The 144179-nt window shown below is 32.1% G+C and overlaps 5 protein-coding genes across 5 annotated transcripts in view; 1 reads left to right on the top strand and 4 right to left on the bottom strand.

The window, feature by feature from the left end:
• LOC134693121 (protein dissatisfaction-like) overlaps positions 1–1001 on the bottom strand; it is a 6249-nt gene extending 5248 nt beyond the window's left edge. Inside the window, exon 1 of the mRNA XM_063553828.1 lies at positions 737–1001. The gene's annotated coding sequence lies outside the window, so the exon portion shown is untranslated. The remainder of the gene's footprint in view (positions 1–736) is intronic.
• Positions 1002–61590: 60589 nt separating this feature from the next.
• Positions 61591–86076, bottom strand: LOC134693116 (uncharacterized). Its single transcript, XM_063553824.1, has 12 exons — positions 85976–86076; positions 84310–84336; positions 82880–82966; positions 81913–82005; positions 81453–81485; positions 79708–79743; positions 67901–68023; positions 67644–67700; positions 65517–65627; positions 63657–63683; positions 63178–63258; positions 61591–62023 (listed from the first exon to the last, which is right to left on the bottom strand). Exons 4-12 carry the CDS (start codon positions 81986–81988, stop codon positions 61917–61919), a joined length of 651 nt encoding a protein of 216 aa, XP_063409894.1. The 5' UTR covers positions 81989–82005; positions 82880–82966; positions 84310–84336; positions 85976–86076; the 3' UTR covers positions 61591–61916.
• A 451-nt stretch (positions 86077–86527) lies between these two features.
• LOC134692287 (uncharacterized) lies at positions 86528–101843 on the bottom strand. Its single transcript, XM_063552737.1, has 8 exons — positions 101507–101843; positions 95148–95514; positions 94004–94124; positions 91951–92195; positions 90857–90907; positions 88483–88800; positions 87469–87789; positions 86528–86592 (listed from the first exon to the last, which is right to left on the bottom strand). The coding sequence occupies exons 1-8, from the start codon at positions 101741–101743 to the stop codon at positions 86528–86530; spliced, it is 1725 nt and encodes a 574-aa protein (XP_063408807.1). The 5' UTR covers positions 101744–101843.
• A 3584-nt stretch (positions 101844–105427) lies between these two features.
• LOC134693114 (uncharacterized) lies at positions 105428–123078 on the bottom strand. The gene is made up of 3 exons (XM_063553823.1): positions 122594–123078; positions 115901–116133; positions 105428–108788 (listed from the first exon to the last, which is right to left on the bottom strand). Exons 1-3 carry the CDS (start codon positions 122702–122704, stop codon positions 105680–105682), a joined length of 3453 nt encoding a protein of 1150 aa, XP_063409893.1. The 5' UTR covers positions 122705–123078; the 3' UTR covers positions 105428–105679.
• Positions 123079–124792: 1714 nt separating this feature from the next.
• On the top strand, positions 124793–136121 carry LOC134693113 (serine/threonine-protein kinase Pink1, mitochondrial-like). Its single transcript, XM_063553822.1, has 10 exons — positions 124793–125266; positions 126476–126638; positions 128389–128736; positions 129301–129463; positions 130121–130306; positions 131948–132108; positions 132984–133114; positions 134114–134294; positions 135222–135283; positions 135613–136121. The coding sequence occupies exons 1-10, from the start codon at positions 124946–124948 to the stop codon at positions 135847–135849; spliced, it is 1953 nt and encodes a 650-aa protein (XP_063409892.1). The 5' UTR covers positions 124793–124945; the 3' UTR covers positions 135850–136121.
• The last annotated feature ends 8058 nt before the right edge of the window (positions 136122–144179 follow it).

The following is a 144179-nucleotide window of genomic DNA, read 5'->3' as shown; positions in this document are numbered from 1 at the left end:
TATCCGTCTATCTCATACCTTTGTGATTTTTTGCTCGTTCAAATATATGAACAATACAAATCATTTTTAAGTGTACAATATATTGTTTGTTTGTTCATTTCAAGAAATAACACTGATGTTTAAGTACATCTTTGTCTTTAAAACTTTTACTTTTCTACATGCGCTAATGATAAGTCTTCTCTTGTTCGGCAAATACTACTCTATACTGACATGTACACTGATGACAAGTTCAAATAACGTTATAATATTACTTTAAATGAATTATTAAATAAATAAATAAATAGATGAATAACTAAATAACTAAATAACAAATAAGTAACTTTCGATTCTATTCCAAATAAATATTAGTTGAAAGAAGTTGAAAGTTGCCCTTAGAAATTTGAATATATATAGAATCGTAATTTTTGAGATACATTATGTGAAATTTATTAAAAAGTCACATATCTGTCAAATTGGTCTTAATAAAAAGTTGTACTAATGACAGCTATACATAATCTCTCCATTTTAATATGTTGCAAGAACAAAAATTAACCAGTAAAAATTGACACCTATTAAAAATATCATATTAATGCAGACAATATTTTCTTGCAGTTCAATAGACTAACGTTGACAAAATATAGATTTGACTTTGAATTATCTTTTTCACTTATCAATATTAAATAAATATTGAAAAAAAATAACCATTAAAATTAATGCAGAAATAATTAATTAAATAAATAATAATAATGTGACTCACCAATAAATGAGTAATCAATAAATCCAAATAAATAATATTCTTTCTTCAACAAAGTTTCAGTCTATAATAATATAATAGCAAATAAAAATCCGTCTTATTTTCTCACACCTTTTCACTTTCAATGTTCGAATCGTACTGAACTGCTTTCTAATATACTACAACGTATATCCTTTTCTTTCGTCAAAGTGCACTTGCCCCATTCACGTTGTGACCTCAATCAACCTTGACTCTACTACTTCCTTGAATAGTCGATCTCATTTGCATAAATAATAATCTCGAAGCAAAACGACGAGGATATTTATATATAGTTTAACGACTTTTAAAACCATTGCTTGTTTCTCAAATTGTTTTTAAAAATATTTATCACTAAATTACGTTTTTATTTACAAGTTTTGTGAAAAAATATCATTTATTAAAGCATAAATACGTAATAGGCGTGGCTAATGTTAGAGATTACTAGCTCTGACGTCAAGACCTTGAAATTGTCAACACAGCCATGTGAAAGACATTGACCCACATTGACCAATTTCTATAAATAAAGTGTGGTTTATTTCTTTTGTTTAAGAATATTTAAGTAGGTAGAGTGTGATAACGTGATTAAACGGAAATCAATTTGCGTATTTCTGTTTTATAATGGATAAAATCTTTGTTATTAGTGTTTGTTAATATGTTTTAGTCTGCAATGAGTTAAATACCAGTTAATAGTTGAAAATGTAGACCTAGTTCTTGAAGTTTAATCATTCGTTAAAACAATCTTTCATTTCATATCTTTCATATTTTATACATTAAATCGACTATTTTTGTTTACTTTAACAAAATACCATCCCGAATTCCTGTAGTAGACATTACCCGAATTAATCTCGGTCAATGTATGTTTACATGCGTCATGAATGAAATGGTTTTAACTGCGCATGTCCTTTTAGGTTATTTACAGTACAAAGAAATCAATAAAAACGTACTTTAGTTTCTAGATTGATGGGTTTTGATTAGACGGTCTTTACATTCTCCGCCTTAAGCGAACATTTCGATTAAAATAGCAGACGTTAAGAGTAAAAATAGATTTTCTGAAAAAATATTTCACTTACTTTCTTTTGTTCGGTCTTAGTGAAATAAGGTACTGATTATTCGATTTGATTATTTGAGGGGGGGGGAGTGTTTTTTAAGGACAAACATTTTTCTCTCCAGATACATAATCGCTTTTACAACCATGAACATAAATAATATTGATAATAGTGAATAAACTCCTCATAGATACACCAGGATGAAATTTATATATGCGCCAGACGCACGTTTCGTCTATAAAAGATTCATAACTCAGTGAATATAGTAACTCTTTTAAAGCAACTAATGCTAAGATCTGAATATGTCGTTAATACTTTTACTCAGGTTGCAGTCATCACGATAATACCTAATTAATAGTGAAACATTTCATTTTTTGAAGACTATCTTGACTGTCCCTTTGTTATCTTTCGTCACTCTTTTATCCATATATATTATTATTAATGGGTATAAGCTAATCCTGTACCTGTACTATCGAATCGTTACGAGTTTTTGAAATGTGCTTGCGTCCTTATCCTTTCTGGATGGTTGTCGCATTGGCAATAATGCCACCACCCCTTTTAATATTTCTCTTATATGATTTATGTTTAAACATATACACTTATACTTTTTTTATTCTAGATTAAAAAGACGATATGGATTAAATGCACCATGTCATCCCTTCACCTTTCTAATTTGGGAATTTAAAACAAAAACGGTGAATATTCGTCCATATTCCCCTTTGAAGATCCCGTATGTGTGTTGATTTTATTCCCTATTACATATACATTTGAAATAATCATTTGATTTTCGGTTATGCATAACATGAGGCGTTAATATTCGAAAAAGCTGAAGCCTTTTTCGTAATTGAATAAAATTCTTCACCATGTTCCACCCAAAATTCTAAAAAAAAGGGGGGGGGCGAAGATTAGGTTGTACACAAAATATGTTACGATCATTTGTCATTCGAATGTCTTAGTCTATAATTCACAGATGTCAACTTAGATTTCATATAAAAATAAAATTACCCTAAAAATATTTACACGTTAGAAATCACCCCACTTATCTCACAAAATATTTAAACATTATAGTTACACAGATCTTAACAAATCAAATAGGGAAAGGGCGACAACTTAATTTTGATAAAGATAGCAAATATCGAAGGAGCTATTATTTATCTCCCCTTTCAAATGTTATTTCATAGACATAGAATATACTTAAAAGTGAAATAATACAATTACATAACTCCAAGCAAAAATCAAAATGGAACAAAATTGATGTTTTTGCGACTCGGTAAATTCTACTTTTTGGTTGTGTTACTCAGTCTTTAGTGTTCGTTTCCCTAGAAAGGAAGATGCAATTTATCTAGTACCGACCATTTTTACACACCTTTGAATATTAAATTTAAATTCCTATCATATCGACTATATTTCACGAAGAATTAAAATAGATTGAACAAATGTCTGATGTGTTTTCAGACTAATGCGTTTTGTCTTGAGTGATCTGGCGTTTATTTGTACTGTATTCTTGTAACGTACTATTGGAGTTTTAGCAATAAGTTTGCATTTGACATATATGCGTGTGGTTTGGCTAGACATAACACCAGTTTTGTTTTCTTAAAATATCATATAACAAGTCAGAAATAGTTTGTTTCTATGTATGTTGGCTTTTGTGTTTTTGTTTCGTTGTTTCCATCTTATGTTTCCTGGATTTGTTTTCGTTTAATCGTTTTATGACTTTTGAACAGCGGTATACTACTGATGCCTGTATTTAAACACATCTTAGAGACAAATACTACCATCTGATTCAGAAGTTTCTCAAACTACTGTTGTATTCGGCAACCTTATCATATCTTAGTTTAAACTCATTGATCCTTATTGTATATTAACAAGCTTGAAACAGTTACCTATTCCAGAAATTAGTCCCTATCACTCAATATATGGTAATTAATTATCAAATGTACCTGGCTTAAAATTCAATACGTCAGACGCGCGTTTCGTCTACATGAGACTCATTATTGACGCTCAGGTCAAAAAGTTATAAAGCCAAACAAGTACAAAGTCGATGAGCATAAACAGTCGATGAGCATAAACAAAAACGTTGTGTCAAATACGGCCAAGGTAATCTATTCCTGGGATAAGAAAATCCTCAGTATTTCAATAAATCCATACGTTTGTAAACAGGAAATTTATAAAATGACCATATAATTGATATTCATGTCAACACCAAAGTGCTGACTACTGGGCTGGTGATACCCTTGTGGACGAAACGTCCACCAGCAGTGGCATCCACCCAGTGCAGTAAATAGTTATCAAAGGTCTCAAGATTATAATTTATTACACCAAAACGCGCGTTTCGTCTACATAAGAATCACCAGTACCACTCAGGTCAAAAAGCTATCAAGCCAAACAAGGACAAAGTTGAAGAGCATTGAGGACCCAAAATGTTAAAATATTGTACCAAATACGGCTAAGGTAATCTATGCCTGGGATTAGAAAATGTTTAGTATTTTTCCAAAACTATTTTTTTGGTGAACATGAAATTTATAAAATGACCATATACTGTGAAAGTACTTTAATTCGTGGGTATCAATTTTCGTGGTTTGAGCAATATTTACATGTTCGTGGGTTTTTAAATTCGTGGATTTTAGTATTTAAAATAAAAAAATAAAAAAAAATTATAGGGTTACAAATAGTCTGGATTGAAGGAAATTGCAAAGTAAACCTTGACCCGGATAAATTGTAGTAATAACACTTATTAACCCATGATAAAGTGATAAAAAGATTTAAAAACATCCACGGTGTTAATTAGGTCATAAACATGTCACCTATAGAAAACAGTTACATTAACAAATGCTATAAATGTATCTTGAATTGTCAAATAATTCTTATCAAAACCAAGCCCAGCCTGAAATTATTATTTCCAATATGTACGAGAACGATGATGAAATGAAATAAACACTTTATCTTACTTGCATAGCAATACAGGAAATCTGACTTTCATCGATCAAAAATATTTTTAATGAGAATTAAATGATCAGAAGTTGTACAGTTTAGGTTATTAAAGATTAAATGGGTAATCCTGCATGCGGTTGTAGTTCTGTGACTGATATATGAAAGTATTCTCAGATTTGGCGTTATTCAATATATTCTCTAGTTCAGTAGTCAAACCTACCGATGGTGATTTTTCCATGTCTTGATTTGGACAACGGTTGTTTTATTTCGTTGGACACTTAAATTCGTGGATAAAGTCATCCACGAAATCCACGAAAATTGGTACCCCACGAATAAAAGTACTTTCACAGTACTTGATATTCATGTTAACACCGAAGGTGTTTAATATATTATGACCATAGAAAAGGGTCATCCGGTTTATCAAAGAATGATATAGTTGATTTAGGAGAAAATCAGCCCATCTGAGAAATATGGGTTCGTTTTCAATTTATTGACGAAAAATTTAAAGATCAGTTACAAATCTTACTGGTTGTTTAATTTATTCAATTATGACACAATCATGTGGTCCTCGTATGTTGCTACATGTATATGTTAATACAATGTACTAACATGCGGACATCAAAGAAATACTAGTTAATGCGTCTTAATCAAAAGTGGATTATAACAGAACGAAATGTAAGCAACTGTGTCTTCTGCAACTACTTCCGGTATATTAATTGTAAAAAATTAACCCAACTCACACACGAAATTATAGAATTGTTATCGTGTGTATTTTTCAAGGATTTTCGTATCAAAATGTATGGTTTTGATTGTTATTGATAATGATAAATTCAAATACGCACACCCTTTTGAGGAGAAGGGCCGATACCACTAGGTTTAGTTCCCGATGGTACTAGTACTGGGCTGATACCCTAGTGTTCGTTCTAGATGATACTAGCACTAAGCCAATTCCACTAATGTTAGTTCCCGATGGTACTAGAACTGGGCTGATATCACTAGTGTTAGTTTCGGTAGCAGGACTGGACCAATTCTACTAGAGTGAGTTCCCGCTATTACTAGTATCAAACCGTTATTTTATTATACATTTGAAAAACATTTTCAATTTTTATTTTTCAAACGTTATTAAAATTATGTGTTACCGTCACATCTCTTTGAAATCGGTAAAAGTACTTTACCAATTGGATTAAAATACATGTCCTTTGTATGAGCACTGTCTTGTAAATGAAGACAACAATAGCATGTCATAAATCGATTAAGAGGAAAGAAAGTCGGGTTACAAACCAAAAACTGAGGGAAACATATCCATTATAAGAGGGAAACATACAATTATAGAGGAAAATAAGGAAAAATAAAGGAACAGGAATACCGAAGTGCTACAAAAACAAACATCTACATACATAGAAACGACCCATTCGATAAGCAATGGTTGGACACATTCATTCATTTTAATAATATTGTATCTTTACCTCCCCCTCTAACTCTTCTCCTACATTTTGACATTGTTTTAAAATGGGTTTATCGAACAGGAACTTCATATTCTTATTCATTCAACAAATTAACAACACCAATCCTTCCTTAGAATTCATTAATACAAACATTCCTACACATTACTACATAGGAACGGATCATGTCAATATATTTGTACTACAAGGTCACTAATAACAAATACTTTCACGCCAAATTAGTTATCAAAACACTGCCCTTTAATTAATAACCTGTTAATCTTGAAGGATTGTCTACAAACAAACTTTGGCGTAAAGCAAACAACAACAAACAAACTTTGATACAGTTGCTATCATTGATAAGTATATGCTAGTAACTTTCATTATGTTTTCACTTGATGTATTTGGTCTCTTTATATATAACCGCTTTAATTTACATGCTAAAAAATAAAGGCATCAATAGTCAATAGTCAAAGGAAACAATAAAAAACGAATGAGAGATAACAACCCCAGGTTACAAACTAAAACCTAATGAAGCACATCAACTGTATTAGAAAAAACAACGAAATAACAAAAACAATGCAGTGCAACATAAATCAAACGACAATACAACATACATAGAAACGAACTATTAAATAGCAACTGCCAAAGTCATTACTTGGTACATGACATTTTAAGTAACGATGATGGGTTGAACCTGCTTTTTGGATGCCAAACCTCGCGCTTTATGTTAAAGACAATGATAATATACTGAAACGTTGTCCTCATAAAGTTTATTAACTACTTATAGTATTTATCCTAAAATAATGTTTCTAAAGTTGATTGATGTTACAATACCTTGACTAGAGGAAATATCACAATTTGAAAATGCCTGTACCAAGTCCGGAATATGACAGTTGTTGTCCATTCTTTTGATGTGTTTTATCGTTTGATTTTGCCATTTGATTCTAGGGACTTTTCATTTTGAATTTTCCTAGGAATTCAATATTTTTGTGATTTTACTTTTTATCAATACAATCTCAGAGGTAGAACAATATTTTTCGGGGTAATACATAATGATAAACCCTGAAAAGAGAATAATGTCCGAATCGACAGCGTATTTACTTTTTAACTTATTTTTGTAAAACGTTTTAGACATTCTGGTTTTATAGATCCCTTTTGTTGACATTTAAAGTTGTTTGTTTGAATTAATGTCTAAGTATGTATCGTTATTTTATTTTGTATGTTAATTTTTAATTGATAAAGCCTATGTTTGGAAATGGTGGAAATTTAGTATTAAAGCATTAAATAAAAGATGGGCGAAATATACCAGAGGGACATGTAAACTCATGGATCGAAACTAAAATGACAACGCCTTGGCTAGAAAAGAAAAAGACAAACAGAAAAATAATAGTACACAAGACATAACATAGAAAACTAAAGATAAAGCAACACGAACCCCACCAAAACCTGGGGTGATATCAGGTGCTTTGGAAGGATAAGCAGATCCTGCTCCACATGTGGCAGTTGTTGTGTTGCTCATATTATCACAAACCCGGTAAATTCGATAGGTCACATTTGTGAAAAGCGAATGGGATTGTAGTTACGACACAAGGAACATTTACGATATTATCCTAGAAACTGTCAAAGAAATCATTATAGGAAATACAAGCCCTGTAATGTCGTATCAATTGGGAGATAGAGACTCCGTATGCAGGCGCTTCTGGATGATTGCTACATAAAAATGGAAAGTTAACAGTTGGGAAGCTAAAATCATCTCTTTTGTCGTAAAGTGCTGACCATAATTGTTAATTTCAAAGATACAAGTCAAGATATGAGACAGACTTGCCTGTATCTGTTGTATCCTTTATCTCTAGTTCAGAGATGCGTTAAAAATAGTCTCCAAATTTTGATTTTTTTAGTGAGAGAACATCATCTAAATAGCAGAAAATAAGTTAAAGGATAGTGCTTACTTCTTTTGTTTCTACAATTTAATTTTGGATGTAACGGGTCTTCTGATTGGCTGACGTTATTTTGTTATGAGCCCATAGACATAATTTAGTCATGTGACCGTGACGTCATCAACGTTTTTTCATGGTTTTCTACGGTTTTAAATCGAATTTAGAAGTAAATTATAAGAAATGACTGTAATATTTTTTCTGTCTATTCCAAAAAACATAAAAAAAAATTGTATCTGGGCGTCACTAGTAAGTCTTGTGTGGACAAAATGCACTTCTGGCGTATCAAAATTTTAAACTTGTTGCCTTTTGTTAGCTTTTATTCGTGTGTTTCTTTGTCAATTGTGTTCTCCTATTTATTTATATTATAGTCCTGTAATGTTGTCTTGTCATTGCAATGTTATATTTCACATGGCCATAAAAGAGGGAGGTTTGGCATGCCACAAAACCAGGTTTAACCCACCATTTGTTTCTTTAAAAATGTCTTGTACCAAGTCAGGAATATGGCCATTGTTATGTAATAGTTCGTTTCTGTGTGTGTTACATTTTAACGTTGTGTTTCCGTTGTGTCGTTTGTTTTCTCTTATTTTTTAGTGTAAATTCACATTGCGATAAGACGTGTGACGGTACTTATCTATCCCAAATTCATGTATTTGGTTTTGATGTTATATTTTTTATTCTCATAATTTTTCTAATGCTTATTCCGTTTCTGTGTGTATTACATTTAAATGTTGTGTCGTTGTTCTCCTCTTATATTTAATGCGTTTCCATCGGTTTCAGTTTGTTACCACGATGTTTGTTTTTTTTTGTCCATGGATTTATGAGTTTTGAACAGCGGTATACTACTGTTGCCTTTATTTAACAAATAAACGCAATTCAGACTGATCGTTACTGAGTTTAGCAAAAAAAGGAATTCCATAACTACACAGGAACAAGACTGATACTAAAGGGATTTATGACAATATGAATACCCACAACCTGTCGATAAGTGAATTGCAAATAAGTACATATATTTATGTCCGAGAGAAAATTGACATCTTTAATACTCTTATCACCGTTTCAGTAAGTGTATCTAGCATATTCTACAGAAGAAGACTTTAAATGAGTTGCACTGAATACATTTGCAATTCGATTTTTCAAAGAACAATTTAATTGAATTAAACAAGATAACTTTTGTTTGTTAAAGTTGTGTATAAGTGTATTTTATAGGGTCTAAAAATCATAAATGTCAACCGAATTGAACGGTACGTGATTTATCCAGTACATACAACGTGTCTTCCACGCTTCATGTATAATTATTATCATTTTTTATTAATGATTTATTACAAACATTACCAAATTCTGTAATAATGTAAGCTTAGAAAACTAGCACAACAAGATCAATCGTAGAACATTTACTTGAAGGCACGATGAACGATATTTGTAGGGTGTTTTAATTACTTGAGGTAGCGAATATATAGTAAGGACATTCACTTATTTAGAGGAGGCCTGAAGATGAGATATGACATACTTTTTAGTATTTGTCTCTCTGTGGAGTGCATGCGTTGAATATAGAAGAATTTATAATTTCATTCAAGAACTTCTGTGTGGTACTTTCGGCATACCACAGTATCAGCTGCTGTGTCGGCCCCGGATACAATTTGCGAGTATAAGTTAATGAATTGTGTTTCAATCAAAACACAATATTTCTATTTAGTGACGATATTAAAGTGTTTTATCTCGTTATATATGTTAAACCAATCGAGTATTTCAATGATTCTCTTACTGACAAGCAAGAACGGATTAGATAAACAATTACTCTTTGAAATGTTACAATATTGAGTGAGCACTTTACTATCAATAAGTGCATGATTTTGTTAATAACCTTAGCAACAATATTTGTGATACGTTCTAACTTCATCAATCAAATGTTATAAAGAATTTAAACGGGTCATTTCATTAATAATTTACTACCTAACGAAACCGTGAAATGCAGTATTAACGTCACTTTGACGTTCATGGACTGAGAATTGATACCGTCTACTACCCGGTATGTTGTGACGTTTAAACACAACATTTCCAGTTAATTCTCGTTTCAACTAACTTGATTTAAGTATGATATTTGAATTATAATTTCAATATGACTTAAAATAATAAGAAAGTTAGAAACTGTGCTTAAACTAAAAGATTGGACTACGTCAGACAAAACTTTGTCGACTATGCTTAACCCTAGGAGACAAAGTTTACATAGTACAATTTTTACTGTTCTGCTTAACTCCTTTATACAAAATTTAAAAAAAAGCATTTATAGATATCGTGCATCCGAAGTGCTTTTCTTGCTTTACCATCTCAAAATAGTCCCAAATCAAAACACTTGAAAACAAAGTGAAAATATGATAATTTCGCCTTGTTTTCTCAAATCATGCAGATGAAAAGAACATATGACAACTTTGGCTATCCTGCCGAGATATGCCACAATAAAACAGAAAGTGGTTTAAAACACCAACAATCAATATTTCCTCTTGATGAGTGCAAAGAAATTTCAAATTATTAAGAGCACCTTGTAAATGCGTGATATAATCACATTATTTTTATTGATATTGACAAGTAGGGGAAACCTTGACATTTTTTTCTCTACATGTATATCTGTAATGTGCTATTCACTTGTGGCGAAAGAAGCATGGTCACCTTCAGCAATGACGTCAAACGGTTAAAATAAGAAACCAAACATTGAATGTATAAGACAGTTTTGTTATTCATATAACAAGAAAGCTAATAACAAGCATATCACACGTTTGTGATATCAAAATAAACAACACTCCAGGGGGAAAAGAGTTGAATTAAAAGAGACAAATTATTAGTTCAGTTGACGATTCTGTTGTATAATATATTTGAGATGAGTGGGGAACTCGCGATTATACAAAATGTTTAGATCTGAACATAATAAAGGTTCGTAAAAACTTGACTAATCCTCGAGTTTGGCGCTTATTTTTAGAGTTCAATTTATTATCATTTTAGCCAGGTGGTAACATAAAGAGGCCGTGATGTAGAGTTTTTCAATGAGTATTTTTTATAGATTGGAACATAAAACAATACGGATCCTTGAGTATGATGCTTCTTTTGAGAGTTTAATAAACATCAATTTAGCCTTGTTGAAAACCAAAAAGCCTTGTTGTAGAGTTTTCCAATGATGCAGGTTTTTTCTTAAATCGCGTTCATGTGTGCCTCTCCGGTTTAAAATAAACAAAACGTTTCTGTAACAGTAATAACTAATTATTGAATGACGATTTTAATAAAAAAAAATGCAATAAAATGAAATCATAATGTATCAGCTTTAAGTCTACATTGGATGATGTAAAATTGAGAATAGAAATGGACAAAGAGACAACAACCCGACCATAGAACAGTTAACAGTAGAAGGTCACCAATAGGTCTTCAATGCAGCGTGAAATTCCAGCACACGAAGGCATCCTTCAGGATCCACCATTTTGAAATCATTTGATTTAATTAACAAATGCCAATTACTACGATATTCTCGAAAAATATAAACAACATATACCTTTATTTCGCCGTTTTGTTGTGATTTTTTTTACCAAAGGAGTACTAATAGATCCAGTAAGGCCCTTTTTTGTCCCAATAAAAAGCAGTTTTACAAAATTGTAAAATGTAAAACTTTTAGTTGAAGAATGCTTCTGCTACATAATTATGGACTGTGTTCGACAATACAATCCACAAATATCGGATGATCGCAGCATTAAGTCATGCTAAGTTACTGAAATCTTCACAATTTTAGCATTTTAGTTAAATTTTAGACGGTTTTTGTCTTAAATAAAAGTGGTCGCAATTGTGTTCATTCTCAATATTGAAATGTAAGTTGCATTTGATGATAATACATAACATATATAAAGGTTAAGGATGAACACGGGTGCGGACACTTTCATTTTTGACAAAAAACATCTAAAAAGTGACATTTTTGGGGCATATTTGATAGATTTGTCTTATTTTAGCTTGAATTTAATTAGTTAGTCAGTTGAAATCTTTCACACACACTAATTGAATCAACTGACATAGACACTTCAGTGTTTAAAAAGTGTCCAAATTCTTTTGTCAGATAAACCTGAAATTTGAAGCAAAATTCGGCCCTTCTACGTACGGTTGCAAATGTCCGTTTTACTGTCTCCGCTACACGTCACATGTAAAACTGCATAAGGGGCCGTCAAATCGACAATTGACGGTGACATCTCTACAGTACAGTTATTCCTTAAATGTACGGATTTCAAAAATGAGAAAAGCCCATACCGCATAGTCCGCTGTAAAGGAACATGAAGTGACAAATGTAAAACAATTCAAACGAGAAAATTTATATTTTAAAAAATTGAACGAAAACCAAATATGTAACGCATCAACAACTGACAACAACTGAATTATAGGCTCCTGACTTGGGACAGGGACTTACATATAAAATGTGGCGGAGTTAAAGCTGAAAGCAGGATCTCAACCCTCCCCTTAACATGGGAAAATTGTTTTATAGTACAACATAAGAAAGAACTATGAGATTCAGTTGACACTTTTAAACACCAAAGTTCAAATAAAGTGCCTGTGAATATGAGCGATTATGGGAAACCATACGGTATTCAACAATGATAAACACCCATACCGCAAAGGCTATATATATAAATGGCCACGAAATGAATAATGTAAACACATTATTTCAAATTAGAAAACTAACGGTCTTATTAATAACAAAATAATTCCGAGAAACAAATGAAATATGACAGACGTAAATCAACGACAAACACTGTACTACAGACACATTTTAGACAATGTGACAGGTTTAAACAATGTGTTGGCACTTAACCCTTCCCAAATCTGAAACAGTGGCGTAACAGCACACTATAAAAACTATGGGTTTTCTTTGTCGTTGCGTTATATTCTCATTTACTCACACGGACATTATCAAGATATATATTATTTGCATGTTACCTATTTCGGGTTGAACAAATCTGTATGGAAAGTATTATAAATGTTTAAGTTGTCATTATCTTGAAACCCTGCAAATCATGTACATGTTTAAGCGGAAGTCCAGCTTCTCCTTTACATTAGTATTACTTTGTTTTACTAAAACAAATGGCGAACGTAAATACAAGCATCTTGAATTGGGAAGGGATAGATCACTCTGATTCAAACAAGACATTTTCTGAAGATGACATTATCAAGATGCTTGATTTTTTAATTGACAACATATTTGTTATGTTAGGAGGACCTGTTTTTCAACAGACTGTCGGAATTCTAATGAAAGCCAATTGTGCCCGTCTTTTTGTCGACTTGTTATTTATTATTTTTATGAAGCCGACTTCATACATGAATTTCTGAGGAAGAAAGATAAGAATTTCGCGAAATCCTTCAACTTTACGTTCCGCTATATAGATGATGTTCTTCCAATAAACAATGCAAAATTTGTTGACTATGTTGAACGAATCTATCCCATCGAACTAAAGATAAAGGATACTACAGATTTAGTTAAGTCTCCACAAGAGACCAAATGACACAGAAACTAACAACTATAGGTCACCGTACACCCTTCAACAATGCACAAAGCCTTTACCGGATAGTCAGCCTTAACAGGTATCGAAATGACAAATGTAAAACAGTTCAATTTCGAAACATAACGGCCTAATTAATTATCAAAATATGAACGAAAAATAAATATGTTACACATCAACAAACTGCACCTACTGAAGTACAGGCGCTCGGCTAAGGACAGGTACATACAAACCAAATGTGGCGGTGCTATACATGCAAGCAGGATCCCAACCAATCCCTTACCTACGACAGTGGCGTAACAGTATAACATAAGAACGAACTATATAAATCATTTGAAAAAGATTATGTATATTATTTTTTCTATCATATTAATGGTCGCCTTTAAGGTTTCTATTTTGTTTTTAAATGTTTAATAATAATTAATATCCAACCAACTTTTTATATTAAAATCTATTCTTGTTATATATCATATAATAAGGTATTACCAATGCATTGATCAACTCTAAACAAATGAATTATCACATATTTAAAAAAAAAAAAGAAACCTTGGCACGGTTAAATGTTTGCAGTGCTTATTTAACTTATTCTATATAATTTTGATTTTATCATATGTTATAGTCTGACGGATATAATTGAGAAACGTGACAATGCAATGCATGTGCATCCTATTCTAGTTCCGTTTTTGTGTGCAACGGATCTCATTATCGGGCGGATAGTTATAATGATATTTACAAAGCCACTTTTAAATATTCTTATCTATATGTCTGTTTTGTGACATCGGATTTTTTTCTGAATTGGTAATACAACGACCAACACTTCCCAAATAGAGGTATCGGCCCGCAAAAGTATTTTAAGGAATATAACATATAAAACTTTAAGGTCTTTGCTTTCGTCACCTTTTAAATAAATAGATGTAGTTTTGTGAACATTTTGCGTCCTGACATTTATAAAAGTCGTGCATTGGAAAGCATAACGATAAGGTATATAAGACCTATGAGAGTGCTGTGTATGTTGCAACTCAATCCAACAAATTCCAGCGTTTGGTAATGTTCAATTGAGGTTTAGTTTTGTTAAAATTTCCTAGCGTAGTCCATTAAATACAATGTAAAATGTACCCCCCAAAAAGCAAACAATTATCTTTTTGGAAGAGTTGTTTTCTTATTAAGTAATCTAAGCTTTTCGAAATGCGAAGAAAACAAGTAAAAAGTTTTGATATGATTGGAAACAGTTGTTCGTAGCATTTGGGTTTGGTTCAGTGCGTGCAGGGATTTATGTACTTTATTTCTGTTGAACTAATAGGAGAAATAGTGGTAATATCGAAAAAAAAACCACTGAATTACAAAAATCGCTCAAATTTTACAATAGGTTAAATAAGTACATCTTATTTAAAAAAAAATAAGGAATATAGGTCACCAATTAGTTACAAAAGATATTTCAATTTAAATGCAAAATAAAATGCTTTTTTGCACCAAAGGGAGATAATTTGGAGCTTTTTCAACGATATATACATTTTAAAAGTCATCTGGGGCCAAAACGAATTGAATTTTTTAATGATATTTGTACGAATTGCTAAAGTTACAACTAATAAAGTAATAAATTAAATGTGTTAAAAAAATGTTTAATTTTATTCTGAAATTTTTATACCCTCGAGCCTCTTTTATTCCTATACCCTCATAATATTTTTGTTAGAATGAAGATGAAGGTGCAAATTGCTGTTATTCATATAAAAATGATAGGGTAATTTTCGATGAAAAACAGGAAAACAATTTTCGATTTTAAATGATGATAGCTTAAAGATTGAATTGGAAGCTTGTGATGGCGAAAACATACTTCAGGACAAATAACTTTCAAAGTAGGAGTTGATGGTGAGAATTTATATCGTAAAAAGTCTTATTCAAAAGGAGGATGGTGATGATGGAAATATACACCAAGGATTCCCATTAAAATGTTTTCAAATCAATTCTAATTTAATAAAATAAATAATTTGCCTTATTATATTAGTAATCAAAAGTACCTGGATTATAATTTGATAAGCCAGACGGGCGTTTCGTCTACATAAAACTTATCAGTGACGCTCAGATCAAAATAGTTATCCGTACTTTAACCTATAATGGTTTAATTTTTAAATTGTTGTTTGGATGGAGAGTTGTCTCATTGGCACTCACACCACATCTTCTTATATCTATATGAAGCCAAACATGTACAAAGTTGAAGAGCATTGAAGACCAAAAATTCCAAAAAGTTTTGCAAATACGGCTAAGGTAATCTATGCCTGGGATAAGAAAATCCTTAGTTTTTCGAACAATTCAAAGAGTTGTTAGCAGGAAACTATAAAAAAAATACCATATAATTGATAATATTGTCAACACTTAAGTGCTGACTACATTGCTCGTAAACAAAACTTCAACCAGCAGTGGCTTCGACCCATGGCCAGTGGTGTACATATTATCAAATGTACCAGTATTACAATTAAATACGCCAGAAACCCATTTCGTCTACATAAGACTCATCAGTTACGCTCAGATCAAATTAGCTATAAAGTCTAACAAGAACAAAGTTGAAGAGCATTGAAGAACCAATAAACTTCTGAATTTATCTTCATCAGGACTCAACAGTTTGACTGTCCCTCTGGTATCTTTCGCCCTTCTTTTTCAATCCTTAACATTTGGGGGTCAATGATGTAACTACGTTGAAACACCATGACCAAACTTGCAACAGCTAAGATGTTAACAATGCCGTATTTGTGCAAATATCGGATAATCTTTAAATATTGAATAATTGTCTTTCATTAAAACATGGGACGTCACACATCAGACAAAAAAATTGCTAAAAACAAATCACCATGCGATCGACACACGATAGAACACTTGCAATAAAATCACCTTAAAGTCGAAAGTCGTGAACTATTCATGACCAAGTACCACGTGTAATTTATATTTGTCTCACTAGAACGTTTTATAAATCAAAGTTACGTGAATTAGACCCTTTAAAAATTTAATTATGGCAATATTACTGACGTCTTTCAAAAAAGGTGATAACTGTTGTAAGAAATAGAATGCAAAATATCACAAAAGGGAATAAGTAATGATAGATTAATTTGCAGTTGCGATGACTATTCTGCGATCACAAATCCAATCTTATATCTGTCAATCAATCCCGATTGGTGACCATAAAACATAGAAGTTTTCTATATAACATATTATCTCCAACACATGGTATTCAAAATGCATGTATTGTTAATTTTTTTTAATGTACCAAGTGAACATTGTATTTACATACTATTGTAATGTTTTTCTAACTTTTGTTGCAACTGTATGGAAAAATGAGAAGAAATGCTTTTTTGCTTAATTTGATCTTTTTCAAGATAAATGGCAATACCTCCAAGAAAGATTGGAACAAAATTCTCCTGAAAACCATTTTTGGACACTTGTTAAATTATTCCCCTTTATGCAATAAAAGGTATAAAAGATATTCAAATTGTTGCCTTGGTTACAACAAAAAGTTGTATATGTTTCCATCTTAACCTTTGTAGTTCTGTGGAAGATGTTGTTTCGTACAAATGCTTAAATATATCATTAAAAGTGCCTAATATTTATTTTAGGGAGGAATTGAAAAACGTTGATTTTAAATCTTTAGCATGAAATATTGGTTTTTTTGTTGGGTTTTGCCACCTTACCCGCAAATCGTTAATGACCTACCGGAGTCACCAATCTATCCGATTTGTCATCATCTGATCAATTTTCACACTATGCGACATAAGACCTTGGTGTTTGAGATATGCAAAGTTGCCCTATGCACATTTGACATTCAACTTGATTTAATTTTAAAGATCATTTTAGATCTGTCAAAATAATATTTTTTCATTCTTTTGGTGTAAAGGTGATAATTTACTAATTATCTCCTTACTTATCTCAAAGTGAGGTGTCAGACCTCAAGGAAAAGTTATAAAATCGCCATAGTCGAGGCTCTTGAAATTTCCAAAATCCTTTTTGTATGTGTAAATACGTTTCTCAACAATATTGCAATGAACATAATAAAATAGTCTTCAAACAACTGATCAAAGCATGCATTGTAACTTGGATGGAGAGTTGTCTCATAGGCTCTCATACCCCATAAACACGTACAATTGTGAACAATACCCCTAAACTAAAGCGACAAATATATCAGGAAGAATAACACATGTTTTCCTTCTTGTTAGTGTCATATGCGAAAGGAGCACAACATAGAAAACTAAAGAATAAACAACACGAACCCCACCACCAAAAACTAGGGGTGATCTCAGGTGCACCGCAAGGGTAAGTAGATCCTGCTCTACATCATCATAAAGAACCTCAAACAATCAATTAATGTATCCACACAAACATTCCTATTTGTTTAACTATTTGTTGCAACGAGAAGAATTTAAAAAAACATGAGATATTGTTTAATACATTGTACTTTCAGTTAATTGAAAAAGACAGCAATAAATTAATTCCAAGCGCGTGTTAGATGGAGCAGAAAAAGGGTCAAAGTAAGTCTATGAACTGCATTTTTGCTTTCCGAATTTGACAAGTTTATAGGCTATACAGATCAAATATTTCTCCAGAACAATGAATGGAGACTTAACTAAGAGAAATCTGAACTAGATCTTTGTTTGAAGTCTTGTCAATATCAGGGTACAACAATCATATATATAAAGCAGAAGTTCTTTTTTACGCGTTTTAGTTTCGGTACAATCCCTTATTTCAAGTTCAAATGGATACATGATGTACAGGGTTTATTGAAATAGAAAACAAGACAAAAGAGATGATTATTGCAGCTTCCCTATGAGGAACCTTCCATTTCTATATAGCAACATAGCAGCAGCGCCTGAGTATATATCTTCTATTTGACACAATTTTCGAGGGCTTGTGTTTCCTATCTTGATTTCCTTGATAAATGGTTGCTCTTCCCAAATAAGCTTATAAACCAAGAGTGCCAAATGATGCAGTTGAAATCATCCCTTCATTATAAAAGAACCGATCCACAGACGATAGCGGATATGTTCCTTATGTGGAAACAACGAATCTGTTTCCTTTTCTCAAAAAGGAACCTGCCGAAAACGATTTTTATCTGGTTTTACTAAAAAAAAAAAAGCGAAACAATGGGAGCAACATATGACACAGGATCAACATAACCTCCCAGAACATTTAAGTTCACCCCATTTTATATGGCCGTGTTGCTGAGTCTTTTGTTTTTTTATTTTGTGTCCTATGTACTATTGTTTGTCTGTTCCTCTTTTTCAGTTTTAGCTATGTCGTTGTTAGTTTATTTTCGACTTATCTTTTGCCTCTCTTTTTCAGTAGAATATTTTAGAATTATAAAGAAAAAAACGTCTAGTACATTTACACCATCATAAACGGCAAAGGAATTTTTATATGAATATGGAAGTGAACTAGAATTTGAAAAAAGTAATGAAATCAACGACTTAGACGGGCTGGTTTCCTGTCGTTCTTTCATAGAGCTTTGTGACGTTTTTGGTGTCGCGGCCTGTTTATAGAAGTATCAAGAGGAGAATGGTTGGCTTGGATTTTTTCTTAAATTATCTCTGAATTGTGTAAGTGTATGAATAAAGGAAATCCAATATATAAGAGTGCTTAAACTCATCATCAACTCGAGGCTTAACTTTTGTATGGCAGTCAAATAAGACTCATAGTAAACACTTTACTCGGTACTAAATTACTACTCATAGATTAACACAAGAGTAAGATTCCATTGTATTTTTTTAAAAAGATACCCTTGGTTTCTTTGAAATAAAAAGCTGTGTCCCAAATTAAATCAATCAGTTTTTTGTAAGTTTTTATATTCATTATTAAATATTCTGCTATCTAATTCTTTTTAGTTTTTAAAGTATTCTTCAATCTCTTTGGTTGAAGTCTAGAAATGGCATGCCAGTAACTGCGTGTACAGTACATAGTTTAATTTCTGTATTATTTTCATCTCGCTTAGATTCGTCTGTTACGTATTATGACAACGGACCGGTACTTGTTTTAAACTGAGTTTAACTGTAAAGGGGAGGGTTGAGATTGTCAAAAACATATTAAACCCTGCCGCATTTTTGAGCCTCTGGCTGTTGTTAGTCTTTGGCTGTTTCTTTGGTATTTTTTCCCGGATATAACGGCACCCTTTGCATCTTGATTTTGTGTGTGTGATTTATTGAAAAATTCTTACAAGATCCGTATTTTGAAAATAGAATAGATTGTAAATAAGAAAGAAAAGAAAACTTTTGTTGAAAATATGACATATTATTTTCTATGCTTCGTCTGGAATAATTGTCATTCTATAACAATAACTGAATGGTTCTGTTTCATCTTTTTGTCTTTTTGTCTGTTTTTTTTTTTTATTTTGCCTATGTTCTATGTTTACATCATAAAATGTTCCACTTAAGAATTTTCCATTTGCTGGACTACAAAATCTATCTGCAGTGAAAGAAGGTCTTTAGAAATACCGTAAAACTGTTTACTCGTGTATTTGTATTAACAATATGTGAATTCTTCAAAAAAAATTAAGAACTTCTAGATTATATTAAATCTTGGTCATTTACTGAAATAAGTTCTATTAAAATTTTTGATTTTTCAATCCTGTATTCCATCATCCCGCATGTGAAATTGAAAACTCGCCTGAAAGAAATAATCCTCAATGCCTTTTAACATAAAAATGGTAGCAAACGCTATACATTTACTACTTCTGGATATCATAGTAGATATAGGAAAATACTAGTAACCATTAATAAAAGTAAACTATTATAGGTCAAGGTACGGCCTTCAACATGGAGCCTTGGCGCACAACAAACAGCACGCTATAAAGGACTTTAATTCATAGCTTTAATTTCCCCCCAACTTAGGAGCAATATACTTACTTTACTTGCATATGTGATATACATTAATAACTTATTCGGTATCCAAGAGCTTGCAGCTCTTTCTCAGACTTTGTAAAACATCACCAGTGTCTGAGCAGAAGTTTGATAAACCAGGGATATGTCAAAGAACGTCTCATACTTTTCTAAAACAGTTCATCGGAGTGTACCAAGACCTTGTTGAAAAACTATTCCGTATCAACTTTACAAATAATACATAATGTTCTTGATGTATAGACTCTACGTACTGACGTTGTTGATCATCTTAACAACGTGTCACTTTGTTCTTTATTTGTCTTTGTTCTGTTATTAATATTACGTTTACTGTTTGGTCTGCTTTCTGTGGTATCCATTTGACATGGCTCGGTACTTATACATCCCGTCAATTTCCTTATATCATCTTTCATTTTTGCTGTGGTACTTTGTATGTGAGACTTTTTGTGTTTCTTTCGTTCATATTACTTGACTCTGTACTTTTAAAGATTCCGCCAACGTGTTATTGTTCTATTATATGTGATTATGTTACTGTACTATTATAAAGTTGAAAATACTTTGAACGACTCACGTTGGGGTACTAACCATATGTAGATTCTTATAAATTGTAAAGAACTTCTGGATAATTTTAAATCTCGGTCCGTTCCTAAGTTATTTTTAACATATCTCTGATTTACTAACCATGTATACAACTATTCCATTCCCTATGTGAAATATCATAATTTAAATTAAAATTAACGGCACAATTATAGTACATTTCTCTCAATGCAATGTTGACATTTCATGACGTCAAACAAGCGAAGCAATGCTTGTGGTTTTAAAATTTGAATATGCTTCTTTTTTTGTATGAGAGATTGTGACACAGTGATGACTGCTGTACTCATATTTTGACTATAAACAATTATGTCAGTTTTGTTCACGCATCGTTGTAAATATACTGGAATTTGATGAGACTGCCATAAAAGTGAGAGGTTAAGTGCTACAAAACCAGAAGGATCCACCGTTTTCTACATTTGAGAATGCCTATACCAAGTCAGGAATATAAGTTGTTTTCCATTCGTTCTAAAATCAGTTATAACATACTTTTGATTCATTAACCATGTATATCACCATATCCTATGTGAAATATTATATATATTTTTTTAAATTGAATGGTAAAATTATTTTATATTTCTTCCCATGTAATGTTGACATTTTATGACGTAAAACACGCGAAGCAATGCATGTGGTTTTTAAATTTCATAATGCTTTTTTTGTTTTTGTTAAAGTCTTATGAAACCTAAAATTAAAAACATAAAAAGCATATGTTTTTTAATAACAAAATGGATGGTTGTCATTTTTAAACGTATGTTCATATACTTTTTTCTGAAGAAAATTCTTCAATTTTCGACATTAAGAAGAAGTTTACTTTTTTTATTTGCTTGCTGTCACGAAGCAATTCGTCGACATATTTTCCGTATCTAAAGTGACCTTAACGTAGACCCTCTGGTGAAAATCCGGTGATCGCAATACACATGGATCTGTCATTTATATTAACTATTATCTGATTTTACATGTTATACACGTGCTCAATATCCATGCTTTTTGTTGATTGTTTACATTTAGATTACAATCTGTAGACTACGGCTTCAAAACACGACGATTAATGAGCGGCCACTTTTTTAATTTATAACAGACAGAGTGAAAAAAGAAAATAACGATTATACGATATTTTTGCATAAAAAATGATAAAATCGTGCACAGAAGACTATGTTTATGATATATACGTGCATTGGTTCAACAATTGAATAAATATTATTTTTCACCAGTCACTCGTTTCATATGAATTTAAATATTTGTTTGTTTTGAGATTGTGACACACTGATGACTGCTGTACTCATATTTAGACTACTTACAATTATGTCAGTTTTGTTCACGCATCGTTGTAAATAAACTAGAATTTGATGCGATTGTCATACAAGTGAGAGGTTTATCGCTTAAAACCAGGCTGAATCCACAATTTTCTACGTTTGAGAATGCCTATACCAAGTCAAGAATATGACAGTTGTTTTTCATTCGCTTGATGTGCTTTATCATTTTATTTTGTCATTGATTAGAGACTTTCCAATTTGAATTTTCCTCGAAGTTCAGTATTTTTGTAATTTTACTATTCTTTTATATTTGTGAATGAACGTTGTTTATTGATTCAATGATCTGTAATGATTTTATTTATATGTTAAAATGTATCATCAAAATTGAATGAGGTGCTGCAACTAGATAACTGGGTTCTGGATATGGAATGAAATGCCATTAACTATACAAGTAAAACATTGTTTCCTGCATGAATTATTGTCATTTTCGTAGTTTCTTCTGTAACATTTTAGAAATCGGACTTTTTTAAACTGGGTTTTATTGTGCGCATTGATGTAGCGTTGTTTATTCCACATTAGCTAACGGTAAAGGTAAGGGTTGAGATATCCCAAACATGTTTTATCCCGCCGCATTCCTGCGAGTATCTCAAAATTTTCAATTTATAAGATTGGATGTCTCTTTGGTATTTTCCCTAATATAACGGCACACTTTGAATCTTGATTTTGTGTGTCCGATTGATTGAAAAAAAAGTTCAAAATTTGTATTTTGAAAACAGAATATATTGTAAATAAGGAGGAAAATAAAACTTTTGTTGAAAACATATTATTTTCCATACTTTGTCTGGAATAATTGTCATTCTATAAAAAATAACTTGAATGGTTCTGCATTTTAAACTTTTTTGTTTTTGTTTTTGTTTTTGTGTTTGATTTTGGTTTGTTTTGCTTATTTTCGATAATATATATTATATTAGTGAATGTGCGTTTGTTTATTTTTGAATGATATTCATTGATTATATTTGTTTGTTAAAATGTGTCATCTAGATTTAATGAGTTGCTACAACTAAAACTAGTCTGTCAAGATAATTGAGGTCTGAATCTGGAATGCAAGTTATACCTTGTTTTATTTATGTATTTAATGTGTATTATTGTCATTTTGCTTAGTTTGTTCTGCTATTCTGACATTGGACTTAGACTGCTTTGAAACTGATTTTTACTGTGCGTATTGAGGTGTGTATGTTCTATTTTACATTGGCTAGCGGTATAGGGGAGGTTTGAGATCTCCCAAACATTTTTAACCCCGCCTCATTTCTGCGCCTGTCTAACGTCAGTAGCATATAGCCTTTGTTTGTTTTGCATGTTTTTTTTAATTTTACTTCAGTTAATTTTTTATTCATTACCTTTGGTACTCCCCCCTTTTTTTTGAGGTTCAACATCAACCGAAATTGAATGAAAAACGGCAGATAGTAAGAGTAGAAACCCCATTCGATGAAGAAATATTGACAATGCAACATAATCAATCCGGATATAACGGCACACGTTACATCTCCATTTTATGCGTGCGATAAATATAGATTATACCATGGCATTTTCCATATCAGACCCCTTATTAGCCCTAGGTCATGATATCATCCAAAGAGCTTCAACAGAAAACATACAGACAAAACTTTGAAAATGCATGTGTAATATTTTCTTTGCAATTTTTGATTATACATGTTCATGGTTCATGATTCCTAATATTTTTTCTTATCCATCTTTGTTAAGATTTATACACTAAAAAGAAGTACCATTGAGTTAGATTATTCGTCATTTGGCGATTGAGGTCGAAATGTCCAGCGATAACGTTACAGAAAAGCATGCGATAATAGCCACAGGCAGTTGATAAAAAAATCATGTCACACGGCTAAAGCAATTCTTCAAATTGAATGAAAACATATATGTACAAATTAGTTTTAAATTGCGATTATTGAAAAATACGTCTACAATAATTGTCATTCTAAAAAATATAACTTGAGTAGATTGATTTAATTTTTTTGTTTGTTTGTTTTAGTTTGTTTTTGGAGTTTATTGTTCTTATATTCTTTTTGTCTATTATATATTGAAATGTGCGTTGTTTATTAATTCAAATATGAATTTTAAATGTGTCAACTAGATTTAACTAATATTTATACATGTAATATGTCAAGATAATATTTCTAAAGAAAAATGACTTTTTTCGATTCCAATTGGGTTTTGTTCAGGGTATATCATTTAGGTTCATTGATTTTTTTCTTCAGTATTTATATGGGATGTAACGTATAGCAAACGATGACTGTTTCCCAATGTGGCTAAATCAAAATCAAGTACAAAAAAAAAATTATTAGTTCAGTGAAACAAGAACTTGGATATGTCTGCATATTATACATACTACTTAATAATGTATATGATTGCGTCTTTGCCTTTTCTCTTCAAACTATAAACTACAAAAAAAAAAGGAAATCGGATGTTTATGAACATGAAATAAAACACTAAAAAAACATGTAACAAGGATTTCTTGCTTCTTTATTATGCCAAAAAAAGAGACACAATTCTCATAAAATTATTAAATTTATCAAATCCTTCACTTTATGAAATTTATGATCTTTACAAAAGTAAAGTGTGTATCGGGTTCAGATAAAAGAAAGACAGCAATTATCAAGTGATATTCAGCGGAAGGAAATCATGATATAATATAATGACTTGCATAGCAGTACAGTTTTCCTTTTTGATCGGTATTTAATGCTTTATGTTAATAAAAATAATTGTAAGTGTGACTTTGTGTAAAATGAGAGTACCAAAATGCGTCCTATCGACTCCCCCCCTCAAATTTTATCAATTTTTCGGACTGAAGTTTCCATTTTGTGTTTATTTTGCAGTGGTATCCTTATTCACTATAAAATTCCATCAATTTGATTCGATTCGTACTGAATCATAACAAAATGGTGTTTTTTTTACTTCTCAAAATATTTAGAACAAATCTGCAATATCCCATGCTTACTCTTCGTTATTTAAAGAAATTGCTGCATATAACATATTTGCATTGCTAAGATTTAAAAAATTGACAAATGGTCACTTTCGATGTTTCCATGAATACTTTAGTACTCGTTTTCTGTAGGTATATACTATGAACGTTCTGTTCACCCGTCGTGTTGCTTATGTTGCTTTGTATAATAATTGATAATAAAAAATATATATGTGAGAGCTTTAAACAAGAAGAAAAGCATATCCTTAAATCGAAAGTATATGTTGGGTTTGATTTTTTTATTCTAAACATTCGAGAGCTATGGCGATAACCTATTGTTATTTTTTCATGATGAATGCAGTTATTTTATTTTTATATGATGTTATCTTTATTTTATTGCAACACAAGAAATATGAACAATGAATTTCAATGCATCTGCTTTTACTTGTTTACTGCTATATTTGGTTGTTGTTTTTTATTCTTCTTCTAACGAATGGCACCAGGGGATGCAATTTATGCTTCTTTCTTCAGGACATTTTAATTTACACCAATATTCAGGCAGACGTATATTTGATGATTTTTTTATTTATATTAAAACTTATCAAAGATAAATGTTTGCTAAAATTGTCAAATGAACATAACGCATTTTAATTTTGTTCGTCCGAAGTGTTTTCAAAACTTTTTTCATTCTGTATGAATGCTCAAACCCAAACTATGAACGCCAAGGTTTTGTGAGACCCATACAGGTTAAGAGCTATGCAACTAACAATGGTCCTAAGAATTGCCACATTCATTCCATTCAATTTTGCATGAAGTAGGTAGAACAATAGTTTCCGTTTGGTATCTTAAACGAAGAATAAAAAATGGTTTACAATCACGTCAACAACGATCCACTGGCTACTGATTAAATGAGGTCCGCGGGGCTTACGGTTCATAAGCTGATGTATCGGTAGTTAGTCATTTCGTACTTTGACCATTACGTACCTCTTCCATTTCGAACCCAAAATTATTACTTCGTACCCAACATTTACCATTTCAAACCCAACATTTACCGTTTCTTACCCTTTAGGGCAAATGAATCTACCATTTGGTAGCTCATCGACAAAATATGTGTTTTACATTTGATATACATACAAATCGTCCATGAGGTCCAAAATGGTATACATACATACATGTACTTATTAATCTTCCACGAGGTAAGAAATGGTAACTATACATACAAATTTTCCATGTGGTACAAAATTGAATACACACACCGTCAATGAGGTACAAAATTGTATACATACATACATACATACAAATCTTTCACGAAGTACGAAATGGTAACTATACATACAAATTTTCCATGTGGTACAAAATTGTATACACACATCGTTCATGAGGTACAAAATGGTATACATACATTCTTACAAATCTTCCACGAGGTACGAAACGGTAACTATACCCAATGCTCTTCAACCTCGTACTTAATTTTGCCTTTTTAACTTTTTTTTTTATTCGAGCGTCACTGATGAGTCTTTTGTAAACGAAACGCTTGTCTGGTGTATATACAAAATTTAGTCCTGGTATCTATGATGAGTTTATTTACAACCACTTGGTCGATGTCACTGCTGGTGGAGATTAATTTCCCCGAGGGTATCACCAGCCCAGTAGTCAACATTTTTTGCTACATGAATTATCATTGATATGGTTATATTTATAAATTAACTGTTTACAAAATTTAGAATTTTTGAAATACTTAGGCTTTTCTACCTCAGGCATATATTAACTTAGCTGGATTTGGCAAAACTTTTAGGAATTTTGGTCCTCAATGCTCTTCAACTTAGTGTAAACAATATTTTATTATGATAAATACAAGTATAAATTATAAACACATATTCACAATAAGGATCCAGAAACAAGTAGCAATTAAACTTCAACTTCGTACTATATTTGGCCATTTTAACTTTTTTGGGATTCGAGCGTCACTGATGAGTCTTTTGTAGACGAAACGCGCCTGACGTATGTACAAAATTTAGTCCTGGTATCTATGATGAGTTTATTTACAACCACTGGGTCGATGTCACTGCTGGTGGAGATTAATTTCTCCGAGGGTATCACCAGCCCAGTAGTCAGCACTTTTTTAATTATCATTGATATGGTTATATTTATAAATTAACTGTTTACAAAATTAAGAATTTTTGAAATACTAAGGCTTTTCTACCTCAGGCATAGATTAACTAAGCTGGATTTGGCAAAACGTTTAGGAATTTTGGTCCTCAATGCTCTTCAACTTCGTACTTAATTTGGCCTTTTTTTTTACTTTTTTTGGATTCGAGCGTCACTGATGAGTCTTTTGTAGACGAAACGCGCGTCTGGCGTATATACAAAATTTAGTCCTGGTATCTAGGATAAGTTTATATACATTCAAAATTTCCATGTGGTACAAAACGGTATACAAACATACTTACAAATCTTCCACAAGGTACGAAACGGTAACTATACATACGAATTGTCCATGTGGTACAAAATTAAATACACACACCGCAAATGAGGTACAAAATGGTATACATACTTACATACAAATCTTTCACGAGGTACGAAACGGTAACTATACATACAAATTTTCCATGTGGTACAAAATGGTATACACAAATCGTCCATGAGGTACAAAATGGTATAATGAACATACATACATACAAATCTTTCACGAGGTACGAAATGGTAACTATATATACAAATTTTCCATGTGGTACAAAATGGTATACACAAATCGTCCATGAGGTACAAAATGGTATACATACATATATACAAATTTTCCACGATGTACGAAATGGTAACTATACATACAAATATCCCATGAGGTACGAAAGGGCAAATATACAAATATTCCATGAGGTTATGAAATTTTTGGTATACATATAAATCTTCCATTAGGTAAGAAATAGCGCACACAAATAAGACTGTTTTACCAAATAATCAAATAAATATAAATTTTCCATGACATGTTAGTAAATGAAAATAAATATTTTACAATTTCGTGCAATCAAAGAGATGTTATGAATAGACAGAAACAATAGTTTGGAAGCTAATGTTAGTACCGAAACACTTAAAAAGTTTTACGATAAAAAAAGAGACGAAAGATACCAAAGGGACAGTCAAACTCATAAATCGAAAATAAACTGACCCGTCCATGGCTTAAGATGCAAAAAAGGCAAACAAACAAATATTAGTTCACATGACACACATAGAAAACTAAAGAATAAACCACACGAACCCCACCAAAACATTGGGGTGATCTCAGGTGCTCCGGAAGGGTAATCAAAACCTGTTCCACATGAAAAGTGACCTCAAAAATACAAATTAAACTTTGCCAGAAAAAAGAAAGAGCCTTGCTTTTTTTATATCATTTATAAACAGGGTATGAAAATCAAAACGTGTTAAAAAACTATCACAGAACTGAACCAACTATTACTGAGTTGATGATACCCTTCAAAAAAACCGACCACAAACAGTGTTTCTATCCAGAAAATCGAAAAAGAAAACACTTCATTATTAGCATGCGTCGAAAGCGCTTCTCTTGATTCATCTTTATTTTATAAATAAATATATAATGCTTAAACTAAATGTTGGAAAGCCAAAGCTGTACCCAACCTAAACTCGGGAAGAACCATTTTATCAGAAGAGACCTTGAAAAATAATCAAATTTGATAAGGTCAACTCTACCTTCGGGAGTTGAAACCAAATTCTAATATGACGTCCTTATTACGCTTTGTAAACACAGCCGTGTTCTAATTCAAATAGAACATGGGCTGCACGTGATTGACGTCACAATTGAAATTGCAACGTCAGATGAATTTTGAACAACGCCAGAGATCATAAATGGACATTTTTGTTGGTGTTGCTCGCTAGGAAATTAAATAGAAACATTCTAAAAGTAAGTTTAAATGCTTCTGTTCTTTTTTTATTGATAAACTGCTGATTTCCTATAACGTTTTTGGCTCATGAAATCAAAATGGTGACATTCCGAGCGTCTACTATAGGTCCGCTTCGAAGTGAAAGAGTTCAAATATTCCTATTAGAATCGAAATAATTCTATCCTGCCATGCTCTATGCTCATTTTAACATGGGTAGGCATTATATTTGTAAACATTTAATACCTCGCTAACGCTCGGTATTAAGATATTAACAAATATAATGCCTACCCATGTTAAAATGAGCATAGAGCATGGCAGGATAGAATTATTTCTTAAATGATGTATACCAATAATGGCAGCACCGACACAGTGATTAGAAAAAGTAAAATCACAAAAATACTAGACTCAGGGGAAAACCAAATTGGAAGTCCTTTATTACATGGCAAAATCAAATGACAAAACACATAAAAACGAATGGTCATATTCCTGACTTGGTACAGGCATGTTGAAGATACTCTCGGGCGGGACTAACAGCCTGATCTGAACTTTCACATTTCTAGGTCAAAACCTCAAATTGACATTCACTTCTTAAACTTAATTTACAATATCTATTTTACACCGTTCGGTTAACCTTAAAAAACATCACGGCCAACAACACATCTTCATATCAATTTAGACATATATTTTAGTCCATACATTGACGTCAGTATATGATATTTTTGATGTTATTAATATTTTATTGAAATAACTGGACAAATATATTTTTCTTCTACGTATGATAGATAACTTTTTAAAAGAAGTTGTTAAAGTGCATACTATACTCTATATTTTCTAAAAGTTCTTAACTACTTTCCATCGATCGAATACTTATCATTAAAAAGATTCTTTTATTTTGTAAAAAAAAACATATTTCGAAATACTCAAATTTAGGTGATGGCGATCATTTTGTTTTTTCGTCTTGTGATATATGTCTAGTTTTTGGAAGATTTGTATCACATTATAGTGAAGCCAGCTCCTATCATGCCATTTCGATTATCTCACTTAATTATTAACATCTAGTTTCCATTGAAGGGTAGAGTATATATTTCATTGGCATTTTACTCCATACTTTTCACTTTTGAAGGAAATGAATTACTTGATATTTGGTAGCTTCGCTGTGGCGTGTTTCAAAGTACGAGCTCTTCAGATATCTGTCAGGTACATGCTTCTTGTCTATTAACAATTGAATTGTCTGCTGAGAGTAATTTAATCTGAATCTCAAAATTTCCTTTGAAAAATATTAAATGAAGCTTTCACTTTCACTTTCATATTTTGATTTTGGATACCGATTTAATACCTTGCAGGGTTACTACCCTTAAAACATATCCCGTTCAACAACATAAGGTCATATCAATTAAGATATATATTAAAGACGATCCAATGACGTCAGAAAATGATTTGTTTTGCCTTTTTAATTTTTGGTGCTTAATGACAAACATATTTTTGCTTTATATGACTAGGATACAATAGATAAAAAAACCAATTTGTATTTTTATGATTTGAATTTATGTCTGACTTTAAAATATCTAAACATAAGGCAATGTTTTGTGGAGAAGAATCTGCTAACCCTTCCGGAGCACCTGAGATCACTCCAAGGTTTTTGGTGAGATTCATGTTGCTTTGTCTTTGGGTTTCTGTGTTGTGTCGTCAGTGCTATTATTTGTCTTTCTGTTTATTTTCAATTGATGAGTTTGGCTGTACCTCTGTTATCTTCGTCCACCTTTTAGAAGGTTTGGAAAATTATCATATGCTTCATTGCTCTTGTTTGGTATCTTCGTAATTTATATATTCCAAAAGTGACAGCTATAAGTAAAAATTATATTATTTAAGTCATGTACTAAATGTACATGCTCTATGATAAGATTCGTATTCACATATGGCACCGGTCTTTGTATAAAGCATCTTGTAGTGAAAGACATTTTTCGTATAAAGTTTTTGCTCATGTCCAAAATTTTGTGGTAAGACTTCAAAATACCGTTTTTGACATTTTCAAGTATTCGTAGCTAACAAGAAGTTTGATCCCCTAATACAATTCCTGGTGTGTCATCTTCTACTGAAGTGTGAATATCTGGAATCTGTTATTTTGTGTTGCTGAGTTTAATGTAGCCTCCCTCTGTTTTCATTTTTAGTCTTGACGGTGACAGGTTTTCTTCGACTTGAATGTTTTGAATACTGCCTTGATATCATCCTCATCTTTGTAGTTTGGTAGATGTATGATACATTTAAAAAAAAAAAGACGATCGATACAAAAGGGACATTAAAACTGACAAGTTGAAAATAAACTAACAAAGCTTGGTCTTTAAAAGAAAAAGACAAACAATAGATTACAAAATACAACATAGAAAACAAAAAACTGAGCACAACGAACCCTGTTTAAAACATAGGGAAAACTCAGGTGCTCCGAAAGGGTAAACAGAAGCTGCTCAAAAAGAGTTACCCGTCGTATTGTAACGTTTGGTTTTAGAATGGATGGTAATACCAGGAAAACATACCAGACAGAAGAAGATATCTTATCTAAAAATTCATACGTAAAGCTCTTCCTTTAAAAAAGTATATATTATGGAGATACAAAAAAGATCTACAAAATATTTAACCATTGTCAAACCCTTGTTAAATGTTAAATATGTATGATAATTTATAACAAAAAATATACACATAAAAGAAGATGTATAAATAAACTTTTAAATAAAAGGGCAGAATATTCATCAATCGAAATCATTTGTTCTGCTTGATGTTGTAGTTCTAAACATTTGGGACCTTTTGCGAGATTTGATGTTTTATTTATCTTAAGGGATGTCATGGTTGTGTTATGACTTTACTTCTACAGAAGCAATCAGTACGACAAATCATCATGAATTACGGAAGCTCGCTTGTCGTGTTTTGGAATTTTGGTAAGATTTTCGGAATCCTCTGGTTTTGTCCATTTGAATGCCTGAAGTTAACAAATTTTGCCTGGTGACCCCCATTTTTTTTCTTATAATTCTTTTACATGTATAATGATTAGCTGTCTGATAAAGTCTTAAAACATTTTAATCACTTTTTATTAGTTTTTGAGGACTTTAACTTGTCAATAATAACAATAAAAACAATTGTTGAAAGTATTAAAGAAATTAAAGATGGTCAAGACAGTATGAAAAAGATGTTTGAATCGAAAATTGACAAGCTAAGAAATGATGTTATATCTACAATTGACGAAAAAATTCGAATATTAAAAGATGATATTTATTTAAACATAGCTAAAGAATCGTCACGTTTAGATGACTTGGTGAACTCAGTTCAAACACTTCCAGTACGTGTTGGTCAAGTTGAAAACTGTATTACTAATCCTACTGACCACGGCCTCAACAATCAATATAATGATCAAGGTGTTAAAGGTAATACACAACCAGCAGACCCGTTAAACGATAATGACGTAACGGTAATAGTAAAAAATTTACCATTTACTGAAGGCGAAAATCTCCCAGACAAAGTTCAACAGATAATAGACAGCTTAGGCGAAGTTTCTTCTCAAATATCAGTGGTTGCAACACAACGCTTGACAACAAGATTTCACAACAAACCAGGTCTCGTTAAAATCAGTTTTCAAAGTCAGGATCAGAAAATACTTATACTCAGAAATAAACACAAGCTAAAAGATGTTAGTTATTACAAACATGTGTACATCCAATCCTCTAAATCCCGTATTGAACGACTAATCGAAACAAATACGCGTACGATTTTACGGGAATTACCACAAGGCAAATCGTACAGAGTTACCGCAAACGGGAAAATTCTTAAAAAATCGAATGAACCGGTTAGTGATACTGACAATACTGACATGGAAACTAAGGACGATTAGGACAACCCCCGGAACAATGGTACTATTAGATTGGGACACTTAAATATTTGCGGATGGACTCAAAATAATAAGGAATTACGTACAGCAATTTTAAAGGAAGTGAATGCAGACATTTTTAGTATCTGTGAAACGCATTTGAAAGAAATCGATGAAATTGAAGTTGATGGTTATAGTTGGAAAGGATTTAATAGACAATATATACATAGGAATGCCCCAAAGGCATCAGGTGGTGTAGGACTCTTGATTAAAAACTGGATTTTTGAAGAATATAAATATGAAACGATTGACATTATACGAGATGGCGTTATTTGTGGTAAATTTCAGTCAAAAAGCACAGATTTTAACTTTATTGTATTTTCGTGTTACCTACCTCCTGAAAACTCAGTTTGGGGAAGAGACTCTCAAGGATATTTTGCACACATCTTATCTGATATATATGAACAATGCGATACAGACGCTATTTTTCTCTGTGGCGATTTTAACTCAAGAATAGGATCACTGAAGGATTATTCTGATTTTGATAAATTACCGTCACGATTATCGCTTGATAAAACCGTTAACCAACATGGAAACACCTTTTTGGAATTTTTGAACGAATCGAAAATGTGCGTCTTGAATGGAAGATTCGATGAAGATAAAGATAACTTCACATTCATTTCAGGTAGAGGGAAATCCGTGGTAGATTACATCTGTGTCCCGCAAGATTATCTAGACCAGTGTATTTCGTTTGAAACAATCACAACAAGATCTATTGTAGAAAAGGCAAATCTTTTTAACCTCCTTGGTAAACGTAGCAAACTTCCGGATCATTCAGTCTTGGTAACAAAATTTAGATCTATAAAATCCATGTTTACCGACAGCATGCCAGGCGACCCTACTCAATCAAAGAAGCGATTTAAATTGAAATTAATGCCAAATGATATGTTTTCCTCCGATATATGTAAAATTGCATTGCAAAATGTTATAAGTCACATTGAACAAACTAGAGAAACTCAAGAAAATATAGATAATATATACACGGAACTTTGTGATATAATAATACAGGAGATGAACGATAAAATTCCAGTTTTTAACACCAGTGGATCCTCGAAAAAACGGCTAAAGGTGAAAAAGCAATTTTCGAACGATGACCTACAAACATTATGGAATGATATGCATTTAAAAGAAAAACAGTACTTGAAGTTTAAAGGACGTACCAATATGAAAAATGAACTAAGAACAAAATTTCAGTTAACGCAAAAAACTTTTGACCGCAAGCTACGCCAATATGAAAGGCAATATAAACAAAGTATGTGCACTGACATTGAAACTATGACGACGAATAATCCTACGGATTTCTGGAACAAAATCAAACAGCTAGGGCCTCGTAGACATTCCTCTATTCCAATGGAAATATATGACAAAGATGGTGAAATTGTTAGTGATGGAAAGGTCGTTTTAGAAAAATGGAAAATAGATTTTGAAAATATATATAATATGGATAGTTCAGCGGACGAATTCGATGGTAATTTTCAAAAATATGCCATTAGTCATAAAGTCTTATTAGAAGAAAGAATGATCAATCCTTTGTTAATTGAAAATGAAGAATTGAATTCAGCTATGACTATAGATGAAATAAGGCGACTTGTCTCAAGAAAAAAAAACGGAAAATAGTGTGGAATGGATTATATCCCTTATGAAGTATTGAAGACAGAAAACGTTATCGCCGTCCTATATTCTATGTTTCAACTAGTTTTCGACACAAGCATTGTACCATCATTATGGCACCAGGCCATCACCTGTCCGATACTTAAAGACAAATCATCAGATAAACGCATTCCACTTCACTATCGAGGAATCAGTTTGTTGTCGTGTGTTTCGAAGCTGTACAGTGGATTTATAAACAATAGAGTGTCTTCATATCTGGAGGACAATGATTTACTTTCTGAGGAACAAAACGGTTTTCGTAAAAATCGTTCATGTGAGGATCATATATTCACCCTTAACAGCATAATACAAAACAATCCTAATGTTATTGCCACATTTATTGATCTAAAAAAGGCTTTTGATTTCGTAGATCGTGATTTGTTGCTGTACAAACTGTTGCTTAATAATATTGATGGGAAAATATATAACTCTATTAAAAGTTTATATGTGCAAACAACCGCAAGTATTCGATTAAACAATAAAATGTCCGATTGGTTTTTATGTACCTCTGGTGTAAAGCAAGGTGATAATTTATCTCCGACATTATTTTCTGTTTTTATTGATGATCTTGTAGATGAAATCAACCAACTTGAACTTGGTATTAAAATTGGAGAATCGAAATTGTCCTTACTTTTATATGCGGACGATATTGTTCTGATGGCCGAGAATAAATGTGATATGCAAAAGATGCTAGATAAATTACATGAATGGTGTAAAAAATGGAGAGTCTTAATTAATACAGACAAGTCAAAAGTTGTACACTTCAGAGCATCTCGCAAAAAACGGAGCGAATTTCAGTTTAGAATTGGAGGGAACATCTTGCAAATTATAGACAAATATAAATACCTTGGAGTAATTTTTAACGAGAAAAAAGACTATACATCGAATGCTGAAAATCTTTCTGCAGCTGGTGGAAGAGCACTCGGAGCTATTATATCTAAGATACACAGTTTAAAAGAATTTGGTATAAAGACTTATGAAAAACTGTATGTCTCTTGTATTGTACCTATACTCGACTACTGTTCTTCAGTGTGGGGTTTTAAAGACTTAAATTGTATCGACACTATTCAAAACAAGGCCATAAGATACTTTTTGGGAGTTCACAAGTTTGCTCCAAAGCTGGCTATCAACGGAGATGTCGGATGGTTACCTTCAAAAGAACGTCGCTGGTGTAATATGGTTAGATATTGGAACCGATTGATGGACATGGACAGTAGTAGACTTTGTAAAAGGGTGTTCCTATGGGACTACGAATTATCTACGAACAATTGGTCATCAAGTGTAAGAACAATAATGTCTTTAGTTGGTATGGATGATAACTTTCAACAAATGCTAAAATGTGATGTTAATAGCGTCAGAAACAAACTTATGGATATATGTGCAACACAATGGCATACAAACTTATCTAACTTTCCGAAACTTCGTACATATAGAACTTTTAAATCGACATATTCAACAGAAACATATGTTAAACAAAACTTAAAACGTAGAGAAAGATCGGTACTGGCCCAGTTTAGATGTGGCATTCTTCCGCTAAGATTAGAAACAGGACGTTTTGTTGGTGAGCCAGAATACCAACGGATATGTAGAATGTGCGACTCCGGACATATTGAAAATGAACTACACTTTCTGATTGAATGCCAATTTTACAATGGACTACGTAATCAATTATTCTCTGGACTTGGTGAAACCGTATTAAATTTGAATAACAGTGAAAAGTTAAATTTATTATTGTCAGAATATCCTCGAAAAACAGCTCGATTCTTAGAACATTCATTTACAAAACGCAGACAGCACTTATATTTAAATAATTAACATGTATATAAAACTCCTGATGACAATCTGAATTAATAATATAGTATCGATTTGAAGTGACTTATAGGTCCATTGGGCCGGGTGTAATTTAATTGAAATATTTCAATATTGTACATAATTTGTTATACACAATGTCACTATAATAAACATATTTGTATTGTATTGTATTGTATTGTAATAAAGCTATGAAAAGTCAAGAGAAAAAATTTCCCGCAAAAATTTCAAAGGCTTATATCTCGAAATTAAGCTCGGTGACCTATATATATATTTGCTCTTTTGATTCCTTTAATAATCTCCTTTTAATAGATGGTAGTGTTTTGAAAAGTTAATAATTTTGAAATTTAAAAGCGATGTCCCCAAATTTGTTATAAAACTATCTAAGCACGGAATCAATTGTTATTGAGTTGATTATACCCTCAGTGAAAACAATCCACAAACAGTGTATCGATCTAGTGACGTGTACTGGTAATCGAAAAACCAAAATAAATAAACATTTTATTAATATCATGCGTCTAAAGCTCTTATCTGGATTTACCTTGATTTGGAAAACTAAAACATAAAATTGGAAAGCCAAGGATTTGCCCAACTTAAACGCATTAAGAGGTATCAGATCAAAAGAAGCAACAAATAGTCAAATTCATCTAAGGCCAACTTTGACAGTTGAAGTTGGAACCTTATTTTCTTGTTAACTTCTGAGTTGATGATATCTATTAGAGATTAAATTCCAAAAGCAAGGGTTTTATGTCGAAAGTTTTTTTGTAAATCATCTGCAAATACAAAAAAAACATATTAATTGTTTTGTTCATCATGATTTTTCTTTTCAGAGTTTGCTGACAGTAATAAAATCTGAATCTTTCTTTTAAAAAATATTAAATGTAGCCTTCACTTTCATAATTTGATTTTTGTTTCCCATTTAACACCTTTCAGAGAAAATAACCTTAAAACATATCCCTTTGCAACAACACAAGTTCATATCAATTGAATATATATTTATGTCCATCCATTGACGTCAGCATATGATATTTGTAACTTTCTTATTTTTTGGTGCTAAATGACAAAAAATATTTTTTCCTTTTATAACAAAGATACAATAGACTGAAGGTTTATTGAAATAAATCACATATAAAAAAGAAATGATTTTTTTTCAAACGATTGGCCTGAATATAAGAATTGTTAAATCATCCAGATTTCTAACATTTACATGTATATTTATATAATTAACGACAAAATATCCAATTGTACCGAGTACCCACATTGAAATCATTTAGCAAAAAAGCAACGGATAGAGTACAAGTTTCAATAGACTTAACAATTTGTATTTTTATGATTTGAATTTGTGCACGCCTTGTTACATACCTTAACATATGGAAATGGTGTTGTCAATTTATTTTCAATCTATGGGTTTGACTGTACCTCTTGTATCTTTCGTGCTTCTAAGGAGGGTTTTCAAACGATCATATGGTTTGTGATTTTTATTTGGTATCTTCATAATTTATATATTCAGTAACAGCTATAAGTAAAACTGATATTATTCTAATCATGTACTAAATGTACATGCTATATGATATAATCCTAATTCACATATGGCACCCGTCTTTATTTAAATTAACTCATCATAGATACCAGTACTAAATTTTGTATATATGCCAGACGCGCGTTTCGTCTTCAAAAGATTACAAAAAGTTAAAAAGGCCAAGTAAAGTACGAAGTTGATGAGCATTGAGGACCAAAATTCCTAAAAATTTTGCCAAATACTGCTAAGGTAATCTATGCCTGAGGTAGAAATGCCTTAGTATTTAAAATAATTCAAATTGTGTAAGCAGTAAATTTAAAATATTAGAACCATATCAATGACAATTCATGTCAGCACAAAATGTGCTGACTACATTTTAAACATCGTGTAGTGAAATGTATTTTCGGATAACGTTTTTGTTCATGTCTACATATTGGTGTCAAGACTTTGAACAAAAAGCGTTATTTGCCAATTTCAAGTATTCGTAGCTAACAAGAAATTTGATCCCGTAATGCAATAAGTTAAATACCTTTTCTGGTGTTTCATCGTCTACTGAAGTGTATATATTTGGATCATGTTATTTCGTGTTGCTGAGTCTAATTTAGTCTTCCTCGTCGTGCTGTTTTTTTTTCTTTATTTTGTCTTGGCATAGACAGGTATTTTTTTTTAACTTAAAAACTTCAATTTTCCCTTGCTATTATCCTCCTTTTTTTAATTTAGAAGTTAGTTAATATCTTTTAAAAAAAGAGACTAGAGATGCAAATGGGACATTCAGGAGAACAAATCGAAAACAAGAAAAGAAAAAGACAAACAACAGGTCACAAAACACAACATATAAAACAAAACACTGAGCATCACGATTTAAAACTTAAGGGAAACAAGGTGCTCTGAAATGGTAGCAGAGACTGCTCAAAATGAGTTACACGTCGAACTGCTCATGGTAGTAAGTTTAATTTGCTAATTCATGTTTCAATAAGAAATTGAAGACACAACATTAAAACATATTTGATATCATCTATGTAACAGATATTCTATTACTCTCAACCAACTCGTGATTCTGTTCGTAACCACTTGGTAAGAGAGCTTCCTTGTAAAAGTTAAAACAAACCCTCGAATATCGTATCCATTTGAAGACATATACGCCGTATACATATACACAGTCAAGGTGCCTACAGTTGTCAGAGTATGACGGAAATCGTGATTGAAATATAAACGTTTCTAAATTAGACATATAACAAGAAGAAGAAACAAATTGAATGCTAATTTAGTCCTGGTATCTATGATGAGTTTATCTTCAACCACTGGGTCGATGTCACTGCTGGTGGAGATTATTTCCCCGAGGGTATCACTAACCCAGTAGTCAGCACTTTTTATGCTGACATGAATTATCATTGATATGGTTATATTTATAAATTAACTGTTTACAAAGTTTTACATTTTTGAATTACTACGGCTTTTCTACCTGAGGCATACATTACCTTAGCTGGATTTGGCAAAACGTTTAGGAATTTTGGTCCTCAAATTGTCAGACCTCAATGCTCTTTAACTTCGTAATTTATTTGGCCTTTTTAACTTTTTTAGATTCGAGCGTCACTGCTGAGTCTTTTGTAGACGAAACGCGGGTCTGGCGTATATACAAAATTTAGTCCTGGTATCTATGATGAGTTTATTTAGAAATTTGAAAGACCTATTAATTTTTATTTTGAATTAAATTTAATGCCTGTGTTTCTTTTTCAATAAAAATAGCACATTTGTTTGTATCATTATCACTTAATTCAATCAAAATACAAAAATCCTTAGACCTATAAACATTTAGGTAAACGAATTTATTTTTATGTTTGACATATAGGTTAACAGCAGGTTCCTGGTAGTAATTTGTTTTACTTGAAACAAGAATATTGTTTTATATATATTTGTATTGCAATATATATCAGAAAACATAGTACAATTCGCATCCTGATTCATTACCAACATTTTGAAAATCTTCACATATGACGGTTTACAACTCTGATGGAATGCATACCTGATCTGCATCAACTAAATTTAAATAATTCGAAATATTTTACACATTAGTACACAACTTTTACAAAACCTAGAGTAAAGTATGAACTTGAAAAATAAGTTTGCTTTACAGAGGAACGAGATATAGCATGCTGCAGGTTTTTTTTTTTATTGAAAACATATTTGTTTAATTTAGATGTAGACTTTTCAAGAAATTGTCGGCATTTCTATTGAAACAAACTGTGTGCATCTCCTTGTCGAACTCTTATCATTTTTAGAATTTTTCTAATTAAAAAGATTAAAGAAGCCCGGTTATTCAATTTTACTTTCAGATATATTGATGGTGTTCTTTCCATTAACAATCATAACGTTTCTGACATTCATACTTTCCGTAGAACTAGAAATTTAAGAAACAACCGACACGACTTCCTCCGCGTCATTTTCAGATATTAACCTCGAATTTGATATACACAGTATCTCATAACCGGAATATATTTATATATATATATTTATATATTTATATAAAGAGACGATTTTAATTCTGAAATCATTATTTCTTCCACTTTAGTAGCATTATACAAATTTCAACTGCGTATGAGAAAAAGTAAAATCACAAAAATATAACTTAAATAACTTAAATACAAGATGCATCCAATGAAATAAGAATTACTATGATTGTAACAAGAAAATCTCTCAAACTGAAATTTTCAAGATGCTTTAACATTTGTTTTAAGTTTGGAAGCCGTGTTTTTCAACAAAGGATACAATACATACAGTAAAGTCTGCCTCATATCTTGACTTACATCTATATATTAACGATGAGGGTCGGTTGGCAAAAAGACAAACGAGATGATTGATGCAGCTTCCCAATGTGAAACTTTCTATTTCTATGTAGCAACATACCAGAAGGGCCTGATTATATATCTCCCATTTTATACGATAGTACAAGATTCCTATCTTGATTTCCTGGAAAGAGGGTTGCTGCTTACAAGAAAGCAATAAAACCAAGTGTTCGAAGCAGTGAAGTTGAAAGCATCCCTTCATTGTGGAATATCCGATTCACATATGATAGCGGATTTGTTCCAAATGTTCTAATAAAGGCAACAGTAGAATACCACTGTTCGAAACTCATAAATCGATAGAATAAACAACTCTGGGTTACTATAACTTAGGGAAATGCATTAAATATAATAGGAGAACAACGACGCAACATTAAAATGTAACACACACAGAAACTAAATAAGCATTAGACAAAATCTGACGAGAATAACAAATATAACATCAGAACTAAATACATGAATTTGAGATAGAAAACTATCGTGACACTTCTTAAAGTAATGTGAATTCACACTTAAATACGAGAGGAAACAAACGACACAACAAAAACAACGATCCCATCCCCTTTTCAACAAATAGAACCTACATAATCTGAAGGATCCAGTTTATCATGAATTGAAAATTAAGTATAGCTCTTGTTTAACTGAGAAATTGAAGAATGTTACGAAAAGGTGTACACTTCTTACATGCTGTTTGCTAATATATGCTTGTGGTGGGGTTCGTGTTGCTCTGTCTTTCGTTTTATGGTAATTTATTTAACAATGGTTTGTCTGTTGGTCTTTTATGCCGTTTTCAAATAATTTATTTTCTATAAGATTGAACGTCCCTTTGTTGTACAACATCGGTCAAATTGACTATTAAAAATACGCCCGGTACCAAGGGTTGAAAACTCATGCGACGAAGAAAGATTAACAACACTATATAATTAATCCGGATATTACGACACACTTTGCTTCTTATTTTTTTTAGTGTGATATTATTAGATATAATTTTTTATAGCGAATATGAAAAAAAACGTGTTCACCTACAAAATCCGTATTTTGATTTTAAATGAAAACAAAATAGGTTCCGAAAAAAAAGAAGGAAGATACAACTTTTGTTGAAAATATGACATTTTTTTATTTACTATAATTCGTCTGGAATATTGTCATTCAAGTAAAAAAAAACTTCAAAGGTTCTGTTGTTATCTTTTTGATTTTTTGTATTTGTTTGTTGTTTTTATTTTTTGTTTTTGTTTTTGTTTTTGTTTTTGTTTTAGCTTATTTTGTTATGTTCTTTGTATCTATAGTATTTGTGAATGAGCGTTGTTTATTTATTCAATGATAATCATTAGTTGTATTTGTTTGTTAACATGTGTTATCTAGCTAGATTTAATGAGTTGCATCAAATAAAATTAGTCTGTAAAGATAATAATTCTAAAATAAAATGGCTATCTTTCGGTTCCATTTTTTTCAAAGATAGACATTTTTTATTCATTGATTTCTTTCTTCAACATTTATATAGGAATATAATATACAGAAAAAAATGAAATTAGCCCTCTATTCATTGGCTACATCAAAATAAAATGCAAAAATAAATTTATTAGTGCAATAAAACAAGAACTTGTAGTGTATTGTATATGCTACTGAATAATGTATATGATTGCGTTGTTCTTTCGTCAACATAAAAATTTACAAAAAGCAAACCTAAGAAAATCGTATGTTTATGAACTAGAAAAAAAACATTAATACAACATGTAACAAGAATTTTTAGTTTTCTTTATTATGTACAAAAGGACTCAATTCTCAATTTTCAAGTGATTTTTGCGCCGGAAAAAGCATGATATAATCTTACATGACTTTCATAGTGGGACAGTTTATCATTATTGATCGGTATTTAATGCTTCGTGTTAATGCAAATGAGTGTTCTAATGACTTTGTGAGAGATGAGAATACCCAAATGCACCCTTTTTGACATGTTTGTCTCCTAAGTTAAGTCGTTATTCGGACTAAAGATTCCTTTCTGTGTTTATTTTTTAGTGGTATTCTTATTCGCTAACATACTTTGATTTGAATCCACATTGAATCATAACAAAATGGGTTTTAATCCACCTCTAAATGATCTACAATTATTTAATGAGGAATAACCAAATTGTATTCACCGAAAATTCTAGTTTTTGTTTTACTAATATTTAGAACAAGTCAGCAAAACCCTATGCTTACTATTATTTTATTAAGAAATGCATGCATGTCATATATTTGTATTTCTATTACTTAAATTTTTAAGTTGACCAATGATCCAGTTTTAGTAGATTCTACATTTTTCAGTGAATACTATTTGTCGGTATGTATATACTGTGCTAGTTCTGTATAGAAGAAGAAATTTGTTTTCAAATTACGGGTTCCAAAGGAAATACACTTTAAAACATCAATAATTTTCATGATTCAATACAAACAATAAGATAAGAAAAAAATAATGAAAACAATTTAAGTTCTTAAAGTCATAAGAAACGAGTGACCGGTGAAAAATAATGTTCTTCCAATTCTTGAACCAATGCATATTACAAACATCATAAACTTAGTCTTCTGTGCTCGAATTTATCATTTTTTTCGTGTAAATTTCGTATAATCGTCAATTTTTTTTCAATCGGTCAGTGTTGTTGTGGAAATATGGCAGGTAATTAAAGTTCGTGTTTTGAAGCCGAAGTTTAACGATTGTCACCTGTTTGTCAACAATCGATATAAAATCAACAAAAAGCATGGAAATTGAGCACGTGTTCAACATGTAAATTCAGATAATAGTTTATTTTAAGAACATCTATGCGTATTGTGGCCACCGGATTTTTACGAGATGGGTCACACTGAGGTCACCTTGCATACGGAAAATATGTCGGGGGAATTGCTTGCTGGAAGGAAGCAATTCAAATAAAGTAAACTTCTTCTAAATATGAATAAATTAAAGAATTTTCGTCAGAAAAAAGTATGTGTACATAAGTTTTATAATGAAAACTATCCATTGAGTTATAAAAAACATATGCATTTTTTTTTTGATTTGAGGTTTCTTATGACTTTAAAGAATATGAAAGTTAAGAATCTATAATATTTTGAAAATATCTCCTATTTTTACAAGGGTGTCGTTTACGTGCATGAAATTTGACTCTCTTTTAACAGGGGTAAAATCCCCTTCCGACGTACTATCATCGTTTCTTAATTCAAATTATAATGATACAAATTGTTTAGTCTATGAAAAACCGTATCATTGGCCGCTTTTTTGCTTAATGGTTGCAGTTTAAGTGCTCGGTACAATTTGGATACTGTGACGATAATTATGTACAGTTAAGTGCTACTCTTAGTATTTTTTTTTATCTAAGAACTCTTATATTCAGGCCTATTGTCTAAAACAAATATTTCCTTTTTGATATGTGTGTTCTTAAAAATAACTTAGTTTCTTTTAATTTAGTTACATAAAGGAAAAATATGTTTGTCATTTCATTTAGCACCAAAAAATAAAAACGATAACAAATAGCATATGCTGACGTCAATGGGTCGACTTAAGTAAATGTCTAAATTGATATGACCTTGAGTTGCTGAACGGTCTATGTTTTAAGGATATTTCCCCTGCAAGGTGTTAAATGGGTATTATAAATTAAAATATGAAAGTGAAGGCTATATTGATGTTAATAAATGGCAACAAGTAAATTCACATTATATCACTTTTATCTTATATCATACTTTGAAAAGTAAAATCATCGTGATCAAAACAATATTTTTTTTCAGTCTTTGCGGGTGGTTTATCAAAAACCACACTTTTCTAATAATAACCCTACTGTCGGACTTTCGATTCTAAGGTTTAATCAACTCAGAAATTGGCCTTAGATTAATTTGACAAATTTATGTTCCTTTTGATTTTATAGCTATTCATGCGTAACGGTTCTACAAATCCTTGGCCTTTTTACTTTTAGGTTTTAGTTTTCTCAATTAATGGAAACCAGAGATGTGCTGTGGACGCATGTTTTTAATAAAGTGTTTTTATTTTTTTCAATTCACTAGCACATATCGATACCCTGTGGTCAGTTTTCCCGAGGGTATCATCAGCTCAGTACCATTGGTTTGGTGATAAAATAATTTTATTACTAATTGTTGTTTTAATTCTCTGTTTAAAAATTATAAAGAAAGTAAAGTTCTTACTTTCTGTACGTTTATTAACTCCTTTTTGATCATATTTTGGTTGGAGATATGATAGCCGTTCAAGCGTTTTGGTTTTAGAATTCACGATTAAGTTCGTTATTATGAAGATCGCGTCGATAGCACGAAATTTATTAACTGCTATTTTCATTTACAAGCACTTGTTGACACACCAGCTTAGTGTCGGTCAGTCCTCATTAACAACGAGTGGTCGACATGATTGTCAAGCAAGTTTTATTTGTATTCCCTTTTCGGTTGGAAAGCTCTTATCTTTGGCTTTCGAATGATTTGGTTTGAGCATAAGAAAACAATGAAAGAAAATTAAGAAACGTTTTTGATACATAAAGCGTTATACTCATTTTACAATGCAGATTGACTGTGTATTTGTCTTTGATGCATTTGTACATAAATAAGAGCTTTTTAGAAAAACGCCTTGCTGAATATTAAGGTTAAATAAATGGTGCGCTAGAAAGAAGCATTAATAGGTACATATTAAAAAATTTAAACCCACTGCATTTGTTTGAACCTGTTCTTATATTTATCAAAGGTACCAGGCTGATAGTTTAATATTCCAGCCGCGTGTTTCTTCTACACACGACTCGTTAGTGACGCTCAGATCAAAATAGTTAGAAAGCCAAACAAGTACAAAGCTGAAAAGCAGTGAGGACCAAAAATCCAAAACAGTTATGCCAAAACGACTAAGGTTATCTATGCCTAGGATAGGATAATCGTAAATATTTCAAATAATTCATACTTTTGCAAACAATAAATTTATTTAAAAAAAACGTATCATTGATATTCACGCCAACTTCGAAATGCTGACTACTTGGTTGGTGATACCATCGGGGACGAAACGTCCACCAGCAGTGGAATCAAACCAATAGTGTGAATATTTATCGAAGGTGCCAGGCTTATAATTTAATTCGTCAGACGCGCGTTTCGTCTACATAATTAGTTATCAAAGGTACCAGAATTATAAGTCAGCAATCTGATGTTGTCGTTTGTTGTTATGGTTCATAAGTGTTTCTCGTTTGTTAACGTGTTTCATAATTGTTTCTCGTTAAATGATGTGGTTGCCCGTTTCTCGTTTATAATAAAAAATGAAAAAAAATAAATAAAAAATGAACTCCGAGAAAAAATCTTATCGCAAAGTCCCTAACAAGTGGAAAAATTAAAAACTCGAAAACACCAAGCGAAGGAATACCAACTGTCATATTTCTGACATATATAGATCAGGCCGTTGGTTGTACTGTTTGCATGATTTTATACTAGTCATTATTGGTATCCGTTATAGCTTTCTAATTAAAAACGGATTGCAATGTTAGATCTTTAAACATTTCTCAAAGTTAAATATGTTTTAATGTTCGACATAATTATATATGTTAGTAGTAGGTTTCGTAAACGTGAAGTATATTGTTAGATATATTGAAAAAAAGTAAATACACAAAAATACTGAACTCCGAGGAAAATTCAAAAATTAAAATCCAAAATCAAAAGGCAAAATCAAAAGTCCAAATACATCAAACGAATGGATAATAACTGTCATATTCCTGACTTGGTACATGCATTTTCTAATGTAGAAAATGGTGGATTGAACCTGGATTTATAGCCAGCTAAACCTCTCACTTGTATGACAGTCGCATCAAATTCCATTACATTGTCAACGATTCATGAACAAAACAAACATACTCAAAGAGTAAAAATGTCAAAAATAGGGGTACAGCAGTAATACTATTTCTAGGAGCACAGTACTTTTCACACTCTGCTCCAATACTAACATGTTAACAAGCACCATGATTGATTCGTACTCTGATAGAATGATGGCCTGATCCCAATCACCTCAAATTAAATAATTCGAAATATTTTTCATCATAGCATAGAATAAAGTTGTGTTTAATGATTAGAATTCGATCGATGGAAATAAGTTAAGAAAATTGAAGGTAAACTATAAACTTTGAATTTATCAGTTACAAAATTATCAAGTATATAAAAGGAAAATATATTTGTCAATTTATTCAAAAATAAATATTAATAACATTAAGAATATCATTTACTGACGTCAATAGATTGTCTTAAATATCTATCTAAATTCATATTAACATGTATTGTTGGCCGTGATGTTTTTTAAGGTTATTTTTCCTGAAATGTGTAAAACGAATATTATAGATTTAGTTATAGAAGTGAAAGTTAATTTGAAATTTTGACCTAGAAATGTAGAGATTTAGAACAGGCTTTTTATCTCGAGGGTATCGTCATCTTAATGGTCAGTATGTTGGTGCTGCAACAATTTTGAACAATCTTTGTTTAAATCTCCATCGATAAAAAAATAATTTTTATGGTTTCTACTATCTTTGGTACAGCTGACCTTATATAATAAATAGAGTAGGTGCGATTTGGGCCAATTGTGGCCTACATTTTCAGGAACATCAGATGAAAGAAATTAGACACTTTATAAATATTTAGATGTCTTCTTAATTCGATGCAATTAGTTGAAGTGAAAGATTTGACTGATTTGGTCATTTAAAACGCTCAAATTGTAGCTTAAATATTAAAAAATCTATCAAATATGACAGAAAATGTCCCCTTTTATACGTTTTTTCTTGAAAAAAAAAAAAAGTGGCCGCATCCATCATAAGTCTGAAACTTTATACATGTTATATATTATCATCAAATATTACATATGTTTAAGTATTTAGAACTAACACAAATGCGGTCACTTCCATTTAAGACGGAAACCATTTACGAATTAGCTCAAATGATGAAAGTGTGAAGATTTAAGTAATGTTGCATGAATTAATGATGCTAATACCCGATACCTCTGCATTATAATGTCAGAAACCTCCTATATTTATGTGACAGAAGTATTCTTCTTTTTTTTTTTAAATAGCTTAAAGTTTGCATTGTAACAATTATAAAAACTGCTATATTTTGGGGACAAAAAGGGGTCTTACTGTGTCTACACCTGTGATTATTTTTCCAAGTCTCTACCGATGAAATATCTCTTCCCGCGTTAGATGTTATGTACAGCTTTGGCTTTCAAATATTTGGCTTAAGCATTCCTAAAAAAGACAAATCCAGAGGAGCGCTTTGGACGCATACTATTAATAAAGTGTTTCTTTTTCGGTTTTCTGGATTGAAACACTGTCTGTGGTCGGTTTCTTAACTAAGTAACAATTGGGTCGGTTCTAAGATAGTGTTATAGCACATTTTGTTTCTTATTTTCTGTTTATAAAGCATTATGAAAGTAAGGTTCTTCCTTTTCTAGTGTAGTTGCATTTGGATATTTTTATTTCCTTTTGATCGCAATGCTCTTTAAGTGTTACAATAGGGCTATCGTTAGCTTCCAATCATTTTGCTTTGAGCATTCCTGATCAAGTTAATTCACTAAAAATAATGAACTCCGAGGAAAATTCAAATGGCAAAATCAAAAGCTAAAACACATCAAACGAATGGATAACAACTATCATATTCCTTACTTGGTACAGGCATTTTTTTATGAAGAAAATGGTTGATTGAACCTGGATTAATAGCTCGCTAAACCTCTTACTTTTATGACAGTTGCATCGAATTCCATTATAATGACAATAATGTGGGAACAAAACAAACAGACATGATAGATTAAAATGTTAAAAGGGGACTCTTATTTTGTATCTTGATTATTTTTATCAAATTTTAAAAGTAAAAATTATGTTGTTTCAGTCATATACTACAAAGTGTTTGCTCGCGTCCATAAACTGTTGGCAAGCCTCTTAAAGACGCCATTGTGACATTTTCAGGTATCCGTAACTAACAAGAGGTTTGATGCTCTAACCTAGTTTAATATAATTCCTGGTATCTTGTCTTCTACTTAAATATGAACACTTGAAGCATGTTATTTCGTGTTGCTAAGTCTTATGTAGCCTTGAACTTCGTGTTTTCTTTTTTGTCTTGACGGTGACAGATTTTCTTCAACTTAAATAATTTAAATGTTCCCTTGGTATCATACTCCTTTATTTAGTTTTTGTGGATGTATTATACCTTTTAAAAGAGGGACGAAAGATAAAAAATCGACATTCAAACTAACTGGTCGAAAATAAACTGACAATGCCATGTCGAAACAAATATTTCACAAAACACAACATAAAAAACTAAGGACTGAGCATCACGAACCTTATTTAAAACGTTGGGAGAATTCGCTCCGAAAGGGTTAGCAGATTCTGCTCCAAATTAGACACCCGTCGTACTGCTCACGTTAATAAACATCCGGTAATGAATCTAATTCGATAGGTTAATAATGAGGAAAAGGATACGAGATAGTATAGTAGATACAAGATTAAAAACATATCTGCTATCATCTGCGTAACGGATATTATATGGCGTCTATAAAATTTACGAAGGGATGATTTCAGCATCGATACGTATACTTTGAACTCTTTATTAAATTTGCATTGTGATCATCAAATTCTAACAAAAGAATCATAAAAGAAAATACAAGCCCTAGAATATCGTACCAATTGGGACAAATATACGCTATATTCATAAATAAAGGCAACAGTAGTATACCGCTGTTCAAAAATCATAAATCCATGGGGGAAAAAATCGGGGTAACAAACTAAAACTGAGGGAAACGCATTAAATATAAGAGGAGAACAACAACATAACATGAAAATGTAACACACACGGAAACGGATTAAGCATTAGACAAAACACTATGAGAATATCAAATATAACATCAAAACCAAATACATGAATTTGGGATAGATAAGTATCTTTTTTTTTTTGCAAACAGTAAATTTTATAAAATGACTATACAAAAGATGAACATGATTAGTTATCAAAGGTACCAGGATTATAATTTAGTACGCCAGACGCGCGTTCCGTCTACATAAGACTCATCAGTGACGCTCATATCAAAATATTTATAAAGCCAAACAAGTAAAAAGTTGAAGAGCTTGAGGATCCAAAGGTTCAAAAAGTTGTGCCAAATACGCCTAAGGTAATCTATGCCTGGGATAAGAAAATCCTTAGTTTTTCGGTAAATTCAAAGTTTTGTAAACCGGAAATTTATAAAATGACCACATTAATGATATTCATGTCAACACCAAAGTGTTGACTACTGGGCTGGTGATACCCTCGGGGACGAAACGTCCACCAGCAGTGGCATCGACCCAATGGTTTAAATAGTTATCAAAGGTACCAGGATTATAATTTAGTACGCCAGACGCGCGTTCCGTCTACATAAGACTCTTCAGTGACGCTCATATCAAAATATTTATAAAGCCAAACATTCACGTAAAAAGTTGAAGAGCTTGAGGATCCAAAGGTTCAAAAAGTTGTGCCAAATACGGCTAAGGTAATCTATGCCTGGGATAAGAAAATCCTTAGTTTTTCGGTAAATTCAAAGTTTTGTAAACCGGAAATTTATAAAATGACCACATTAATGATATTCATGTCAACACCAAAGTGTTGACTACTGGGCTGGTGATACCCTCGGAGACGAAACGTCCACCAGCAGTGGCATCGACCCAGTGGTGTAAATAGTTATCAAAGGTACCAGGATTATAATTTAGTACGCCAGACGCGCGTTCCGTCTACATAAGACTCATCAGTGACGCTCATATCAAAATATTTATAAAGCCAAACAAGTAAAAAGTTGAAGAGCTTGAGGATCCAAAGGTTCAAAAAGTTGTGCTGTTAAAGTTAAACTGTTTATTCATTATGACAGAAAACAACCGAAATACATTACATAACCCAACAAAATGCAACACATTAGAATAAGTTTTAACCTTAACGCCAAATGACGTCATTTTTGAAATTGTAAAAAATTACAAAAAATTACGACACATTAGAGTTTGTAAAAAAGATCATCAAAAAAATAAAAATGACGTCACATTTGAATGAATAAGATAAAATTAGGATAGATTTAAGATTATATTTGAACTAAATACTGATATTACATGTAATAACAATACACATTTCAATACTTATTAATAACAAACTAAGGTAGCAACTAACTTTACCATAAAGCTATATCCGGTTTGTTTTGAATCCAACTCTGAACGTAAAACATCGTACAGATTACATTGAAAAAAAATCAAATCTAATAAATGAAGGCGATATTAATTTTTCTTTACCTTAACACATGAAGATAACAAAAAAGACGTCAACACATTTGACAAAATCCGATGAGAATTACAAATATAACATTAAACATTTCAACTAAATACATGAATTTCGGATAGATAAGTACCGTAACACGTCTTTTAGTAATGCGACTTCACAGTCAGCTAAGCAGTCACAATCGAGAATAAGTCACGTTTGGTAATTAAAAGATTAGACGACGTAATGACAAACCACAGTCTACCATGTGGTAAAAATGTCCTTACATGAAAGACTGCTATAATATTGCTACATAGAAAGGAAAAGTTTACAATTGGAAAGCCTAACTCATTAAAGATTAAAGTTCGACTTCAAGGGACACAATAATATGCCTTGTCATACTTTATTTTGTGCATGATTATCATTCTGCATACACAAAACATCATGGATACCAAGTTTGAAACTTTGTATTTGCGCCAGACGCTCGTTATCTATAATGAGTTTATTCGGCTCATCAACGGCGCTTGAATTAAAAGTAAAAAGTCCAAATAAAGTTGAAACGCATTAAGGACCAAAATATTTTAAAAGCACACCTCTGTACAAAATCAGAAATAAACAGGACTCTGCTGAGCATATCCCAATCGCAAAATGAGGTGCCTGACATATATCTAAAAAGCTCGCACGTAACAACAATTCACAGCCAAGGTGCCAAACATACATTTATTAGAGTATAACAGAAAACGTGATTGAAATATAAACTTTCCTTAAATTAAACATATCACAAATATACAGAGAAACCAAATTGAAAACAAATTTAATAGCAAGGAAAGACCTTTTAATATGTATTTGGAATCCGTTTTAATGCCTCTGAGTTTTGAATAAAAATAGCATGTTGGTTTGTATCAGTATCAATAATATTATCACTTATTTTAATCAAAATCTAATTAAAAAATTTGTGTGCGACCTTAAACATATATCAAAGTAAAATCCTTTTTTATTCTATGTTATCCTGCAGAAAGGTCAGCAGCAGGATTCTGAAGTATATATTGTTTCATATGTATTTGTATTGAAATTAATATTAGAAAACACTGTACTCTTCCCATGGTTCTCCATTACCCATATTCTGACAAATTTCACAAAAGACAGTTTCCAACTCTGATGGAATGCATACTTGCTCTGCATCACCTTGAACAGAATACTTCGAAATATGTAACATTTTAGTATGAAATAGTCTTTTTAATGATGAAAACTTGATCGATGAAAATAAGTTTAAAAAGTCTAGAGTAAAGTATGGACTTAAAAATATGTTTGTCCTTTTATTAACAAATATAAAAAAGACATCGAAAATACCATATAATGACGTCAATTGATAGACTGAAATATCTGTCTAAATTGATAAAAACATGTGCTGTTGTCCGTGATGTTTTTTAAGGTTACGTTCCCTGAAATGTGTAAAATTTATATTATAAATTATGTTATAGCAGTGAAGGTTAATTTGATATTTTGACCTAGATATATTAAGATTCTGATCTGGCTGTTAAACCCCGAGGGTAGCATCAAATCATTAGTCAGTGATTCGGGCCTATCATAATTTGTACCAAACTTTGTTTAATTTCACCGTTTATAAATTAAGAAAGAAAGGTTTGAATTCCCACCGGAAAATTGGCTGTACACTCTGAGACAAAAGCCCCAATTTCCTGCTACTTTGTAGCAGTGGTCTTGTCAGATATCATGGTGATACCAATTACCCCAGACCAGTATTATGCGGGGTTTGTTTATCTTAATCCCCTAAATAACTGGTCACGTACATGTCACATTACTTAATATATATATATTATTTTCAACATTTATTTTAAAGTACAGTTATAAATGTGTATAAATGATTTCAAGTGAATATTAATATAGAAATAGAACAATTAAGTTTGATCATGTAAAAGTTGGACATCAGGAGTTGAAATAAAAAAAGAAAAATATTACAGTAATTATATCATACTTTATGTTAATATTTTAAAGGGATGAAGTTTTGATTATAATTTATAGTATGTAATATCAAGGAGGTTAATTGTTTTGCACAGTAGCAAAGATTACACTTACAAAAAAAGATGACATAATGCTGATGGTGTCAAACAATAATTGGTATTATGGAAAATAAGAGAACACATTGATTAACTTACTGTATTGTTTTGGAGAAAAAAAGGGAGAATGTCATTTGAAGGTGTAATTCATATTTTTTTCGTTTTCTGGTGACCACATCGATTTTTTGTTACAACACGAGTGTGTCAAATATTCAACCACAATCCAAATCAGGAGCTGTTTCAAGATTTAATGACTATACTAGCTCGGCTGTTCTGTGTTCGACCTCTGCATGAAATTTGGTTTGCCATCACTCTATTAGCTTCTTGTTTACTTAAATTTTGGAAATCATTGTTAATTATGGAAATAAGGCACCCTCATGCATAGATCAAAGTAGTCAAGGACAAGAAGTTTTAAAAGCCCTCCCCTTTTTTTCAAAATCTATGTTTGTTTTTTTTTATATTAATTTCTACCTGTTGATAGTTTACTTGGAATTGAAAGTAAGAAGCAAATAAAATTCAATTCGAGCATATTTATTTTCATATAGTATAGGAGAAAAACGTGAAATTGATTAAAATTGATAGAACAAGAAAAATACCGGATTGAAATAAAAGGAGGAGGGCTAAAAAGTATGAAATTGTTCAAATTATTATGGCATATTGTTATTCTAAACTATTTCCAAAAATTGATTGCCCTGAAGATCATAAAAATCATTTTATTAAAATAAAGTATGTCAATAAAGGTTTTGATTTTGTAAATATTGCCGGTATATTTAACGACCATTCTGTTAAAGAACAAATTCCTGGATATTTTGACAATACTGCGCTACCTCTTATTTGTTATATTTACAAGAAATCTACCCGGAAATTTGTGTTTGATTATAGTCAATTGTGTAAAGATGTTAATATAAATTTGGCTTTTTCAAGTTCCCTTTCAATCTACAAGTATTGATGTGTTATTAATTTGTGGATTCCAAATGTTTGGTGTTGGACTTTCCGGAAGTAGGTTAAACCAGTAAAACGCATCGGACACACTTAATCCGTAAAGTGTCATTTCCATTAACAATATCAATTTACATTTATCTTTGACTTGTTAAATCTTCAAAGATACTGTCTGATATGTTATTATGACACAACCACAAATAATGGATTATATAACCAAAACTTGTTATATTGACGTTTTGTTTACCTCATTTCATTCGATACCAGATTCTAGCAAAGACAAACGTATACATTCATGTTATATATACAAGTAGATCAAACTGGATTTGGTCTTGTAGTAAGTAGGGGTTTAATTAGTTATCAAAGGTACCAGTGTATTATTCAGTACGCCGAACGAGCGTCTAAATAAGACTCATCAGTGACGCTCATATCAAACTAGTTATAAAGCTGAACAAGTTCAAAGTCCGTTCTGAGAGATAAACACTTTGATTGTGCAGTAGACAAACTTCATATGATTTCAAATATGATTTCCAATGTGCACGTCCTCACTTGTCATATTATAGTCTTGTAGTGAAATTTATATTCGGATTAAGTTTTTGGTCATTTCCAAATATTGTTTTAAAGACTTATAAAATGACGCTTATTTGACATTTTTCAAGTATCCGTAGCTTACCAAAAGTATGTTGCCATAATCAAATAAGTTTAATATAATTCCGAGTATGTTCTACAGAAATATGAACATCTGAAGCATGCTACTTCGTGTTGCTCAGTCTTATGTAGCCTTGCTGGTCTTCTTGACAGTTTTGTTTATGTTTTCTCTGCGGTGACTGGTTTTCGTCGACTTCAATGTTTTAACTGTTCCATTGGTTTCATCTTCCTCTTTTTAATTCGTAGATGTATGCTACGTGTTAAAAGAGACGAAAGATTGCGAAGGACACCGGTCATTCAAACTAACAAGTCAAAAATAAACTGGCAACACTTTGTCTAACAAGAATGTGTCCAAAGTACACGGATGCCCTTCTCTCATTATCATTTTCCATGTTCAATGGACTGGAAATTGGGTACAAAATCTAATTTGGCCTTAAAAGTCAATAAATCAACCAATAGGGTACATGTGTACTACGTTTCACGTTGATTGGACTTTAACTTCATCAAAAACTACCTTGACCAAAAACTTTAACCTAAAACTTACACTTTTCATTTCTATGTTCAGTGGACCATGAAAATGGGGTAAAAAGTCTAATTTTGTTTAAAAATACGAAAGATCATATCATTAGGAACATGTGTACTAAGTTTCAAGTTGATTGGACTTCAGCTTCATCAAAAACTACCTTGACCAAAAACTTTAATCTGAAGTGGGACCAACGGACGAACAGATTGAAGGACCAGAAAACATAAAAACGTAAAAAAGAATAAGACAATCAATAGTTCACAAAACACAACACATACAACTAATGACTGAACATCACGAACTCTATTAAATCTCTATGGAGAAATCGGGTGCTCCGAATGGGTAAGCAGTTTTTCCTACAAGTGAGGCACCGTAGTACTGCTCATATTAGTACTTACTCAGTAATAAGTCTAGTTCGGTAGGTCATGTTCAGAGGGGAAATGGACGAGCTTGTAGATACGACATTTAGAACATATCTGCTATCAATCTGTGTAATGGATATTCTAAAACGGCCAACAAACTCGTGAAAGCGTTCGTTAAATTACCAAAGAATAATTGCAACGTCCACAATCTGAACTTTTTGTAAAGCAATCATAAAAGGAAATATAAGTCCTAGCATATCGTACCAATTAGCAGAAATATACACCGTAAGCATGCGGCTGCGGGAATATTGATACATAGAAATTGAACGTTAACAATTGGGAAGCTGAAATCAATGAAGATTGAAATTCGACTTCAAGGGAAAAACAATATGCCTTGTCATACTTTATATTGTGTTTGATAGTCTGTATAGATAAAAAAAACAAATGAAACTGCTTTGAACCATCAGAAATAAACAAGGCGTTGCTAAGCATACCCCAATCAGTTAAACGTATCAGAAAAAAAGAAGTTATTGTCTATGATATCAGAATCACGTTCACACATTTTTATAAATATTTTCAAGTTGTAGAAATACTTTTTCAGTAGTAATAGTCCAGTTGCCAATTACCAATTTGTTATTACACACTTTTTAAACTAACTATATCCCTTTGTCTATCGTAGACTGGTTTTATACCTGACTAAATTGGCTACTGACAATGCAAAGCATGATGAATTGAAAGTGATGTATCGGCGGTTTAACTTACTTTTTATGAATGATTTCTGATGTCAAAAGTATGAAGCTGAACAACAAATTAATGTAATTAAAAGATTTTAAAACCTTAAAAATTACTCTCATTACGCACAGGTAAATTTGCTCTTTATGCTAGCTCTCCATTGTAAATAAAAATTACATTGTTCTTCATAATGTCCTTCATAAGGGAGGCTACTTAAATAGGGATCTCTAAATACAGGGTCAATAACGGTAATTGGCTATGGACCATTGAGAAGATTATAAAAAAAATCAAAGTAGTGGTATACAAAAACTAAAGACCTCGCATGTTACAACACTTCATAGTCAAGCTGCCAAACAAAGATATAAGAGTGTGACGGAAAACATGATTGAAATATACACTTTCTTAAACTAGACATATGCATAAGAAGAGAAAAGAACAATTGAAAACAAATTTAGAAGATGAAAGACCTTTTAATTTTTATTTGAATTGATTTAAATGCCTTTGTTTCTTTTTCGAAAAATAACATGTTGGTTTGCATTGGTATCAATACTATTATCACTTAATTTAAACAAAATCTAATTGAAAGTCTAGACCTTTATACATTTACTTAGTTTTTTTTTGTTATAATCGACATTTAGGTTAAATTCGAAATATGTTAATTTAAATCTTAGTATAAATCATTCTTTTTGAAATGATAAGAATTCAATCAATAAATATAAGTTAAGAACATTTAGAAAATCTAGAGTGAAGTATGAACTTGAAAAACATGTTTGTCCTTTTATTAACAAATATAAAAAGATATCACAAATATCCTCTATTGACGTCAATGAATGGACTTAATTATCTGTCTTAATTGAGATGAACTTTTGTTGTTGACCGGGATGTTTTTTAATGTTATTTTCCCTGGAATGTGTGAAATAAAATATAAAAGAGAAGGCTAATTGTGATAGTTTGACCTAAATTTGTGGATTAAAATCAGGCTGTTAATCCGAAATGGTAGCACAAATTCAGTTCTTAGGTGCAGCTATGATATCTAATAATATTTGTTTAAAGTCCCCTGTGATAAATTAAGAAATTCTTATGAAAGGATAGCTACAGGTAGAGTTGACCTTACACTCATTTGACTATTTGTGTAGGTCCTGTTTGATCACCTTGCTCTTCGTGCGTTGAAGATGTATACATCTTGGCCGCCTGATATTTGGTTTGTAGCATTCGTAATAAAGATAAAACCGGAGAATGCTTCTCATGCATAATATTAATGAAGTGGTTTTATTTTTATTTACTGTTGATAAATTACTAAATTATTAAAATTCCAACTCCTTCAGGTAAAGTTGAAATAAAATATTGTGAGGCCCCTTTATACCATATAGCAATTTTGGTGTTTAAGAATGTGACCTACCGAATTATACTATTTACCGGATTTGTAATAACATAAATAACACAATGGGTGCCACATGTGGAACAGTTTCCGTTTACCCTTCCAGAGCACCTTAGATTCGGTTTTTGGTGGGGTTCGTGTTGCGTAGTCTTTAGTTTTATATGTTGTGTATTGTGTACTATAACTTCTTTTTTTTTAACTACATAATAATTTTATTCATCAAATATTGCTTGTGACATAAACCATCAAGATTCCAAGCTTCTCTTGACGTACCCTGTTACAATCACTGACTACCCAGGAAATAATCAGCTGATTAAATTAATTGACATACATTTATTTTACAAAACTCTATATTAACAATTTTAAACATTATTCATTGATTATGTTTTTTTTAAATGAAAGTAACATTGGACTTGTTGTCTTATGTCCATTGATATTGGTATCTACTCTCTTGGTGTATTCATTAATAAAAATTCTGAATACGTCTATGTTTTTTGTTTTCTGCTCAGATACATAGTACGACTTATATATTGTCAAACTAATAATTGTAATCAAAAAAATTATTGGGTAATACTTGCTGTCTGTAATTTTGTATCCAAATATCATGTGTTGTAATTTTATTGAAAAAAGTAAATTACTCTTTTTTAAGAGATCGTTTATTTGTTGCCAAATTCTTGTGAAATAAGAGCAATTGAAAAAATAATGAGCATAGTCTTCTTCTATGTCACAAAAATTACACACACTATTATTAGTTATTTTCTATTGTAATAAATGCCTTTTGGTTGGTACAATAAACTGTAGTAGTTTCCATCTGTATATTTTTAATTTATTTTCAGTTACGTATTTAAAAATAAAGTTATATAATGAATTCATATTTGAAGCTTCTTGCAATGGTAAAATTTTGAGCCACCTGTTTATCCCTATTGACGTTTCTTTTTTACTATTCACTAGAGAGTCATATAACATTTTATTTGAGAAAAAAAATGTAGTCTCAAAATAACGATCTTTCCATGTGATCCTATTTCTCTGGATATTTACTTTACTTTGGACAGAATTTTTTGTTTAACTATGTCAATCCAATTTTGTGGAACGGATTGTTTCAATTTGTGAAATTCAGCAATCCAGTTTACTTTACACTTTAATTTGTTCAAAATATAATTTTCTGATAGTGACTTAGTGTCATCTAGAATGTCTTTTAAGTATATTATTTCACTTTTAATCCAGTTTTCAAATATAATTGGTTTCTTATGAAATGCAATTAACTTATTTCCCCAAATTGTTTGTTTTCTTATATCAGCATATGTCAATGCTTGTTTTGTTTGCCCACCCCCAGTCAAAATCCAGGACTTTATTACTTCTCTATACAATTCTGGAACATATTTAAAATATTCTAAATGTTTTATATCATTTAAATTCATATTAAATATAACTAAAATATACTATAACTTATTAAAAGGAAGATGTGGTATGATTGCCAATAAGACAACTGTCCACAAGAGACCAAAATGACACATACATTAACAACTAAAGGTCACCGTACGACCTTCAACAATGAGCACAGCCCATACCGCATAGTTAGCTTTAAAGGGCAACGATAAAACAATGTAAAACAATTCAAACGAGAAAACAAACGGCCTTATTTTAAATTTTATAAAAATGAACGAAAAACAAATATGTAACACAAAACCAAACGACAACCACTGAATTACAGGCTCCTGAATTATGACAGACACTTACATAAAAAATGTGGCGGGGTTAAACATGTTAGCGGGATCCCACCCCTCCACCTAACCTGGGAAAGTAGTATAACAGTAAAACATAAGAACGAACTATAATAAACAGCTGCGCCATGAGCGCATGATACGCCCGACGTCTTGTGTGGAAGTTTTATGCAAAAATCATAAATAGTTTCTGAGAAAGTTTTAAGCAATAACCATTTATTGTTTTTGAGACACGGCGGGACATGTGAAACCCCCAACCCTGTTTTTTTTTAAACTAAATATCACTCAAATAAAATTTTGAATCAAAATCAAAAAGTATACAGATCTTTAGATTAATATAACAAAGAAGTGTGTAAAGTTTTAAGCAATAATCATAAATTATTTTTGAGATACGGCGCGACATGTAAAAAAAAACTCCCCTGTTTAACACAATACTTAATAACTCCAAAATAAAGTTTTAAATCATCACCAAAAAGTGAACAGATCTTTAGATAAATATAACAAAGAAGTGTGTAAAGTTTTAAGCAATAATCATAAATTGTATTTGAGATACGGCACAACATGTAAAAAAAGCTCCCCCTTTTTTACAAAATACTCAATAACTTAAAAATGAAATTTTGAATCATCACCAAAAAGTATACAGATCTTTAGATTAATATAACAAAGACATGTGTAAAGTTATAAGCAATAATCATAAATCATTTTTGAGATATGGTGTGACATGTAAAAAAATCCTCCCCCTTTTTACAAAATACTCAATAACTCAAAAATAAAATTTTGAATCATCACCAAAAAGTATACAGATATTAAGATTAATATACCTAAGAAGTGTTTAAAGTTTTAAGCCATAATCAATAATCGTTTTTTAGATGCGGTGCGACATGTGAAAAAAAACACCCCCCTGTTTTAGTTACAAAGTGCCGTAACTCAAAAAGTTTTAATCTTATTTTCACCAAAAAGTATACAGATCATTTGACCATCATAAGAAACAACTATGTTAAGTTTCATGAAATTTGGATAAGTCGTTATCAAGTTACGGTGCGACATGTTTACGCCGGACAGACGGACAGACAGATAGACAGACGGACGGACGGACGCCGGACATTTGTATACCATAATACGTCCCGTCAAAATTTTGAAGGGCGTATAAAAATCAGTTGATAAAGGCTTAACTCATCAGATGGACAAAAATAAAAGTGGACGTGGCCGGGTACTAGTACTTGTCTGTTTGTCTGTTTATTTTTTTCCATGGCGTTTTCATTTTATTTTCAATCAATGAATTTGACTGTCCCACTAGTATCTTTCGCCCCGCTTTTGTGGCTTTCACTGGGGCCAACAACTACTTTGCTTTAAACATTCACATGAGGGTAAATCAAGAAAAGCGACTCGGCTGCACGAAATTGTTAACGTGTTAATGCTAGCACTTGGCAGAACTTTCAGCTTGATCTGCTTGTCCTTTCGGAACACCTCAGATCAACCCAATTTTTTGATGAGATTCATGTTGCTTGGTCTTTAGTATTCTATGTTGTGTGTACTTTTATTTCTGTGTTTGTCGTTTTTTTCTTTTAGCCATGACATTGTCAGTTTATCTTGGATATAAAAGATATGCAGATAAAGTTAGGATCAGCTGACTTTGTATAAGATATAATGTAGTGAAATATCTACTAGAATTGGGCAAGATTTTAGGATAGTTCCAATTATTGTTGTCAAGACTTCGAGTGTTTAGATGCTGAACATACAACTCAGTATTAGAAAACAAGAGTCAGATTTCTTTGATATCAAACACACGCTCATTCAATCTTTATAAACATTTTCACACTTTCAAGTTGAAACCAGAATTCGTTATGTTTATTAGTACTGGAAAAGAATATTGTAAAGGCTAAGTATTGTTAGACGGGAAGAAGGTGTCTGATAGATCTCTAAAGAGCTCGCAAGTTATAACACTTCACAATCAAGCTGCCAAATATAAGTTCAATCTTTTGTTTTAGTAGTATCTGTGAAAAGTATGACGAACGGACATCAAAATAATATCATTTAATACCTTCTTTTATTAGACATATATCACAAGAAAGAAAAACACAAAAGAAACCAAAAGAAATTCCAAACATGGAAAGACTTTTAAATCTTTATTTGAATTTCTTTTGGTTAAGTCCTTTTTTGTCTTATTCAATACAATAGCAGATAGGTTTGTTTTATTGATATCCCCTTATAAAAGCAAAGTTAGTTAACAACTTTAGACCGTTAAACACTTATGGCAGCTAAAATATATGTTATGCTAGCCAGTTCAAGAAAAGAAAACGATTGTTTTACTTGAATATGAATGGTGTTTAATATCTTAAAGTAAACATTAAGACACACAGTACGCATCACATCCTGATCCATTACCAACACTTTGACAAGCTGTACACATGACTGATTTCAACTCTGATAGAATGACGGCATGATCACCATTACCTACAATTAAATTAATCGAAATAAGTTAAATCTTCAAATGGTTGTAACGAACCTACTTTCCTTACTTCAGACTCACTACGGTCTTTGATTGTGATTGCTTTTCAGATCAAGTGTTTTGCTATCGTGTACGGGCAGATATCTGTTTACGGTTCCGATAGCCTCTGCATTACAAAATATTTTGTTATCGTCTAAAACAGAACTCTGTCTACGGTTCCGATAGCCACTGCAATGCAAAATATTTTGAAATAGTGCACAGCATAGCTCTGTCTACGGTTCCGATAGAACACTGCAATGCAAAATATTTTGTAATCGTGTACAGCAGAGCTCTATCTACGTTTCCGTTGCTGCGGCAATACAAAATATTTTGTAATCGTTAACATCAGAGTGTTATCTACCTTTCCGATAGACACTGTAATACAAGTGTACATTAGATTTAGATCTGAGATACTGTGGATTTATCATTATTTGTTGGATACCAATTTTCGTTGATTTCGTTGGTACAGGTGGACCACGAAGTTAAATGTTCGATAAACGACAAATTTCTATAGGCTGAAATGCAGACTTCGTCAAAACCACGAAATCAAATATCAACAAATATGTAGTAGCCTTAATCCACGAAAATTAGTATCCACGAAAATAAATGAAATCACAGTACCTAATCCTTCTCCTTTATCGACAGACGATAAAAGAATATGATAACAAAGGCAACATGTACCACTGCAATACAATCAATTTTGCTATCGAGTACAGCAGAGTTTTGTTTATCGCTATGATCTCCACTGTAGTACAAAATATTTTGTTATCGTGTATAGCACAGTTTTGTATACCGTTCCGATAGCCACTGCAATACTGCAAAAGATTCTGTAATCGTGAACAGTGTGCTTTGCTTAGTACCCTCCTAGAGCACCTGAGATAACCCTCAGTTTTTGATGGGGTTCGTGTTGCCCAGTCATTAGTCTTTTCTGTTGTGTTTCGTGTACTTTGTTTTATTTGATAGACGTTATACTTTTTTTTCTTTTTAGCCATAGCATTGTTAGTTTATTTCTTTCTTGTGAGATTGAATCTCATATGGTTACATCGCCTCTTATTGATATAAGATTTAACTTTGTAGTTATTCATTTTTATCTGAGATCAACAATATACCTTGTACTTACAAAAGATCTTCTGTAAATTTATATCCCCTTTGGTAGTTGCTAGTTGGCAGAACATTTCTGGGGAGTAGCTGAATATATTATCTGAAATGATGCCAGAGGAGATAAATAAAGAATACCATATTTTTTTTCAATGTCATACGCGTATCAACCCGACCCAAATATAATCACAAGACCTCTGATCGAGGAATTATATTTTTGAAAGTTGATTTGTCTATCATATGATTCAAATCGATAACTTGACATCATACATGATAAAGTTTCAATTAAGCATGTGATACCGTGGTAGATATAAATATCATGAATGGTTAAATGAGCAATTGATAGTCATTGAATGTATTTCACATACACTCTAATAGAATGTACTACTTAGTATATATAAAAAATCAGATAACACATATACCGTTTTGATTATTAATAAATTATTTTGAAAGTTATTAGAACTTAAATGAACGGTAAACGTAGTAGTAAAATAATCTTACTAAAAGAATCTTGTGGTTCTTCTAAATCTGCAAAACAATAAATTACAAATGTACATGTTCATATTATAATAACAGACACAATCTTGCCAGAAGGGTATGATTTGGTAAGTAAACACAACAAAATATTTGCTTAGGGGTTTTAACTACTGTTTTAACGACTGTTTTAACGACTGTTTTAACTACTGTTTTAACGACTGTTTTAACGACTGTTTTAACGACTGTTTTAACTGTAATTGATGCCTTTGAATTTCTGTTGATCTGAACTCATCATTTAGGTAAAGACGAATATATAACTGAGCTACTCAATTATCCAATGTATTAAAAAATATAAGAAGTTTTACTGTTTTACCCAGTCAACTAAGTGTTTCATGTACCGTGTTCAAAATCAGGCAAATGTCATTTTGTTACTTAAAAAAAACCAGTTTGAATATATATATATTCGCATTTCGACTTTTTAAATGTCCATTTAATATGGTATGTGAATTTTTCTAAACAAGAATATGAGTCAACGTGGTATATAAGGTAGAAAAAAATAAGAACAGTTTCACATCACCAATAACAGCACGCAATTTATCAAGAACTTCAAACAAAATTCTGAAAACTCTAAAAGTAATTAATTCCACTATTTTCAAAGGACTACTTTGATCAGTTTATTGTCAGAAGTATAGAAAGCATGACTTTTAGATTTATGCAGATCAATCTTGATTTTGTAATTAAAAAAACCAAATGCGTTTTGTGTTTTTAAAGTCTAGTCTTAAATCTATGTCTGATTCTACATTGCGTCATAGATGTCAAAAATATAAGTCCGTGCTAATGCACTGCCTTCTAGGTTCACATCAAAGTTTTCAAAACAACTTCGAGTAGATTTTGTTGTTGTCAAAAACATATCGAAGGCCAACGGTAAAAGTAAGATAGATTTTACACACTGTAGAAAAACATGCTATAATATAATTTGCAATTAACAGTCCATGTTTATTCTGTGATTTGCCAGTTATTCATAAGTCAGTTTGATCGAAAGATGTGATCAACTTAATCATGTTATTTCTAATTAGGGTCTTAAAATAAAGTTTCAAAATATGAATAGATATCAAAATAAAATCATTTGTAACCAAATATCCGTTTCTAAAATAAAATTTTGCTCAACTATAATTAGAAATATTTTCCTTTTCCTAATCATTGCGTTCACTACCTGATAGTTATGTTTGAATATTATCATTTCTTAGTAGTGTGAAAATAGTTTGTGCCCTCAAAAAACTATAATTATGACATTCTAGAAGTAGTGTTTGCCGCTCTATACCTGTCAATTTATAATGAGACTGGAATGAAAAATAAGTTTCTTGGAAATAAATTTAATTCAAAGTTGGTATACTCTTGTGACAATACCAAACGCCTCTATTTAGAGGCTTTTTAATTCGTACTTCAAATGTACGGATATGTGATCCCACATGGTATCAGCATATTCCAGAATAATCTGTTGTAGCACAACGATCATAGATATAGGGAGCACATTTACCCGATACATGATTGGTGTGGTTGTGTCAAGTGACTTCACATTACAGTTTATTTTATTAACGGATACCGATTTGAGTGTTGGCCACATATTTGAGAGTCATGCATGACTTTAAGTGACAAAGATCTGAGGGGAAATTTTTTGTTTTCGAGTCTGCGCAAAGGGCATCAAATTTATCTGTCATTACTAAGTGGAACACAGAGGAAAGTACAAATATTTTAGTCAGAAACAGGGCACTCTAACATATATTTAATACATCACTTTATGATAAATATGTGAACTAAGTTTATAGTTTCCATTATCAATGTGTCTTTTATAGTCTACAGTTTTACTATCTTTCTTTAACTCACTCTGATTATATAGATTGCAATATTTCGTAGAACAGTCTGAATATTTTGGTTGTTGGTTACACACTGAACACATTATACCATTCATGGCATTGGCAGAATACAAATCTGCGCCTGAAAAAAGTAAAATGAAAACTAATATAAAAGTCCTACCCTGGCTTCTCTATGTTTCGTTTCAATCTTAAATATGCTAGACTCAGATCAACGTCCAGCCTTAAATCGACGACCGTTCCTCGAATCGACGTCCACATCTCAGTTAAGTCTCATTCACAAATCGACGTCAAATATTTGATCCTCTGATCGACGTCCAATGTGACTGTCATGTAATGCCAAACCGTCCGATCGATCACAGTCTTACCTTTACGATGCCCAATATCAATAAATAACGAGTTACTGCAAATGTACATGTAAATAAAGACAACAGTAGTATACCGCTGTTCTAAATTATGTAAATTATTAATAGAAATTGAAATGTATAAAATGTTTACTGATTTTAAAACATTCAAGTTAGAAATAAAAGATAAGTTTTATTCAGTTTTGAAGGGTTAATTTGCCAAGTGAACTCTCAAACAGTTATTACAGACATTGTTTTCAACCCAAAATAGGTAACAGATGAATCTTTTGCAGAAGATCGATTTCTATCGGGCGCACCATTATTGTTATTGTATATTATCTCTATAGTTTTGCTGTTTAAAGAAACTAACTGCCTTTATACATTACGAAATAACGAATTACGAATTAATAGTAGACGTATCACAAGGAAAAACAAAGTAAGTCACATCTTTTCTAAAGAAGACACGAAACACTTAATAATGACTTCATTTTTTTACAAAAATAAAGCCGTAAGTTTTCTCGTTTGAATTGTTTTACATTGTCTTAACGGGGCCTGTTATAGCTGACTATGCGGTATGGGCTTTGCTCATTGTTGAAGGCAGTACGGTGACCTAAAGTTGTTAATGTCTGTGTCATTTTTGTCTGTTGTGGATAGTTGTCTCATTCGCAATCAAACCACATCTTCTTTTTTATATTAACATAAATATTTCCATCAATTACGATATATCAGCCCAACTTTTCTCATGGTTTGCATCGTCGCTTATTACTTATTTCACCTTTTTTTTTTTTTTTTTTTTTTTTCTTACTTCTCTTCGAAACATATCCTTCATTTTGAATAATTGTGTCATGTTGCATTGTTGGTTGAAAACATCAACGACGCTTTTTAGTAAGGTTATTACGTCATTGCGGCAAATCCACAACACGGGCGTCGATTAGGGAAGACTTAAATTGGACGTCAATTTGAGAACAACAAACAATAAATTTATTTGGAATATAATTTTATTGTGACTTCAGGTTTGGATGTCGATTTGTGGAACGGACGTCGATTGAAAACGGACGTCAATCTGAGTCTTACCTATATTCCTGATGAAGTTACTTATTCAACCTTAAGGTGGTACCCAACACTTTCACTAAAATTGATTTGGCTCGTTTAATTTTCATAAAATTTTGTCAAAGTAAATACTTTAACAAAAAAAACAAAATTTTGAACCAACCGTTTTGTCAGAAAAATTACACTGGTTATATAGCAACTTTGATCATTGAGAAGCTTTATATTCCTTTTACAACACAACGTTATTAAAAGCTAACTTTACAGAGTTATCTCCCTGTAGTGTAAGGAACAACTTTAAACATATTTTATTTTTTAAAAAATCATGTACATGACATACACATATAAATACAGTGATACATTGATACTAAGGGATTCGGAAACAAGGTTTCCCATATATTAATCCGTCTCCCTGGTTAAGTTATATTCATATATTATTTATAAATTATATATGCTGATTAATTATGGTAAAGTCAAATATACTAATAAATTAAAAAATTTCCCAAAAAGGGCGAATGAGCAATCGAAAACATAAAAAATAACCAACATGAAATGAATAAAATTGTTATGAATGACATTGTTTAATCTTAGAATATGTACCGTATTGTTAAACTAAAAACACATAAAAAATACCAAGCTTAATACGAATTAAAAAAAACTATCAATATAAGCTTATAAGTTCAAATGAAAATATGCCATCTCTATGAACCTTGACATGCGAAAAGACTGCAGTCATAAAAAAAACATACCTGAATCAGAATGGGTACTTTCCGTAGTTGGTATGGTTGTTTGGATAACTATTCCACCTTGCGTGTAAAAAAAGTAAATATTAGTTAATAGTAAGACTAAAACAGGATTCAAATAAAAACTCGTATTTAAAGGAAAAGATCCGAAATTATGTGTACATATAATAATGATTCTTGGAAAACATGGTGCCTAATTACCAACTGCATAAACTATAGCTTACCTCTACGAGAGTTAACAAAATAAATTCAAAATGACTTACATTCACAGTGCGAGGGTGGACAAAAGCCTTGCGGACAAACAATTTGACACCATATATCCATTGCAGGATTCGCGAACATCCCAATTCCTTTACAGGTTACTAAACTTGCTGCAGCTGGTACATCTGAAATGGAACATAAATCTTTTAGTCAGAACGTTCCCGATAAAGAAAAATCTAGAAAGACGCTTCGACTAACGAAATTTGTAGTTTACTATTCATTTAGAGGAACGTTTCTCTTGAAACTGTTAAAGCAGTAGGGATCGAATGGCACGTTTTAAATCTCAGTTATAAATGTGCAATAATAACAGAAAATGCATGAAATCAAGAAGCATCAAAGAATGATAAAAAATGTTGGACACTATTTAAAGATTAACGCAAAAAGGAAGAAAAGTACGGATTATATGTCCCTACTCTGTTCAGTTTCATGTTCATACTTACAATTTTAGAGCCTTTTATAGCTTGCTTTTCGGTATAAGCCAAGGCTCCATGTTGAAGATCGTACTTTGACTTATATATGTTAATTTTTGTTTTTTTAAACATTGGAACTAAGACGGAGAAATGTCTCATTGACACTTATACCACATCTTCTAATTTATACTATATACACAAATATAACGCTGCAATAAGAATAAGCAAAAAGAAATTCTCTTGGCTATTAAAAGGCAATAAAAATCGAAACCATCAATTAGATAGTGAGTGCCAATGAGACAACTCTGTATCCAAATACAAAAGATACAAACAGATCTTGACATCTCGCTATTATATAAAGAATATACAAATCATTTTAGAGAGAGAAAAAATAGTCGCGTCAACTAAAACCAGAGCCAATATCATACATTGCATGGACAAGGAATATGCAGTATATGTACTTGGTTTAACTGCTTCATTGTCATGTCATAAGGAAAGTGATACCGTACCACATACTTGGTGAACGTGTTTATTGCTATGACAAAAAGGTGCTTACTCTCTTACTCTACCATATGTTTGATTTAATTGTCATTTGTCATGTAAGAAAAATAAGCACTATACATGCTATGCGACATATAAGAGTAACCTGTTTATTGTCATGAAAGAAAGGAACTTGCCCAACCACATTTTTTGGTTTTTCACTTTTATCCTCAAGGAAGATTTACCCAATTGAGCAGGTAATGCAAGTATATGGTCAGATAACCTCCATCGTGACTAACAATAGAGCAGGTAATGAAAGTATATGGTTAAATAAACCCCATCATGATGTAACAAAGGAGCAGGTAATGCAAGTATGTGGTAAGGAAAGCACCTTTATTACATGAAAATTGATTGGTAAATTAGGTATGTTGTAGGGTTAGAACCTTTCATACATGTCAATGGAGCAGTTAAACGAGTATGAGGTAAGGTAAGCACCGTCATGACACGACATAGAGCAGATAAACAAAATATGTGTCGGGATATTAATCTGCTCAACACGGTTAACCATTATATGGTAGGAAAAGCACCGTATCATGCTATGAAGGATTACTTGTTAGGGTAGGTTAATTGATTATGGGTTGAGGGAAAGTACCGTTTTGATATTAAATGGAGCAATTAAATCAAGAGTGTTTAGTGATAACTTTATTTTTGGAACGAAAACACTTGAAAATAGGCAATATGTTCAAGAATTCATTCAAACTTTGTTTTCTGTCATTTTGGTTTCCTTTTTTTTTTTATGAAGGAAAAACTATAAATTAAATCAAATGTAGGTCTTAGTTTCTTAAGTTTGTTGTATCATGTGGATCTATATTATCAAATCGCCCCCTTTAATTAACGTGACTATTCAAACTTTTCAGTTGTCACGTATGCCATTTTACTAGTGATGCATAAAGTTATAGATTTCCAGCTTTTCTTTTTAAACATCGATATACGGACAATTTACAGTTTTGTTTAATAGTAATGACACCTTTTCAATTGAACAATAAAAAGGACGACAAAAACAAAACTATCTCTTATAACTTTTCTTCATTTTTAATCATATATTGAATAGTTAAGTTGATTTTGACTACTAACCCGTCCTTCTGCCTTGGTCATTAAAAATACAGACAAGAAGGCTAATTGTTCCTCAAAAATACATAGGGAAAAGAGATCAACAAGAATACAAAATACGACAGAAATTAAGACGAATGGATGTAAACGTAAAATGTATAAACTAAACACTATTGTCCCTCCGGTTCGCTTTCTAGAAATGAAGACAACAGCAGTTTACCATTGATCGAATCTCATAAATAGAATCATAAGCCAAATCAAGTTTAAAACACAAAAACTGCAAGAATATCATGAACTCAAAAAATGAGTAAGACGTGATTGGTTTACAGGGAAAGCGTATCTTACTATGCATGCATCACCCGACAAGAAAAACTACGGGTATTAGTCCACGAAAGCAATTAATGTCAAATTAACATACGAAAACTATCCGTTCCTAATGTAGTTTGTACTCATGCTTTAAAATGAAGACAGAATTATAAGTAGATTATACCATTACTGGTTTTATGAGATTAACAGTGCTTATACTTCCAGTTTTCCTTGAAGTTTTTTTTTGTAGACTGATGATTTGATATGATGGTAATATATTTAATATATTATTTGTTTCTCTTCTCAAGTTTTCTTTTTAATATCTTCTGGCTCATTTTCTGAAGAAGTATTTTCCTTTTTCCCCTGAGTATACCGTCGTTAGGTTTGACATTCGATTTTGCAAATATCAAAATTGATATTGAAATAGGGGAATGAATTCCGCACACACCACCATATTTAGGAAGAATTCAATTTTTAAAATACATTTAATACACAAAATTGTAAGTGTATACGCTCGCTCTATTCTTTGCGGCTGTCATGTAAATGTGATGTTTAGGTAGTAATAAAACTAGGTTTAATATTCGAATTTTGTAAATCGATTGATCAAAGAAAAATCAAGGTTGAGATATTAAAATGTCTACATGATATTGATGCAATACGCGGTACACAGAATATGCAAAAAAATGAGGAAGAAAAAAAAACACTTTATAAACGTCATCGGTCGAAATCACTTTTAGTGGATTTCCCTTCTTTAGTTTCTTTTGACAAAGTCTTGCTAGTACATAGCACAAATAAACAAATGAAAAAGATAACAAACATAAATACAAAAGTTTAAATAAGAAGAACTTTATCTCAAATGGAATAGAGATCTAAAACGTACTTTTTAAGTTGTCTAATGCTTATTTCATATATTATCAGCTTTAGTGAAACTCCTACTCGCTATATAAGATTATGAGTAATGTCTATTTTCAAATGTATTTAGCAGATTTCCTACATACCCTTTTACAATTTAGTCAAAAAGTCAAAACTAGATTTGTCATAAAAGACATTAACCTTTCAAATAACTTCAAAAAGACACGTAGAGACTTCTAAGAACTTCCAAATTAAACAGCACACACTGATCACCTTAAAACAAATGAAAACTAATGTTATAAACCCACAGTGAAATTTAAGTCTATATTGGATCTTGAATGAAAATGGTGGACACGCATCTATATAAAGGTATCCTTAAAAGACCCAAGATACATGGAATCTTTCTCATTTTGGTTAGCAATTGTAATTGAGTTCACTTTTTGACTCTGAAGTGTGAATGGACTAAAAGGTATTGTCTTACAGTTGTGTAATGATTTATGCATCATGTTTATGTATTATCATCTTAGTTGAAAAGCTTACTCTCTCTTAAAGATTAATTCTTAGAGCTATTTTCAACTTTAGTTAGCAGATTTATTTCATACCCTATAACAATTTAGTAAAAACTAAAACTGTCACAAAAGACATTAACATTTCAGTATAACAACTGTCTTTTTGTCAAAATAACTTCAATAAAGCAATCATACACTCAGAGAAACGTGCTTTAAAAACTAAAATCAGATCTAAACAGTAACAAACTGAACATCCCAAAACCAGGGTCTTAGTTTTGAACTTGCTTAAGTGTAAGGTGCAGATGGAACAAGTTAACATATAATGCTCATCTTGTCAAGAACATTTGAATCGTGAATTACTAACACTTTGTCGATACCTCTATTGTAGGACTGCTAGTCCCCGTGGGTATCACCAGTCAAGTAGCCCCTTGTTCTATACTAGCATGAGAATACGGATATTATGTTGTTGAAATTTAAGGAATACATATACTTCATGCGAAGCTATAATGTCTTGTCTATTCGAGCATCACCAAAAAGACATTTATTGTCAAAATGCACAACTGGTGCATACATTTATACCGTAAATGTTATAAAAAGATTATACCGACATTGAAAATACGAAGAACCTTATCTTTAAAGGTAATAGCATTGTTGAAAAATGAAAATAACATTGGTCTTAAGATGACGCCTAGACTTTGAAAAGTACACCAGTGTTGGGGTTTTTTTCACGGACAAAAATGTACTTTTCAAGTTATCTAATGCTTAATTCGAATATTATCAGCTGTGTTGAAACTTCCAATATAAGATCAAGTTTAAAAGGGTTTTTTCTTCTTGTTTTATATTTTTTTGTGTGTTTATCATACTTTAAAGGTCTATTTTCAACTTAATCTACCCGATACATTACATACCATTTAACCATTTAGTTCAAAAAGTCAAAAGTAAAATTGTCACATACGACATTATTATTTCCAAATTAAACATTTTGTAACATTAAAATCCAAGCTGTTGCAATGCATGAGGTATATTTTCAGAGAAAACTGTTAAAATTCAAAAATATATTTTAACAGTTTCTCATTAGAAATAAACAATTGATTGTTTTCAATGTAACCTGTGAAAAGCATAGAGTCTTTTTAAAAGGTTGTCTACTTCGGGTAAATTCGTTTGTTGAAGTTGGTGGGTTTGCATTCCAATTAGGTTTAAAGGTTTTACAAGCATAATTAATATTAGGTCTTTTATTTGAAATTGCTAGGTGATCAATAGGTGCATGACTTCCACTGTTTGTAGACACTTTTGATTTTAAAACAAGATTTTTAATTTACAGAGATAAATTAAATATAATAAAAATATTCTGTGTATTGGTATTTAGAAATAAATAAAAGTACTATGTAAAATGAGAACCACGGCAAATCACACATGACGTTATAGACTGTATTACGTCATTTAAATTTTTGTCATAGTGCGTTCTCCAGCATACAGAATCTAAAATGAATAATTCTTGACTGCTTTTCACCATTTCTGTTTTGACTATGCCTTAGATGATGTTGAATATAAAGATAATATCACGATTAATCACATTTCTTCATTGTTTATACTTTTTTTCAATTAGTATAATTTAATACGATACGAATCCGCATATTTGATAAAGTTGTATAAGTCAAATCTTAACTAATTTGATTAATATCGGATGATTAACTTGTTAAAATTGAGATTGATCCTGTCGAGACACTTCTCTAGTTTTATATTTGAAAGAGATACAGAAATGATAAGCTTGCATGAGTGAAAACTGGTTTTGACACATGTGTCCCAATAGTCCATTTGCCAATTACCGATTTGAGTCTATTATTACACACTTTTTAAACAAATAACTTCCCTTTGTCAATCTTAGACTGGTTCCATACCGGACAAGATTCCTTTTGCCAAAGCAAAGCATGATGAATTGAAAGTGATGTATCGGCGGTTTAACTATTTTTTCATGAAAAACAATTTCTGAGGTCAAAAGTATTTAGCTAAACAACAAATTAATGTAAATTAAAAGATTTAAAAACCTTATGGATTACTCACATTACGCACATTACATTTGCTCTTTCTGATAGCTCTCTATTGTAAATAAAAAATAATGTCCGTCATACGGGAGACAACCAAATTAGGGATCTCTAATTACAGGGTCAATTACGGGAATTGGCAAATAGCCTATTGACACCAACAGGGTTAAACTTTGAACGTAAACGTTACTGTAAAAGGCCATGGAGATATATCGATATAAAGATTATTGCAAAAAATCAAACATTTACTACTATTAAGTTTTCCTAAAATCTAACTGAAAAAGATGTATAGTGACTGAACAGGTTACACACATTTTTCTCACGAAACAGAAAAAGAATGCACCTTTGAAAGCAACAGACATTTTTATATTTCGGGCTGTCAGTGGAAACTCAGATCTAAGTATCAAAGTGAGCTATCACAAATTACTGCAGATTTTGCAGAATTTCCCTAGGTTATTATGATTTCCGAACAATTAAATAATATTGCTTTGCGAAAGCCAAGTTTATAAACTTCACGTGCGATTTCAGAGAATAAAGTAGACCCTTACGCACTGCATATTCATATCTGCATTGTGGACTGACCCGATATTTTTTTTGAATCACAACCAGTCCAATGATGCTCACATTGTTAGCGAGTACACATCGAAAAATAAATGAACAAATAACTGATTAATTGGTATATATGCATCTTTCTATGTTGTGGTGTTACACTATTGTTTCAGGTAAGGTTGGAGGTTGGTACATATTAAAACGTTTATACTGGTTGAATTTGTTTGCACCTGTCCCAAATCAGGAACCTGATTTCAGTGGTTGTCGTTTGTTAATGTGGTTAATAAATGGTTCTCGTTTCTCGTTTTTTTTTATACAGATTAAAAGTTTTCCCATTTGAATTGTTTTACCCTACTCCCTTTTCGGGCCCTTTATAGCTTGCTGTTCGGTGTAAGTCAAGTCTCCGTGTTGAAGAACGTACTTTGACCCATAATGGTTTACCTATACAAATGACTTGGATTCAGAGTTGTCTTGTTGGCACTAAAACTACATCTTCTTATCATAAATCTTGTCATAAATCTATTTTCTAATTGTATGAATGAAAACCATATAAACAAACAAAAAACGAAGGTATTGCTTAGATTTCGGGATGGTCAATTTGTTTGTAAGTCTGATTTCAAGAAATCAAAATATAATTCCGATAAAAATATTTATTTCGCCTACTTTAATTACCAGCTTTACTTATCCAGCTGTGAAGAAAAATATTAACTTTGTTATTCCAATATGGCAGTGTGAATGGAACATTGTTCCATATAAGGTAAGATATCAGATAGATATAGATAACTACTGACTCCTCCAAAGATTAGTATTCATTTTCCTTATTTTGTTATAAAATTTAAATTAAAAAAAAATTATAAAGAGGTGAAATATATGTGGACTATTCAACTATTGTCAGCAGAGCATCAATCTTAACACATTATATGAGGCTTCATTTTAGTTTTGTAATGATAAAAAAAAAATCAGATATGGGGAAATGTTTGTGGCATCCCAAATATACATGTCATCAAAAGAAAATATCAGTTGGCTTTTTCAATAAAAAAAAAAACCAACCCCACTCTTATTCGAACACAGCATTTATTAAAACTGCAAACGAAAGTGGTACGATCTTTCTTTAATGACAACATTTTTTTACGAAAATTGGATCATCAGTATATATTGCCTCAAATCAAATTTTCTTATGCAATGCCATTTTTTTTAATATAATCAAAAGTATAAGTCATCGTTCTATTTTCCGAGGTACAATGTTACATAGATTATTCATAAAAGAACTACTTTTTTGTGAATAAATTGGGAATAATGAGATCGAATTTGTAGTAAAATATGTAAGGTCTTGTATATTATGCTTATATAGTACACAAAAAGAAAACAATGGTGTCCCAGAACTTTTTTTCTAACTACAATCAAAATATGAAAATTACACTATCATTCCAGTATAAAAATTCTGTTAAGAGATATTTCCCTTACACAGCTAAGATGAAAATTGAATGAAACAAAAACATAAATTTATTATTTGTTATAAAAGTTTAAATAACTCAATCAATCTCTTATTTTTTTTTTATTCAAAAGAACAGTCTTTTTAAAATAACAGCAATATGACAGTTGTTATAGATTTCGATTTTGCCATTTAAATTCGGACTTTCCGTTTTTAATTTTCCTCGAAGTTCGTTTTGTTATTTTACTTTTTTCAATTTAAGTTTGCTATTTAATCTGTTATGTCTAAATATTTGCATTTGCAAGGAACGAACTTGGCCGATAATGTAGTATTTTTTTACAATCCAAGATGGCGGTACAAAAAGCTCAGTAACATCAGGGATTCTGCTTGTATAACGATTTTATCTCAGTTTTATTTTAATTTTTACAAAATCTTTGAACATTTTATCAAACGACGTCAACATATTTATATATCTATTTGCACGCCAGCATGCTATTGGTGACTTTTCACACATTTTCAGGTGATAATGAAACTGAAAATGTAAGTAGGTTAGTTCCTGGTTACTTGTCAAAGGCGGGCACCTGCTCTCTTATATATGTTATAAAATTATCTTAATTACAAACAGTAGTTAGCACCTATCTCTGACATGATTTATATATAATAGAGTTGTGATGTAGGTGAATTAGCAAGTAAAGTTCAAGTTTTTATCGAATAATATTTTGTAAATGACCGGTCATTGTCTTGAAGGGGTGTGGTAACGTTTGGAATAGTTGATTGCACGAGTCGTTTGGGGAATCGTGTTTTGATTATATATATTTCATTACATCTGTTATTCACAACTAATCCAATTCAACACTATCTGAAAACTACGAATTGGTAGGTTCAACGTTATGGAATATCTGTCTCACAGATGACCTCGGGTATATTTTTATTGTAACAACTACGAATAAAACGTCGTGCTGCAATTACGATGTGTAACATAACATAAGCGATATCTGGAGCATTTTATGCTAAACCTTTTCCCTGACATTCCCTGAAATTTGTGGTGCTCTGTATATATTTGCATTTGTAGTGTTTTGTTTTGTCATTTGTCGTGTTAATTGCTTTGATTATGCTCGTCTTTTTTCGACATGAGTTTTGATTCCCTCTTTATCATCTTTTTACAATTTTCTTTAACTATTTCATTGGAAATTTATATGGTTGAGAAACATTCATATCTTGAATTCTTTTGATCTTACGGTCTTGACTCATCGGCATACAAGTATATTCTGCTCTTTGGTTGGGTTGTTGTCGCTTTGACACATTCCCTATCTCATGCTCAATTGTATATTCTAACTTTCCTTTTATTCATACTTAGGGTGTGGGAATTTCTCGCTACATTGAAGTTCTGTTGGTGACCTTCTGCTTTTGTTTTTTTCTATGGTCAGGTTGTTGTCTCTTTGACACATTCCCATTTCCATTCTCAATTTCATCTTACACAGATATATCACATATAAATAGTTTGAAAGTAAAAAAAAACAAACAGAACTGGCAATGTTTTCGTATTTTAGGGACATTAAATCATCAAAACGGCGATATACTAAGACAATTTCCTGACAATAATTTCAGCCCAAGTTTTCAAAATTCAATATTGATAAATAGCGTTGATTCCAGTACCGCAATTCGAACGTTGTTTTTAAATTTATAACCATTTTACATATTGTAAGCCAGAAGTTTGGGGCTTTTTTTAGCCCAGAAAACAAAACAGTAACGGTCAAAATAAATAATGAAAAAATGGAAAATGAAACTGAGGATCTTTAATATCATGTCATTAAAAGTAGCAATCATATCATATTTATATTAATTAAGTTTATGTAACGCGTAATTGAATGTATATCTGTGTATATACACGCGAGATCAATCCGTTATCAGCGTTTCAAAGTCGCCTGTGAGGCCCATATTTTACCAGTTAAATGACAATAAGAAACGTTTCTTAACTTTTAAAAAAATATTAATATAGGAAATGAAGCCATGAGATTTCTAACAATGTTATTTCAAAGGACCATAATGTTCTAGAGATTGTTAGTCCTATTATCGATCAATAAACCATTTCTAAATTACATGAAAATAAATAACGAAAAGAAAATGCAGGTACTAGAGTGCTCGTTATGCCATTTTCGATATAAATAAACTCATCATAGATACCAGGACTAAATTTGGTATATACGCCAGACGCGCGTTTCGTCTACTAAAGACTCATCAGTGACGCTCGAATCCAAAAAAGTTTAAAATGCCAAATAAAATACGAAGTTGAAGAGCATTGAGAACCAAAATTCCTAAAAGATTTGCCAAATTAATCTATGCCCTTGGAAGAAAAGCCTAAGTATTTCAAAAAATTCAAAAATGTGTAAACAGTAAATTTATAAATATAACTACGTTTCAAAGAGACATAAATTCTTTAAAATATTTGTACGTGCTAAAAAAAAAAAAGTAAAATAACAAAATATTCGAACTCAAAACCGAAAGTCTCATTTTAAATGGCAAATCATTTCGAAATGCTATAACACATCAAACTGAAAGACAACTGTCATATTTAGAATCAAACAATTTTGAAGTTCGCTTCAAATACAAAATTAGACAGCAATTTACATCGATTATAGCAATAAGTTTCTCCAAATGAAGGTAAAGCAATATATGGACAAAAGAGGTAAAAAGGTGTTTCAAAAAATTCAGCTTTAAGAAAACACCAATTCAATAACATTTACAGAAAAAGGAACACATCAATGATATTTCTTGTCAACACATTAGAGTTGACTACTAGACGTGTGATACCCTAGGTGCAAATCATTCACTGGCAATTGCATCAACTCAGTTGTATACATTCACCAAATATAACAAACTTACAATTAATCATGCAGTACCCACGTGTCGTCTACATAATTATTATAAGTGACAATTTAGTCAAAATAGATGACAAGGTCAAATCAAAAACAAAGTTTAAGAGAAGTAAAACCCAAACAACCTGGAAATACATATATAGCTAAATCAAGGTAATACATATTAAGGTACTATATTTACAGACAATGACTAAATCAATGGTCACACGTAAAGAGAGATAACTCTGGCGGAGAATATTGAAAACAGATGTCAATTCAAAATTATGCCGACTATAAGTGTTACTGGTGCTTTGATCTTTGATGAAAGAGTAAGAATAAATACAAAATTTCCTAATTACGATCAAAACAGATACCCTATCGGTTGAACAAGTGTGTTAAGATATCTGTGGTTACCATGATAACATGTAAAAACATGAACCATAAATACTGGATCAGCAGTAATCAAAAGTGCATAAATAATCCAAAAAAGGACAAAGAGAAAACAATGGTGAAGCAACGAGTCAAATGGAAGTGAAAGATTTCAAAGGGAGAATCAGAACTCGTTATTAAAAGAGAGACTGGCAGAATTATGATAAAGCATAACGAAACGGCAACAAACAAGTACTTAAAAAGCAAGAAATGACTAGGCAACATAAACCCTGATTAAAACCGAGAATTGTATCATGTGCTCCAGTTACGAACTCATGTTAAGGTTTTATACATTCGTATCCCACCAAAAGAAGAGGCTGGAATCAGGCGCTTCAGGCCTATATGTGGTACACGACATAATGCTTGTGGTAAGTTCAAATAATTTAGTCCTTTTTGGTGATGTTTCTTGTTGTCTTCAATTTGTCTTGGAACTATATTATTCACATGTGTTAAGCTTTTGTGTCAATGACACTTTACATTTCTTTACATACAAAAATCGTCAATTAAATCTGGATAATATGAACTCCGAAAAATGGTATCACGTTTTCTAAATGGTAGTAAATTGTTTTAAGGACAATATGTATATAGACATTCCTGTTCTGAAATGTTGTTATGTTTTAAGTTTTAGAATCAGATAACACACGTTTTTCATTGTATGTTGAAATTACCAAATCACAGAGAAACAAAGAATTAGACAACAATATCCTTGCATCGCCGTTGATAAAAAGGAGATAATGAAACACACTTTGCTCATCAAAACGAAATAACGGTTCTTGAAAGTTATGATATAAATAATTAAAAATCTGATAATAATTATGGATATGCTCACACTTACCTGACCCTGATTGTACTTTACTGGAGGAGGGGCTACCTGCAATTATAATAATGATAAGTAAGAACAAGTTTGCTTTATAAGTTTGAGATTTTTAATTCAGGGTCATTATACGTTAAAGTGCACAACGTAATATGTGATTCTTTATCGGTAATTCGTATATTTTCCTTTTGATCTTACTGTCTAATATTTTCGAGTATCAACGTACTGGCTGTATCACTGAAAATTTAAGCCAATACATTGTGTTACGTCATAATTACCAATAAACAGAAAAATAGGTAGTTGAGTTTTGATACTGACTATATCATGTGGAATATCTAGACGAGCCCGTTAATGTATGTTAAAAAAAGACATCATGATATCTCTATTTGTAGTGTACATTTATTTTACAGTCAACTATATCAAACATAAGGACTTAAACGATTCATGTTTAAGAAATTTAAAAGACGAAACAAAATGCTACAGAAACACCATATTAGGAAAATATTTCATTTAGGTTGTTGTAAAAGTTATAATATTTGTGATTAGTTACGGATGATAAGAAATGGAGAACAAAAATGTCAAAGAAAGACTGACAAAATTAAGGCAAATAACGAAAAACGACGAAATGACAAGAAAGCAGTCTTAAAATACATTTCATAACATTAGTACCAAAGGATGAGCAATACGAACCTCATCTTAGATGAATAAGGTTACCAGTATGCCTTTTTGGTTATAACCCTCTCAAAAAAGTTAGCGTCTGAGCATCCCCGACTTTTAAATATTTTACTTGAGCGTTCCTGGTGAGATTAATCCAGAAAAACACATACACTTTATATAGTGTTGTTTTCAGTTTTCACAACACTAGGCCGATAACTCTGTTAGTGGACTTTCAGCTTAGAAGTTAGTACTGTGGTACGGACATGATTCGAAACAAAACCTTGCTAAAAAAATGTAAATTTTGATATAAAAAATAAACTATGGTTTGAACTCCCTCATCAAAAATTGACCAAATATCGAATTGGCTATTTGCAAGTCCTTTTGAACATATAGCTCTTCAACTGTTTTGGTTTTTTACGCATACCTAATTTGTATGTATTGGGTTTTCTGCGTTCATGCTTAAGGTAAATTCAAAAGAGCCTTTTGAACGCATCAACTTTATAAGGTGATGTTTATTTTTTACACCAACAACCAGGGTTGGTATCAAGTGTTACTCAAAGGTAGGTTCATCATCGACACATGGTTAATGTCGTGTTGATTGTGGTAAACACAAATTCGGTATGTATACTCCTAGTTTTAATTTTTAGAATGTAGTTTAAATGAATAAGAAGTGTTAGTATTACATGTATTTGCAATTGCGGTATAAACATGTCTAGACCGACTAACGAATTTGGATATTTAAGTTGAAAATCGTTAACTCAGAAACCCCCACATATGGTATCAGTTTCATCGACTGGAAGTTAATTGTTTCATACAATTAATACGCAGACTTTTGTTTCATAAAACGTTGCAATTGTTTTTGGTGGTTTTATTAGATAAAACATCGTTTGCATTTTATCAAACTGTGTGACAATATCACAAACAAGCAAACTATTGGACAATAACATCCTTAAATATCAACCAATGACAAGAAGAGAACAAGACATAGTTTGCCTATCAAACTCAATAACAGTTCTTAAAAAATATTGTTATCATTAAAAACCAGCAGAAAGAATTTTAAATAAGAAAATGTAAATGTTTTGATTAATTATGAATATTCTCACACCTACCTGAGCCAGATAGTATATTACTGGAGGTTGAGCCTATAAATATAACATAATAGAAATATATATTGTATGATTTTTATATTCTTATGATATTATAAGGGAAAGTACACTATGCAATGTTTGAATCACGTTTAAGAGAAAAATGAAACTTTTAAATGTCCAAAAATAAAATAACAAAAATAACGAACTCGAAAATTCAAAACAAAGAATCCTCATTCAAATGGCAACATAAAAATATTTGTTCATTAAACTGTTTCATATTCATCATTTGTCCATTCGAGTACAATTCTTCCTGAAAGTTCTGTGGTTCTAATGTTTAGTAATTTTGAAATTTTGTCAACAGGTCAAAGCAAATGCTTTGCAAATTTAATGAAAATTAAACCAGCCATTTTTTTGTCAAAGAGCTGGGTACGACCTTTATATAATGTTATACGCCTGGTACCTTTAATAACTATTAACTTACATTCTGGGTCTGCTTGGCATTGAATGCCTGGTGATGAACACACATTACATCTAGCTTGTACAGATAACGATACCATACGTCTATTTGGTAAACCTGAGAAAAGCGAAAATTTCAGATTGACAATAGACGTATTTACACTTGTATGCAAATTTGTCCGCCATTACATAACATCACACAGGTTCCCGTAAACTTTGACTTCATAATTCAAAATATTTGACGTCACAACTAAAAAGTGATTGTTGCTTGACGTCAAAATGTTATTCGGAGGTGATATAAGGTCATTTGGAGGCAAAATACATCTAAATACCAAAAGTGTCAATACGTTTATGAATACCTATAATAAACGAACATAACATCTAGGTTGTATAGATGACGATATTTTGCATCTATTTGATAAACTTACGCAAAAAGGGGGAAAGACAGGGGGATGCGTGCCTCCTCTGTTAACTGGTTTTAATGTGACTGCTAAAAGGGTCACGTTTTGATTTAGATGGGTGATTATATCAAACGCATGAACATGAACAAAACCAGATAAAGGAAAACAATTTGTGTATGAGGGCCTCAGGGAAGATTAGTTTATTGTAACTAACTGAGTTTACCCTCTTTAAATAAAGAATTCATTATTATTATTATTATTATTATTATTATTATTATTATTATTATAGCCCTACTTTTTAGAGCTGGTACTATTATCAACAGTTAATGGTTATCTCACTAATTAAAAAACGTACAGTATGTTGCACATAACATTTACAAACAATTAATATAGGTAATTCTTTAAAGGTGTTTTTCCTCAAACAAGACTATACAGATGAAAAGTTCTTTTTCGTTTGCATTTATAATCCGGTTGTAGTTTATGTGAACGCTTCAAAACATACATTCGTCTTTGCAGTTTAAAAACAATTGATGTTAACGCACAAATTCAAACTATCAAAATAATCATCTGCACAAAAAGTGTCATACTTACAGAATAAATCAATGCATGCCGTATCATTGGTTTCACAGAAGGAACAAAAATTGTCGGCTAACTTGTTCACTTTTGATGTCAAAGTTCCTAATTGTGTAATAAAATAAAATGTTAACAGTATTTTTCATATTTGTTTATTGCAAATACGGACATACAGTTGCGGTAAAAGAAATAATTATGGAAACAATTTAAATTACAATATCTAGTGTTATGTTCCAATAACAAATTACATTTACTATCTGATTTTTCTTCTATATTCCGAACAAATAAACTCATCATAGATACCATAATTGATATTTCTTTTCAGTCATGCAATACGTTAACACCAGACGCGCGTTTCGTCTAAAAAAAGACTCATCAGTGACGCATGAATAATAAAATACAAAAAGGTTTAAAAAAACAAATAAAGTACAAAGTTCCTAAAAGTTTTGCCAAAAACAGCTAATGTAATCTATTCATGAGGTAGAAATCCTACAAAAATCCAAGGTTATGTAAAAAAACTTATTTATAGTTTATTGTGCCTGATGTTCATATGATGAAATCATAATCTTTCAGTCAGTTTAATTGAAGTCTGGAGCTGGCATGTCAGTTAACTGCTAGTAGTCTGTTGTTATTTATGTATTATTGTCATTTTGTTTATTTTCTTTGGTTACATCTTCTGACATCAGACTCGGACTTCTCTTGAACTGAATTTTAATGTGCGTATTGTTATGCTTTTACTTTTCTACACTGGTTAGAGGTATAGGGGGAGGGTTGAGATCTCACAAACATGTTTAACCCCGCCGCATTTTTGCGCCTGTCCCAAGTCAGGAGCCTCTGGCCTTTGTTAGTCTTGTATTATTTAAATTTTAGTTTCTTGTGTAAAATTTGGAAATTAGTATGGCGTTCATTATCACTGAACTAGTATATATTTGTTTAGGGGCCAGCTGAAGGACGCCTCCGGGTGCGGGAATTTCTCGCTACATTGAAGACCTGTTGGTGACCTTCTGCTGTTGAGTTTTTTTATTTTGATCGGGTTGTTGTCTCTTTGACACATTCCCCATTCCATTCTCAATTTTATATCATATTAATACATAAGTGCAGACGACTGGGCTGGTGATACCATCAGGGGAGAAAACTCTCACAGCAGTGGCATCGACCAAGTATTTGCAAATAAACTAATCGTAGATACCAGGCTGGAAATTTTGTATTTGCACCAGACGCCAGACTCACCAGTAACGTTCCAAACAAAATTAAAAAAAAATCAAACATGTAATATATCACAAACTAATGGAGGTTTTTTTTTTATTATTTCCGTATTATGGCTTTGGTTGTCGGTTTTCCAAGTAGATTGTATCTCTTTACAGTAAATAGGTCTTAAAATTTGCATAATGCATAATTAAAAAAATCATAATGATAATTTGCATAAAAAATACATTTTTTTAACATACCAGTTAAATCAAGTTCTGCAGTGAACACTACAATAAAAATAATATGTCATATATGTAACTATAAATATTGTGTACAAAACATAGTAAAAACAAAGGAGTAGGTCTAGTAAAATCCCTTTTTTCCCAAAAAACAGCAGTTTTGCAAAATTGTAAAAATGTAAACTTTAAGCTATTTTTTGGAAAGTAAAATACTTCTGTTACACAAATACGGAATGTGCAATATAATGCACATATATTGGTAACTTGCATCAGTAAGTCATGCCAAATTACTGAAATAATCACAATTTAAGCATTTGAGTTAAATTTTAGACGGTTTTAGTCTTAAATGGAAGTGGCCGCAATTGTGTTTGTTCTTAATATTTAAATGTAAGTTGTAATGGAATAACCGTTTCGCAAATGATATCGGATATGTTCCTCACGTCGTAACTACAATCCCCTTCCCTGTAATGAATGTGACCTACCGAATTAGACTATTTACCGGATTTGTCATCACATAAACAACACGATGGGTGCCACGTGTAGAGCAGGATCTGCTTACCCTTTTGGAGCACCTGATATCACCCCTAGTTTTTAGTGGGGTTAGTGTTGCTTAATCTTTAGTTTTCTATGTTATGGCATGTGTACTATTGTTTGTGTGGTAATCTTTTTTTCCTTTTTAGCCATGGCGTTGTCAGCTTATTTTCGATTTATGAGTTTGAATGTCCCTCTGGTATCTTTCATCCCTTTTTTGTATTTGATGATTGTACCCATTACATATATAAAGGTTGAGAGTGAACACAGATGCGGTCACTTTCATTTTTGACAAAAAAAACATCTGAAAAGTGACACATTACGGCATAATCGATAGATTTTCATATATAAGCTTGAATTTTAGCGTCCTTCAGTACTAAATGAGTTCAAATCTTTTACACAAACTAATTGAATCGACTAAAGTAGACACTTTAAGTCATAATCATGAGGTCCTTTGATCAAAATTCCAACGTGACTGGTTTGACTGCCAAGTGAAGAAGGAACAAAGCAACTTGAAAAATCAGATGTACGTGTGATTTTTTTATGACTGTTGCTTACCTTTTTCTAGTATTTCATTTGGTCATGGTGTTGTTGTTTTCATTTACTTAAAGCTTTTTATTTTTCCTTCTTATCGTTAATTATAATTGTGTGATACATTGACAGATTAACAATGGTAATGTAATGTCTACGAAAGCACTTATATAGGTGTTACCCTATTCCTTCAGATAGAATTGAACATCTCAGCTCAAAGTTGTATACTGCCAGTAGTTTGGAAGTGTATTTTGAAACAGTTTTTTTACCTCTAACTTGATAAGTTAAATGTATGCACTGTTATAAGAGAAATCTTAAAACAATAATTTACCTTCTTTTATTAAGAGTACATATTATACAAATATGTTGCATCAATAATAATCTATAAATATCAATTGAATCATAATATGAATATATAAGTGATTGTGTGTTTTTCATTATCTATGTTAACCTCTTCTATTTTTTATTGGGGGAGGGGAGAGGGATATTATCATGATATAAGCACTGACACTAACAGGTCAGAGTTATTAAAAATTTTGTATTCTTCTTTAATAGAAGAAATGAATATAATTTGTGTATGACATGAAGAAATACAAAATAAAGAATTATATAAAAAAGAACTTACCTTCTGAGCAATACCAGTTAGAGCATGTAACATTGTTCTTCTTGTTACAATACTGACATCCAGCACTCGCTAAAACACGGACTAAGTTTGTAACCGTATCTACAATTGAAATAGCATTAAGATAGTTTAAAAGTATTGACAATAAAGACTATCGAACTTTAAGATAAGTTGGCCACGAGCATAACTGAAGAGACATGTATTGTTGACATGCGCATCTGGTGCAGGAAAATTGGTACCGTTAATGTAATTAAAAGGAGGAGAGGTCCATAAAACACAACAAAATTAAATCCTCCACTAGATCGACGAACACATGATACCAACGGATAAAGGGGGTTACATTTTTGTGCTGTCTTCGTATGCTGCTGTCCAATAGTATTCTACGGTGTGTTTATTGTCAAAATTGGCAATTACAAAATAAAGAATCAATTTTATCAAAATATATTCACGAATAATAAAAAAAAATGAAAATTGCAATTCTTGTATCTTTATTTTTAAAGTGTATTATTGCAGTTTTGTTGTTGCACATACAATATTTATTATTTGATACAGTTTTTACGAAGGAGTTGGATGTTCATCGACGTTTTGATCTGATGAACTGTTCAAAACTTTGTTGAATCCTGTTATCATGTTTATGCATTATTCTCTAGTTTTTCATGCATGAGATAATTATCCATAATATGTTATTATCAATGTCAAATTTTATTTTCACTGATTTCTTCAATTTTACATGAATATTATCATATTATCAAATGTAGGAAAATAGGAAAATAGTTTTATAAAATTGAGAAAGGAAATGGTGAATATGTCAAAGCGACAACCACCCGACCATAGAGCAAGCAACAGCCGAAGGCAACCAATGGGTCTTCAATGAAGCGAGAATTCCCGCACCCGTAGGTGTCCTTCAGCTGGCCCCTAAAATATGCATAATAGTACAGTGATAATGGACGTCATACTAAACTCCGAATTATACACAAGAAACTAAAATTTAAAATCATACAAAACTAACAAAGGCCAGAGGCTCCTGACTTGGGACAGGCGCAAAATTGCGGCGGGGTTAAACATGTTTATGAGATCTCAACCCTCCCCCTATACATCTAGCCAATGTAGAAAAGTAAAAGAATAACAATACGCACATTAAAATTCAGTTCAAGAGAAGTCCGAGTCCGATGTCAAAAGATGTAACAAAAGAAAATAAATAAAATGACAATAATACATAAATAACAACAGACTACTAGCAGTTAACTGACATGCCAGCTCCAGACCTCATGTTTACTTAAGGGGAAGACCTTGGTTCAGGGAGATAACTCTTTAAATCATTCATTCGTTTGTAAAAGTTTAATTTCGTCAATGTATTTTAAGCTTTTGCGTGAAACAGAAATAATCTGTGTATCATAGAAGCTTACAGTATATTGACACAAACGTATTGATGATTTTTATAGATATTTCACTTAACCTATGTCTAATTCCCATAAATAGCAGTTATCGCATCTTACCTCCAGTGACTAGTAATCTGGATTTCCTGTTACTTGTACTTTGTCCAGCAGCATTCGTGGCATGACATTCATAATCACCTTCGTCATTTTCAGTTATTTCTTTAATAGTCAGATGTGGGTAGTTTGGTGAATTATCCACTGTATATTTTTGATTATTTGTTCCCTGACCGATCGTACTGATTGAATTACCCTCTAGAGATGTTTTTGTCCAGTACCAGGACGTAGCTTGTGGAGAACCGGATATTATGCACAATATTTTATAACTTGCATCTCCCGCCAATATCGTGAAGCTTTCTGGTTCTATTGAGATAGTTAGTAAGTCTGGAAGTACATAAAGAATGTAAGGCTGAAAAATACATGTTTATAAAAATAACGCTATCAGTTGTATTGCACCAAATGCGCATTTGGCAATTGATGTATCTTCGGTGATGTTCGAATATTTGAGAGTACAAAAAAAGTAATACAAACAGTTGAAGGGCCAATAAAACCAAGAAAAGACCAAAAGTAAAGCCAAACTCATTAGCCACTTCAATTAACAATTGATGGCATTTACCCAAAGTATTTTATTTTGTAACTGTTGTGTACACAGCTCAACCATACTGTCCCATATTGTCTTGAGATATACATTTTTTTTTATCAAGACTTAGAAACGAAAAGAGTGCGTGGCTTATCTTTCATAATGAAATTGATAGTCTGAATGAACCAACAATGATTATCCTATACGTTTATTCGGATTTTGGTAAGAAGCTTTCTAGAAGACTAACTTTTATTAATAAAATATTGTTCAGATTGTAAAAACATCGCAACTGATCAAGGCCAATTGTTTAAAAAGGATACAGAATACATCATCCATTCCTGCAAAATTGATTAAGACTGAATAAGTTGTTTCAGAGAAGGATAAAATTAAATGTGTCTGATCTATAAAGAAAGCAACGCCAAGTACGCTAAACTAAATTGGTTACTTTCAAAATGAGTGATAAACACATGTATGTTTTGTGTTGAAAGTAATATTACCTCCAATTACATATAATCTTGAGCTGGAACTAGAACTTGTTCCAGCAGCATTCGTGGCAAAACATGTATAGTCAGCTTCATCAGCTTTAGTTATACCAAGGATGGTTAGAGATGGACTGGTCGGTGAATCGTCTACTATATAATCTACACTATTGGTTCCTTTTACGATTGTAGTTATTGGTCCACCATTAAGAGGTTTCCTGGTCCAGTACCATGTATCGGCCACTGGTATACCAGTAACAAAACATTGAATCTGAACCAGTACATCACCAAAAGTAGCAGTGGACTGGATTGGGTTTATGTACGCAAACAATCGCCCTGAAATCAATATAAACGGATTTGAATCAATGAGAATATGAGCGGAGTTGGCAAAAATATGAAAAACATATTTATAAAATACGTTGCACAAAACTAACCATTAGATTACCACTGTTCGTGCACCAAATTATGTTATCTATGAATCATTCAGTTTTCATAAATGTTCATTAAATAAAACATTACCAAGACAGAATAAGTTTCTGAAACGGTGATGATTTCACACGGATGTCGTGTTGTTGATTGGGTACTGATAAGGGAAGATGAGCATCTACTAACACATAGTCCAGTGATAAGTAACTGTAGTTATACGCCATGATTAATTTTAATCTTAATACATTTTGCAGAAAGAGCTGAATATAAATTAAGTGCTGTTGATATAGGGCGAAATTTAACCACATATAGAATTGATGAACTTGAGTTTATCGCCATAATCTGCTGTTTTCTTTATGTCTAAAAATCAAATAAGTGCATTTGGTTTTAGGTCTAAAGTATTGTGATGCATTCAGTGCGTAATTTTCAATCTCCCTATAATAACTTACTAATGTGTTTATTTATGGTAATTGTTATCACATATCATTACAATGTCATTGAAAGTATACAATAATTCACGTGATGATCAAACCTATAATGTCTCTACTTTGTTCTTGAGGTAGATTAGTACTTATATCCATTTAAGGAATGTACTAGAATGATAAAACTTGACAAATATCCAGATTTGTACTTAAAAATAATCTATATAGTTCGGCTAGTTTGCTTACTGAGTCTGTACCTAGATGACCTGAACTTGTTCACCTCCATTGAAACAATACACGTGTACTGACTGTTCAGGAACGAAATATTGCAATAAATATGAAGGTAAAAACTGAAGACACGTTAATAATAGAAGTGGAAGTATCAACTCATTGATATCATTTTCTTTTTGTCGCTTTTGTTGCTTTTTTTAAGCTGCTGTGTTTTTATTGCTGTTATTTTTTGTTTTGATTGTTTTTTATTGTGTTGTGGGTCGGCGATAGACGAATATCTTTAGATGCATAAATCATTTGTGGTTTTATGAATATTTGGTCTAGAAGCCAATTACATTAGATTCCCAAATGTCGTTGGGTTGCTGTTTCGTTGACGTTAACAAGATTAAAACTAACCACTGTATCTATATATGTTCCAGACCGTATGAGTATTTGGACCGTACGCGTACGGTCTGGACCTTAATCGTCCTTTTTCAAAATACTCATACGGTCGGACCGTACGTGTACGTATATATACGGTATGACTAATATTAAAAAGTTGGTCAAGTTTATTAGATACAAATGCATTTAGCAGATCAACATAACTTAACTATCAAATTTATATAAAAAAAAGTTCAATCGTAATTGAAACTAAAACTTTATATTTTAACTTTTTTTTAATTCACGCTAATTAATTATACCAATCTCTTGTATTAATCATGTCGATCAGTAGTACATTAATTGTATTATGAACGCTGAAATTGGAGATATCGGAAGTAAACATAAAGTGGGAGTTCAATTGTTTTAAAATATTTAGCAACTTTACCAAAAAATGCAAATGCAAAAGAACATGCATGAACTGCTTACATGAAAATGCTAAAAATATTACGTTACTTCAATTGTGACACCTTGGGCGAGAGTACCAAAATAGGATTCAGATATACAATTAAACAAATACCTATTTTCAACTGTTCGTTTGTTCATTTTATCTATCTAATTGTCATAAATTATCAATAACAATTTGTAAAACTAAAAATAAAGATTGTTTCAATTTATCCAGGGACGTATATAGTCCTTGAATTTAACCCATATGATCAAATAACATGTATGGTCAGATCGTACTGGACCGTACGCGTATACGCGTATGGTCCAAATACTCATATGGTCTGGAACATATACAAATTTTCGTTGAGAAATAAACTTGATAGTTTACTTTTATAAAATGTGACTTGGGAAATGTGTCATTATCTTCTTATATCTATTTAACATTGATCCCGCTAGAGTACTAGATAACATAATGTATATTGAGTTGTTTCAAAGGTACAACTAATTACCTGGCGTTGTCGTTGGAGCCGGTGTAGTGGTTGTCGTTGTTTCAACGTCTCCTAAAATAAGAATAAAAATATAGTTGAAAACCAAGCATTATTTTGATATGCAGTAATCTGATATATTTGCAGGTATTGTTTCGAAGAAAATAAATATATCAACGGAAGAAATCAGGTTTGCAGTGAAGAAAAGAGATATCAGGCATGCAGTGAAGAAAAGAGAAACCAGGAATGCAGTGAAGAAAAGAGAAATCAGGCATGCAGTGAAGAAAAGAGAAATCAGGAATGCAGTGAAGAAAAGAGAAATCAGGCATGCAGTGAAGAAAAGAGAAATCAGGCATGCAGTGAAGAAAAGAGAAATCAGGCGTGCAGTGAAGAAAAGAGAAATCAGGAATGCAGTGAAGAAAAGAGAAATCAGGCATGCAGTGAAGAAAAGAGAATCAGGAATGCAGTGAAGAAAAGAGAAATCAGGCATGCAGTGAAGAAAAGAGAAATCAGGCATGCAGTGAAGAAAAGAGAAATCAGGCATGCAGTGAAGAAAAGAGAAATCAGGCATGCAGTGAAGAAAAGAGAAATCAGGCATGCAGTGAAGAAAAGAGAAATCAGGCATACAGTGAAGAAAAGAGAAATCAGGCATGCCGTGAAGAAAAGAGAAACCAGGCATGCAATGAAGAAAAGAGAAACCAGAACAGCATCAAAAAGTGGGAAAACAAAAATAATAGAACAATGTGTACTCAAAATAAAATGAATTAAATGAATTAAATTAGAATGATTGTAATATTTTTTCTGTCTATGAAGAATGCGTAGTGGGTTATTTTACAGTGTGCACCACATTTTTTTTTATGTTATTATGAATAGACAGTTAAAATATTACAGTAATTTTCTTCTACATTCCATTTTAAACTGGAGTAAGCCATGAGAAAACATTGATGAAAATAAGAATATTAAGTTATAATTTTCTTTGGTCATGAAAGTTTCAAATAGATTAATTGTAGTTTTTCAAAAGTATGCCAGATGAATCACGTTTGTGCGTTTTATTAGCAGACGACATAAACCTTGAGAAGTTCCCCAAGTAATGTCAATTTCAATAAAAGAAAGGATACCTGTGTCACATTGGCAGTACTCGGGTGGACAATATGGTATTGGGTTATCGCAATTAATCCTACACCAAAAATCCATTCCTCTATTGTCGGTCCATAATCCCGTGCCTTTACAATCTTTCAATGCTTGTCTCTTTTGACGTAAATTTGCTTGTTTTGTACAAATTGTTGAATCACATTCTTCTTCAGAACACTGGGATCGGCACCACCATGACATGTATGGTGATTCTTCTGGACTTTTTTCCCGCCTTCAAAATAAAATTGGTAAAATCAAACAGACATAAAATCTGCTTTGTGGACCGTCACAAACATGCAATTGGGGCTTTTATTAATTAAGAAGTTATTTATGCAAGCCATATATTTATTTGTTTTAAAGCAAATTGAATCGCCAGGCATTCCAATACTAGCATCAAACTATCAATAAGTTTCAACATTACAACAGCATATGCTTTTCTTGGCAACGTCACACCAAGGCATTGGAAAACACACCAAAAACTTGATATGTCTGTTACCTCATTATTGGAGCGTATATCATTGTCAGAATTGGATGCTTGCTTTAGTAATATTATTTGAATGTAAAAGCGTTGACCGAAGCATAGTTTGTATGATAATTGATGCGCTAAAATTCAATTCTGATGTATCTACAAAGGTAACTCATATTGCATCATATATATGATACACTATTTTGATAATAAACAGACAACAGATATATAAGTTCTAGTTCACCTAAAAATTAAAGAAGCCCTTCGTGCTTTTCACTTCAATGTTATCTACAGAAATATTCGTTAAAGTGCTAAGGTTGAACAGCGGTATACTACTATTGCCTTTTTTATAATTAGTGACTCCAAGTTAAGTAATGAAATGCATTCCCTTTTGATATGGAGCAGAGATAAAACTGTCTATCACTCTAAAATCATACAGTTTTTTATTCATTTAATTTCTCAAATTAAATTGTCAGACTAATGATGATGAAAAATGTTCATCACATACTTTAAAGAAATAAAAGTAATAAAATTTAAACATAAACATAACAAAGGAGAAGGTTCCCGAAGGATTAAAATTGGCCCTAATTTGTTTATGCTTTTTAAAATCGGGCCAAAAAATTACACATAGAAATACTTGTGATAATACTGTTAAGACCAAAAAAAAATTTTTTTTTTTTTGGTACTTGCGTTAAAAATTTATGAAGCTATGACCCCATAAATAAACACTATGTGTATTTTAAGGTCAACTTTGGTTAACAAAAAAAAACATAATTTTAATTGTTTTTCGGCAGAATTAACTTTGGCCGCCATCCACGATCCAATTTTTTTTATATTGATGAATTCTATATCAAAATTTGAATCTTTTGGTTACAACACACTTTAGATCGTAGGTGGTGGCCAAGGTGTTTCTAACGCTATCAGGTCTGAAAATGTCCAACTGTACGGGATGGGTTTTCCTATTAAATGACGGTTGTGTGGTGATATATAATTGCATATATCAACGTCATATGAACTCTGCTGGGTTATTGTCTTATGTGTAATCGTACCACATCTCCATATTTTTTTATAATGTAAATCTATGCTATGATATACCCAAGGCTGTATGTCATACTAAAAAATAACTTTAATCAGATAGCACGTTATAATTGAGACATTTTAGGTTATGAACTATATATGTTTATATCTACCCTCAGGGTAATAATTTTTTTTAAAGAATTGAACGCCAAACAAATCACGTATCATGTGATGAATCCTTCATCAATAGATTAATGCGTAATAATTTAACGATTTTTAGTTTTAAAAAAAATCGTTTGTGGTAAATTTTTTCTCTCCAATCCTCTGAATTTATTTGAAGCAAGCCGATATCTACCTATCTATACTTGTTTTGAAAAAAAATGGCGCAAATATGTCAACGAGACACCAATGCAACAATCAAAATACCCTAACTTATAGCGACTAACAATTTGTGTCTCTCAAATATCCATTAGTAAATGATGAATTTTTAATATATCTAATCCAGATTTTTTATTTTTGTAGCATATAAATAATCAAGTTTGTGTGTATTATCTAACCTCGTTTTAAATTTCAGAGTTTCATCTGGCACTAATCTGATATCGGAACAACTATAAAACTCCTCCTGCATTGGACCACAACCATAGCAGCAGTCATCACCATCACAACCCCATCGGTAACCTTTGAAAGAATATTAGTGTGCATCATATGGATCAGGATCTGCTTATGAGCCGAGTGCCTGAGGGATCTCAGATCACCCCCAGTTTATGCTGGGGTTCGTGTTGCTTTGTCTTTAGTTTTCTATGTTGCATTGTGTTTTGTATACTTTTGTTTGTCTGTTTGACTTTGTATTTTTTTATCCATGGCGTTGTCACTTAGTTTTCTATTTTGGAATGTCACTCTTGTATCTTTCACCTCTCTTAAATCAATGGCATCATTTATACAAAACATAGCTAAAACAAGAGGCTTTAAAAGTAACATGTTACTATGGATACAGTTGGCAACATTTTGGCGCTGTCGTGTATTACTTGCAATGTTTCTATAGTAACACATATTTAATTTCACAGCTTACTGTTTGATTTAATATGGTTGTCCTAGTTCTGCTCTAGGGAAATGGTTAGAGAATGCTTGCTTAATGTCCTTCCATTTTCCCTCACACATTCGGATCGAACAGAAGCTGTAGTTTCGTAAATGTTTCACAAAATCATGGAACTTTAGATTATGTTATATGTGGCAGCAAGTAATTGCACTCATTGTAATACCATTATGCATACTCGGTTTGTCTAGAAAAAAAGGTTATGTAGACGATCTAGAAAATAAAGCATATCGAATGCATCCCTCATACGTGCTGTTCTATATTTACAACGTATCTAAAGCAACATTTGCTTAAGCATTGTAAACCTTTTCAGGATCACCTGAGATATCACCCCAGTTTTGATGGGCTTTGTGTTGCTCGGGCTTTAGTTTTGAGATTTCTATGTTGTGTATTGTTGTCTGCCTTTTCATTTTTAGTCATGGCATTGTCATTTTATTTTAGACTTTCAAGTTTAAATGTCCCTTTTGTATCTTTCGACTCTTTTAACGAAGCGGTATATGTTTGATTGATTGGTGTTGACATTATTTGAATGTATCTCTTTGTTTTTTGTAGTTCGCATGACTCAGTGTTTGACAATTGCATGCATGGTGTAAAAACACGTGACTTACCGGTATGGTATCGAAACTGCAGTAGACATTTATCACATGTTAAATTCTCTGGAAGCTGTATCGGTATCACGTGGTACCCTGAATTCCAAACCTTATACTTTTCATATTTTGTATCTCCTATTGCCAAAACATTTTTATCTAGACATTCTGCTGTTATGACGTCATCGTTATTTTTATCACAAATTCGGAATTCAATATATCCTGATAAATTCTCAATTATTTCAACAGTCACATTAATAATTTTGTTTTGCTTGAACGTCCGAGAAATAAATTTATGATCGTATTTTTCACTATTTTCATGATCACGCTGTCCATCAAATGGGTCACCACAAATTCCACATTTTCCTTTATTTTTCAACCACTGTGTCTGTAAAAAAATAGCATAACCATAATAAAAAAAGTAAACATTTTCTGTGAACAAAAGCCTGTTTCTCGCTACATTGAAGACCTGTTGGTGACCTTCTGCTGCTGTTTTTTTATTTGGTCGGGTTGTTTTCTCTTTGATACATTCCCCATTTCCATTCTCAATTTTATGTTAAATGTTATAAGCTTTTCAGAAAATAAAGAAATAAATCTGCGTCAGACTAGAACTATTGTTATCTATGTATTGGGTAAGGAGACCTGTTCTATATTTCTTCTAATTTGATGAGATTGTCAACAAAGTGAGAGGTTTAGCGCTACAAAACCAGGTTTAATCCACCATTTTCTACATTTGAAAATGCCTGTGTCACGTCAGGAATATGACAGTTCTTTTCCATTCGGTTTAGATGTGTTTAGTCATTTGAGTTTGCCATGTGATAATGGACTTTCCGATTGGATTTTCCTCTGAGTTCAGTATTTTTGTGATTTTACTTTTTAGTTTTAAACACTACTCTGTATCTTCTTTTCTCAGACTGTTTATGACGTCTTAACACTTCATCATTTTGATGTGTCCCGATTGGTCGATATTTTGTGTCAAACTGTTAAGTCAAAATTACTCAAACTGGTGTTGCTTGTGTGGTCTGTTCTGGGGTTAAAGTGAGAACTCACAAACTTGAATAACCTCGTCAATTTCTATATACATGTACCAGTTCACTGTCAGGAGAAACTAATTAAGTGGTTGTGGTTGTTGTATGTCTGTCATTTTGTTTGTTTACTATTTTGTCTTAAGTTTTGCTCATTTTTAAAGGCGATCCAAAATTAAATCTTTGTCGTCTTTTTTTACTTTTTTTACTTTAGTCTTATTAGCAAGCATACCACATCTCCGTATCTTATATTAAGCATACGCCTTTAAAAGAAGGAAAAAAAACCACATTAAGATATAAGGATTGAGAGTTGTCTCATTGGCACTCACACCACATCTTCCTATATCTAAGACAGCTAATGTTGAATGTATGTATACACTATATCCCTTCTGTTAGAAATAAAAGTTGACTTAACTCTTTGGTCAGGTTGTTGTCTCTTTGACATATTCCCCATTTCCATTCTTAATTTAAGTCTAAAGGGGTTACAGTATAAATAACTATGAATCTATATAAGATTTGTCTAAATTTTTACTCGCTTCGTCTGCTCCGAAATATCTCAAGAGTGTTGAGGGGGCGTTACATCAACATCAATCATTCAATCAATTAGTCAATTTTCAACGACTTTATGCACGAAAGAACCTTGATTTGTATGGCACGCTGTTTTTATATTTATTCAAATTTGAAGATATCTTATTAAGTATTAAGATATCTTTAATTTTTATAATATATCTTATTTAATTTGTAAGTAAATAAGATATCTCTATTAGTTTATAAGATATCTCTATAAGTTAATAAGATATCTCAATTAATTAATAAGATATCTTATAAAGTATATAAGATATCTTACTTCTTTATAAAGATATCTTTTAAATACATACTTTATAAGATATCTTATTAATTAATAGAGATATCTTATTCATTAATAGAGATATCTTATTAATTAAAAGAGATATCTTATAAACTAATAGAGATATCTTATTAACTTATGGCGATATCTTATTAAGTAAATAAGATATCTCTATTATTAACTATATAAAAGATATCTTATATAGTTAATAAGATATCTTATAAATTAATAGCGATATCTTATATTTTAAATAAGATATCTTATATATTTAATAAGATATCTTTATAAATATTTTAATAAGATATCTTTATAAACATTTTAATAAGATATCTTTATAAACATTTTTATAAGATATCTTATTTAATATATAAGATATCGTATTCAATAAATCAGATATCTCAATTAATATATAAGATATCTCATTTTGTTATTAAGATATCTCAATTAGTTTATAAGATATCTTATTTAACTAAATAAGATATCTCGGAATTGAATAAATATAATAACGGCGTGCCATAGATATGGATTGAAAATTTAGGACGTTGGTGCAACTTCTTCAAAAAAGATTTCTTTGTATATCCAACTTTCTCTCATTCTCAGAAAACACACCTTATTTGTGAATTTTAGACTTTACAATTGACCTTAATTTTTAGTGCATTTTTTTTTTTGCTATTTCGAATATAGGGATGGGTATGATATCATAATAATACTTTATTTGTTTATTTGTAAGAGTTAGTGAAAGTGCATAGCATAGGAAGATCAAAGCAAGTTTATAAATAGTGCATTCTAACTAAAGCATAATAACATATTATATAACAAAATAACTTCAAAGATCAACGTCATTTATATGATGTTGAATATAACCGTTTGTAAAAACAAATTTAAAGGTATCTTTATATTTGTATTAAATATGTGTTTTCTTTTTTATATATATTTAACCGTTTGTTTTCTCGTTTAAATGGTTTTACACAAGTGCCCTTTACATCTTGTTGTTCGTTGTGAGCCAAGGCTCCGTGTTGAAGGCCGTACCTTGACCTATAATGATTTACTTTTATAAATTGTTGTTTGGATGGAGAGTTGTCTCGTTGGCACTCATACCACATCGTCCTATATCTATTTCGATATCATTTTATAAAACAAATACTTTCGGCATCAGCTCACACGACACATACGGTTGTTTATTTACGATCCAACCGGGACCGGAACCTGTAATTTTTCTTCTCACTTCCACGGCAATACCGACTAACAATGCGCAAAATGCCTTTTTCCCTCCTCTAACTATAATAGCTGATAAAAATAGGTTTGTTTTTTTTAATTTTCAGAATGTGTTTCCTTTTCTCTTTAACAAGAGCAACTCAGTAATCACAATAAACGTATAATTATGCGTACAAACTGATTTTATGCAATGAAGCATAAACACTTCAAAATTTGTGTCGCCTTTCTCCGGATTGCAATATTCAAAATTTGGTTAAAAAAAAAATATTCAAAATTTGGGAAGTTGAATTTTTAAGTGACTTTTATTACTGTAATTTGAAAGGCAAAATTATTGAGGTCGCATCCCCCGACTCCATGGCAGTTAATGTATACTTCAATGTTTGTTAATTTATTTGTCCTCAGTGGATCATAGAAGGGTATATAGAAGATACGTGGTAAACGTCACTAGACAACTAAAAAGTAAAGTCACAAAATATTGAAGTTCGAGGAAAATTCACTGGAAACGGAGAGTACCTAATCAAATGACAAAAGCAAAAAATCAAACACATCAAACGAATGGACAACAACTGTCATTTTCCTGACTTGGTCCATGCATTTTTTAAGTACACAATGGTGTATTGAACCTGATTTTGTAGCTAGCTAAACCTCTCATTTTTATAGTTCGTTTCTGTGTGTGTTAAATTTTAACGTTTTGTTCCGTTGTGTCGTTTGTTTTCTCTTATTTTTTTAGTGTGAATTCACAATTACTATAAGACGTGTCACGGTACTTATCTATCCCAAATTCATGTATTTCGTTTTTACGTTGTATTTGTTATTCTCATAGGATTTTGTCTAATGTTTAGTCCGTTTCTGTGTGTGTCACATTTTAATGTTGTGTCGTTGTTCTCCTCTTATATTTGATGCGTTCCCTCAGTTTTAGTTTGTTACCCCAAATTTGTTTTTTTGTCCATGGATTTATGATTTTTGAACAGCGGTATACTACTGTTGCCTTTATTTGTATGACAGTTGCAAACAAAATATAAACGACATAAAAAAGACATCTAGGATAAGTAATTGACAGGACGAGTATATTATATATACAATACTAATATCAAAGTCCTATCAAGTTTAGATTGATTATATAACAAAACAACCTCTGCAAAGAGGTATCGATTTTGACAGAACATGTTTTAGGTCTTATATCCGGTATGGTCTCGTCAAGACAAGACTGAGTATAGATGACTTGCGAGAAAAAAAAATGATACATATGACGCCAAAACCATTATTGAACTACAAAGACTGGTACATAAAATAAAGTAGTTTGCTTTTATTGAAAAATCTGCTGTGATTCACAAAGTCATTTTAAAGCTAATTGATGTAAATTTAAGTTAAAACCCAGAGGCAACTGATCGAGTAGTAATTTATTTTAGTAATCTTGTCTTTTAATGCGTCCAAAGTAAGTTACAACATAGACAATAATTATAATAAAAATAAACGTGGATTCTATGCAAATCTTCAAGATACTATATATTTTTTTTAGTTTTAAGTTCGTATCATTAGCTTTATACATACATATTTATATAAAAAATAGTTTAATATAGGATATACTATGTAGGTAATAGTACACCCGTCAACCTTGCATATGCTGTATTGGTAATAGACTATTATGTCATGAAACCGGCTTTCAAGGGTATATAAAGGACAAGTAACCGGAACCCTTTGTAAAGTTTTGAACATACATATGTATACTTTTAACAAAACATTCAATGCAAATCTAGCAAAACTAAATATGGTAAGAGATCTTCATGCATGTGCCATAGAGGTAGGTTATCTCTAATAAAAAAAAATGTTGGGTTGCTTGAAATGGTAAGACGTTACCCAAGAAAAGGTGTATCGAATTCATTAAAGCAAGAAATGCACTTAGTAGTTTGATATGGCTGATTATGTAACTGTACATCTATATTGAATCTGGAAAGTTGACAAAAGAATTATCCTATAAGATCACAGGCACTTGTTTCTGTCAATATGGGGTTTTCTATCTATACCCGTTACGTACGAAAAATCACACGGGTATGGAGAGAAAACCCCACATTGACAGAAACAAGTGCCTGTGTATAAGATATATGTAATTACGTATTTATACTGTCTTTAGACTTGCCTTAGAAAGAACTGAGAGAAAAGGGTATAAAAAAGAAACGGTTTTGTAACGTCATTGTGACACCAAGCACAAAATACTTTATAGCCAAAAAGTCTTCACGGTCTAAAATACTAGACGCATGTACTAACAAGGTCAGAATATGTATTTATGTATATAAAAAAGAAGATGTGGTATGATTGCCAATGAGACAACTATTTACAAAAGACCGAAATGACACAAACATTAACAACTATAGGTCGCCGTACGACCTTCAACAATAAGCAAAGCCCATACGGCATAGTCAGCTACAGAAGGCCCCGATAACACAATGTAAAACAATTCAAACGAGAAAACTAACGGCCTTAAGTTATGCAAAAAAAAAGAACGAAAAACAAATATGTCACACATAAACAAACGACAACCACTGAATTACAGGCTCCAGACTTGGGACAGGCACATACATAAATAATGTGGCGGGGTTAAACATGTTAGCGGGATACCAACCCTCCCCTAACCTGGGACAGTGGTATAACAGTACAACATAAGAACAAACTATAAAAATCAGTTGAAAAAAGCTTAACTCATCAGATAGACAAAAAATACAAGTGGACGTGGCCGGGTACTTATACATCCCGACACAAAAAGACACAATGAACAGATCTGAGAGTACTCGCAGTTATCTGACAGCTAGTTCAAAGCCACTAACAACTAATAAAAAAATCATGCTTCTAAGACTAAACACTCAATCCGTACACATCCAACATACAATGGATTTAGTGTAAAGGCGTCATAAACAGCCAGAGAAACACATGACGTTGTGCAATGCCAAGTTACAGGTATCGACAAATTGTAGATCCATGAAAATGTATATGTATATAACATACTAGTAATATTTAGTTAGCTTTTAATCTACTGGTCCACTTTACCTAATCTAGATCAAATTATCATTTTAAAATATCTCACGTCGACACCCTAATTGAAAAAAAAATCATTTAAAAACAAAAAGAAGCAATGGCGAGACAGGAACGACTCGGAAGCTTTTCGAGTATTTGACCATTCTCACGGAATTCTTTATTTAAACAAGTGGTCGCCTCAGTCTTTATTGAAATAAAAATGTTGTAAATTATATTATATATAAAAGAAAAAAACGTATATAATTACAATAATTCAGACTTACTTCAAACCCACCACAATTAAGAGGATGGTCAAATTCCTTGACTGGTTGTAAAGTAGAATTTAACCTCCATAAAGAGGATCGTCCTGGAGGTTCTAACAGTCTCCCGCCTCTACCTCTTGTATGTAATAATTCCGCGAAAGTCACTGACAAAATAGTTAAAAACACATATATGATTGTCTGTACGGCATTATATTTTATAACGGGTTTCTGTAATAGTTTAAACGCCTTATCCGTCATTTTTAGTACTGGAAAAGTAAAAGTAACTGGGATTGAAGGGGTAGTTTGTTATATAAATACCACAAGGTATGAATTTATTGAGCGTAAACGAAATACTCAGACCAAATCAATTATCCATAACCATCAGATAAACCGTAATCGTGTAATGTAAAATGACGTCAGCCAATGAAAATTCTTTATTCATTTTCTTCAAAAGGCTACATTATGCCGGAAGAATAATTTTCGCATGACAGAACTTCGAACACAAAATCAAAGATTTGCTGATAGTGATACATGTATTTGTAACTGTTACAATGACCTGGTTTTTTTATTACTTTCAATTTAAACTAAATTTTATTATCATACTTCTATTATTCAATGGTTTTGCACATCTTTTATCAATTTTAACGGATTTCATAAAGATTTATGGCATGAATGCCAATAAGACACCTATCTATGCATGTATCTTCATTGTTCCTAGTTTTACAGTTTGTTTTATAAATGTGTTACAAACATTTAGATCTAAATTTTACCTGAATAACTAACCATGTCATATTCGACCCTGTTAGTTAGATAAACATGGTCCGAATGTGTAAATTACATTTTTCTTCCTCAGGCAAAGTTGACCTTAGATAAACTTGACTATTATTTTTTTGTCCTTTTTGGTCACTTTAGCCCTAGAACTGTTTCTGTTCTTTTATCACCTGGGTTTTCCATAATTGAGCGTTCCTAATATAGGTGACATTTGAAAAGCGCTTCGGACGAATGAAATATATGAAATTAAAAAAAAGTTCTAAAGTTTTACTTAACACTTAACATGGGAGGTTGGGTTTTTTTTTTTTATAAAAGTGACAATGCATGGGAAATGTCTGCATATCGCTAGCTACAGTAACTACCTCATTAATGTTGCCAAAGGTAAATAACGACGACAATACTGCCGGCAGATCTTGTATTCTAAAAATGTTCACTTCGTCAGATATTTTTAATCACTGTTGAACAAGTAATTTTTATAATCTTAATAATAGCAATTTAATCTTTTTGTAAGTTGGTTTTTTGCTTCGTGCTCGTCTGACAAATTGCACCATTTCCAAATGTTTTGTTTTTTTTCTTTCATGTTTTGCGTTTACACCACTGGTCAATGCAAAGGCATAGTTGAGCGCTTGGAAATATAGTATGCATATGCCTGTCCCAGTGGTTGTATTTATATGTTTGTTTATCTTGTTTGTTGTATTATCTACTATTTCTCTCGTTTGGTGATATCCGTTTGTCGTGAATCTGTACTTATACATCCCTTCATTGTGTTATTATTCCATGATATTTTTGTATTCTTGTCTTTCGTTTTTTTACGCCCGTCAAAATTTTGACGGGACGTATTATGTTGTACAAATGTCCGGTGTCCGTCCGTCCGTCTGTTCGGCGTAAACATGTCGCGCCGTATCCAAATTTCATGAAACTTATTATAGTTGTTTCTTATGATGGTCAAATGATCTGTATACTTTTTTGTGAAAATAAGATTAAAACTTTTTGAGTTACGGCACTTTGTAACTAAAACAGGGGGTGTTTTTTCACATGTCGCACTGTATATCAAAAAACATTTTATTATTGCTTAAAACTTTACACACTTCTTAGTTATATTAATCTAAAGATCAGTGTACTTTTTGGTGATGATTTAAAATTTCATTTTTCAGTTATTTAGTATTTTGTAAAAAAGGGGGAGGGTATTTCTACATGTCACGCCGTATCTCAAAATAATCTCAAAAACAATATATGGTTATTGCTTAAAACTTTCTCAGAAATTATTTATGATTATTGCATTAAACTTTCACAAAAGACGACGGGCGTATCATGCGCTCATGGCGCAGCTGTTTATTACTGATGTGCTCTCCTGATATGATGTTTTGTATTTCTTTGATACATCCCGTCATTGTGTTATTGTTATATGACAATTCATATTCTTGCTTTTCATTTTGCTAAATAAAATTATCTTTGTCTAGATGTCTTTTTGTGTTTCTTGGATACTAGTACATATGACGTGGCTTTGTACTTATACATCCCGTCATTGTGCTATTATAAATTTTTATATTTGTTGTCTTTCATTATTCTAATGTTCTTAGTCTTTTTGCCTTTTTGTGCTTCTTTCTTCTATATATGACGTAGCTCTGTACACCCCGTCATTACGTCTGTTACTGTACTATGGTAAATTTGTGTATTCTAGTCTTTATTTTTTGCTAATATGCTTGGTCTATATTCCATTTAGTGCTACTTTGTTACAATTTTTTTGTTTTATAAGGATTAAGATTATAACACAATGTTTACTGCTGTACCCCTATTTTGACATGTTTACCTATTAATATTATGTCTGTTTGTTTTGTTCACACATCGTTGCCAATACAATGATATTTGATGCGACTGTCATGGAAGTGAGAGGTTGAGCTAGCTATAAAACCAGGTTTTGTCCACTATTTTCTACATAAGAAAATACATGTACCATGTCAGGAATATGCCAGTTGTTATTCATTCGTTTGATGTGTTTTAACTTTTGATGTTGCCATTAGATTAGGGACTTCCCGTTTTGATATTACCTTGGTTTTCAGTATTTTTGTGATTTAACTTTGTTTTGTTTGATATTTGCCATGTCATGGCTTAAACAGCTTACTATACATTAAATATTTTGCTCATTGTCTTCTTAGCTATCATGCCACACCTATTTATTTTATAACACTTGCGTTGGCCTAGTATTTCAGAGAAGTTTTTTGTAAAGTTAGCGGGGTCTGACGGACATCAAGTCTTTGCAATGGCTTAAACTAGCCCCACGAACATGGTGCGATAAAAAGGAAGGCAATTCTGTATATTTATAGAATCTACATCACTTCCGGTTTTGTGACATCATAGTCTATATGGAAAGCCTATGAAAGCACCATCAGTCGGACAACCGGAAGTCCCTTTTAGGGCAAAATGTGATCCGTCTCTAATCAGTGACCTTCCGCCGTTTGAGATCTATTTCGTGCTCTTTGTAAAGAAATTTAAGATGGTAGCCGCGAAAACCAGACACAAGTTGTTTCCTTTTTCCTTTTTCGATATTCAAATTTAAAAAATTTTCAAGTCCAAACTAAATTATTTTTTCTCTCAAATTTTTTTTTCAAAAATTTTTTTTTTCAATTTTTTTTTCGTTTCCTTATTCGTTTTCTTTTTCCTTTTTCGATTTTCATTGCCTTATTCGGTTTCTATTTCCTTCGATGTTTATTTCAAAATAAAATTTTGAGGGAAAAAAATTCAATTTGAATATCGAAAAAGGAAAAAGGAAAAAGGAAACAACTTGTGTCTGGTGCCGCGAAAAGTAATCTTTTATCTTTTTGTTACGACTGGAGACTACTCATGTCGTTATTTGCAGAGAAAATTAAAATGACCAATACTTATATTCTCAATAATCTCCTCGTTGCACAAAAGCATAAACAAAATAAAATAAACTATTTTCTAGAGCATTTTTTTGCCGAGGACATGAAATAAAAATGTGACTATATAACGTGCAAAAATCCAATACAAAGACAGGACTATAAGTACTAGTCATGACTTCATTGTTTGAATTATTTAGCAAAACCTCATGATTATCATTAGAAAAACATGACAATTCTAAAATAACCAAAGATTATAGGCCATATAAATCTTGTTCTTTCTGAAAGAGGGGCGAAAGATACCAGAGGGACAGTCGAACTCATGCACGCTATTAAGAGTTTTGCATAATTATTTACATCTTTTAATTGATACTTCATTAACATAACTTGTTGAGCATTTTGAAAACATATCATGTCTCTTGGCGTTCTTTAGCACCAATTGCTTCTAAAGACCAATAATGTTTTGTTTCCTTTAAATATAAGACCGTTCACTTTATAACAAATTGGTTTCATTATTTGCTTATAAATGTCTTTGATAAGCAATAACCATGGTGATTAAGTAGCACTAATTGTCTTGATTGTCATTTTTCGACCCACCATCATCATCTTTGCTGACTGTTTCTGGATGGAGATTTTTCATGTGCCATTCTAAAACATGTTGCTGATGACAACGGTAGTCACATATTTCGCATTCATAAGTACACATGTCACTGTCATTGTGAAGCAGAAGATGAAATTTAAGATCTCGTTCCGACGTGAATTCCTCCTCACATCCGGGTTTTGAACATGTGTATCGTTTAACACTGTAATGCTTTGTCTGAATATGTTCTTTTAAAGAAGCATGATTAAAAAACTTCTCGTTGCATCCTTCAAAAATACATCTCAGATGAAGTTTGTTTTCATGACGCTTCTGTATATGATTTTGTAATTTTGAGGGAGACGTGTAAATTTTTTGACAATTCTGATACGGACATGAATGATAACGTGTGGCGTGGCACAATTGTTGGTGAAGTTTAAATTTTTGGTAATTAACAAAGATCTTGTCACATTCTGTACAGCTAAAGTCTTTGCCGTTTGAGTTTTGATGAACGTTTTGTTTGTGATTGGAAAGGGACGAAAATTCCAGAAATCGATCATTACACAGTGGGCAAACAAGTGAAACAGACGATGCGTCTGATGTGTCGTCTGTTTTGCACTCATTACATTTGAAAAGGTTATCGATGCTTTCGTCTTTCTCGACATCGTCTCGTTGGACGTAAGACATTTTGACCGATTCGCACTTGTTACAACAGTATTTCATTTGGACATGCCTTTCACGATGTTCCTCTCGTTTCTCTACCGGAACTATTTCGTTACAAATCTTGCAGTGAAATAGTTGTTGGAACATATCTTTACCGTTTCCTTCATTTTCGTCGTCCGTTTGTTTATTTTCATCGTTAGTCGAAGAACCATCTGTTGGAGTGGGTGATCCATTTACATCCATCTCATTTCGTTGTTGTGGTACTGAAGCTACGCTGATTGGAGATATCTGAGGCGTAATGATATGCTGACCGGCAGTCATACCGGGACTATATACTTCTGGTGGTTGGACGGTACTTGCAACAACGCCTGGCGGAAAATGGTGAATAGTAGCTGGCATAAAGTTTTCTGGATGTAAGATGTTATCAACCTGTCCTTCCATCATGCTAAATAATTTCTTTTTCGGTGGTCGACCTCTTCGTTTCATTCCAGGTATCCATGGTGTTTTCTTCTTCTCCTTCTCTTGTTTGTTGACATTACGAAGTTTGAATGACGTACAGATGAAGTCATTCGCTGGAGTAGATTTTGATTTTAAAAGTTCAGTTGTACTTTGTCGTTTTCTTGGGCGTACATTGACCAGTGTTTTTGAAGATAGAATCATTTCTTGGTAGATAGCTCCACTCTGTACGTTTGCTATCGAAGTAGTTGTAGTCATGGATGTTTTAGATGCAAAATTTTCCTTAACTGTGTTCGAGGCAAAGGTTTCCTTAACCTTTTGTTCCGCCATGTTGTATATGTCTGTCATTTCCTTAGAGTTACCGTTCGTCATATTGTAAATTTGACCTTGAACTGGAACATTAAGTGTCATGGCTTCCGGTGAGATCATATCAGTCGTGTTTGCTTGCTCTTTATTTGTGTGTTCTTGTTCATTACTTTGTCCTCTTTGTTCCACTGTATTTTCCACAACATTAGTTGCAGTCGTTGTGTTTACGTTCGCACTGGTGTTGTTAGTTGCGTTGGCAACATTTCCGGTATTCATCATATTGTTGACGTTTAATACAATGGCCGGTTGTTGACATTGTGTATACTGTGGGAAAAAGTTTGTTACTGGAAAGTCAAAGCGTGGTACTTTACTTGTATCTGAAAGCATTCTAGCGAGTACTGGCACTTTCGGTGGTCTCCCCCTCTTTCGTGTTGGACGTTCTAAATTCATAAACGAGGCATTTGGATAAACCATCATCATTGGTTGAGTATTGTGTGCTTCCGAGTATAAAGGCATATTATTGGTCGGAACAAAGATTCCATTTTGTGACGAAGGGATACCTGGAACAGGCATTAACATAACTGGCTGTTGAAGCTGTGGATTGACAAGAGTTTCTGATCCCTCCTCATCTACAGGTTCCATTTTAATTGGTATTGGTGATAAACCAGATTCGTGTAGCTCTTCTATGTTAGGAGGTATAAAATTATCACATGATACCAATTGTTTTTTGGCTTTATCAGCGTTTTTTGCTCCCTGTGCTGGGTCATTTTTTGGTGTACGAGTACGTCTACTCCAAGGTAGTTTAAGCACGCTGGTATAAACACCATGATGGGATGTGTTTTCGGCAATCAGCTTCATCTGTCCCTTTTTAGAGTTATTTTTTCCACTTGCCTTGTGTAGTTTTGCAGTAATGCCGTGTGGATTTAAAGCCTGCATGGCCATATGAGCATCAGTTTGAGAAATAATTTCTTGCGAATACTTCATGTCTTCCATTTTATTTTCTCTTTCTAGTACGTCATCGTCATGCTTCGGGGAAATAATAACGCCATTTTCATCACACAGGCTTGCCACCAGTGGGAAAGCAGAGGACACACTGCCATCGTCCATCATAGGTGTCGCTGTAACATACGGATCTTGTGATTTTGACTTAAGCGGATCGTTCACATATGCATATTCTACATTTGGTTCTGATATTACATTTCTTCCTGAACCTTCGGAACCAATGCTTTGAGCGTACAAACTCTGTCTTGAGTTGGGTCTGTTGTTCTCGGCAAAACTAGGACTTTCGCAGCTACTGTCAGATTCTTGTTCCCTAACAACTGTGGGAACCTTCATTGAATTGGTGTACCCATTTGAAAATGTACTTTCATCCCTAAATGGCGGTTCGTAATTCTCGTCACTCCAATAGTAAGGTTCAGCAGAATAAATCCTTGCCGGAGAAGGATTTCTCTGAACTTCAACCGCTTTACGCACTGGTATGTCAATTTGGGTTGTGTCATATCTCCTTTGCTTCTTGACATCACTTCGAATTATTTCTCCTGGACTAACTGGTCGGTCTTCATCGTAATAATTTATCAGGCCAGTTTTGTCCTTCTCCGAGCTCTGAATGGAAACATCAAAGAGCTGACTTGTCAATCTGGATCCGCTTGTATTCTTTTCACAACTGGAACTCCTAAAAGGAAAGAAAATTAGAGACATTAATAGTTTGTCACTTGCTCTGATGTCAGCACCATCTTTGGCAACTTTAACATGAATTGTTTAAGTGTAAAAAGGTGTCAAAGAAGAACCTTTAACAACATTTATATATTCACGTATGTATACAGGTTTTTCAGAGGAATGTTTGTGCAGAGGGCGTCCTAATTCCAAAATCATTTGTATAATAGACAATCTTTCTGTCAATAAGTATTTATACAAATACTGTCAAGATATTGTTATTGGAAGCAACGTGTACTATTTAGTTAATTTCGTTGGTAACGACGAACTATAGAACTACCATTCTAAGTAGTAGTAAGAATAATAATCCAGCATAATAGAATTGTAAAAGGGATGCCACCAAATTCCAAATTTGATCTGTGTTTTGTGGTAATAAGCATATTGAGTATACGTTTCATGACATTTGGTTGAGGGAAACTAAAGAAGACAACGGAAACCAATTTCGGGACTGACGGACGTACAGACGGACAAGGGAAAAGCGTGATGCCCATTCGCTAAATTCAACCAGATGTTCCACATGGCGCAGCTGTATACAACCGCAGAGTTCGAATCCTGAACATTGGGGCAAGTATGGACACAACATTCAAGCTTGATACAGCTCTGAATTTGAAGTTGACACAACACTGGTTTCTGACACATAATGAATGTGGTATAAGAACTTAAACTTAAAAACTTTAGATTTTGAATTGGACATTATCTATTATGGTCTAATATCCAAAATATAAATACATGTACATGGTTAGATTCAGCATATCAAAGGATTCAAGGATTCAATTTTTGATGAAATCAAATAAAGTTAAATTTTGGACCCTTTAGACCTCAATGTGGACCAATTTGATAACCGGGCCTAAACATCAAAAATCTAAATACATGGTTAGATTAAGCATATATCAAAGAACCCCATATATACATTTTTTGTTGAAATCAAACAAACTTTAATTTTGGACCCCGATTTGGACCAACTTGAAAACTGGGCCTATAATCAATTATCTAAGTACATGTTTAGATTCAGTACATCAAAGAACCCCAAGAATTCATTTTTTATTAAAATCAAACTTAGTTTAATTTTGGACCCTTTGCACCTTAATTTAGACCAATTTGAAAACAGGACCAAAAATTCAGAATCTACGTATACAGTTAGATTCGGCATATCAAAGAATCCCAATTATTCAATTTTTGATGTAATCAAACAAAGTTTAATTTTGGACCCTGTCATGCCTGTGGTGCCCTTTTTCCTACATTGTTGAGACCAAAACTCCCAAAATCAATCATAAGCCTTGTGTTTAAATTTCATAGATTTCTATTTACTTATACTATGGAAGTAATATTTAAATATTACTTCCATGCTTATACTTAAGTTATGGTGCGAAAACACAAAAAAATACTTATTTGAGCCCCTTTTTGGCCCGAATTCCTAAACTGTTGGGACCTCAACTCCCAAAATCAATTCAACCTTACTTTTATGTTCAGAAATATTGTGTTTAAATTTCATTGATTTCTATATACTTATACTAAAGTTATTGTGCGAAAACCAAAAATAATGCTTATTTGGGACATTTTTTGGCCCCTAATTCCTAAACTGTTGGGACAAAAACTCCCAAAATCTATCCCAACCTTCATTTTGTGGTCATAACCCCTGTGTCAAAATTTCATAGATGGTGTTCGCTGTGAGCAAAGGCTCCGGGATTAAGGCCCTACTTTGATCTATAATGGTTTACATTAAACAAATTATTTCTTTGATGAAAAGTTGTCTCATTCGAACTCATCCTCCATCTTCTTATATTATAAATCTTTAAAATTTTCCCTTATAAATGTCTGCTTTCCAGTCCTCCAAAAACGTCATTTGGGTGCTGAATCTTTGTGTTAAGTAGTGATTTGGTCCAGTCGAAAAAGGTTTTTACACACCCTTAACACAGAATTTTAATTTGATTGAAAGAAATGCGCTACAAAATAAATGTATTCCTGGGTCAAAAGGAAGAAGTTTATTTGCAAAAAGGAAGAAGTTTATTTGCAAGGCCTCTGAAAATTGAATAAAATTGAGAATGGAAAACGGTTATAGAGTACATAAGATGACCGTTAGTTATTGTGGATGGTGACGAGCACTGTCTTAGAAAATAACCATATATATTACATGAAAGTATCTGAAGTTGTTCAATGTTTAGTCTAAGGCTACTCAGTTGGTATCTTCAAGTTCGGGACATCAGCATTTGTACATTTTAATTTGTTTGGAAAATTTTGTCAAGTGTAATTGGTAACTGGATTTGATTGGATTGTTTGAATGAATGGGGTTTTTTTTCTTCTTTTAGGTAATGATATTTTTTGTCTTTTTCGATATTACCCATGTAGGCGAGCGCCGATTTGAGAAAAAGCCTCTCGTTAAGGTTTTTAATGCACCCATCGAACACACAGCTAATTTTGGTATCAATCTAAAGAAAAACTTCTAGAGCATACGATTTGGGTGGTCGTCAAAGTTCCCTATGGTCACGTTTCTTGCAAATCTCATGAGAACACAGACATGTCGAATTAGTTTGGATTATACGGTGATACTTAACATTGCATATAACGGCATTGTTGTAAATATATTATTTGTTTTTATCTAAGATAGTTTGGAATACATTCTAAAAAGACACGGAATCCAATAAAAAGAAGATTTTATGAAAAATTAGTTGATTCTGAGGCATCTGTAAGACCAACCCTAAAATGTAAAAAAAAATACCATGTTTTTTTAGATTGTCAGTGTCAATGAATTATTAAAACTCTTATATGTTTTGTTTTTATAAATTCCATATACCCTGAAAAGATTGCGACACACATCGAAGCTCAATGATGGATAATAAACGTTTGACGACTTTTCTAAAATCTGCATTATTAAACGGTATTCCGGATCTGTATCGTGTTTATCCCAGACGCTAAACATTTATATAAACCTAGTATCTAATATGCATAGGTGACACTTGAGTTTCCAAAACACAAGTCGTGTTTCAACATATTACAGATAAATATTCGTATATGTGTTACCAAAAGACCACTTTAACCATTACTAATGATATTAGCATGTGCTATGTAAGCAGCAGACTGCATTTTGTATAATAGTATATTCTTGAATATTATCATAGTTACTCATCATTGATGAGTGTCCATGTCCTGTGAAATGTGCGCCACTTCCAATGAAGCGCTGCCGCATGTCCATAATTAGCAATGCTCTATAAAATGTCAAAATATCACACAAGAGACTCTTAGTATGACAACTAATAGAGGTTTCACAACCTTAATGAATGCTGTTAGCTTAAGGCAAAGACATGATGATGTGTTAAGGTTGTTAGAGGCATTGTTGGTTTAACAAAGAGGAAGGCTTCATTGATAAGTTGGAATCTTACAAGGCATGTGCTTAGTCAGATAACACCGGCAATGAGAGCACGTGCGTGTCTTGTCCAGGTTGGTGACCAATGTCACGATGAAGCAAAACCAGCTGCAATGAAAAGGGATGAAACATTTGTAGACGATCTAAATGTTTATATAACAGAAAATATGACAAATCCATTTGACGTTGATAATCTCTCCCGTCAGCATAAGAACATTTCAACTGGTCTCCATGGAAGTCACGACATTGAAGATTCACTGTTAAAATCAGTTGAAACTTGAAAAACAAAAACGTCAAAAAGGAAGATATTTGTTGAGTCATCACTATCAACAGACTAAGATCAGGACTGAAGACATTTGAGGATATGAACCCCAAAGTACAACTAAAATGCAAATCTGGGCAAGTTGTAAAAGGTCATTTGATTGCCGAGCTTGTGTTTACCCGTGCACTATCTCTAACTAAATGTAGAGATGACGTATCTTTGGACACTGTTTCGTCCTATCTAATTTGTCCCATTCCCACTGCATATATTATGACGATGGAATTATGAGGAAGACAAATAAGTCTGATCTTCCCATGAATTTGAAAATTAAGGTAGGATCAGTCCCTAACATTCCTCCAATCGATCACAGTGCTACCGTACCAATAAGAAATGGCATGATTTCAGTCATTTGATATTAAAAGAATGTCCACAATTGGAGACTTGGCCAAATCTTACATTATGCAGGCACTCATTTTTAGCCATGGCGTTGTCAGTTTATTTTTGATTTATGAGTTTGACTGTCCCTTTTGGTATCTTTCGTCCATCTTTTATAATCATGCTTCCGATTCACAGACAAGGTTGTTGATGTCTTCGATCGCTATGACACTTGTACTGAACATTACATAAAATCAGCAGAGCGACATAGACGATCGGCAACAACTACGAAAAAGTTTCATATCGCTGAAGGCCGAACTGTTCCAGACTGGAAAAAATGTCTATCAAGCAACAAAAACAAGCAAGCTCTGATAACTTTCCTTTGAGATTATCTGAGCAGCAATTTGTCTGATATGTTCCCGGATGACAACAAATGTTTAGTTCTTGACGGCGCATTTTCCAATCCAGAATAGAGCGACAACACTCAATGAGAGCATGTTATCGATCTTCAGATCTGTCCTGTTCGTATGAAGACACAGACACCAGAATCTTGCTTCATGTTATACTCTCATAAAATCTTTTAGCAGTTGAATATAAGGCGACCAATCATAGTCAAGTGTTCCGATACAGATGTTCTTGTGCTCTGTGTTCATTATTTCAAGATTCTTGTGTCGACTGAACAAATGTGGTTTTTGACGGGGTCAACTAATTGTCTTAGGGACTGTAGAAGTTACATTCCAATCCATGAGTTAAGTAAATCTTTTTCACCTTTACTAGCTAACATTCTCCCTGTAGTTCATGCTTGAACTTGTTGTGATACCACGTCTGCTATAATTGGGATTGGCAAAACGACTGTTTTCAAGTTGATAAGAAAATCTCCGAGTAAGTTTACAAATCTCCAAAACTTTGACAAGATTGCTTTTTCCACATCGTTGTCAGCTGCCATAAAGCTTATTTCAAGCTTGTATGACTTAAAAGGAAAATTCGCTTCATCACATGTTGACTTAAACCAGTTACGTGTTAAACTTGTAACATGCAAAGACTCAAGTGAACCTGCATTCAAAGAACATATTTTGCGGTCATTTCAACAAACGACAATTTGGATGTCCTCACATCTCGATCATCCAAATCCTTTGTCTCCTTATGAATACGGATGGAAAAGAGTTTACATGGCCCAGATCCATTCTACTTTTTAGGCATGATGAAGTCCGATTTCCTGCAAGATCTAGTATGTTCTTGCAAGAGGGAATAAATACGTAGCAAGAAATGTATTTGCCGAGAGCAGCAAATGTCTTGCACGGAGCTTTGTCCATGTCAGGGCAGTGATACTGGCCAAAATATTTATTCTAAAGAGAACATCAACCTCTAAAAAAGATCAAATGAATGACGATGATGAAGATGAAAACGATACCATTGACTAATAGCGAGAGAGCATTTGAGCAATGGGGCAATATAAAGTTTAATTTGCCTCACTGTTATTCAATGTAAATATGTATATTATTATTAATTTTGTGTTTTGTAATAACTCTATCAAATGGTTGTGTACTTAAGTTCCGTATGCGATGATAGTGGTAGTCAAGAAAAAAAACAAAAAGAAACAACACCTTGCAAGTGATCTAAACAAAACAAAAAACAACAAAAAAAAACAACACCTTGTTAGTGATCTTCGGCCTTGACGTGGTTGGCAAGATTAAGACAATTAAATCATATTGTATTTATAACTGTCGAACTAACAGGAGACCAAAAAAATAACATTTACTTTTAACTGTGCTGTAAACATGGTAAATATGCGCTTTAGAGCAGTTTTAAGATATGTTTTAATATAGTTTTATCAATATTTTGTCGGTATAAAAAACAAGCTTGGCGAGATATTAGAACTTAAAAAAATAGTTATATATGTTACTTATATAAAACCAATAGAATTTGTATGTTTTTAGATGCAAAATTAAATATTACCGAGAGTTTTGCGTCAATATCCGATTTTCACAAAAATACGAGATTTTTTTCATTTTAAACACTTTTTAAAAAAAAATATTTCAGAAACAAAAATTAGATAGACTTTAGTTTGTCAAATGATATATTTCATATTATATTGCAGATGAATTTGTTCTAAAATTGCATTTTTCGAACAATATCGTCAAATTATGACTTATATTTGTTCCCCCTTTTTTGCCGTTTTTTTAAAAATGTGACCATTTCCCAGTTTGACGACCAGGCAATTCTGAATGTACGATAAAAGACCTTTCAAATGATATATCATATAGCCGTGTGTTAGGTAGGTGCATTAAAAACCTCCGAATCCTTGTTTTGGCGCTCGCCTAATGTGAATAGGCTATAGCAGTGTGACCTATATTAGAAACTTATAAGTCGGTAGACTATTTACAACCGCATTTAAATTCCGCCATTGTATCATCACTTCAAACAGCATGTATTAATATATATAAGTCGGTTAAACCATGTAATTGAAAACAATGGACTGATCAGGTTGTTAACAACACTGTCAACTATCAATAGGGTCAAGCAACATTTTCGAAATGATAAGTTCATGTAAGGGACGAATTCAAAAGTTCAATGTAGGATAAAAAAAAAAAAAATAATTCACATAGTTTTTTCACTGACGATAGACTGCATGGAGGTTGTTTCATTGGCAATATACCATTATCTTATGTTCATGTCTCGCCTTTAGATTTTTTGCAATGGCTTTGTCAGTGTATCTTCGACTTATGTATTTTGAATCGTTCGTAGGTACCCAACACTTTCACTAAAACTAATTTAGCTCGTTTAATTTTCATAAAAAAATTTCAAAGTATTTACTTTCATACTTTGACCCTTGAACAAAAATATAAAAAATTCAAAAATTTTGAAACAACCGTTTTGTTAGAAAAAATACACTGGTTATATAGCAGTTTGACAAACACCAATTTTGAACATTGAGAAGCTTAATATTCCTTTTACAACACAAGTAAAAGTAATTAAAACGTTTAGCTGACTTTACAGAGTTATCTCCCTGTAGTGTTAGGTACCGCCATAAAACCTAATATAATATTTACTAACATTTACAAAGCAAACTTACTGTGCATAATCATGGATAAGTTTTCTCATTAGACTAGTTGTATCCAAATTTGTAGCTTTTTTGAGTGCTTGGAATTCTCCAAGAAGATCGTTTGGGATTTCAAAGTTCTTGTCTTTCTCCTGGATGGTGGACCGGGGATTAGAACCGTTCTGCTTGAGTGCATTTCGTCTTGTATCTGATTCGTTTCCACTACAGGATTTGTAATCGGTATCATTTGAATCACTGTAAAAGATCTGCAAATGAAGAAAAAACAATTAGGAGTTAAACACACAAACTATTCTAACAATTATATCCATTTAGACATTATTATTTAAACATGTTTACATGTTTACATTATTATATTTATAGGTTATCGTTGATCATCTAAACGAGATTAATTTGTTGAAAAAATGCTAAGTGTAGGCTTATGATAATGATAATCAAATATTTTCTGCAGCAGTGGGAGTATTTTTCCTTTAAAATTCAAGGTTACAGCTTACAGATTGTAATTTGATGTTTGCAACCATAACTTGACTGTTTGTGGATGTTGAAAATAGTTGGTGGTAATTTAAAATAAATTATTATTATTATTTTTATAATTATTATTTAAAAAGATTAATACTCGAAGGAGTGCCATTGTGGAAGAAAATAGAGGTATAATGGTACTAACATATGAGTTTTGTGTCATTATCCAAGATTCGATGTAACTGGTAATTGTTAAAGGCAAAATTGTCCTTATATACTTTGGCTTCGTAAACAATTCAAAACTATATTCAAGTCAGACAAATTGTAATTTTTCACTCAAAAAGTGTGAGAACCCGGAAGTCCTTATATCTATATTTTATACTAAAATGACAATATTGACATCTAAACTATTTTCTTATTCTGCAGAAAATACAGCTTCACAGGAACATGGTTTGATCTTCTAAAAACAATCTATGAATTAATGAGATCTGCAACTGAAGGTTACATTCCTTCAACTGCTACAAACATGACAAAGCTTATTTGGTTTTTTCCTAATTATTTGACATGCAAGATCTGTCATTGGCTATGGGAAAATTCAAGTATAAAAAAAAACAATAAGGTCTTTCCTACGTTTGGAAATCAAAGGGCCTGAATATATAAACCAGACACACTAGTCAGTAAACTAAAGTTCGTCCACTTCGGTAAACATGTTCAACAGTTCTTTTGAGTTATTCTTCATTATCTCGTAGAAATAAATTAAAACACTAAAACAAAATATTATAAAATCTTAAGTGCTAACAGTCATCATCTGACTAGAATTGTCATCCTATAAACACAGGTGCTGGTTCTGCGTCATGATTAATTTAGACAGCATCATACATAAAATTGAGAATGGAAATGGGGAATGTGTCAAAGAGACAACAACCCGACCAAATAAAAAAACAACAGAAGGTCACCAACAGGTCTTCAATGTAGCGAGAAATTCCCGCACCCGGAGGCGTCCTTCAGCTTGTCCCTCAACAAATATATACAAGTTCAGTGATAATGAACGCCATACTTATTTCCAAATTGTACACAAGAAACTAAAATTAAAATAATACAAGACTATTAGCCAGAGGCTCATGACTTGGGACAGGCGCAAAAATGCGGCGGGGTTAAACATGTTTGTGAGATCTCAACCCTCCCCCTATACCTCAAGCCAATGTAGAAAAGTAATACATGTCTGTTTTTTATCCCTATGTGTCTGTTGCAGCTACACAATCATTTATATTTATAAATTTCCAGCAAAATAAAATCAAGTTAGAAAAAAAAAAAGCTTGTAACAACTCTGGATTAGCAACTCTTAAATACTTTTTTATTTAACAAATAATACCTCTATTTAAAAAGTTTATTTTATAGTGTTATGTAAAATACTGTATGTTATATCAATTATATATGTTATATGTATATACCCCCTAGTGACCTAATTTGGAAAATAAAATTTATCATTAACAGAAACATTTTTGCGTGGCGCAGAAATTTTAAATGTTGAAGGATACAAGTTTTATGGACATAATAGACCCATGCACCTTTCACAAAAATGCAACACGCGGATCTGCCGGAGTTGGTGTTTTGTGTGATTTCAAGATTATAGCTATGTTTGATGTTATTAAAGGGGCACTAGCTGTCAAATTCATGTTCACCGATAGTCAAATTCTCATATTTGATTAATTTTATTAAAAGTCAAAATAAACAATAATCAAGGCACATACATGAAAATACGTAGCTTCGTTACGTGTGTATTTTGGGTCTAGAAGCCATCTAATTATTTGTCGAGTTGACCTCTATAGTCATCCGATGACACTATAAGCTATGTAAACATAAATATAGATATAAATAGATTAAGCAAACACGTGCTGTTGAATTATTCTAGTTCTAACATTCCGTGGTCGATGGTAACGTTAAAACTGATCAAGATAGTGTACTGAACAAATGGAAAGAAGATTTTGAAAAGTTATTTATAAATGATGAAATTACACAAACCGGGGTCAAAGTGGCGATCGCTCATGTCAAAAATAGAAAGGCCGTAGGAATTGACGACATCCCCGCCGAAGTCTTGAAAAACGAGGTCACAGTTGAATAGTTATACAGAATTATCAGTGGCTGTTTTGAGTTAGGTCAAATGTGGACAAATGGCATTATCAACCCTATTCCGAAACCTGGAATGAACGACAACAGGTGCCCACTAAACATAGTATCGTGGAATTATAACTGTACCGTGCAAGATATATTGTACCGTTCTAAAAAAACTCATCATAGATACCAGGACTAAATTTTGTATATATACGCCAGACGCGCGTTTCGTCTACAAAAGACTCATCAGTGACGCTCGAATCCAAAAAAAATGAAAGAGCCAAACAAACTACGAAGTTGAAGAGCATTGAGGACCAAAATTCCTAAAAGTTTTGCCAAATCCAGGTAAGGTAATATATGCCTGAGGTAGAGAAGCCTTAGTATTTCAAAAATTCTAAATTTTGTAAACATATAATTTATAAATATAACCATATCAATAACCGTTTACGAAAATGGCTAGAAGAAAATGAATGTCTTTGTGACGAGCAAAATGGATTTCGCCGAGGAAGGAGTTGCGAGGAACATATTGTTGTTGCATTGTTAATACCTAGACAACATAAACACGTTATGACTCTGTTCCGCGCCGGATCGCTACCGCTAGCCATCGAAACCGGAAGGTATGCCAGGCCGCCAATCCCAGTTCATAACAGACTATGTGTTTTTTTGTACAAACAATTGTTATGGAAACTGAAAAACACTTCCTTTTAAATTGTTCACTTTATGATGACTTGAGATGGCTTTTATTTTCTGAATGTTCAAATTGTATTGAAAATTTTGCTTTTTTACACGATGATCAGAAATTAGTTGAAATGATGAATTGTCATGAAGTACAAGCATTTTTAAGCAAGAGTATTTTAACTTTTTTATGGGACAAAAAATATTTTTAGTTTGAGATACTAGTTTTTATAGTTTTAGTACCGTTTAAACTTACTATTTTTAAAGTCATGTGATATTTAAATGAAATGAATAACAATTTTTAACTATGTAGGACTCTAAATTGCGATGGTACTCTAAAGTGCGATGGTCACGCTAAAGTGCGATGGTCTACGCTAAAGTACGATGTCGCCTCACGCTAAAGTGCGATGTTTTTAAAAACAAGTCTATTTTGCAAAAGCTAGTATGCTAAGGTATAACATATAATGTGATCGGGTTTATGGTTTATCGGTAGGCTTAATTGGATCTAAATTTAGAGGTTTGACGTTAGCGTGACCATCGTACTTTAGCGTCCCCATCGCACTTTAGAGTCCTATACATATATATATGGTTTTAATTTTTAATTGAATTTGTAATTATTTAAACGATAAATCTTTTTGAAATTGTACAAAAACAAAGTTTTAGGAAATGTTATATCTACATATATTTAAATGTGAAATGTTTTGTAAATATGTGTCTCATAAGCCAATCTTATGGCTGGGTACTGATTGTTTTTATGTATATTTTTATCATGTCATTGCATAATGTTCAAATCAGTATGTGACACAATAATAAAATAAAAGTTATTTATTTATTTATTTTATCTTATCTTATCTTATTAGTCCCATGATCATTAATATCATATATAATTAAAGCTGCAATAACATTAAAGCATTTAGACTAGTGTTTCATTTGTACCAATTGAAAAGTGAGTATAAAAGTTAGAATCTTCCTACTTGCAATATTTCAGAACAAAATGTTACTTCAAACGGTATTTAAGAAATCGCTATGCATAAGACTGCTCGAAATTTTTAATCTTGTATTGTATTTTCCTGTGTTAATTTTTGGTGTATGCTCTTTTTGCTGAAAAAATGTAAACATTCGCGAATCGACCCTTCAATCCGCATTTGAATAAGTTGGGAAAATCGTGAGTTTGTATATTTTTGTCATCATTTACTTTCCTAATTTCGTTAATACTTTTCTTTTCACATTTGCCGTACACAGATATATCTTGTGCAAGGAATTAAAACTTAGTGGTTATAAAAATTTGAAAATATATAAATAGAGAGGTGTGGTTAATAAGACCAAAGTTCGAATATATGTGGATGTAAGCAATTAAATACACCCGTATGGCCTTCAACAATCTGAAATATCAATACCGTATACTTGGTACAAAAATGTATGGCTTTAAAGGGAGTTTACATTGTTACACTTTACAATAAATGCATTTTTAGATGAACTTAATGGATTTGTTTCGGGCAGTCATTTTCAGTCAAGTGGCAGCACTTATGTCACTTTGTTGTTAGCTGTAGTATTCTGAAGTAATCTCTTGGATCCATGTCCTCATTGTGGAGATAATGAAGGAGAGTGTTGACACTACTTCTGTCTTTGTCCTAACAACCAACGCCTTGTCCCTCTTCTTATCACCATTGTACGATTAATAAATCTTCATCCTTATTTCCCCAAAAAAGGAAATAGACAGTGGGAGTGCAATGCAGTAATTCGTTAGGGAGCCTAGTTAGGTTTGTATGAGGGGGGGATGAAAAATTTTGTCCTGCATTTTTTTTTTACCTTAATTGTCGTCCTGACTTTTTTTTTGCAAGTGTCTCATCCTGCCTTATTTTTTAATCAAAACTCCTGTCCTGCCTATTTTTTTCAAATTTCATCCTAGCCCCCCATACAAATCAAATGGTAGCTCCCTTATGAAGAATATGGGGTTCATTTTTTATTGTAAACATTGAACTGCTGTCTTTTCCTTTACCTGGTTACATTTTTTTTTTATGAAACACTTTGACATTGACAACCATGACAACAGATGACTGTGACCTAGTTTAATTGTTTAGAGTTTTCTTTGATCAACTTTTGATGGGAAACTGTGATCTCAGAGTGGGGGTAAGGCGGAGACTTGTTAGAAATGATAAGAATTATTTCATATTTTCATTGCCGAATGTCGATCGTGCAAATGCTATTATAGAAGTTTTTTTTATATAGATTAGACTTGGTTTTCCCATTTGAATGCTTTTACACTAGTAATTGTGGGGCCCTTTATAGTCGGTGTGAGCCAAGGCTCCGTGTTGAAGGCCGTATATTGACCTATAATGGTTTACTTTTATAAATTGTTATTTTGATGGAGATTTGTCTCATTTGCACTCACATCACTTCTTTCTATATCTATAGTTAAAAAATAAAATATTATCTGTGCCTATTTAATCTACACATTTACCATCATGACCATGTTTGCTTAAACTTGATTAATTTGTTCATAGGTCATATAAAACGTAATTTTATTAATATAAGGTTCCCTTTTCATGTATAAGATTTGTCTTAATTTTATATTTTATAAAACAATTTTACTAATTTAAAATGCAAAAATTACACATTTATTTCCCTGGTTCATATGAAATAGTTCTCTTTTAATATTTTTTTTTCCAATCTCATATATTGTAAATTCTGCAAAAAATATTTGCCACTCTACATTTAACGAGGTAATTTATGGATTTATATAGAGAAATGTGTGTATAAGTAGATACATATCATAGTTAGCATCAGTGTGGAACGTGTAGTATTATTTTCACTTGTTTAAGAATCTTAGCTGGATGCCTTCTTATCGTCTGTTCTAGCCAGGATGCATTTACCAAATATGGAAAGTCGAGCCTCAAGGGGGAAATGATTACAGTTAAATCAAAAATGTTTATTATTAACATATGTTGCTGTCTTTGGATTTACTTAAGTCTTTAAGTGGGGGTATTTTGGGGATTGAGGAAATAGGTCATGCACTAGTTGTGTGTGTCGATGTTATAATCAAACAATATATTAATCAGTATTTCAAATAAATTTCATCAGAGGCTAGGAATTAAAACTTAAACTTTATGAACGAAAAGATAATGAAAATATTGATAAAAGTGGAATAAAAGTCATAACGATGATTGTACAATTAATTGTCAATTAAGAAAAAGTTCTTTAAGATAGATGTTTAACTTGGCTTAAATTTGGTTCTTCTCACAGAATTATTTCAATCCGAAATCCCCATGTAGGTCATTCTGAAATAACTTCCAAACAGAAGCATAAAAACAACCGAAAAATCTTAATTATTCAATGCGAATTGATTAATGGTATGCACGTGAGGCGTTGCACGTGGTTATTATCGCTATATTGATAATTAATCAGTGGTATCAGAGTAATTTAAAGTTAAATAAGCAATATTATTTTAATTTCAAAACTTACTTCTTTCTTCTTTTCATTTTCTTGTAATTTTGCTGCCAAAACTCGGTCAACTACTGAAGAAATGCGTTTTTGTTTACACAATGGATGTGAACTTTTCCTTCTGTGTGCCATCTTTTGTCGATTTAGTCACTTTTTAACTTTTAATTCACAACTGATGTAATGGAATGTCACAAAGTTCTCAATTTTTCAGAAATACGCCATTTTTTAGCCCGTGATTGAATATCTCCGTCTGTAACTGTACTGTTACTAGAAATGTGTAGACTGTCGTAAACACAACACGGATCAGCTGGAATTCGTTGACCCCCTGCCTACAGCTGCCAAATTTGTTTTATCTAAAACGAATATTTTAAAGATGTTTGGATACCAGGGGTCCCTTATTTGGAGTATTAAATAATGAACGACGGATCGGTTTGCAGTGTAATGCGGTGACCTAATCAATCCTATCTTTGGTATGACTATGTTATAAACACACGCGCATTGTGTGTGCATTCTTATTCGCTGTCCCGTAAAAGGAAGGTAATATTTCTTACTTGTTTCTATGACAACGAAAAAGAAGATCGACTTCCCAATTTATAACTTCTAAGTCAGAGAAATTATCTTAACTGATTTTGTGTATTTTCTGGCGCCATACCAAAAACTCTCTTATGAAAGTTGTTTTTATTTTGACGGATATATTAGCATAGCTGAGAGAGGCTTTAAAAAACTAGTTAAAATTTCTTTATATGATTTCTTTCTTCGAATCTGAAGTGATTAACAGAATATTTACATGTGTATATTTCTGTAAGAATTATATATACAAACATTTTAAGATTCGGTGTGGTATTTCAGATTTTGATAAAACAAATTTCAACTGAATGACAAGTGGCTCAGTCTAAGCAAATTTGTCACTAATTCATATGACAACCCCAATTTAAAAAATTAAAAAAATTAAAAAAGTAAGATTTTTTTTTAGTGATTTGTAAAAATTAAATTGGGTCATCGTTTTGTACATCTGCAATCTATTTTTTTTTTAAGGATGTCGATTATGAAAACAGTCCTTTTCCTGGTACTCCATTCCGTACATTTTGCTTACATATCTTGAAACGTTTGTTTTTTCCTCATTCAAAACATTTTTTTCGTAGAATTAATTAAGGGTCCATATTGGGTGTGTGCTTACATGCGTGACAGTACATCGAAAAGGTGAATATATGAATGTGCATATACTGGTAGTTAATGAAAGACAGAGAGGGGTATTTAATTTTGATTTACTGATATATATATCTAGCAGAAATAAAAGGAGAAGTAGTGGTATACATGTCCGGTGTCAATTAGCCGAGTGCAAGCCAACGACAAGTATAATAACTTCGACGTCAATGCAGTCTTATCAATAGACGTGCGGTTATGCAATAAAGCAAGGTTAAAATCGTCCCCATTGAATGGGAGAAAAAAACACCTTTGCCATAGAAACTATAATTAAAACAATGTCACCAACACCAAGTTCTCCAATTAATAACAAAAATGGATTCAAATGGAAACGTAAGTTAAGACAACTCTACATGGACATGGTTATATAGGAGTATTTAGTTCTCGTGTAACAAATGACAAGCTTTCATCTTATTTATTTTGCATGCCTGTGCTTTATGTTTTATGTGTTTTATGTTTTGTGCTTGTCTTATATGTATGTCGGATAAAAGCTCCTCAGGGCTTATGTTGTTTTGTTATATGTATAACCGACTTTAGATAAATCGTTTATAAATGCTTAACTCAGTTCACTAATAATTAGCCTCCGTGCTCTGTATTCAGATACTCGGCGGGCATCAAGGCCACGGTGGGGTTGAAAATGCAATTCTAACATTTTAAAAACATATATAAAACGTCGATAGTTATCCACAGGCACTCGTCTCAGATTTTTGTTCTTCTATATACCTTTATGTTATATAAAGGTATATTTAGGGGGGGCAAAAAACTAGTCATGCTAGTTAATAATTTTCATTTTACGTTTTCAGACTTCTTCGTTTTACTCTAAACTTTTTTTTATATAAGTATTATATATAATAGTGCATTAGATTTCGTCATTTATGGTCAAGATATCTATTTAGGAATATATTTTGTGAAGGGACTACGATATGGTTTGGGGTGACAGTTTAGCGGGAAATAGTACGGGAGATAATTTGTAACAACTTCGGAAGCTTTTGTATTTTTCGTTCTAGGTCAAGGTAAACCCAGAAATATATTTCATCAGCAAAATGGAGGACAGAAATTAATTGCGCAGATATTTCTTTTTACAAAAACAGTTATTTCTGCTGTGATATAGATATATATCATCTCGAGGGCTAGGCTTTGATTTGGCCTCAGCCCTCTGAACGGCTCCAAATGACAGCCAAAGTCATTTCGAATGTCTTCAAACGTGGGAAGGACATTTTCCGACTCGCACTTTCAAAACAACCACAAAATGTTGAAGTCCGACAACCCAAAACAGAACTATTCCGTCTGCATCCATCTCAAGTTGTAGCTCCAATAAGAAGCATCTTATTTACAAGTCGTGTGTCATACAAAACGATTGCCAGTCACCTAAGACGACGAGCAGCTTTTGAGTTTGGAAGACCGCAACGACTTCCATTTTTCGGCTTTGTTGGTTTGGCCTTGGCAACTTCGGCACAAAATGATAATGAGAAATTGACAGAAGAGATCAGAGTATGTTATACATGATTTGTCTGTTTTTTGTAAAAAATTTTCCATCTAGATTCAGTCATGTGTCAGCAAGGACGTATAACTTATATATAATATACGTCCTTGGTGTCAGCACAGGAATCGGAAGTTCTATCAATAAAATTCTGTAAATAATAAGGTCGACTATCAATAGAGCTTTTCGTATCTCTGACTAGTTATTTAAAGAAATGTCAAACAGCCTGAGTTGAATTATCTAAGTTTCAAGTTGTCTTGCACGTGTTACGTTAGACTCAGATAGAGTAAAGTTGTGTTGGCCTCTAATAAGATACATTGTACAGACCAGTTCTTGCATCTTGAAAGGCTATTTCAATATTTTGATATGACAAGTCACATCAATGATTGTAATGACAAAGCCATTTTTTTGTCTACATTTAATTTAGAGAGGAAATTAAAATTTGTACTGAACTTTGAAATCAATTTTGCCATGCAATTTTCTCAGATATTCAGAAAATATGGATATATCATATTTATTTTAGTCTTTTGTGTGCTTATTAGTGAGAAAAAAAATCCAGAAATATAAAAAAAATAATGTTAAAATGAGTAACAATTCAACCAAAGTGAATATGACTTTATAATGTTTTTACTTCTTATTTCAAATATAAAAAAAGATGATGTGGTATGATTGCCTATGAGACAACTCTCCACAAGAGACCAAAACGGCACAGAAATTAACAACTATTGGTCACCATTCGGCATTCAGCAATAAGCAAAGCCCCATACTGCATAGTCAGCTATAAAAGACCCCGAAATGACAATGTAAAATAATTCAAATGAGAAAACTAACTGCCTTATTTATGCATAAATGCCCAAAATGGTTACCAAGATTTACCAAGATCGATCCTTCACTGTAGAAGAGTCTGAAAAAACTATTGAACTAAACTCGATAAAATTTGCAATACCTGAATTTCATATTTGTTTGATGTATATATATAACAAATATCTTGATGTTAGGTCTTTCAAAATTTACAGAGTTTAAAATTGGTTTTATTTTATACTCTCTGAATTGAAGGATCTTGGCCGGAAATCTGTGTAACCGATTGTAACCCATCATTTGTTACAATTTCTACCTAATCTATATATATATATGTAATATTTGCATCTGGTTATTAAAAAAATGATCAATCCATCATTTCTATTTGCCATACATTTTTTGAACTTTTTATATTTATGCAGGAAGTTCTACAGAACAGAATCAAGACCAGTCCAATTATACAACAACTGTCCCTGGAATCATTTGACCTAGGTCAGGTTATTGGTAAAGGATGTAATGCTGTTGTGTTTGAAGCTAGACAGAAAGATGGAGAGGCTGCGACCCTTGAACTTGATAATTCTTCAGGTATGCTTTTTATCAAATTTCTCTTTTATAATACTAGGCCACTGAAATTGCAAAACAGTGAAATTATTCAATCCTTTCAATTCAATTAATTGAACTGGAAGTTTTAGTTTGTAATGTCACTTTGATGTTACATGTATTAACATGTTGAAATTAACAAATTGGTTGTAAGAAGGCCATTTAACACATGTTTTTGAGATAGTCAGTTATTTCTTTATACATGTCCATACATGTAAGCCAAGGCCTTATACAAAAAAGATGATGTGGTATGATTGCCAATGAGACAACTATCCACAAAAGACCAAAATGACACAAACATTAACAACTATAGGTCACTGTACTGCCTTCAACAATGAGCAAAGCCTTATGGTGCCTTTGGGAAAAGCCTTGGGGGGGGAATCAAAATATTTATTAAAAGTTGTCACCAAAAGAATATTTTGGCAGATTTTTTCACAGTCATTCCAATATTGGTGTACATGTACTTTATTTAGAATTGAATAACATTACATGTCACATGCATATGAAAAGTAATAGATTATTTGATCAGAGCTTCCAAAATTTTTCTGAGCCAGCCGGACATTTTATATCTGATCCGAATTTTAATCCCTAAGACTAAGTCACAAAAGGCAATTATGGTAACCAGATGGCCCTCCCAATGATTGACATTAGATTAAAAACAATATTAAACTTTACTTTGATATGAATTTGATGTTCTGACATAAACTGTTGAAATTGGCATTGCATCATTCAAAGTGTGCACATCAGCGTGCTCATATCTGCATAAGACTCTTTATTTGTGCAAAATGACATTGTCTAGTACTTTATTTTCGTTTTTAAAGTCACATTTTTCAAAACTGGATGTTGACTTGACAATGGTAAAACATGGACCATAAACAGATACGTAAAATCGGTGTACGTTTATATAGCACGACTGAGCGAAGAAGCTCTTTCCACGTTATTTCTTCAACAAAATACTTGAAATGAATGTTAGATACAGGTATCAATGATAGTTTTAGCATTTTTGAAGAAATGTAGGATGCATAATTGTTAAATTGAATTTCCCACCTGTGCACATGCGCACACATGTTCTTGTTCATACAATGTAGTTCTGACGATTTTTCATGTAAAACCTTTTTAAATGTTTCATCAAATCAAGTTTATAAATGTATTTATTATATATTTTAAATCAATTAGATACAAACCACTGAAATGTACGAAAATAATTGTGAATTGACTGATTAATTTATACGATGTCTGGTACTGAAAATAGTTTACCTGTCACCAGAACAGGTTGTTTTCAGCTGTCCAACAACTAATTAGCCTTGATTTAAATTAGAAAGTATTGAAGTAGGGGTTGTTTTGATAGTAATTAATCATCATGTCACTTTTATGACCGGAAATGTATAGCAGAGAAAGGCAAAAGGTTGGGTCAAAAAGATCAGGAATTTATATATGTTAAAATGACTGAAAAAGCCTTTGAAACTAAAAAGTAGATGACAGTTTCATGCTTTGCCCAACCGGACTTTTACTGGACATTATACAAATGACCGGAATATATGACTGTTTTGGAAGCCTTGTATTAGCGTTATATGAAATAAAGGATATGTGGGACATATGAGAATCAGACAGTAAAATAAAGAAGACATATTTTGAGGTGATATTAACATAAAGGTTATAATAAAATGCTATTTCATGTTTTCTATAGATTGTTAATGTAAATTTGAATTACCTCCCTTTTCCCATACTTTTGTAGATTTTGAAAATGTTAATTTACAATCAACCATTGTGGAGGATGAAGAAGATAAATGGTATCCACCTACTGAGCCATATGTTGAGGAAGAAACCAGCCAATCATTTTCTGTGATCAGTGAAGGGGAGACAATTATGTCAAGTTTTTCAATAAATGAAGGGGAGACAAATGAAAGTTTTTCCTTCATTGAGAGCAGAGAGGTCACTCTGAACCAGTATCATTTTGATGATGAACTTTCTATGGATAGCATGTCCATTTCAACTGAATTAAATGATGGAGAGAGTGAAAATACAGAATCTGAGGAGGAATGTGATAAGTGGTCATTTATTGAGGAGGAAGGAATTGAAACAGGTACAGATTTATCTACGTAGATGTGTGTATGTCATTTTCCCCCGACTCAATTATTTTGTAATAGTTTTCTAATTTGAAACTTCTTAATTGCTATTGATAACTATTCTACTTATTACTTAATTATTTTTAGAATATTTACTGATAGTCAATGAATTTTATAGGTGTTCTTCCGTTCCTATTTTCTTTAGAAATAAACTACATGTACTAAGATTATAAATCTTGTTAATTACAATTTGCTGGCATTATGTATTAAGGAGATGTTGTAAGGTGCTAATGAGACAATTAACCACTAATCCAAATGACATGGATGTCAGAAACTTAAGGGTACTGTACTATGTCCCTCAACAATGATCTAAACCCTTACCGTAGTCCCAGCTTTAAAAGGCCTGGACATGTACATGGCATGACATTTTCAGTTTCTTCTATGGGTTGCAATGTTAATTTACTTCTGGTTCCCATTGTCAATGATTGTAGAATTTAAACACATTTGAAATGACAATATATATACTATCCTTATTTAAAGTATCATTAATGAGTCATATGTAGATTTGTTTCTTTTTAAAGGATCAATAGAAGATACCACATCAATCAAATATAACCTGGCTATAAAGATGATGTTTAACTATGAAGTCGAATCAAAAGCTGATTCTATAATGAAGGCCATGGAAAAGGAGACTGTCCCTGCTAGAGTTCCCATTTACCAGCAAGGGAATTCATGGTACTTTAGGTAGGTCTCAGTCCTATCAATCTACCAGTAAGTCCTATTGTGACATCCCAAAAAAAAGGCAAGTTGATCCATGTCTGATGACGACACTAGTACTTATACACAACTTTCTGCAAAGATTTGAAAAAGATGGATGATATTCATTAGAGAAACAGATTTAACCACTATACCTAGTGTATTAGGATATATATACTCTCTCAATAGTTAATTTCAAATATTTAAAAAGCCCAGCTGTCAACATATATTTGTTCTACCTAACAGAAGTTCCAATGGAAACTTTGTTATAAACATTGTCATAATATCTATTCCTGTTAGAACAAATATTCTATACCATTCATTCCGTCAGGAATATATACTGTAATATTTATTCCTGTGGAAAAAATAAAAAATATTCCAGAATATATTTTCCTTTTGGAACTTATATTATGAAGGAACTTCTATATTCTGTAATCTATATATAATAAGCTAAAAAAAAATATAATTAATACAAGATCTATAGAAAACAAATAATGGAACAGTTTTAAAATATATTTTAGGTCCTGATTTGAATATCAGTATCAATAGGGCATATATGGAACTGTTGACTGATTCAGGCTTGTACATGTATGAGCCTCTTGTTTACATTAAAAAAAAGTTTCATAGTCATTATTTTCTTTACAGAAACAGAGTTAGACTAAAATCATTACCACAACATCCAAACATAGTTGATATGATTGGTGCATTTGTTGATCCCTTTAACGTGCCTCAGTTGTCTGTTGCCATGGAAACCTATCCAGCTGCATTACCGAAGAGACTGTATTCAAGTGGACTAGGACGTAATATGACAATGTATATAGTGATGAAGAAGTAAGACTATTCACAAAAATTTTAATTAGAAATGAGGAAGTTGATTAATATACATGTACAAAACTATTGTACACTCTTCAGGTAGTACACTCTACAGGATTCATTATAAATAACTCATTTCAAAGTGATAGGATAGCAATGCTAGTGTTTATGATTTGATGTATGGCTCATGTCAAGTAAAATACATAAAAGAGGGATAAGATACAATACTTTAAGAATAATAGGCAACACCTTGGACAAATGAAAATTAGCAAAAAACAGTACACTGTATATGTCAATAAACATTGAGCAAAAAAAGAAATCAGCAATAACCAGTATTGAACAGAGTGCTCTAGAAGATCAGCATATCCTGCTCAGACCACTTGTTTGTATTATAAAGCTGAAATTATTACACTCCCGCTTTTAAAAAAGGTTATACCCCCGCTTTAAAAAAGGGGGGGTAAACTATTTTACCTCTGTCCATCAGTCAGTCCGTCCCATGAATATTTTTCGTCGCATTTTTCTCAGGAACTACAATACAAGGATTTCTGAAATTTGGTTTCAGGGTTTATTTAAGTCAGCTATAACGTGTGATGCGTTTTCAGATTGATCACTTGAAAACTTCCTGTTTACCAAACACTTGTATGATTTTACACATGAAAGCCAAGTTGAAAATTTTCGTTTTCAGGTTTCAGGATTTATATAAGTCAGCTATACTGTGTGATGCGTTTTCAGATTCATCACTCGACAACTTCCTGTTTACCGAACACTTGCATATTTTTACACTATTTATATTATCCACTTGCAGCGGGGGTATCATCAGTGAGCAGTAGCTTGCAGTTTTACTTGTTATTTAAAGCACATCAAATGCAATAATCTTTTAGGACATTACATAATTAATGAAAAGGACAAAAAAGGTGATAGCTTTGCATTTACATTTTATTTCCTCTTTTAATATCACATGGTTATTTTTCAAATCCCAATATGAAATGAAAGAGTGTATTGATATTTACCTCTAAACAAAACAATGTACTGGTAATGTTTTATTTTGTAATGTAAATAAATTTGCTTTGTTTTCAGTGAAGTGACTTTAAAAAATGTTCCCTCTGATACACAGCTATTGACTTCTACTAAAATATAATTTTACTTTGAAAGAAACAACAGAAATTTCTCTGATAATTTGCAATTTATATTAAATATTTTTATGCCCCATTTAGTGGCATTATATTTTATGGTCTGTCGGTCCCTCAGTCAGTTCTTTTGTTTGCCAATCCGACTGTCCCGCTTCAAGTTAAAGTTTTTGGTTGAGGTAGTTTGTGATGAAGTTGAAGTCCAATCAACTTGAAACTTAGTACACAAGTTCCCTCTGATACGATCTTTCTAATTTTAATGCCAAATTAGAGATTTCACCCCATTTTCACAGTCCACTGAAGAAAGAATTAGAAAATTATAGTATGGATGAGGCATCCGTGTACTGGGGACACATTCTTGTTATATGTATACCAACAATACAATCTAGAGACAGATAAAGAAAAGTTTTTTCAAATTTTCTTCCTTATTCCAATATTTTACTGCTATGATTTATCATGTTATTTGTACTATTTCTTTGTTATTTTTTTTCTCAATAATAAATACTGTTTAAACAAAAAATACTTATTGTAGGTATGATATGACACTGAGAGAATATTTAGAACAGCATAAACCAGACGTAAGAACAAGATGTCTTCTGCTGACACAGCTATTGGAGGGAATCATACACCTAGGGAATCATGGGATAGCACATAGAGATATTAAAACTGACAACATGTTTTTGGAATATTCAGGTATGTATGCAAAAGTATACATTAGTAAAATTCTTATGTGATTTACTTATCTACCAATACTTGAATGTGTTATTGGTATTTACGTTTTTTTTTATCTCGCTTGGTTATAACTTGGATGTTTGAAATGTACTATTATGTTACCAAAACTACTTTTTAAATACCATGTCTATGTAATGGTAATATACAAATGTTTAAGTTGATTTTTTTTATTATAGCTATGTCCCTTTGAATTAAAATTTCTCAAATCCTCTTTCCTTGCAATTGTAAACTACATAAATATAGAGAAAGCTGGTTCACTTTTGATCCCGATTTCATTTGCAAAGAAATATGTTGGCCCCTAAGACTTTTCTAGGGTTACAAGTCTTAATTCCTTAACATAGTCAAGAATACACATACTATTTCAATCATCTTTATATTGCTTTTTATAATGATGGAATGTTGACTTAATATAATTAATACATAAATGTGGACGTAATGAATTTATTTACCCTGATACAATTACCTACACTTATAGAAAGAACTAAGATTTTTGCAATTTATTGTGTTGCTGGATTGCTTGCTGACTTTTGTACTTATATCCTACATTTTTTTTCACACAGTCAAACTTGCTTAGCCCTAGAGATGACCTTTTTATGTGTAAATCTGTCTAATCATATCACATCATGCCATGATGTATTAACATGCAATTATAACCTAAATTCAGAATCATCTCTCTTAAAAGATCAATTTTGTTTTGACTCAACAGTAAACTTTATATGCAGGTTTCACTGTATGTGTGAGCTCACTAGTAACATGAGTAATGTGACCTTGTTATTGTTATATGAGCTAACAGATTCATGGTAATTATATATAAAAAAAATCTATTGATTTGATAGAATCATCAGTACCCAAGCTTGTAATTGGAGACTTTGGATGTTGTTTGGCAGACACAGAATTTGAACAGAAACTTCCATATTTTACATCTGATGTAGACAGGGGAGGCAACTGTTCATTAATGGCACCTGAGGTAAGGATCAATACCTGATAAATACAAGATAAAATAGACAAGGGAGGCAACTGTTCATTAATGGCACCTGAGGTAAGGATAATTACCTGATACATACAAGATAAAATGAAGCGTGTCTGTCTTCATTCACAGTTTAAAACATTTATGAATTTTACATTGCTTCAGCTGTTTTCATTATTTCTAAAAAGTTAAGCAAATATTCTAATCCATTTGTTTTGGAAATATTTTTTATGCCCCACCTACAATAGTAGAGAGGCTTATGTTTTCTGGTCAGTACATCCGTTCATCCATCCATTCGTTAGTCTGTCCCACCTCAGGTTAAAGTGTTTGGTCAAGGTTGTTTTTGAAGAAGTTGCTGTCCAATCAACTTAAAACTTAGTAAACATGTTCTCTATGATATGATCTTTCTAATTTTAATGTCAAATTAGAGATTTTATCCCAATTTCAGGGTCCACTGAACATAGAAAATGATAGTGCGAGTGGAGCATCAGTGTACTATGGACACATGCTTGTTTGTACATCATCATGAAGCCTGAATTTAACTTCAAAAATATTTTTGACATGAGTTATTTCCCTTTCAAGGTTACTTGTTTGGTGCATATAGAGAATCATTAAGGAATGATTTCTTACTATATAAAGTCTTTATGAGGAATGAGTTGATTACAAGTGAATTGTGAGGAAAACCAATTGCAATATATCAAGTTTATACCAAATACTAAAACTGGGACCGCTGCTGAAAAGTTTCTAGGAAGTACTACCAAGTACTATTTTGAATTTTGTAAGCCTTGCTCATTTTCTGCATTTCATGAAATTGCAATTAATAATCTGAAAGTTATTAATCAACGATTGCAATAATAAATGCTTGTCAAAATTACATAATTGATGTAAAATCAAAATTGAAAAAAAGAGATGTCTTCACTTTTAATCATTTTAAATATTTTGACACAAAAAAGAAAATGATTGTTTTTTTCTATTTAATGTTTGCCATTATGATTACAGATTTCGACGGCCATTCCCGGTAGAGATGTCTGGTTAGATTACAATAAAGCTGATCTCTGGGCTGTAGGGACTATTATTTATGAACTGTTCTCTATGGACAATCCTTTCTATGGGAACCAGTTTGGACAAGGATTACTGGATAGTAGAACCTACAGGGAACAAGATCTGCCCTCCTTACCAGGTACATAATTAAACTGCTGGGGTTCTGTAATTTCAGTGGCAAAAGTTAACAACTTATTTTGGTTTCACAGCCCAATTTATGAACAGGTAAATCTAAAACCATTTAAATGGGGAAAAGCAAGGGTCTTATTCATATAAAAAACAAGAAACGAGAAACACTCATGAACCAGAACAAGAAACCACAACTACTGAACATTAGATTCCTGACTAAGGACGGGTGCAAACAATTGCAGCTGGTTTAAACATTTGAACATGTGCCAACCTTTACCCTTACCCGAAACAATAGTGTAGCATCACAATAAAGAAAGACACACTATAAAATAACAATTGAAGTGGCTAAACTCAATCAAAAGACATATTGACACAAGTGAATATACACTGAACGAACAAATTTGATCTATGACACATGGTACCGGTAAATGTCTATCTGTCTATCTGAAATATTTTCTTTAAATGAGTGATAGGCTATTTGCCAATTCCCGTAATTGACCCTATAATTAGAGACCTTTATTTTGGTTGTCTCCCTTCATGAGGGACATTTCATTTTATTTACAATGCAGAGCTAGCAGAAAGAGCAAATTTACCTGTGCTCAATGTGAGAAATTTTTAATGTTTTCAAATCTTTAAAATACATTACTTTGTTGTTAAGCTGAATACTTTTTACATCAGAAATTATTTATCATGAAAAATTAGTTAAATCCTCGATACATCACTTTCAATTCATCATGGTTTGCATTGGCAAAAGCCAATTTTGTCCGGTATGGAACCAGTCTATGATTGACAAAGGGAAGTAATTTATTTAAAAAGTGTGTAATAATAGAATCAAATCGGTAATTGGCAAATGGACTATTCAGGCAATGTTTTTGTGTATGTTATGTTGTTTTACTGTAATATTGTGTGTGTCAGCAGTATATGTTATATATTACAGATACAGTACCACATATTGTCAAGTTACTAGTAAGACTGTGTTTATCTAGAGATCCCACAAAGGTTTGTGTCAACTGTACATTAAAACCATAGATAATGAAGGTTCTTCTGTAACTAAAAAAAGATAGATATGATGTTATAAATTATGACAACTAGAAAAGAGTTTAAATGATTTTTATTTTATTATACATGTATATTTGTATTATTATTTGAGAAATGAGGTAAATAATGGCATGAGAAATCAAAAAAGTAAAATAGATAACATGGATAAGCTAAGCTATCTGAAATAAATTGGTTGTTTCACACATACTGTGTACAATATCAAATATGATAAGATTATACGTTCACATGGCCTTGTCTCATACAGAATATGGTTCTTTTATTATTTCCAGAGACCAACCCCTACTGATGCAGCCAATCTAATGCAGATTTATCTGTGGTTACCTGAATGGTTTGTGTTTAAGCCTGATCTTTCTGGTATAAAGGAGCACCTGTTGGTCCTTACAGCTCAGGTCATACTGCATGGGAAACACATGGCTCCTGGTGACCAGCTGATGTCAACATTTCTACAGAGACTAAAGCTACAGGACATTGAGGGAATTATACACAACATTGCTGAAGTGGAATAATGAACATTGGTTGTTTAGTTGTTACAGGATGTGAAATATTATGAATATATTTATTTTTTTGTAATCTTATTTCATCTAGATGTTTGCAGACATTGTTTTAAAGTATTTGTAAATTACAGAATTTTTTTGATTTTTAATTTTACTCAAATCTGATTTGATTTCTACATCATTATTTTTTTTTCTCAGTTTGTTTATGTTGTTGATTAACCTTAAAGGTTTTATACTTTTTATGATTAATTTTTTTTTTTTTTTTAGACGTATTAGTGTATACACAAGAAAGACATTTTTAATTTGATGAATTATTAATCTTATCATATTGCCAATAGAAATTTCAGTTTTATAACTGAATTATTATGAAGAGAGAAAATTTCAAAATAAAGTTCTGCTTTTAATGAATTTGACATGTAAGTTTATTTGTGCAGAATTCATGATCTTCAAGATTATCTAAAATAATTCTTCTCATAACTACTGCTTCCAAGAAAGAGTAAAGAATATGACTATTGCTTGATCAATGTTTGATTTTGATTTTTGTGATATTTAAAAAAACAAAAAAATCTATAATGATTTTGTTATTGAAATATAATAAATAAGGTACAAAAATTGTTTAGTTTGTAGTATATCCATAAAAATTCTGATGGCACATATAAAATTATAGAGTGAAAATCATGATTTAAAAAGAAAGAAATGATAAATTGAAGATCTGCAGGACTATAATTAATTACTTTGTTAAATGTTACATCTGAAGAAAAGATTGAAATAAATTGTTTTTGTTGAACTTGTTAAAATTATCTATGAATAGATATCTGTTATGAGTTTTTTAGTCTTTATTTTGTTGTTTTTGTCGAGCCTGCAACTTCTGTTGAAGAAAGCTCAACATAGAGATAGTGAACCAAAAGCGTCGGCATTGGCTAACTGCTTGAAGCTTCATATACTAGAAAGTGGGAGACCTGGAGGCTTCATACTTTGTAAATAGATGCCTTATGTTATGAGTTTTCTGTCTGTCAATTCATATGCCCAGTTTCTTGGTTTTCGCACAATAACTTCAGTATAACTATAAGTGAACAGAAATCTATGAAATTTGAACATAACGTCTATGACCCCTAAAGGAAGATTGGGATTGATTTTGGGAGTTTTAGTCCCAACAGTTTAGGAATTAGGGGCCAAAAACAGGTCCCAAATAAGCATTTTTCTTCTTTGCTCAATAACTTGAGTATAATTTACTAGAAATCCATTAAATTTTGACACAAGGTTTATGACCACAAAAGGAAGGTTTGAATTGATTTTGGGAGTTTTGGTCCCAACGAATTAGGGTCCAAAGGGTCCAAAATTAAATTTAGCTTCATTTTAACAAAAATTGAATTCTTGGGGTTCTTTGATATGCTGATTCAAAACATGTACTTAGATTTTTGATTATTTGCCCAGTTTTCAAGTTGGTCCAAATCAGGGTCCAAAATTATTATATTAAGTATTGTGCAATAGCAAGAAATTTTCAATTTCACAGTTTTCTGCCATAGCAAGAAATCTTCAATTGCTCAGTATTGTGTAATAGCAAGAAATTTTCAATTGCACAGTATTGCGCAATAGCAAGAAATCTTCAATTGCACAGTATTGCGCAGTAGCAAGAAATATCTAATTGCACAATAGCAAGAAATATTCAATTGCACAGTATTGTCCCATTTTCAAATTGGTCCACATTGAGGTCTAAAGGGTCTAGAATTGAACATTATTTGATTTCATCAAAAATTGAATTCTTGGGGTTCTATGATATGCTGAATCTATTGTATTTAGGTTTTTGATATTGGACCATAATAGATAAATGTCCAAAATATTCAAGTTTAAGTTCTTAGACCACATTCATTCTGTGTCAAAAACCTATGTTGTGTCAACTATTGAATCACAATCCAAATTCAGAGCTGTATCAAGCTTAAATGTTGTGTCCATACTTGCCCCAACTGTTCAGGGTTTCAACCTCTGCGGTTGTATAAAGCTGTGCCCTGCAGAGCATCTGGTTAAATGGTAATTTCTTTCTTTTTATGAGTAATAGGATAACTATATTTAGTATGTGTGTTCCTTGCAAGGTCCTCATGCCTGTCAGAGGGTTTTCATTTGACCTCATCTAGCATATTAATCTATTGCAATAAAAATTCATAATTTCAAATAAAATTTGTAGATTTAGCTAACTAAGTCCTTATATTTGTATAAAATAACATTCGTTTATAGTGAAACATTGTTTTAACAATGAATTAGCTGCAACCAAAATTTCCTTGCTAGTCCCTCTCTGTGATCCCAAATAGATAACTCTGGCTCATTTCCCAATCAATCTATCATGTAAGGAAGTAAAATTTATTAATAGTCTATTTCAAAATTATAAAAAGTTCTTTATATTGGTATGTAAAAATTTTAAACATTTCAAATTTATGAAATTATATTCGTACATCAATTGTTCTGATACATCAATAACAAAAACTGAAATATATTGCATTGATTCATTTTGTAATTATTCAAAATTATATCAGAAACCTAAACATAATTATAAAAAAATGAACCTGTTAAGGGGAGACAATTCTCGTATAACTTTTTCGAATTGGCACATAATACCACGGAATGTCACTCATCATACAAATGGCACATCCATATAATTAATTAACTGCGCAATCGCGCTCCACCTTCAATGATGATTCTGAATTATAAATATAACCAAAATTTGTTAATCTATAGATAGTGAAGACTAATGAAAGCTAACCCACTGTAAAAATATTTTTTTGCACTTTTTTAAAACTTCCTCAGGAAAAATTCTCTACCCACTTGACTTTCAAAGCTCAAAATTAACGTTTTTACAGAATATTTGAATAAAGTAGTTACAGATTATTCGCTTCTCAAAGTGTAAGACGCAATAAAAATCGTATACTTGCACAATCTTACCGAAATACGGATTTAATTAAGTCCTAAACATTTTGACATTTCTTCGTATATCTTTATCGAAAACCGGTTTAAACAAATCACACGTACGTGTTAAGATCCGACTAAATACCTATTTCCCGATATGGTCAGGTAAAATTGCTACCTCATCATCATTTAATGGATTAGTGACAAAGGTTGAGATTTCCTGGTCAAGTATACCATATTCTATACACAATATGTCTACTATATTTTTTGTATTGAAGGATTGAAACCATAGTGATTTGGAAGCAGAGGCGTTAGCTAACTTCTTGAAAGCTTTTTATTAGAAGATGGGAGACCTGGTTACTTCATACTCTGTATATAGATGCCTTATGTTATGAAGTGTCTGTCTGTCAATTCAAATGTCTAACCAGTTGGTGTCATCTGACCTTGACCTCATTTTCATGGGTCAGTGTTCAAAGTTAATTTTTGTCGAGCCTGCAACTTTTGTTGCAGAAAGCTCGACATAGGGATAGTGACCCGGCGGCGGCGGCATTAGCTAACTTCTTAAAAGCTTTAAATTTTAGAAGGTAGAAGACTTGGATGCTTCATACTTTGTATATAGATGCCTCATGTTACGAACTTTCCGTCAGTCACATGTTTAATGTCCTTGACCTCATTTTCATGGTTCAGTGACTACTTGAAAAAAAAGTTAAGATTTTTTGTAATGTTAAATTCTCTCTTATTATAAGTAATTGGATAACTATATTTGGTATGTGCGTACCTTGCAAGGTCCTCATGCCCGTCAGACAGTTTTCACTTGACCTCTACCTTATTTCATGGATCAGTGAACAAGGTTAAGTGTGGTGGTCAAGTCCATATCTCAGATACTATAAGCAATAGGTCTAGTATATTCGGTGTATGGAAGGACTGTAAGGTGTACATGTCCAACTGGCAGGTGTCATCTGACCTTGACCTCATTTTCATGGTTCAGTGGTTATAGTTAAGTTTTTGTGTTTTGATCTGTTTTTCTTATACTATATGCAATAGGTCTACTATATTTGGTGTATGGAATGATTTTAAGGTATACATGTCTAGCTGACATGTGTCATCTGACCTTGACCTAATTTTCATGGTTCAGTGGTCAAAGTTCAGTTTTTATACGACCGCAAATTTTGAAAAAATTTTCGTCGTATATTGCTATCACGTTGGCGTCGTCGTCGTCGTCCGAATACTTTTAGTTTTCGCACTCTAACTTTAGTAAAAGTGAATAGAAATCTATGAAATTTTAACACAAGGTTTATGACCATAAAAGGAAGGCTGGTATTGATTTTGGGAGTTTTGGTCCCAACATTTTAGGAATTAGGGGCCAAAAAGGGCCCAAATAAGCATTTTCTTGGTTTTCGCACTATAACTTTAGTTTAAGTTAATAGAAATCTATGAAATTTTGACACAAGGTTTATGACCACAAAAGAAAGGTTGGGATGGATTTTGGGAGTTTCGGTTTCAACAGTTTAGGAATTAGGGGCCAAAAAAGGGCCCAAATAAGCATTATTCTTGGTTTTCGCACAATAACTTTAGTTTAGTAAATAGAAATCAATGAAATTTAAACACAATGTTTATTACCACAAAAGGAAGGTTGGTATTGATTTTGGGAGTTTCTGTCCCAACAGTTTAGGATTTAGGGGCCAAAAAGGGACCCTAATAAGCATTTTTCTTGGTTTTCGCACCATAGCGTTAGTATAAGTAAATAGAAATCTATGAAATTTAAACACAAGGTTTACGACTATAAAAGGAAGGTTGGTATTGATTTTTGGAGTTTTGGTCCCAACAGTTAAGGAAAAAGGGGCCCAAAGGGTCCAAAATTAAACTTTGTATGATTTCATCAAAATTGAATAATTGGGGTTCTTTAATATGCCGAATCTAACTGTGTATGTAGATTCTTAATTTTTGGGCCCGTTTTCAAATTGGTCTACATTAAGGTCCAAAATTAAACTTAGTTTGATTTTAACAAAAATTGAAACCTTGGGGTTCTTTGATATGCTGAATCTAAAAATGTACTTAGATTTTTGATTATTGGCCCAGTTTTCAAGTTGGCCCAAATCGAGGTCCAAAATTAAACATTGTTTGATTTCATCAAAAATTGAATAACTGGGGTTCTTTGATATGCCAAATCTAACTGTGTATGTAGATTCTTAATTTTTGGTCCAGTTTTAAAATTGGTCTAAATTAAAGTGCAAAGGGTCCAAAATTAAACTAAGTTTGATTTTAACAAAAATTAAATTCTTGGGCCTCTTTGATATGCTGAATCTAAACATGTACTTAGATTTTTGATTATGGGCCCAGTTTTCAAGTTGGTCCAAATCAGGATCTAAAATTATTATATTAAGTATTGTGCAATAGCAAGTCTTTTCAATTGCACAGTATTGTGCAATGGCAAGAAATATCTAATTTCACAATATTGTGAAATAGCAAAATTTTTTTTAATTAAGAGTTATCTTTCTTTCTCCAGTATAGTAAGCAAGAAATATCTGCAAGAATTTTTTTTAATTGGAGTTATCTTTCTTTGTCCAGAATCAACTTAAATCTTTGTTATATACAATATACAATGTATATTCACTTTTTACTACCAACTGATAAATTTAAATAATCTTTACCATTCAGTGATAACAAGCAGTTTTTTTACATCTTAATATTTTATGATGTATTTAAATGAGTAGTAATTGTTTCAAACTCCATTAGAATATTTTAATTGAAATTAGTTTTGGAATAAGGGAAAGGGGGATGTGATTAAAAAATTGGGTTCAATTTTTCTCATTTGAAATTTCATAAATAAAAAGAAAATTTCTTCAAACATTTTTTTGAGAGGATTAATATTCAACAGCATAGTGAATTTCTCTAAGAGAAAACAAAAATTTTAAGTTCATTTGAATACATTCATTCTGTGTCAGAAACCTATGCTGTGTCAACTATTTAATCACAATCCAAATTTAGAGCGGAATCCAGCTTGAATGTTGTGTCCATACTTGCCCCAACCGTTCAGGGTTCAAACTCTGCGGTCGTATAAAGCTACGCCCTGCGGAGCATCTGGTTGAGTTTTGGTCTATTTTTCTAATACTTTATGCATTAGTCAACTATATTTGGTGTATGGAAATATTTTATGATCTATATGTCTGTTACGCAGGTATTATTTGACCTTGACCTCATTTTCACGGCCCATTGCTAAGTGTTAAGTGTTTGTGTTTTGGTCTGTTTTTCTTGATTTATAACCAATAAGTCAACTATATTTGTTGTATTGCAGAATTGTTAGCTGTACATGTCTGTCTGGAATGATTCATCTGACCTTGACCTTATTTTCATGGTTCCTTGATCAATTTTTCGTTTTCTTTGGGTTAATGTTGAGTTTATCTGACAGTTGTAATAAAGATTTATATTTAGGTCAATCAACATAATATCAATGATTAGTAAAGGAGGCGAGACATTTCAGCGTGTGCACTCTTGTTGTGTTATGGTATTTTTATATATTCTATATACAATAGATCATCTATATTTGGTGTATGGAAATATTTTAAGATGTACATGTCATTCTCCCATGTTTTGTTTGACCTTGACCTCATTTTTATGGGTCATTGTTCAGTCTCAATTTTTGTGTTTGGTCGTTTTGCTTGAACTATAAACAATAGGTCAACTATATTTGTTGTACAAATTGCTAGTTGTTTATGTCTGCCTGGCAGGTATCATCTGACCTTAACCTCTTTTTCATGGTTCATTGGTCAATGTTAAGTTTTCATGGTTAAGTTTGTTTCTTAGATACTATAAGCAATAGTTCAACTATATTTAATACATATATATTGATGGTTGAAAGGTGTACATGTCTGTTTGGTATGACTCATCTGACCTTGAACTCAGTAATTTTGATGATTCATATACTAGCCGCCTTTAAGAGAAGCCTAGTCTGGACATAACCAATCTGTCTGTCTGTAGAACTAGACGTCTCTGAAATGAGGGTAGAATACCTAGCATTATAATGATTCCACGGCTCAGATTGCAGGCAAGCAAATCAAAGATATTACCTTTACCTACACACGCTAGTCTTTTTGCTGTACCGGTAAATTCGATCAATATTTAAAGGTGTATAGCAGTGTCACTTTTAGTTGGTATTGGTGTTACAACTGTAGAAGATACAATGTAGGCGATGAAACAGACAACTTCACGGCAAAAAAAGACATTTGACAGAAAGACAAACAAAAGTTTAAAAATAATATGTCTTTTTCTTTACATAAAACTAAAGATTGAGAAACGAACCCCTTAAAAGTCAGATATAAAGGCTTCGGTATTTGAAGAAACATAACACTACTTCACAGTCTCTTGCCTTCTGCATTTCTCTCACAGTTATCCATAAGATAACTTAAATCTGGCCAAGTATTTGCCATAGTCATCACAAATAAAACCAGAAGACTCCTCATGTTTAACACAAATACACCTTAGGTATTCCAGTCCTTCTTCTTCACTAATCAGTACTTTACTTTCATGTCCATCTTTTGATATTAGTATTATTCTATCAGCTTTGCATTCTGCCACAATAACATTACCATGACTATCTGTACAAAGTCCTTTCGGTCCTTCTAATTCCTGTGTGTATTGCCAGATCTGTTTACCTGATCCATCAATGCAGTATACTGCATTACCATTATAGTCACTATAGATAACTCTGTCTTTACAGTAGACAAGGTGGTCCAGTGTGGATTCAAACGGAACTTCCATGGAATTTAGAGTTCTTCCTTCCAAGTCTATAATAGATGGGGAGGACAGGGGTAAGGGAGACAGGGAGAATGGAGAAAAAAATAAAATATGAAAACATAAAATATCTCTCTTTTTTCTGGTAAATTAGAAAAAAAAGGAGAAGAGGGATAGGAGAAAGGAGAAGAGGGGTGGGAGAAGGGAGAAGGGTACCCCCTGTCCTCCCCTCATAATACGGATTTCATTAGCAGTACTCAAACCAACAGCAAGAGAATTATTGGAGAAGGATAATCCCCAGCATTGTTTGTTAAATGTTATAAACTTAGTAATGTTTCCATCCCCCATATTGAATATCTTCATAGACTGCTCATTGGTAAATGTTATAAACTTGGTAATTTTTCCATCCCCCATATTGAATATCTTGATAGACTGCTCAAGAGGATAAGTTATGGCAATGGTGTCCTGGCTGGTCTCTGTAGCACTCCATGCTTTACCAGGTACTGGCAATGGTGTCCTGGCTGGTCTCTGTAGCACTCCATGCTTTACCAGGTACTGGCAACTGTTTCTGAAGTTCTCCATCAGAATCAAGAATATTAACCTTACCATACTGTTCAACTAATATACATCTTCCATCCCTCAGACTAATAATGTCAGTGATGTACTTCTTCATGTTTATTTCTATCTTTTCTGTTTCAATATTCATTGTCGCG

Source organism: Mytilus trossulus, chromosome 12 (genome assembly GCF_036588685.1).
Source record: "Mytilus trossulus isolate FHL-02 chromosome 12, PNRI_Mtr1.1.1.hap1, whole genome shotgun sequence".
NCBI classification, from domain to species: domain Eukaryota; kingdom Metazoa; phylum Mollusca; class Bivalvia; order Mytilida; family Mytilidae; genus Mytilus; species Mytilus trossulus.
This window is presented reverse-complemented; position numbering and strand designations above follow the sequence as displayed.

Coding starts and splice junctions, on each gene's coding strand:
- LOC134692287 (XM_063552737.1), bottom strand. CDS start 101,743: ATGACGGATAAGGCGTTTAAACTATTACAGAAACCCGTTATAAAATAT. Junction 94,125..95,147: donor GCAGTTTCGATACCATACCG/GTAAGTCACGTG, acceptor ATTCTTTCAAAG/GTTACCGATGGGGTTGTGAT. Junction 92,196..94,003: donor ACTCTGAAATTTAAAACGAG/GTTAGATAATAC, acceptor TTTATTTTGAAG/GCGGGAAAAAAGTCCAGAAG.
- LOC134693113 (XM_063553822.1), top strand. CDS start 124,946: ATGACAGCCAAAGTCATTTCGAATGTCTTCAAACGTGGGAAGGACATT. Junction 130,307..131,947: donor ATGTATATAGTGATGAAGAA/GTAAGACTATTC, acceptor TACTTATTGTAG/GTATGATATGACACTGAGAG. Junction 132,109..132,983: donor CATGTTTTTGGAATATTCAG/GTATGTATGCAA, acceptor TTGATTTGATAG/AATCATCAGTACCCAAGCTT.
- LOC134693114 (XM_063553823.1), bottom strand. CDS start 122,704: ATGGCACACAGAAGGAAAAGTTCACATCCATTGTGTAAACAAAAACGC. Junction 116,134..122,593: donor AAAATGAAAAGAAGAAAGAA/GTAAGTTTTGAA, acceptor CTTCATTTGCAG/ATCTTTTACAGTGATTCAAA. Junction 108,789..115,900: donor CTTATCCATGATTATGCACA/GTAAGTTTGCTT, acceptor CTTTCCTTTTAG/GAGTTCCAGTTGTGAAAAGA.
- LOC134693116 (XM_063553824.1), bottom strand. CDS start 81,988: ATGGTATCGTTATCTGTACAAGCTAGATGTAATGTGTGTTCATCACCA. Junction 68,024..79,707: donor TAAAGTACAATCAGGGTCAG/GTAAGTGTGAGC, acceptor GTTCCATTTCAG/ATGTACCAGCTGCAGCAAGT. Junction 63,684..65,516: donor TTGCAATCTATATAATCAGA/GTGAGTTAAAGA, acceptor ATTGTTTTGCAG/ATTTAGAAGAACCACAAGAT.